This window comes from Dendronephthya gigantea, unplaced genomic scaffold, assembly GCF_004324835.1.
Source record: "Dendronephthya gigantea isolate DGI-Jeju-01 unplaced genomic scaffold, DenGig_1.0 000064F, whole genome shotgun sequence".
Taxonomy (NCBI): domain Eukaryota; kingdom Metazoa; phylum Cnidaria; class Anthozoa; order Malacalcyonacea; family Nephtheidae; genus Dendronephthya; species Dendronephthya gigantea.
Window position 1 is genome coordinate 819,497 of NW_021163074.1, and position 119,368 is coordinate 938,864.

Sequence of the window (119,368 nt, forward strand, 5' to 3'; positions counted from 1 at the left end):
AGGAGCATTACTCGTCTTTAATGACCACCCTGCAGCTGTGAAACAGAATAGTGAGGTTCAATATTGTTACCATCGTTTTTACCCCAGAGGCCCAGTCTACAGTTTAATGAGTTCTTCGTTATTGGTGATTGTCGGGAACTAAAAAAACATTATACATCTGTCTTGTGTCAAATGAGCACCGATTATGTCTAGAAAAATGACTCAAATGAATCACAGTAATCAGGTCAGGTCAAGGTTAAAACTTTGAATCTTTTTGAAGCACTTTTGAAGCCACTACAGTCTACAGACAACAGTCGATTGATTGGCACCGCTGAAATTGGCATCCGTAGACCATACCCATCCGTGCATAGGCTAACAGCACAAATGAAATTGGTAACGGTACCTATTTTAGCAATACCAATAAATTTAGGGAACAGGGAGTTAGCGGAGCTTAAAACAACTTGGTTACTTGGGTCGGGAATGTCGGTCGCGACGCATTTTGAATGGTATATTAATTATTAAGTATGTCTTCAAGCACATAACTCAGATCTCAGATAAGGTTTATGTCGCTTCCTGTAGAACTATCCGATATCAGAAACAGTACCAGGCTAAAAATTGTGGGGATGGGCAGGCGAATGATTTTATTAAAATTGGATACTGAATTCAATAAAAAGTTGTCCAACTTTTCTCAATTCAAATGTTTCTGGAGTGGAGAGTCCTCGCCCCTTGTTAAATAACGTCTTCTTTTGTTTTACCAGTTAGGCAGTTACTAGTAAAAAAGCATGAAATGTAGCGTGGCTCGTCTCAACCTCGTACCCAGGGTCTTTTCTCTGTGCTCACTCTGGGGGGAACACCCGCTGAGAAAAGACCCTGGTATTGTTTGGTCACGTGTCTCCAATTATAATTTCATCCTTGGGGGGGGTTAGTTAATGTATATGTATTGTCGCCATGTTTTCAAACTCTAAATGCGGGCTTTTCCTTTCGTGTTTGCAATTTGCAATACAAAATAGTTTGTATAGCGAATTCATGTTAAAGCCAAAACAGGTGATTTGCTTAGAAAAGGTATTTTTTAATTCGGATGTTCTTGCGGTTTTACCAACTGGATACGGTAAATCATTGATTTTTTACTTGCTTCCTGCTCTGTTATTTGCGGCTAAGAACGGTGTTGCCAAATACACCGAACACATTGATTCTATAATCGTCGTCGTGTCGCCTTTAAATGCTCTGATGAAAGACCAGATTTCACGATTAAATGCGGGTATAATTCGTGCATCAGTCCTCGACGTTAGGAACGTAGCAGCAGAAGACTCTGAGGATGCGGAAGACAAAGATGATGGCATTAGATCTGATGTTGTTTGTGACTTTCCTCTAAATGACAAAATAAAACTTGAAGAAGGATATTATAATATTGTATTTGCACACCCTGAGTCGCTTGTTTCCTGTTTATATGGACGAAGATTGATGCGAAGCATTGTGTATCAAAAGAACGTTTGTGCTATTGTTGTTGATGAGTCCCATTGCATTTTAGAATGGTAAGTGTTTTATTACATAAAATACATTGTATATATTACACAACTTTTCCTCCTATAAAACAAGTCTTGCAATTTCAAGTGTATAGTATATATTTATCATTTCAATGTGTTTTATATTTATATCAGGGGTAAAGATTTCAGAGTGGATTATGGAAATCTGGGTGCCTTGTGTGCCACATTTTCAAATGTACCTGTCATAGCCATGACTGCAACAGCAAACCGATATGATAGGGATTGTATCAAAAAATCCCTGGGCTTAAAACATGTGTGGAAATCATTGGCAATCCTGATCGCATGAACATAACATACAAAAAGCATTTCAGAACTGGACCAGATATTGATTCTCTCACAGAAATCCTTACTCCTATAGCTGAAGGTTTGAAAAAACAGCAGATGTGCTATCCTTTGACAATAATCTACATCCCCTTGAAGTGGTGCGGGTTTGCATATAAACTGTTTGAATTTGTTCTGGGATGTGATCAATATTATCCCAAGGGAGGCAGACCAATTCCTGAAAACAGATTATTTGCACAGTTTCATTCGCCTCAAACTAAGGAGATGAAGGATGAAGTCTTGAAGCAGTTGACATGTGCTACAGGAAGCACAATCAGGGTTGTATTTGCAACAGTAGCCTTGGGGATGGGTGTTGATATCAAAGGCATCAGAAGTGTTGTGCATATCACTCCACCATACACAATACAAGCGTATGTTCAGGAAACTGGAAGAGCTGGGAGAGATGGAAACCATGCAACTGCAGTCCTATATTACAATAATCGGGATGTTGCAAAAAACAAACCGGGGATGCAAGAAGATATTCGAGTTTATTGTCAAAACAGAGGCACATGTCTCAGATATATGTTGCTGAAATCAATGGACACAGATGAAAGGTACATTAAACCACTTTCTCCCAAACACTTCTGTTGTAGTGTTTGTGGTGAAGAATGTGATTGTGCTAGTTGCACTTCATAGATCCTATTTAAGAACAAATATAAAACATATGTAGTGCTGTGAAACATAATGTACATATTGATTAAGAAAGGAACATCTTGACTAAACTACATACAGTTTACCAATGCATTAAAAAGAACAAAACAAGAGACTCTCCAAAGATGGTTAACATTTTTATATGGTTTTTTTACTAACTTACAGTTGCCTGATGATGACTGAAACCTAGTTGAAACATTGAATAAAATTGTTAACCAATTTTGCAGTGTCTATTGCATTGTTTTTTTAATTACCCAATGGCAACTTTATTTTCACCAATACATGTAGTTTATATTGCTAATACTGTAGAAATTATTAATAGTAATTAATAGTAATTATACAATTATTATTATTCTAGTGTACAAAAAAAACTATTATATTTTTGTTAACATAAAAACATGGGTTCTATATACAATACTATACTCTATATACAATACTATACAATATATACAATATTTATAATATATATATATATATATATATATATATATATATTATATATATATATATAAATAAAGTGTTCTGAGTTCTACCTTTTAAGAGTTCTGATTTTCTTCTGGTTCATCAGTTTCTCTCTGTCAGAATCTAAGTCACTAACAACAGGAAAATGTAATGCAATGTTCTTTTGATGTCTTTTCAACCATTCAGAAAACTTTTCTTCATCAAAAGCACAAAGTGGGTTTGATGAAATTCCAGCAAATGTTGTATGTGATCTTCCTTGAACATACGAAAATGGCTTCAATTTGCGCAAATCAGCAAGAACTTTTTTTTCATCTTCCAATGAGGACTTGTGCGAGTGAGCTGATGATTTTTGTTTAATGGAAGCTTGGTTTTCAAAAACATCTACAATCTTACGGATTCCTCCAGCTGCCTTGCTCATCCTTTCGATGGCCTTCTCTGTCTTGTTTGCTCCCATCAAACTAATTAGCCCCTTCATGTCCCTGTTCCGGTTCTCTTGCAACAGGTCTATTTCAATGTTTTTACCACCACCTCCTTTCCAGTTGACTAGTGCAGCCCATTTACACAGATGTGACTCAGCAGGTGAGAGTAAAACTTCATTCTGGATGGTGGTAACTAGCATTTCAATTGCATATACATTAAATCCAGAAACAGATGAGAAGTAATACAACATCTGTTTCTGGATTAATGCCAAATGTTCTCCATTCCCATATGCCACTGCATCTTTGCAATCAAATAGAACCATGAAGGATCGAAGAAGATTGACAGAATAATTAAAAATGCCATCTGATGAGTTGTTGTCTGAGATATTTTCCTCTAAACTGTCAACATCGCTGCATGAAGTGTCTTGGAAAACATACTCATCCAAGAACTTGTCTAAGACAGTCATTAGGTGGGTTTTTTTTTCTTCTTCACTCAAATCCTCTTGATCAGGCAATGGATTATTTTCCTTTGGAGAATCGTTTACATTTTCCATCTTGAAGAACTCTAGCAATGCTTCAACAAGATAGCAATTGCCAACACTCATGAACAGCTGCTCACAGTCTTCATAATGTTTTATATCGACTGTAACATTTCTCCTGTTGAGTACCTCTCGGAAGTATCTAATGGTACCTGCTTCTCTTCCAGAGTTCTTGTAGAGTCTTTTGAAGACAGACTACAAATATAATGCAAGTTTTATTTAACTTTATGTTCTATGTAGTATTAGGGCAAGATGCAAGATATCAATGTAATAGTATTGTAACAGGTAGTAGGTGTGGTAACAAGATCCAATATTGGACCCTATTTTTTTGAAAAATTCGTCATAAATCAATCATAAGACATGATGTCTTCATGCAACCAGAAAAATCAAATCTAGCTTTAGTTAATTCTTCCTGAAAAACCTGAGATTGCTTTTTTCGAGGTTTTTATATGTTAGGTTGAAACAAAACAAATAAATTTGTTCAAATGTATTTTAAAACCTTTCAGGATTATAAACAACTGCTGGTAGTGTCAATGATATAAAAGAGTAACATAACACAATTTTGTAACAGGAAAATCATATCCATGACCAGGAATTTACCTTTAAGAAACTTCTTTTAGCATGCCATCCAACAATGCGATACGGGTACAAATGATCCAGTCGTTGTTTGGGTGTATGGCATCCAGAGCGAAGATCTCGTGCTCCAGCAAACCTTACTCGGGTCAACTCATCACCAAAACAGGGAATTTTCACACCTTCTAAAGGATCAGTTTGGGAACCAACTGGTGGGATATGTGATCGTGGTTGATCTGGGCGTGTGGGCACCTGAACAATAGGATGGGAAGCTGTAGATGGAGATTGATCAAAGTTGTATATGCCACTAGCTTTGCACACATCCTCTGTCCATTGCTCCAATTGATCCAAAACATCCACACAGTCACTGTACTTTTTTTCATCCTTCATGAGAACTGGAAGGGTCATAATTTCGGATTTCAAAGCTGTCTTCTCAGAATTTTCATGAAGTACAAGATCCTCTGGAATGTAGGACTTTAAACCAAATAGTTCAGTGAACTTTTGAACCAGGATTCTCGCAATGAATTTTATACCGATTCCGAATTGTTGTCATTTCTGCATCTGACAATGAAACAATTTCACGAAAATTGCAAGTTGCGATATCTTTCTGTGGACCATTGTCAGGTAAGTGGTCACTTGGCACTCTGTTGAACACCATGCTAGTTGCACATGCATGCACACTCTTGTTTTGATGGTCTGCTCTCATGTCATGCACTTTCTCTTCCCAATCTATGTTATCAACCACATAGACAAATTTCATCCCAGATTTGACCAACTCGACAGCACGATCCAAAAAATGTTTCCCAATATCGTCAAGCACAACATATTTGTTAGAAAAACTCAAACAGAGCCCATATTTGTTGAATCGATCAATCAACTAAAAGTAAGTAGATTAACATGTATAAATATGTATCCCTGATGGCATGAATCGTAATAAATATTTTCACTACCTGGTAATTAAAAAAATTTCAGCTAAAATTCAAATGCATTTTTTCAAAGTTTCAGAGGATAAACATCAAAATAATACAAGGTTTACCAATATAAGTATGATAGTTGTAGCTTGATTAACACAACAGTAATAACAAATAGCATTCATAATAATCACTTCTATTGTGAACATAAGCTGAATAAAAGGAATGCATTATGCATGACAATTTGTCTATGATTGGGTTTTAATAGTAACAGCACAGTTAGAAATTCAAAGATCTAAATAATCAAACCTACAAAAAGTTAAAAACCTTGCGGTATTGACTATTGTGCTAACTATTAATCAAACAAACTTCAAATTATAAATATGGATTTAAAAGAACATACATTTTTAGTTGCTTTCCCTTCTGTCAGAAGAATGGTGTTGATTCTTTGAATGCGGCTCAAGTGATGACATCTCACAAACATGATAATGCCGTAAATTAGGGAAATTGGCGGTAGTTTATTTCCTGCATCCAAAATAGAACAATCGAGCAAACTTGACAATATTTTTGCAACATTAGGACACCTCGTCGAGAGCTCATTTACCACTTCTGTCATCCAGTTTGACTGACTTAATCCTGCGTATGTTCCATTCCTTAGCACGGATGGCTCGTCTTTACGGGCAATATTAATCAGTTCTCTGTTCGCCTCGTTTAATATTTCATCCAACGCAGTTATATTCTATAACAAATCAAACGCGGTATTTTACTAAATAGCGACACGTTCAAACATACAATATTTTTTTTTCGCGGCATTTGTAGTAATATAACACAAGATTTCAAAGCTATATCAATGTTTTCTTTATATTTTATATGAATTATTAATAAGACGCAATATGTAAATTTGAGAGGCAGCTTTATGTAAATATACACGACCAACTTTAACAACATGTAATACCTCTTTATCAGAAGATGGAACTTGTACCCCAAAATTGAGCGAAGTTCTTGCTGAAGGCCCAGATGTGTGCAAACGAGTTCTTGGTGGTTGGGATGCCGACGGTGAGGCTTCTAGGCACCGTTTCACTCTTGTTTCACAAGGTTGTTGCTGGCGAAATTCGTTCTGTGTTTTTCTTACAACTTCTCGAAATTCTTTAATGTGCTTTAGTCTGCGCTCGCATGGTCGACACAACAGATGAGGCAAACTTGGATCTCGCAACAACGGATGGCCGCACAATTGCTCTACAGTCCTCAATAATTCTTCGTTTAGTGTACTAAATAAATTTTTGCGATGATTCGCGTCACCAATAGATCGACAAAGTCTACAGGACAACGGGTCAATCGAAGAATTTCTTGCTCGATAAATTTTTTTCGGTGTTTCCTTCGAAGCCATCGGGATAAAAGACTTTTTGGCTTTTGTCACCCGAAACATGTGCTTCTGCTTATGAAATTTGATATGAAACTTGATATGTTGCCGCGATGCACAGCTTAATAATGCAAATATAACAGAGTTCATATCTCCGTATTATTCAACTCGCATTATACTCGCAGTTCGAAACTTCGAACAAAAGTTCGCTTAAATCATAATAATACTCAGCCACCCGCCCCTTGTAAAATTTTTTTGTAACCTCCCAGAATCTGGGAGACACGTGACCAAACAATACCAGGGTCTTTTCTCAGCGGGTGTTCCCCCCAGAGTGAGCACAGAGAAAAGACCCTGGGTACGAGGTTGGGCTCGTCTAAGTTTATTGATTGATCAAATTTTATTTTTTTTAAAAGTGTTTCAAAGAACCAAGTCAATTGTCACCAACATCGCTCTGTACCGGAAGTGAAGCGCTTACAGCTGCCGGAAATGTCTCTTTGACTGATGAACTTCTCATTTTTGAAAACAATACCGAACGATTAGGCGATCAATACTACGATACTTCGTTGTCGGGTGAAGGATGCTGCTTTTCTCTTGGACCTTAAAACATATATAAGGTGATGGTTGTATTGGGTCGACAGAGGGACGGCTAGGTTTTCAATATGGATCGTTAACTATCAGTTTGTATTAGAATTGACTAGACCATTTTGGACGAGCTTTGTTTTCAATGTTTTGAATACGTCCGTGGGTATTTTAACACCGTTTCAAAGCTGCTGTCTAAAGTGTTTTTTCGACCTCACCAAATTATGAGAAAGCATATACGATATCGTGTTTTCATGGTCGTTATTATCCTATTTTCATGGGCTATATTCTTTTATTCTTGGCTGTATAATGCAAGTTGTAACTTGGAAGAAGGTAGGTTCTTAAACGTAAACTTTCCCAACAAATTCTAATTTAAGCCGTAATCTGTCACAGTTGCGCTTATCAGCATGATTCCTAAAACATGTGTGCTATATAGATAACTGTATTCGCCTTTTATAGCCTACAGATAGCTTACAGATAGATTAGAATTTAGCCGAAGCATATTTCACGATAAATCAAATTGGTCGAACATTTTTCAACAAAATCCCCTATTTTATATTTTTATGAACTTGACATGTGTTTAATTAATTTTATACCTGCACCTCGAAATACAGCTGAGGATATAATTGGATATAATGATATTACTCTCAACTGTTGCCGATTATAGGACCGAAGGCTTTTTCCGAAACATTTGACCACAATATGCACATATTTGGTATATACAGTACTTTATATCTGTCCGAATAACATTTTGTGGGCTGATAATTCCGTTAATATAATTAATCTAACAGGTTTATACAGAATATTAATTGTGTGCTAATTATAGTTTATTACCCTCCCTTCTATTGTACCAACAACAGTGAAATCCTAAGAATTTTGTTAATTATCTATCTGGATCTCTTACAACCCATTTAACAGTTGGCATATTGGTGTGCAACCAATTTAACAATTCATGACAATCACCCTAACAATTTCATCATCCAGCAAGAGAATAAATACTTTATCTGTAATCTATTCATTTCTAGAAACAACAATTGTAGAAGATAAGAGATCACCAAAGGTTCATGAACTTGATTCCAGGTTGAAGTCAGCAGGCAAAAAGATTGAAAGTTTAGAGAAAGAGATCTATAAATTAAGAAAACAGATCAGTAGACAAGAAATGGGGTCATCCAGAGCATGTGACTCTAACAAGACAGAGTTGACAAGTGAATGTCAGGTTAATTGCTTTTCCTTCCTTTGCTGATTTTGTAATGTATATATTTTTTCCTTCTTCTATCAATATGTTACTTTTGGACCCTTTAAAATGAATAGATGGCAATATTAAATATGTGATGTTTTGTCCACAATGGGCATCTTAGTTTGCATTCAAAGTAGTCCACTTGAAAATATGTCACAATTTCAGTTAGGCATTGTGTTAGGCATTTAGCAATGAATTTTCTAGGCTCAATCACCTGAAATTCAAAGAATAAAAACTGCAGACAGAGAGTCAATCTTGTATTTCCCTTCCCCCATGCAATGCCTGCTAAAAATGACTTGCTATTATTACTAATGTTGAAATGTTTTGCAGACTTTACATATCGCTGTTGTTTGTTCTGGCCATTCCACAAGTCGACAAGTTGTCATATTAATCAAATCTATCTTGTTTTATCGTCGAAATCCTCTTCATTTTCATTTTATCTCAGACAAAGTTGCAATAACTATACTCACAACTTTATTTCAATCTTGGAATATACCTTTAGGTAAGGGCAGATATGATACTTTGAGCAGTGTCAGTGTCACTGACCAGTAAATTTAGACTTTAAAAAAAAAAGTGATCATTTATCATCATGATATATCTCCCCTAATTAAAGACTACCAGAAATTATAAAATAAAAACTGTGTGACGATACATAGTATTAGGTTCACTTGGTTAGCATGCAAATTAAACTACTCCTTGCAAACTAATTGTTAGAATTAGGCCAGGTTGCCATCTTGCACCCATAATTTTAATGTACCCAGTAGTGTAAACTGGTTATTTTATAAACTGACATGTTTTTTATTTAGTCAATATTTCATTCTACTCTGCTGATACAATGATGGTATGTTTAGGACTATATAGGAATATTTTTCACATTTTGTGTTGTATTAAATGAAGGAACCAGTTTGTTCATCTGATATCATCTAGGCAGCCCAGAACTATATAGCTGCTTAATTATCGTATTTTTTATTCAAATTTATATTTTACTCCATATATATAAACAAAAAAAGAAAATAAGAAAGTAAGAAATAATAAATATCATTTTGTATATAAAATATAGCTCTTGTAAAATATATAAAATATAGTTCTTGGCTGTCTATGGGCTTATGCTGATATGGCAAAAATTAATTCAATATGTTAGACAGCCAGTCTGAAGGGTGATTATCTCAACCTCATACCAAGGGTTTGGATAATATCAATATGCAGACTTTGAGACTATTTGATTGTCAACCTAATTGTTATTGGATGACAACTTAAAATTTGGAGTGAGTTGTCTGCTCTATAACTAATAAAATTTTATTTCTTGATATTGCTAAGCAGTTTCTATTTTCAACAGACAACAGACTGTACATTTTTGGTTATGTATAACAGCTATAAATAGATGATGACTAAAAAATTTCCAGTCAGCAGCAATTTAAATAATAACAAAAAATGCAATTATTTTTCCATAGCCTGAAGTATCCTGGATTCCCAATAAACATTATTCTGGTGTCTATGGTCTGCTGAAGTTAACTTTAACCAAGCTTTTGCCTAAGAATATTGATAGGGTAGGATTACATCTTTTCAGTAACTTGGTTACTTTCAATTCTGGCCATCCAGCTGTGTTTGGTAGCCTGAAATGTCCCTGCTACTATCTGTTTTTAACTGTTAATTGATTCAGGTCCACTACCTTACATTAAACTTTCCTGCAATATAGCCTAATTTCAAAAGAATATTTTGACTGTTTTTAATAGATGGCTGTGTTGGATTCAGACATTATCTTTGCGTCAGATATTGCAGAACTTTGGGAACTTTTTTCAGAACAATCTGCCAAACAGGTAATTTTCATTCTATTGCAACCATCAATCATTTATTTTTATGATGGAAAAACCTATTCACATTGACATTGTACATACTTTCGAGACTATCAGCAAATTCTGCAGTGACGAAGCCCATCAATTTAGAAAATAATTTTCATTTTGCAGTGCATTAGTCTGGTTGAAAATCAAAGCAATTGGTACTTAGGAATATTATGGAAAAACCATAAACCATGGCCGGCCTTGGTAAGTATTGCACAGTGTCACTGTCCTAATGAAACATGAAGTCCACGAGACCATGATACAGTTTATTGAGACCAGCAAAACACCTGGTGGATGTATAGCTATAGGCTCTTTGCCTTTGGCAGAAAGGGGCCTACAAAAAAGCTTTATTTTACTTACTAATAACCTTATACTGACCATAGCTAATTTTAAGAATTTTTTATCACTGTACATATCATCACTTGGGACATAGAGCTTCTGCAGTGCCTCTCACAGAAAATGTTCTGTATTTTTGAGTCCCTATGATTGATTTCCAGCATTTTGGGGGACAATTACTGACAAATCCATCTCAGCATAGTGAGGTCTTTTAAGAAAATACCATTTATCACTGTACATTCTACTTTTATGATCATTCCACAAATTTGTTATCACTGCATGCAGACTAAAATTAGGTATGATAATGACTGCGATTATAGGCAATTGCTTTTTTTTTAAATCGTTCATCGTTCCAATTCATTGTATAAGAGGTCACTGGTGTAGACTCGTTAATCATTTACTGGTTGTTCCAAATATATATATATATATATATATATATATATATATATATATATATATATATATATATATATACATATATATATATGTATATATATTATATATATATATATATATATATATATATATATATATATATATATATATATATATATATATGCTAGATTGCCACAACTACTGTACAAGTAGTATTTTGGCGGGGTTAAAAAGGTATGGCTATATACATTTTCAGGGTCGTGGATTTAATACTGGAGTTATGTTGCTGGATCTCAAAAAGCTCCGAGAGATTAACTGGATGTCGATCTGGCGTTTGACTGCTGAACAAGAGTTGAGCACCTATTTGGCAACTTCATTGGCAGACCAGGTAAGTTTATTTAACAAGGCTGTTTGCTATTGCGTTCGCGGTTCGCTTTATACCCATAAAAATAATAGACATTATTTCTATTATTTGTATGGCTTTACCCGCGAGCGATGAAGGTGTCTTTGGGGGTTAATTAATTTCGAATATTACTGAGATTCGCTGTCATATAACTCGCCATGCACTTGCAAACATAGGTGTCAGCTTTTGTGGCCAGTCACTATCTGCATGCTACCCAGCTTTCAAACAAGTATGACATGTATGTGCTGGCCCCCGAAATCAGGCGTAAATCTAGCTCAAATTATCCATGTCATCTTAACAACGTGTATTCTCTAGGATATATTCAACGCTGTGATCAAGAAACATCCGCACCTCGTGCAAAAGTTACCTTGTGGTTGGAACATTCAGCTCAGTGATAATATGCGCAGTGAGGTAAAGTTCTCACTCTTGTAATAGTTACGTCGCGTAACCTGTCTTGATTCCACGTCTTGCCAACTTTTTAAAGTTTTTCTTTCTGGGGAAGATCAAGACAGAATTCTCTGTAAGCCGTATATAAAACTTGCTTGAATAAATATCTGAAAAAAAAACTTAAAAATAAATATTTATACATTGCATATATAGAAGTGATATATATTATTTCACCCAAAAATCCAATGCAATAGACAGAATTTGTTTACCATGCAATTAATCAACTTTATTTTAGTCAATAGAAAATTGTTATGCCGAAGTGTCCAATCTTAAGGTTTGTCTTTTTTCTGTAAAACAATTATATCATTGTATAGCATTTAAAAGCAATGATTTATTCTATATATCATTCTACTCTCTTTGGTAATTTTAACAATTAACAATTACCATAAATTATAGATTATCCATTGGAATTCGCCAAAGAAATTAAAGGTGAAAAACTCTCATGCAGAGTTTTTACGAAATCATTATCTCACCTTCTTAGAGTACGACGGAGATTTGTTAAGGTAAAAAAAATTGATTTGGTACTCAAGTGTGTTGAATGATTAATTTTTCTCGAACGCATTTTATTTTACTAATGAATGTTTACTTTTAGAGGAAGATTGTTCAGTTGTATGGAAACTGACGAAGCCCGGTCATCTGTGCTTAAGGTGTGCACGAAATTCGTTCATGTTCTTAAAAAATAGGCCCGCTAAGCGTCCACAGATTAGTGGTGTCCACCGCATCTATTAAGGATCAATGTAACAAGTGCATTTGTGAATATAATCATAATATAACTTACACATGCATATGAGGCAGGGGGGGGGGTTGGCAGAAACTACATACGTTCTGACACATCAGAGCGCTCATGTAACTAGTACTAGTACGTACATCTTTTGAAACTGATATCACAACGTACACGTCGATAGAAGTTAAACTGAACAGACACTTGACAAGTGATACTACCACATGTTATTATATTCGATTATCCACCCTGATGTAAAGTGTTGTCTAAAAAGCTCACTCAGTTGGGACTATATATATATCTGGCTAAACCCTCAACTCTTGTTTCGTAATTTAAACATAGAAATTGGAAAGTCGTCATTGATAATTTGATCTTTAACCATGTTTAGAGTCTTGATGAGGACGATCCGTGTTATGATGTTCGCCGTGAACGACTGTTGACTCGTAGAACTCATTTATACTACTTGAAATACGACTTCGTTAAGGTACGCTCGTGATTTGGTCTGTCACAACCAGATACGCATTATGCAAGGTACAGCGCAGACATTGCATGGTTGAATAACAACGATTGTCTGATTAAGGCTGGGTAGTTGACTAATTGCTTGAGTATAGTACAATCTCTAATTTAATAATTGGTTAAAAAATAACTGAATATACGAGTCAACCAATTACGTTCATCGCGGTGCACGTAGATTGAATACATGAGGTACTGTATATATAACAGACATCCCGATGATTCCATCACGTTTCATTTATGAGCAAATTGATGTATATAATTGATGCGCAATTCAACTAAAAGCTGAATGTTTTATGATTAGGTACCTGATTGATCTATTCAGTGTTTTCTTTCACCAGCACGACAAATACGATGTCACATTAGTTGCACAACTTTCAATGGACAGATTACAAATGATTGAAGCTATTTGCAAACAATGGAAAGGTAGCTACTTGAAATGCACAATGAATGTTGTTTCTTCACGCACACGTTCTTGAGCTCTACACCGCGTTTTTGTTATTAAAACATTTAATTATTATCCCTTCACTACACATGTTTAGGTCCTATAAGTTTTGCCTTGTATCTGTCTGACTCCGAGGCGAGACAGTTCACTGATTATGCCCAGTTTTCAAATATTTTGAAGAAAAGAAAGAACGTTGCTTATCATCTCGTGTTTAAGGACGGCGTAAGTTGAATTAAATGTATTTGCAGCAGCTGTAGCATGCGATGCAAGCTTGTCCCTAGGTTATTTCCTCGTATATATAGGCTAAAAGGCCTCCATTTGATCGCGTGGTTGCTTGAGAGATGAACAACTGTTTCTAATGTTATCTGTTATCAACTGTTAACGATCCAAATAAATATATCTTTTTATTGTAATTGCTTTATTTAGACATTTTATCCTGTCAACTTTCTACGCAATATCGCCTTGACCAACGCCAGAACGCCTTATGTTTTCTTGAGTGATATCGATTTTATTCCCCCTGACAGTCTGTATGATTATCTCAGGTTAGTTGATATTTTAATTGGCGTATATTCCGTAAACTGTGAATACGCGATATTCTTTTGAAGTCATTTAAAAACAATTTAACTTCAATTGATGGGGTTGAAACCGCCGTTTACAACTACAATGACTTGGGAAATGCGAGCACAGACTGCGGTTTAGCGGAGTCATTTTATGGTACATCTGTTTATGTTGGACAAGATGCTCTGAAAACATATTTTAAAGAAATAGTGACCTTGTAATAACATTGGGTTTCTCTAATTTTCGTATTACAGGCAAATCATTCGTAACACAGATATGACGAAAAAGGTACGCATGATACAAACGTTGTTCACATGGTTGATTAGAAAAATGTAAATGGTTGACTATAGCAATATGTGATGTACAGTGCAGTGCAATACAGTACAGTACAGTGCAGTGCAGTACAGTACAGTGCAGTGCAGTACAGTGCAATACAGTGCAGTACAGTACAGTGCAGTACAGTGCAATACAGTACAGTACAGTACAGTACAGTACAGTACAGTACAGTACAGTACAGTACAGTACAGTGCAGTGCAATACAGTACAGTACAGTGCAGTGCAATACAGTACAGTACAGTACAGTACAGTACAAAGTTAAACTTCTAGCTTTCTTTCTTTCTTTTCCTTCTTTTTCTTAACTTGTTCATTATGAATGCATGAATATAGGAATTTCATTACGTCTATTTTCTCAAATTCGCCCACAAATTACCAAACCAATCTCTAATAGTCATATTTCTCCTGCAGGCTTTGGTCGTACCGGCGTTTGAGACACTTCGCTACAAACTTTCTATACCAAAAACAAAAGCAGAACTGCTCTCAAAATTGGACGAGGGTTTGTTATACACATTCAGATATCATGTTTGGCCTAAGGGTCATGCACCAACCAATTATGCAAAATGGAGGACCGCTATTAAACCATACAAGGTAAAACTTAGGGTGGATGGTAGGGAAGAATAGGCAACTAATTGTGATTTAGCAAAAATCAAATATTAAATTGAGACAAATCAGAATAAAGCAATTTGACACGTGACGATGAAGGGACTCGTTTCAACAAATTCCTTGCCATTCAATAAATCTTTTCTATCGAACTTTTATCGCATATATCGCATAAGAGGAAGAAACATGCACTGGCTATTGTCCTGTAGCACACAATGAAATAGTCAAATGTTGTTGATTGTAACATGAATAATTAGTTAATTATTATTTATCAGGTGCAATGGGAAGACGATTTTGAACCGTACATTGTTGTCAGAAGGGACATTCCACAATATGACACAAGATTCGTAGGATTTGGTTGGAATAAAGTCTCACACATCATGGAATTGGCTGTTCAAGAGTAAGTTTTACCTCGATCTTAACCCCGTAATGTAGCTGAAAGAAAGAGTGAATAAGTGAATTGAATGATTTGAACCCTGCTAAAATCTACGACGTCACGTGGAGCCCAAGAATTAGTTTGAGTTACACATGCAGTCAAACTAGCTATCACGGGACAAAAGTTAATTTAAGGGGATAGAATGGATTTATTTTTCGTTTCAGTTTTGAATTTGAAGTTCTTCCTAATGCATTCATCGTTCACATGCCGCATGGTCCTTCATTTGACATTGCAAGACATAGAAATACCGAGCAATATCGAAGGTAAGAGTGCCATTTTCTACTACTACTACCAGGCGGATTTGCTCTGCGAATAATGAAGTCAACAATGTAACTGGCTAGAACCGGCTATTAAAATTCTTTCTGGTCAAATCTCCATTTGGATGATGTCCAAATGTCCACGACAGAAAACGACTATATGGATTAGGGGGAAAATAGCACATATAGGTAAAACGTACAGATAGATAAAGTGTTCATCAGGATAAAATGTCTGTACGGTCAAATTTCTATGAGAATTGAATGTTCAAGCAGAGTTGAAGTAAGCGAAATCAAGTGTCTTTACCATGGCGTTTCTTATATAATGAATTGTGTTGTTTTTTTTGCTAAGCCTCCTAGACAGACTGTACAGACTGCGGTTTTTATTAAACGGTTATCAAAGAGTGGATCTAGATCAATACACTAACTGTAGTGTTAATGATTTTCAGGTGTATGAAAATCCTGAAAGAGGAGTTTATGGGTGAGCTGAAAGCCAAATATGGAGCTCAAAAAGTCGAGCAAGTAACCATGGATTGAAGAACTGGATAACCAAATCAGAAATTAGGAAACAGTTTTCTCGCTATGAAATGAACATTTTATGGGACAAAGAAGTTTCCCGTGCGCAAATGAAAGCTCCGCAGTATCATTGTTGGTTTCCCGTGTTGAAGCGAACGCTTCACGTGGCAAAAGAGTGTTGTGTGGTAGAATATGTCATAATAATATTTACTCTGCTGGCAAATCAACTATTTATAAGGCGACACATTGGAAAATTGCTGTAAATATTGAATAAAAATATTTAAACTTGCCGACAGGCATCATTAAGATGTGGAGATTATGAAATCCCCTGTTTTCAAATTTTTATTGTAAATATTCTAAATACAAAATTTAAAAATATTTAAAAGATATTTAATAAAGGCAATTACTGGTAGTCCTTTTTTTGTCTATCAGCAAGCGTTGGACAGGGCTGTCATCTTCTTTACTATGATTTGCCCAAATAGCTAAGTTTTAATAAAAAAGTGCAGTTTTCTTTTTCAGACAACAGAAATTTTTCGAACATGCGGTTTGATCACGGTTTAATCAGTGGCAGAATGTGCTAAGACGGCAGTTTTCTGTCTTGAACAGGCTAAAAGAAAAGGACAACGCCCTTCCTTTTCGCGCCTTTGTAAGCACTGGGCATCGGTGATTTCACTGCTGGGCAAAAGTTCTGCTGGGCATTCAACGTCAGCAATACATTTCATTCGTCGTAACATAAAGTAATGCAATTTAACTACAAAATAGTTCGATTGTTTCAGTTTCATGTTGAGAAGCTGGGGGAAATTTGCCTCTAAATTGCTCGATTTTTACGCACTTCCAATTCGTACGATGTCAACAAGAATAGATCTCTTTCAAAGTATTGGTTTGAGCGAGCAAAAGGCAAAAGAAACGTTGAAGAATGAAGCCCTTGCAAAGCATTTGGAAGACGTTGTTATCGCAGTGAGTTGATATGTGTTTATGTGTCTAACTTTAATTTTTGTATTTCTATTGATCGATATAGCCTGATCATGGTAGATATTTTACACATGGCTTACCTCAGTGAGCAAATACGGTCAAACTTAGAGTATTATAAACACTATTTTCTTTTCGGCTGTTGCATCAGATCAGACCACCTACCATTCTGTTTCGAAACACGTGTACATTCTAAACACGTGTACATCCTGTGTGGGTCTACCTCACCCTGAGTGGGGTCTACCTCACCCTGAGTGGGGTAAGGGTAGTAACTGCAATTTCGTTATGCAGCAGCCAGGCTAGTAGAGGCTACAAAGTCGGGCATGCATGATATATTTTGAAACACAATATGACTTAATGCAGTAAGTACAAGTACTGTGTTTTTAAATACTGTTTAGTATCATAATAATGAGTTAATTACTATAAATTATCCATTGTGTCACCATAATCAGTTAGGCAGATATCATAGAAATAATGCAAATGAAGTTGTAAGAAAAAAAATAGGAACAAAAGAGATTATAATTAGGCACTTCTGAAAGTACAGGATCAAACTTCCTTCTTAGGCAAACAAGGTGAACAATGATTGTCCTATCAATAAATCAGCTGGAATGTTGCTCTACTCATTTGCCACTGGTAACATAAAGACTCTAGAAAGGTTGAATATGATGGTTGATTATATTTGCACTGGCAAGATTGCATCACAGGCTCAACTGTCAGGTAAATAAAACTATGTAACTAAAAAAGTATAGTGTTTATTGTAAATTAAGTTATAAATATTAAATGAAAGTTTTATAAACCAGTATATTTAAAATTTTATTTTCATTATGTCATTTATGTGATACATTTCAGTAGATTTGCTCATTCCATCATGTTGTTAAAAAATTATCAATGTTTTTAGCGGCAATGGAGTATCTAAAAGCCAAACCAGTAGATCCTGTTGCAGTTGAAGAATTTGAAAATGCATGTGGTGTTGGTGTCAAAATTACTCCTGATCAAATTGAAGAATGTGTAAGTATGTACAATTTTACATATGAGTCAAAAGAAACATTTAAATATAAATATATACATATACATATATTTCAGTTGGATTAGATAACTTAGATTAAGTCTTAGATGACTAGGTATTTAGTTTTTTTCAATTTAGCAATTCAATTTATTACAAATAGATTGAAAGGCTTGTTGCTGCCAATAAAGATGAAATCTTGAGCAAAAGATATAAATTCAATACCGGCATGATTATGGGTGGGTACACATTGTCAAATTATTGTCTCTATCAGTGAACTTTATAACACCCTAGGTACCCTGCATTTTATCTTTTATCATGTTTGTTTTAGCAAAGGCAAGAGAGGAACTAAAGTGGGCAGATGGTAAAGTATTGAAAGCAGAACTTGATATGGAGGTACTGGATGAAAATATATCCCAATTACATAAGGGAAATTTATGTATATAATGAGGGAAATGATGTGCATGCAGGCTACATGTGTGTTTCCATTACTGGTTTATTGTAGTGATTTAGTGCAATTTTTTTATGTAGTTTTGTTTCGTTACTAAAAGTATTCATTTCCATAAATGCTATAAGTTAATGGCTAAATGCTGCACTTCATCATATTAATTCAGCCTTATGCAACAAAGCAGTGTTAAGCTATTCAAATATGTCTGAAACCGTAGGGTGGAAAACATCATTTTGCACTTGGAATATGAATTCTAAAAACTTTATTTCAGTTGTTAGACTTGTTGGGACCAAAAACTGAAGCTGACACGAAGAAGCCAAAATCTGAGAAGGTATAACAAATGAATGTGTATCTGAAAAAAATAGTCTTAGAAATAGTTGCAGTTTGTACATGTTCTCATCAGAATGCTGGTGATTTATTTGATAGACTCCCACAGCATCTAAATCAACTGCAAAACCTAAGGCAAAGCCACCCAGCAAGGGTAAGGGTATTTGAAATATTCTAGGTTTACCAACATTGGATTACCAGCTGGATTATTTTCAATATCTGCTTCCTCTGCATGTACTATAGATTTGAAATCAGAAGAAGTATCCCTGGCGGATTTAGGTGGAGAAGCTGCTAAATTTCATAAACCAGGTGAAGAAAATCTCAATGCGATAAAGAATTGTGCTTTTGTTAAGTTATTATCATCTTACTCTTTCTAAATGGGGTTCAGGTGAAAATTACCTTACACCGGGTTATGTTGTGACCCCCAAAACAATGGAACTGTTGCAAGAACATCTGAAACAAACTGGAGGAATGGTCGTGACTCGATTTCCTCCTGAACCAAACGGAATCCTTCATATCGGGCACGCGAAGGCAATTAACTTCAATTTTGGATATGCTAAGGTACCTTTTTAAAGCAGTGTTGAGGTCTGTTCACACGATCCAATTTTGTTGGATCCAATTCACTTCTGACGTATGAAATATAGTCGGTTATTGGTAAAGCAGTACTGCATTGGCTTCAGTGGATTTGCTCCTCGTATACATTACAAGACAACAGACCATAAAACATCCATCAGAAGTGAATTGTTGCCAACAAAATTTGATCGTGTGAACAGACCTTTAATACTAACGCAAAGCGTTGGATTCGTGCATGTCTTGTCATATAAATTCCAAAGTGATTTAAATGTTAGAAAAGACCAGTTTAATAACATTTGTGTACTATTGTGTGTTTAGGCGCATGGCGGAATTTGTTATTTACGTTATGACGACACAAACCCAGAGAAGGAAGAGGAAAGGTTCTTTAAAGGAATTCAGGAGATGGTCGCTTGGTTGGGTAGGTTTTTCGTAACTTGATAAGGTTTGACGTTCCTAGAAGTTGATTTCATAAGATTGGACGGCAAGTGCGTGCATTCATAAGTTTGAAATTTGTATCTTATAAACTACATTTTGCTTTCTTCTACCAGGTTTTAAACCTTACAAGATAACGCATGCGTCCGATCATTTTGACAGACTTTACGATTTTGCTGTTGAATTGATCAAGAGGTAAAGGAGATAACTAGTTGGCCTTAAAAGAGAATAGTTAAAAACTGACTTCTGTTAATGTACAACACTTCCTGGACGTCTATGAAGAACTGAATTAGCTTTGCCTAGATTTTTTCCGGTAACTGCACCGAGCCAAACATAATTTACAGTGATCTTTTCTTAATACGAGGTAGGCAAAATCAATCTTTGAGATGTCTTGCATACAGTGTTTCTGTATTCTTAGAGACAAGGCATACGTGTGCCATCAGCAGTATGAAGAAATCAAGGGATACAATCCTCCGCCCAGTCCCTGGAGAGATCGACCAATCGAGGAATCACTTCGTCTGTTTCAGGATATGAGAAACGGCAAGCTTAATGAGGGAGAGGTACCGTAGTTTGCTTTGAACAATGAAAAATCGCTGTTGAATTTAAACTCTAGGCTTTAGGAATTCATTGATTATATTGGGTAAGCAAGTTAATTTTGAGCTTCGCTTTTTACAGGCGACACTTCGTATGAAGTTCACAATGGATGATGGGAAGGTTGACCCCGTCGCATATCGTATGAAGTTCACACCACATCCACAATCCGGTGATAAATGGTTGGTTCTAACACTATAATTACTGACGAGGATTAGGGTGACTTTTAATGTTACCATGACGTGATAAGGGGTTAGATTAGGATTAGGAATAAGATCCGGTTTAAGTTTAAAGTTTGAATTAAGGCTAAAATATAAGTCAGTTAGGATTGGTGCAGAAACTGAGCCAAGACTTGTTTCCTTTGTCGCATGAACCTCGGGCTTTGCCGCTCGAACAACAGCATCTCATTGTTATACTATCAATTTGATTTTTTTGAAAAATTATGTGGAAATAGACATCGGGGGTGATTTAAGGTGTCTATATATCTATTCTTACAACTTTAATCTCCATGTCCTTTAGGTGTATTTACCCCACTTACGATTTTACACACTGCATCTGTGACTCGCTTGAAAATATTACGCATTCACTGTGTACGAAGGAATTTCAAAACAGGTAAAGTTTTGTTGCTGAAACATAGCCGTCCAGTGTTGGTAGTTTTCTAGTACACGTACCGTAAGTGTCTAAACTACCTGCAAAAGACATTTTGTGCCTGTAGGGGCAACGTGGTTCTAGCTAAAATATGCTCGCAAAGAAATATTTTTGCCCGAATTATCTAGAATTTAACAACAACTTCAAACTGGCTTAACGCTATCTTCCGAATTACGTATTAAAATCCCCCAGGTATTCAGACCTGAGCCAAACACGCACGTTTCATTTGTTTAGACGGTCAGCGTACTATTGGTTGAACAACTCTCTCGATATTTACTGCCCCGTGCAGTGGGAATATGGAAGATTAAACATGAATTATTCTGTGGTTTCAAAACGAAAGATTGCAAAATTAATCCACGAAGGAATCGTGAAGTAAGCTGTCAATTTCGTTGACTTGCTATTCACATGAAAATATTACCAGTTGGTTTAGTATGAGCTATATAGATGGTTTTCAACTTTCAGAGATTGGGATGATCCGAGATTGTTCACTTTAACTGCTTTACGTCGGAGAGGATTTCCTCCTGAAGCTGTCAACACTTTTTGTTCCAAGGTAAAGACAGTGAACTCAAATAAGACTGGAACGCTCACTCGCTGACTTTCCCTCATTAATGAGTGAAGCCAAGATGGCGGATCATGAAGCCTTTCTTGTAGGTATGATCCAGGCCTCTGGCGCGGAAATTTCAAAGGAAAATCATAATTGCCGCCATTTACCTCCGCGCCGGAGGCCTGGATCATACCTACAAGAAAGGCTTCAGTGGGCTTCAGTGTCCGCCATCTTGGCTTCAAACTTCCGACAGAGTGAGCGTTCCAGTCTTATTTGAGTTCACTGGGTAAAGATGACTTGGATTACCCGGTGCAAAGCGCCGGGAGAGGGTACTAATTCCGCCCAGAGATTTTAATTATCTCCGTACTCAGTACTGAATATATATTAGATATATAATAACTATAGTGAAACACGCAATGTGATTGGTCAATAGCCGTGCAGGATCAGACAATCCTGCACGCGTTTTAGACAATCCTGCACGCGAAATTTAATTTTAATAAAGTTAACCGTTGTTTCACTACAGTTATTTTATAAAACAATTACCAAATGATTTTCCGTGCAGGATTGCGTGATCCATGCACTTGGGATGTTGCTCGACTTTCGGAAAGCGTGAAAATACACTCGCCTACGGCTCGTGTATTTTCACGCTTTCCGAAAGTCTCGCAACATCCCGCGTGCATGGATCACGCAATCCTGCACGGAAAATCATTTGGTATTCCTTTAATGTTTTGTGTATCTTATGCTTGTTATTACCAGGTGGGTGTTACCATGGCTCAAGTCACGATAGATCCTGAGATGTTGGAATCCTGTGTGAGAGATGTTCTCAATAACACTGCTGTAAGGTGAGAAAGCTGTTGCTGTTATTTCTGGTCATCGTAAACGTTCAAGTGGCGTATTAGACTTTAACAAGAACATTTGATAACATTTTTTTCATCATATTATTTTAGGGTTATGGCAGTATTGGATCCAATCAAAGTAACCATTACGAATTTTCCTTCACCGAAAGTAAGAAAATTTTAGTTTGTTAGCTAGATGAAATAATTTATGGCTCACTCTAGTTTTTATTTGATTGCTTTTTTCAATATAAACAGTTCTTAGAGGTCCGCAGTTTCGCTGCAAAGGAAAACTTTTTCCGCTTTATAAACACTGCACATCGGACAGTATAATACAGGCTTGTTCTTCCTTTAGAGGTTCAAAGTCAGAGTGCTCGAAGAACAATGTATAAAACTATTAAATCAGGAGGTTTTTTCTCATCTATAGAACGAAATTGATGTGCCCATTAAGGAACCTACAACTCTATCGATGAATAATTTTGATTAATTATCTTTCAGCCAATTCCTATCTCTGTGCCAAATATTCCTCACGACCAGTCCAAAGGTTCACACGAGATTCCCTTTGATCGTGTCATGTACATCGATCGTTCTGACTTCAAAGAGGTAGGTTTCTGATTGTTACATTTTATATACGTAGCTATATTAACTTGATGAAATCTTGCCTATGGCTCGCTCTATAAACACACGAAAAAAAGTGGACTCTGCAAATCCTCCCGTGTGGACCAAAGATACGCAAAAGAGAAATTCACGTCTTCCTAATAAACAGAATATAATATGAACAGAATTTGTTGGCAAAAGTTGTTCCTTAAAGTGTATTTAGCTGCTGAGAAATCTAATCCTTATCATATATACAAATTTATATCAAAGTTCTCCATTGTAATTTTTTCTTTGAACTTTTTAAAGGTCAACAACGAGAAGGGTTACAAAAGATTAAGTCCAGAGCAAAGTGTTGGATTACGTCATGCTGGCTACGTCATCTCGGTCCAGGAGGTTGTCAAGGTAATTGGAACTAACGTAACTTTTCTTAATAGTAAAACGAACTATGCAATTTTCTAACGTGTATAATCTCCGCAGGACGCTAAAGGCAATATTACAGAACTCAAGACTACGTGCGAAAGCGTGTCCAACACGGTGAAACCCAAAGGCTTCATACACTGGGTGTCATCGCCATTAACCTGTGAAATTAGGATATATGAACGACTGTATGTTTGTTAAAAAATTTTTTAAACTTATCAGCTTTTGACATCACCGTAAGAATATTGAAAGAACTGCATGACAAAATCTTGTCCAGATGCGGCAGACTCAAACGATTCAATGGTTAAGTGGACCCCCTGCACGTATAAGACAATTGATTTTTATTTTTACTTGGATGAAGCATTCCTCTATGCAATGGCATAGTCGCATCACCTAACTGTATTATTAAAATATAAATGTATATATATATATATATATATATATAATATATATATATATATATATATATATATATATATATATATATAAGCAAATTTTCAGAACATTTGTACAAGCAAAAACCAGTTGTTCAAAATTCAATATACAGTGCAGGCTTTGAAGTTTTCCCGAGTTTCCAGACCATGTCTTTTTTAGCTCTGATTTGACATGTGTAGGTCAGACATCACAATGGCAGATTACTGTAGAATACTAGATTGGGTATTTGTATACCCAACCCCCACATCTTTTGATAAACCGCCTTTTTATTTCTATACCAAGGTTTAAACACAAGTTTCCGGAGGATCCAAATGTTGTTCCAGGTGGATTTTTATCTGATTGTAATAAGGTATGCTTTCTGTCAGGCATGTTCGGTTTCAAATATTTTGACACCCGCGAGAGTAAGCAAATTATCTTCATTGTTTTCACTACATACCATACATTTATTTGTTATTAAACACAAACATGTATTATAGTTAACATGCATGCATGCAATGAAAAAATTTAACGGCCAATAAACTCCTTTTCCTTCGTAAAGACTAAGTTATACCCTCAACTTGATTTTACAACCTTGAAACTGGTAAAAGAAGAAATTAGGAAAACCCCACGGGACAAATTAAATGCCTGCTGTCCATTTTCTCACAGGATTCTCTGCGGATAATTCCGAATGCTTTAGTTGATGTCACAGTAAAGGACGCTCCTGTTTTGAGTAAATTTCAATTCGAGAGAGTTGGTTTCTTTTGTATTGATTCTGATAGCACAAATAATAAGGTATGTCTTATCCTATTGATTTGGAGAACTTAGAATATAAGTTTTATCTAGCTGGAAGCACTAGATACTGTGTGTGTTAACGACACTATAACACAGCTAACGTTTCGGAATTCAACAATTTCCATCCGAATTTTTTATAGATCGTTTTCAATCGCACAATTCCTCTCAAGGAAGATGCTGGCAAAAACTAAAACATGAACTGTTGGCTCATGCAGTTAATAGTTCAAAACTCTGATCTTAGTTGATACAATAATTCAACAGAAATGTGAATCTTATTAGCGAGGTGTATTCGATACATTTAAAAAATATTTTTAATCACAATTTTCGTCTCTCTTGAGTCATCCAAATAGTCCGGCAATAAGTAATCAATGCAATGTGAAGCAAGTTCAGCATAGACGACGCGAGAGAAATCTTTTGTTGACAAAAGATTGTTTAGTATCATATTTTCCTGCCAATGGCTGTTAAAAAACGGTTAAAGATTTTTGAAAGCTTTGCCGCGTGCAGTGAATAAATGTGTTATAGTACTATGCCATCAGCGTTTGTGCTACCCGAGTGAAGGAGGTTAGGATCACCATGATCTTTAGAGCGAAAAGTACTTGGTGCTTGAGATTAACATCAGGATTAGCTTTAGCTCAAAGACATGGTACATGCACGAAGTCATCTATTTTTAAATCTTAGTTGCATATGTTCGATATAGACAACAACAACGAATATTCATTTAATTCAACTGATTATATTTTCACATGAGTATAATGTGTCTACAAAGTAACTTAGATCGTACTTTATAGTTAATCTTTTAAAGATTTCAGAAGTTATTTTTTGTGTACGCACCAGAAGCCGTACCCGCAGTTTCCTGGTCCCGCCTTGCGCTTCGGCATTCCTCTTTTCTGCGGTACATTATCCCGGGATGCAAAAACATCGTCGAAGACATCATTTTCGAAATCCGTTTCAATCTCGTCACACTGAGCCAAGGCAAACAACAACACACAAACGAGGCTGCATACGAATAGGAACCGCATTTTCTGAAAGAAAAAATATTTGGTAATAAAATATTTGGTTTGTAAAATTCGAAACACTGTACGTAGCCATGAAAGCTAATGGCAAAGGGTCTTAACTCGAAAAGATTACATTTAGAAACTGTTCTATAATTGTTAAGGTCGGTTGAATAATTATACAATACCTTTTATATAATTTAGCGTCAAAGTGTGGTATAACAACTGCCTAAAATAGACAAAATAGACATACCTTTTATATGCTTCAGAAACTTTGTTTACCCGACCAACTTGAGCTAGCTTTGTTGATAAGACTCTGTTGCAACTCTACAGCCGCCATCCTTTTTATAGTCCATGTTTGAAGATGGTAAGTATTTTAGGATTTATTTACCGCAGTTTATAATTGTCCCTCCCCCGCAATTTGGAGCAAGTTATTTGCACAAAATTAGTACACAATGCCAATGGCCGGTAAACATCGATGTAAAGTTTTTAATTGTTATACATGTTTTTTTTTCAAATTTTAGTAGCTATTATGTCTAAAAATATAGTTATTGTTGTTTGAAACGAGTTGCGAAAAATAAACTTGAATGGATTTAGGGATATGCACCTACTAAATTAAACAACAATTAATTTTTACAATGCCAATGGGTCACTGATAGTTTATAGCGAACTAAAGCTAACCAATGGCGAACTGAGAGTCGGGTTAGTTAAGAATTCTTCTCGTGGTCACTGAATAAAAAAAGACAAAACTAAACTCTGCATAAAGGTAATGAAGGGTTAAAAAGCACCTATATGTAGCATAAGAAAAGTTTGCTTGGGTAATTCACTAGTTCAGGTTACGGGTTACAGAACATTCAATCCTTGATCAAATTGGAGACAGGAATTTGAAAAGCAACGAAGCAACCAACATTGAAAAATTAGCGATTCTAGACCTTAAGACAAATAAAGTTACAATGTTCACAATCACTGCATTTTAGCGTGGGTTTTGACATTTAGAAATCTCACATGTACCATTACAAAAATATCTCAAATTCCAAATATAGTTTGATTCAAATAAAGCATTAATTAAATTAGTGATAAATTAAGAAAGTAAATGAATCAACAAATAATTAATTTGCTGCACTGAAAGATGCAGTGGAAAAAATAATGATTCTTAAAATAGAAGAATATAAAGCAAATATGCCAATTTTCTGCCTCATGCTTATTCACATGACTGTTATCAACATGGAATACAAATCAACGTGGACACAAAATTAAGTTCAACAACAAGCCGCGGGTAGTGTTTTTTCAACCGTTTCAACTAACTAAAAATGCTTGAAAGGCAATAAAATTTCAGCTTTGGAACCATAAATGATTAAAGAGGATCCTGGATTTAATCATACCAAGAATTTATCGAAGTTATACCCAACAACGTGCGATTTTAAAGCGATTGAAAAAACCACTGGTGAAAAAACCGCTATCCGGTGGTTAGCGCTATCCGGCTTTCATACCAACGGCCCCAAATAATTAAGAGAACATGCAGTGAATATCCCCTTACAAGACGAGGGCAAATAAAAGATTCTCGGTGGGTGTATATTAATTCGAAAAAATCAATAGTTTCTTGAGTCCAAAGTTTAGTGAAACTGTAAAAGTCATAGTTTAGCTTAGGCTTTTTTCCTGTGCACTTCTCCTAATAAATATAATTCCAAAAGGTAGGGAGGTATGTTTAGAATACGCTAAAGACTGGTTGCAGAACATTTATCCCCAGGACTTTGGACAGGAAAGTTTCACTTGACTAATAATGTGTTCTCAACCAAAACGCTTTAATTAAATTTATTCCAAAAAACCTTTTACGCCCATTTTGTTGCTAGAAATAATTTTTCAAAGAAAAAAACTAACGTTATATCATATTGAGCACTCCGCATATTCACGAGTTAACCAAAATGACTTATATTACCGAAACACAATCGGTGTATATTGTGTATGTCACTAAGCTATGTAGCTCAGTATGGCTCAGTGGTGTACACCACTGAGCTATATAATAATTCCGCGGAATTATTATATAGCTCAGTGGTGTACACGCGACTAATTAACATAATTAGCGAGGGATTGGAAACGAACGAATGATACGATAAATATTTAGCTTAGCTAGAACAGCTAAAACTAGAACAAGTTTTTAAATTGGTATTTTGTGTATCAGGATTTAAGCTTTTGGGGATGAATTTTACAACCTAAAATATGGCTTGGAGTTCTTTGCCGCTGATAGAGGTATTGTGATTTTGTTTCCAGAGAGATCGGTTTCACATTAGCTGAAATATTGGCGGTTTTGTTAGTGTGAATGGCTGACAAAAGTTGAAACGTTGTATTATGGTAAAGTATTAATAGGTTATATTCCACAGTATATTCCTTCTCTTCAATTTCATATTTTCCGTATAACAGATGGATGACGTTAACATGAAGAGAAACAGTAACGAATTCAGGGATAATATAAGGTTTGATGAGATTTTTTCTTGCATGTATAAAGGTCATTGAATACATTAATTATTAGCTACTGACTACAGTGGGTTAAGTTAATAACTGGTTGTGTAAATTGGTTACATCGTCACATACATAGGTACGTTTGTTACAGCGCAAGCTCTATAGTAGAATCTCTGAGTTGCAGATTGCATGCCTGTTAAAGGGCTAGAAATTGCATTTTTACCAAATCACTGTTGACAGGAAATAGTTCGCAAAATGATTGTTTTGTCAGGAAAAACTATGTGACTGTTGTTCACTATATGTTGGCAAATAGGCAATTACATATAATCATAGTTAATATAGATAATATATTAACTATGATTCAGTATCTGTATCCCTGCACTTATCTACTGGAAGTTAGAACTTAGAATTCTTTAGGGATGATAGGTACCATAGCCCGAAGATATGTGTGTGCTATCACTCTTCATCATCCTATATGAATCATCAAAATCATTTTATTTTGCATTCTTTCCCTTCACTTACTTTATTAAAACTCAATTATTTCCTCAGTTGTTGGGAAAATTATCATTGTTTTTTATTTTGATTTTTTACCACATTTTTACATTTTTGCATTTGTTTACATGGTTACTTAGTAAGCTTTGATGGAAGATGCTTACCTTGCCTCAATAGGAAGGTGTTATCACATGTGATATGAAATGTCATACCCTGCTTAGGTTGAACTTAGAGAACTTCCGCAGTCAATTAACCTTTAGGAAGCATCTTTTGGGTCAGAAAGGGAGTTGAATTTCCTTTTTAGCATATGTAATACTTACCCTCTTGTCAAAATATTATTACGTGTCCATAACTCTTCAACTTCTGTAGCCTCTTTTGCACAGTTGGTTCTGGCCCAGAAATGTAAATTTTGTGAGATTAATCCTGAAAATGCTTATACTATAGTAAAATTGATTTTGTTTATATCTAAAAGTTGTATACAGATTTTCATTTGAAACTTTTCATACATATTCATATTTTTATGTGCTGTTTTTACCTCCAAGAGCAATTAAGTGTTAGTTGGCGCTATTTGAACTATTGGGAACATTAAATTACAGTCGAAAAAGTTTTATTAAATTAATCACTTTAACTTGCATTTGCTAAAAAAGCAAGCGTGGCCTTATTTACTGAAGAGTCTCTATATTTTCTCTTTACTTTCCAACCAGAAATCAAAACCCTGGTGATAATCTTGAGAAAGACATAAGTAAACAATTGAGTGCATTCAGGCAGCAAAGTAAAGTGAGCAAGGACTTTGGTCAGGACAGACCATCAGTTGATGAATTTGGACGAGATGTTTACACCAAACCCTCAAGCGAAGGGGAACAAAACTTTCCAGATCGCGAGAGTGGCAGAAGAAGGGAGAGAAGTCGTAGCCCACGACGCTGGCGTGAAGATGATGACAGGGGAAGGGAGTGGGGTAATGAGGAGCAACGGAGGCGGAACAGGTATGCTTGCCATGTCGATGAGGGTGAAGATGAAGGAAGGAATGGGGAGAGATATCGAGATTGGTCATCACGCGGTCGTGAACCCGATCGTTACAGAGATAACTATCGAAGAGATAATTATCGAGATCGTGACGAAAGGGATTATCGTGATCATGATGACAGAGATTACCGAGATCGGGATGAGAGGGATTACCGAGATCGGGATGAAAGGGATTACCGTGATCGAGATGACAGGGATTACCGTGATCGAGATGACAGGGATTACCGTGATCGGGACAACAGCGATCATCGAGAACGTGACGAGAGGGATTATCGGGATCGTGGCCAGAGAGACTACCGAGATCTAGATAAGAGAGACTGGAGACGAGATAAATATGATGAAAGAAATGATGAGAGGAGACGAGACTATCGAGACAGATATAGAAATGATGTAAGTTGTTTGATGATCAGACAGAAATATTTCTCCTATAAAGGGAACAGTATACGCAGTCTAAATACTTCTTAGAGAAACGTCTTATTCCGGTTTTAAAAGAAAGCCTCCTGGTTGAGGTTAGTGACCAAAGTTTAGAGTCTGTGGTGTAAAATTTGACTCTATTTTAGGATGATAAATACAGTTCAGAGCGACGGTCACATGATGACAGAGATTATGATCGCCGAGTCTATCGTGAAGAGCCAAGCGAGATTGTCATGTTGAAAGGTTTACCAACCTCTACTGAAGATACACAGGTAAGAAGTGAGTCTGGGGTGGGTCTGTGCTCAAGTTCTATGGATTGTCAAAATCTCAGTATGAACTGGTTATGTCTAGATTTTGTTGTATTATTTCCTTTTTTTACCTGCCAGAAAACAGATGGGGTAGCTTTAATTTAGAACCAGGCTTATTTGTAGGTGCATGCATTGGGTTGCAGCTTGCAGCACCCCACTTCCCTGGCTATGTAATTTAGTTTCACCCAGCCTTACATTGCAAAATATATTTCCCTGTGTAAGGTTTTCTATTGTCATTGGATTTATCGTTATATTCTTAACCTGATTTTGCCATTCACATTAAGCTACGAAGTATTTACACAGCGTAGACATGTAGCTACATCACACGGCCTATTAGCTACAGATTTTTTGTTCACTTACAGTATTTTTCTGAGATTCCAAATTACTGTACGACAAATTCTACAAGTGCAGCATTCTTTACTGAATGCATAAGTGAACTATTTTTTCAGTAACAGATACAGATATTATTTCTGTTTACCTCAGCAGTTCTATTTTCTGTTCTGTTACTCTCATCTCATATAACGACCACGATTAAACTGGCAAACATTCCAGGGACCACAAAATGCTCCCCAGAGTCTCTGAAATACATACCTGCCAGTGTTCGTAATATTATTCAATGAATTATCTTCGAAGCCTTCTTCCACAGTTGTCGGTTGGCTAATCACAGGTGATCCCTGTTTCCGCTCTTGTCCAAATTGCAGAGATTCAGCGTGGTGTGAATCGTGGGCTGTAGAAAGTTGTTCTATTCCATGTATATTTATCATTTTTATTTGGGTGTTCTCATCTGTCGACTTAGGAAATCCAACTTCATCTCTCAAATTCTCAGCAGAATCTTCAATTGTCTTCAAGACTAACTTATTCAAGCGAAAAGGGCTTTCTCCTGGTAAATTTTCAAACTCTCCTTGTTGGAAGGGAACCTCTTGGCCAACTCTCAATCCAAATAGAAAGCAATTTACATCGATATTGGTGTTTCTTATGTTTGCGATAAATACAATATATCTTCCCATTCCTGTAACAAAAAAGAAAATAATCCCAGGGATTTTCCAGGCGAAGAAAGCTTCTTCATTTTGGCCTTTGCAAGGAGTAAAAGGTGTCAAAGAAAAACAGCTACAGTCAATCTGGAAACAGACCTTAGTTTTGACTAAAGAAATCACACTTCCTCGTTTCTTCTGAGTCGGCGACCTTACTGGCTGTCTACTATACTGTATACGGTGATTGACATTACTATATACAGTACTATAACATCTAGTCGGAAATCTCTATAATGTCATCGATATTGGCTATGACAATACAGTCAATGCTTACCTAATCCAGACATGTTGTTGCATACAGTATAACAGTCCCCAACACTCGGTACGAACAACGGTATCTTATGATGACTGTGCCATTGTCCAATATTGCAGAGTCCATATTTTTCTGTCAAGTATTCCCCAGTGCGTTTTAGATAGTCTGTATCTTGAAAGAATGATGTCGTTGTCCTTCTACACCCTTTGCCAGGTCCGAGAACAAACTGAACCACAGCTGTGCGTTCATCTATCCATAGACCGAACAGATCACCACCTTTTAAAAATTATTTTCAATTTAATTAGTTCAAAGTTGTTCCATTTAATGTGAACAAGTTGTTATAACAAACTCACTCGTGCATGCATGAACAAGTCGTTTAATAAAGCTATCGCATCTGCCACATAACGCGATAAAATGAAAAACCTTATTATTCAACCAAAATTTTGTAGATATACGTGATGTTTGTTGCCTTACAGTACAAAAAGGAAATCAAAAGACGAACAAATCTTTATCAGAGTGAAATCATACTTTGTGGAATTTCGGTAAAATCGGTATAACGAGGAACCAACGAAAAAATCGTCTTTTTCGTCAATTTTTCGAAACTAAGTGGAACTACATTTTTCATTAAAACAACATTTGAGCACATAAAATATACTTTGGATAAGGTGAATCGGACCAAAGAAAAAATCGTCAATTTCGTCAAATTTTCAAATTCGGTAAACTACCTTGAAATAGTTTGAAACTGGAATGACATTCTTTCATGATAACGATATAAACATGCAGATAAGAAAAAAGAAAAAATTTCAAAGTTTTCGAAATTTCAAAATTCAAATTATTGTTTAACACTGCATGAATCATCCAGTCACTACTTTTCAAGGTTTCTGTTTATTTAAAGGCAAACGATTCAATGCCCCACCTGTTTCAATATCAGGCATCCGTTTCACCCATTCATGTATTCGTTCCATCTCGCCTTCGTTAATATAAACTTTAAAATCGTCTTCCTCTCTTACTTTGTCCTGTGTATTTGTCGTCTCTTTATCTATATTTGCCAGACATGCAGACATTTGTAACTCAGGTGACGCTATACAATACGGGATTTGTGGGTCACGCATCTTTCAAAGCAGTGAATATTGTAGCAGATGCCTATTATATAGTTCGATGTCTTTTGTGACATTGGAAATCTTCATAGCTTTCAGCCAATTCATACCGAACATTAGACCCACTGCGATAGCAACCTGATAGGGGCCGGTTGTTCAAAAGCGGGTTAAATTTAACCCTGGGTTAGCGTTAAACCTGGGTTAAAATCCTTAACCCAAGGTTAGCTAACCCCAGGTTAAAACTCCGTTGTTCAAAGCAATGTGAAAGTTGCGGTTAACTAACCCAGGGTTAAGGCAGTTAACCTTAGGTTAAAAAGCGCGCGAATTCTTGCAAAATGGCGGACGTTGAAGGAGGGAGACAAAAGAAAAGAAGAAAGCTCAACTTTACGGTGACCGAAATAGACACTTTGACCAGCAGAGTGCAAGAAAATTTAGGACTAATCCAGTCAAAACTAACCAATGCGGTAACGAATCAGAAAAAAAATAAAATTTGGGAGAATATCACAAAAGAAATAAACGCGATAGGGGTGGCAAACCGCACAACAAGCGAAATTAAAGAGAAGTGGAAGAACCTGACCAGCTCCGCTAAGAAAACGTTTGCCGATGTGAATAGGCAGATGCGAAAAACTGGAGGTGGTCCTCCACCTAAAGAACCCACTGCAGCGCAAGAGAGGATAATCAAAATATTTGAAGATACTCCTCTTTTTACCGGATTAAGCGGCTTTGAAACAGGTACCGGTGGGAAGTGATTGCATTTGTTGCGCTGAACTGTGGTACAAGTTTGGGCAAGTCTCTAAATTAGTTTCCAGAGCGCAACGCTTAATTAAATTGTAATCATATATTCATTTCATATCATCATATTTGCACGAACGCGGCCATGTTTGCAAAGAAATTGCCAAGTTTTCAACTATTAATATTTGTTCAACTCCATTAGTGAAAACGGCTTCCTAAACTAAGATAAGTTTTTTTCTTTCTAGTTGAAATTCTAACTTTGCCAAGACTCTGCTATATATAAATGCTTGTGTCAACACTTTGCATTTTGCAGTTTCGCCTTTTTTTAAAGCATATACTTTGTTTATTGTATATGTATTATGTTTTATTATTTGGGTATTTTATGTCTCTTCATTTTTCAGACGGACAGGATAGACAATCCTTGGAGGGTTGTAGCACGCCCGCACTTAGAGACGGTATCCTTCAAGAATTAACAGAAGTAGGACAACTCGACTCAGATGATTCAGATGAAGATAATTATGATCGTGAAAAACAGCGTCCGATACCACCATCTTTCAATAAGGAAGAAGTCTTTACTCCTAATTGTTTACCTGTGCCCACCACCCTTATCCCCGCCCTCCCTCCACCAAGCAAAACAGAACGAAAAAGGAGAATAACAAACCAAGAGGTTTTAAAGCTGCAAGCTGAAGTTCTACAACACCAGAAAGAAGTTTTAATATTGAAGAAGGAAAACCTAAAACTAAAAAACCAGGCTTTAAGAGAGGCACAAAATAGTATGCTGAAGCTTTGAAGGGTACTGTGTCTATTCATTCTTTTGATAACTTAATTATTTCTATAGACTATACAGCTTAATTATGGTTGGACTTTCAGAACCTCAAATTCTATGCATGCAAGTGGTAATAGGGGTTGTAAGGTACTAGGCATTTACACATTAAAAGCAGACAGATTGCCTTGTGCAACAAATTTTCATGTTCATGATTGTAAATACACACTCTCAAGTACTTATCATTCTTTATTCCTCCAACGTTAAAGGAAAAACTTATTAATATAAATTTCATTTAGCTGTATATAATTTTGTGTGTAAAGTATTTATATTAATGTTATATATTTATTTTATTTATAGCATTCATAAACTGTTCATAAACTAATCACAATTACATATTTGCAATATAATTTATAACCCATACTTTATTGACACTGTATATTAAATTATAATATTTGATATGATAATATTTAATATTAATTAAATGGGTATGTGGAAAAAGTAGAGTGTACACTCAGTCATTTACAAGCTTGAACACATCAATCAACTTACCATAATAGCCTGTGGTTTAATATACACAAATTCATGCCAATTAATAGCTGTTTAAAAAAAAGTGTTTGCTATATGGTCTCTGATAAGATGGCCTGTTTCATGCCCTTGATATTCCTGTACTTCCAGTTCATCATCATCATCATCATCCATTGGCTCATTAAATGCAATTGCAATATTATGCAATATTGCGCATGCACCAATAAGCTGGCAAACCTTTTCCGGGTGCATTCTCACTTCTGAGTGCAGAAGATGGAATCGTCTTTTCCATCTACCAAATACTTGTTCAATTATGACCCGGGTCCTCCTATGGGCTCGGTTAAACCCCCTTTGATTTGCTGTGGCTGGCTCATGATATGGTGTCATAAGGTATGGCTTCAGTGCATAGCCACTGTCAGCAAGCAAAATTCCTTGCTCCAAGTGGTTGTGGTTGTTCTCAAGCTGCTGGCATATTTGAGATGTGTGGAAAATGTGGCTATCATGGGTGCTGCCAGGCCATCGAGCCACAATGTTTGTAAACCGTCCTATCAGAGGAGTATATTAAAAATGTAGTACATTTAAACGTGTGGTGTAATGGCTTTACTGATTCAAAAAGTTATTAATTAAACTGGACTAATCTTTTGGGACGCCCAGTACAAGTAATAGCAGTGTGATTATATATAATTATGATACAGTATCAGTATGTACCTTCATGATCACAAATGCCCTGTACGTTGATAGAGTGATAGCGCTTCCGGTTCACGTAATTATTCTCGTTATGATGTGGCGCCTGAATTCTGATGTGTGTACAGTCAACACAACCAATCACAGACGGAAAGCCAGCTTGTGCAAAAAAGTGGTTCTTTACTTTCTCGATTTCGTTTATTGAAGACGGCCATTTTATGAAATCATTTCGTCTTCTATTCAGTGCCAAAGATACATCTCTGACCGTTCGAGACACCGTTGATTTGTCAACACCGAAACTATCTCCAACAACTTGTAGGAAACTGCCGGAGGCATAAAATCTCAAGGCAATTAGGACTTGTTGTTGTGGCTCAAGTGCATGGCCTCGCTGCGTATTGCGAATTAAATCTTCATGAAGGTTTGTAATGTAATTTATTGTGTTTCTGCCAAACCTATACCTTGCCCTTAGCTCATCGTCGTAAAGGCCGTCAATATTTATGCCACGTGGACGATATCGTCTTTCCCGACGAGGATGATTTATTCGAAACAAATTAAAAGGAAAGCCTGCCATGTTTTATTTGCGAACTTGATACGTTAACCTAGGGTTAAGTAAGTTAACCCATCTAGCGAGGAGGGTTAAAGTTAACCCTTCCTTTAACCTAGGGTTAAAGATAACCTAGTTTTGAACAACGCAAAGTAACCCAGAGTTAAAATTTAACCCAGGGTTAAGCAAATTTAACCCTGGGTTAGCGTTAACCGGCTTTTGAACAACCGGCCCTGGACTATATATATAATATATATAATATAAATTATATATATATATAGTGTGATGGGTGCTCCAGATAACTGGGGATTTTAGTTACATGTTACTGTATATAGTAGATACCTGGAAATGTATTCACAAGCGTAGCTTATGCTACGAACTTAAGAAAAGAAAATAATGGTTCGTCTTATATCCTATATGTGTGTATGTACTGTAATCTATATAGTAATATAGTATTATATATCAGGTCAACGCGGTCAAACGACGAATTATTTCTCTTGCCCATGCGATTAAGTTATTTCCAGACGGACAATCGGTTTTCTAGAATAAATCAAGCTGTTCGGTATTGTGTTTGTATATATATAACGTCGTAGATTGCTGCAGTGTGTTTAAAATAATCGTCAAATGTAGCAGACTACGGAGTGTCCGATCACAACACTTTACCAAACGTTCATGTGAGCATTTATTATATATGATTTGATAAAGAACAATTGAATATACCTTACCTGTTTCGATATCATCATCAGCTATTGGCTTGACTTCCACCCTTTCGCATTTTCGTTCCATCTCGTCTTCGTTGTTGAAGTCGTTTTCGATCTTTCTTTTTGTCTCTGTCCTCAGCATATCCATTTGCCCAGACATTCTGTATCTTAGATCATTCAAAACAACGTAGTTTCGATTTTACTATTCTTCCGTCTGGTTTGAGTTGCATAATTGTAACAATACCAGGAAATGAATTTCTAAGAACATGCATTGCTCGTATTTTTATTATTCATGTTCGTACATGTCAAAGGTCAACAAGAACGATACCATGTTTTTTGAAAGGCTGCATTTTTAAAACTGTGGGCGCCTTAATTCGTGCCTGTCCGAAGTGCTTTATGACTATATAATTGTTAGTTGATGTATTTTTTGAAACTTTTGTTGTTCCTAAGAGGAAGTGGCATAGGGAAGACGATAATTTTTGGGGGGGCACATATTCATATATTCATGTTGTGCAAAATTAATTTCTTTTCAAATCCATAGTTTTTACAGGTCTATTAACATGAATATATAAATATTTGCCCCCCCCCTCCCCCCAATTATCGTCTCCCGTACGCCACTGCTAAGAGGGCCCAGTCTTATGGGTCATGCGTTGCCACTGGCCCACTGCCGAGGTGTAATATCAAGTATCAACTTGCTTATTTTGGTATTGCATCAATTTCTTCAATCAATTATCCACACGTTCTATTTATCTTCTCTAACCAGCGCAATGCACATTTTATATCATCGTATGGTGTATGTTACTAGACCTATATAGGATTTTCCCTTTATTTGAAATAACAAACCATATAAAAACTGTATATTCAGTAAAAAAATAGCATCTAGAGCATTGGCTAATAGGTAATTTACTGTTACTCCATTTATCGTTATCTTTTCTCGTGTGTTTTTAGTTTTGTCTTTGCCGTCTCTGCTTGTCATATAGTCGATCGTTGTTATTCTAATTGGTAAACCCTTCCGCCTCAGAAGCGCTTACATTAATTCTTGCACTAGTCATTCTGGTGATCCACAGAATGTTTTCATCATCTTCGGTGCATGGTTATATCTCTTATTTTCTTTCAGTGTCATGTTTTCTTTCGCGTTTCTTGTCTGTCTATACTTTAAACTTTATCTTGGAAAATATATCTCTCAAATATTTATTTATCTTACGTATATTACGTATAAAAGGGTTTTTCCATGCGGTATATAGCTTTCAATGCATACATTTTACGGTATTTTTCATGCACTTCACATTACTCTTGTATTTAATATCCATGTATTTTATTTGTTTTTTGTGTCAGTTGATTTTCATTAGAAAAGACAAAGTGTTCAACGACGTTGTTAAAATTTATTGCAAGCATGATTTCTTATTGTCATAAATATTAATATATATGGTCCGCGGTATATGCAGTATACATTATAGTTAGTTATGAATGTATTTAATTTTATGTTTTTGAAATATTCACAAAACTTAATTATTAAGAGAATTTCTTTGTTTTCAGATTCATGAAATATTAGCCGATGCCAAATTACCGTACAAAGATGTTCGTGTTGTTAAAACCAGAGAAGGTATATATACGCCACGCCGCTTGTTACTTTTCGCCGGTCGTTGCTGCATGTAAAAGAACAAACGCTATTATAGACCAAATTAAAATTACATTTATGTTTACATTGGTTACGATCTCGAACCAATGTAAACATAATTGTAACCAAACCAGAGAAGGTATATACCCCACGCCGCGCTTGTTACTTTTCGGCAGTCGTTGCTGCATGTAAAAGAACAACCGCTATTGTGGACCGAATTAAAATTACAATTAGGTTTGCATTGGTTACGATCTCGAAGAACCTAATGTATCCATGTTTGTCTATGCAAGGGAAACTTTTATTATTTTATTTTACTTCGCTTAGACAAGTGTGAGCTTTTTTTGATACACCTTGTGTATAACGCCAAAATGTAATGCATTCAACTTCGTGCACTTAAAAATTTTACATATCAGATAATCAGAATACAAGAATACATTGTACATGAAACACAGCATAAAACCAAATTTCAATTATCGTAATTTCAAAAATCTTTACCTCGCAGGATTTTCTCGTGGTTTCGCATTCGTTGAATTTCTGGACATGGAGACTGCAAAAAAATGGATTGATAATTGCAAGGTATGGAAAATTGGATATGCATTTTTAATATCGACCAGGGGCCGGTTGTTCGAAAGGCGTTTAGCTTCATAATAAGTTCAAAATGAAAAACAAAATTATCAATTTATTGAACAACTGAGCCGAAATATTTCAATGTAAATAGTTAAATTTTCAATGGAAGTACATATTTAATGCATAAGATGCAGGTTCAGTCATTGACAAGATCTATCAGACTATTTTTAAACTTTGGCTTATCCACCGTTTAAGCTAAACGCCTTTCGAACAACCGGCCCCAGAAGCGTAGATTGAACTTATAAACTGTTTTAGGCGCTGTTTATATGACCTCGGGTACCAGGGACAACCCCCGAAACGATTTCACCAAGCGTTTGAATGATAACGTTCAAGTAAATAAGAAGAGATAGTGTCTGCTTAAGAAATGTTCTATTCGCTATTGCGCACACGTCGGCAGGGAAAGTTAACCCTGGAGGCCGAAACAAAGTGTTCACATGGATAAAAGTTGTCCCTGCCGCTAGGGTTATAGCCTTTTCCCTAAACAGGGTGGTGTCCCTACCCCCATGCAGGGTGACCCTACCAGCCGAGGCGAGTTTAAAACCTTTCATATAAAACTTGCCTTTCAGCTGCTATAATATGAATATGATTTTATCTTTATCAAGGTATCTCGGGGGCTAGGGTGTCTCTGGTACCCGAGGTCATATAAACAGCGCCTTAAAGCGTGTAAAAAAATATATGCATCAATCCACCCGTAACTTTCGTGTGAACAGGCAAATATAGTTGACTACTGCGCATACTTGGCACAAAAAATGTTTGCATGCATAGATTCACAAGTTCCACTTCTGCATGTATTTCCTACTTTGTGCAATCTTTTTTCTACTACTACTGCTGCTAAATATAGTTAATTACTTTTTTTTAGGGGAAACTCACCATTGAAGATACGACGGTAATCATGGACTTCAGTCGTTCGAAAATGGCCGTAGAATCGCATCGAGACTGGGTTTGTAGCAAGGTGAGTAAAAAATAAGATGTAATAATCAGTCTTAGTGTTCCTTGACATTTTGATCAATTCTGTATCGTGTGTGATGTTTTATATGTTTATTTTATCTTCCCATAGTGCGGGACACAGAATTTTTCCTCAAAGAGGCGAAATACATGTTTTACATGTAACACACCAAAAGATGGTATGTCTATATTTGATCACCTTTTCATACTCTCCCTGGGGATTTTCCAGCAGTCTAAGACAATATAGAATATGTTATTCATTTTTCTCAGAAGAGATTTAATATAGCTATATAGTATTATGTTTAATTCCATTTGAACAATGTTTTTACCGCTTATACTAGCATCTAGCATACATGAGCCCAACTGAGATAAAAAAAAACATAAAGAATAATGCTAAACTACATTTGGGCGCGCGAGCAATACTGGTGCATCTTAATAAAATCCATACTGTTTTTTAATAGAAAATGATGAAACCAAAGAACTTGGTAGTACACCGTGTAAAGGTACTGTAAACACGCATAAAATTCTCTGCGGTATCTATACATAGATTGTTCTTGATCGTTGTCGTTTGTTAAAATTTACGATGTTTTCAGCTAACCTCAAACTGTATAGCAGCAGATTACGAGAAAACAACGGATATTTTTTTATTGTATACCTAAAATACAGCAAGAGATTCATTATTTGAACCAAAGGCACATACATGTATATCTGTTCAGGCCACCTTAACCACGATTATCACCACGACTGCTTCCATGATTACCAACACGACTGCCTTCACAATATCCACAATTACCACCACGACTGCCTTCACAATATCCACGATTATCACCACGACAGCCTTAATTCACAATAACATCACCATGACTACCATTTTACAAACAATCAAATCAAACCATTCTGCCACATCTCGTCTCGTCAGTCATTTAAACTAGTAAGACTTTTATGCAGTATCGGCGGTAACACCACAGCAAGTCTACTGAATGTCCTTTTTTCCATAATGGAATCTGACGTAGATAATAAGCTTGCTCGAATAATACAGTCCTATAACTGGTGCTTTTATATTACATTTACGAATTTGTCCTTGACTAAAGTATTGTGAATTCAATTCGGGATATCTCAATGGAGATTAGCGTTAAAAAACTGCTTCAATGCACCGTACAAAATGAAAACAATAAGGAATCGTCAACGCTGTGGTCAAGTATTCGTCAAAACGATGTTAGCGCTTTATTATTACATTTTGTTACAAAAGTTCTATGCTATATTTTACTATATAGTTCTCATTCTTCGAGGCCTGGATATTCTCACAACTGAAGAGACGGTATGTAGTATCCTGAACACGCATTGGTCACGCGGCGTGCGTGTAATGGTGACGCGTTGACACATTTAAAGCATAAAGTCAGCACGCTGTGTACATGATATGAGCGTGTGCATGCCTCCAAAACGATGCCAGCACGCCATTGACATGCACTGAACATGTACTGATCACGTACTAAGAATGCTCCTTCAAAGTGTGAGCTTACCATGCAGGATTATGGTATATGCCTACACGCAGGAATGCGTTGCCAATAATCATCAATCATGGCTCATTTAAAACACTCGATTGATTGATTGAATTCGTTTTAAACTGTCCATGATTATGTACTTTTATAGGCTGCGTATACATTTAAAATTAATAACCACTAAATTTCATGTTTTCTATTCTTCTGCACTTAAAAAAAGTACATTTGTATCACATTATATTCATGAAATGGCAGAAGCATAACTGCTATGCATGTCATGCATGAACTTCAACCAACCAAATTTCATCGAAATTGGGTATGAATAAACCGGTTATTCTACGAATTAACGATTTATATTCGGGGAACTTAGAAAGCATTTCACGCAGTTAAAGCTGAATTAATAACTATCTCAGGAATTGGGAGTATTTGAAATAATAACCTGTTGGAGCTATATCAACTTCTGGAACGTTAGTCTGGCTATGGAAAGCCAAGTTATTCTGGACCGTCAATTCTTGGAGAAATCAGTATTTTTACGGGGTTTTAATCGACTCTAGTTCTTTATCTCATCTCATGCCATTGTTTTTCAGATCCGCCAGTCGCTGGCCTCGTTTACGTCCACTCCAATCTTCGATGTGCGGCTTATTAAAGACAAGTTGACAGGCACGTCAAGAGGATTTTGTTTCGTTGAGTTGGGGTCCATTGAGGTAAATAAACAATTTTTACTATAGGTATATGACTTTATCAGTTTTAAGAACTTGTCATCTAGCCTGGGAAAGATCAGGTCTTAGTCTAGGAAGACCAGGTAAAGATTATACCAGTTATACTCAGTGAACTAATTGTTTTTACAAGAGAAAATCTAAGCTTACCATATTCGTATTGTCTTGTCTGATAGGAAGCGACTCAACTTAGGGAAGAACTCCAAACTGCTTCATTCACGATTGACGAGAAAGTATTGGTCATATCCTACGCCAAGTTTGCTACCAACCCATCCAAATCAGGGTAAATGGAAATATGTTGTGTGCAATTATTCATTACAGAGGCCGCATTATTGTACACGAAACATTTTCCGTGATTATCTTCCATGAACGATTCTAGTGCACGAATAGTGCAAAGTACAAGAAGCTTTCTACTCAACCAGAAAAATTTAAACTTTTGGACTAAAATACGATTTTCCTCTTTTGATGGATGTGAACGAGTAGATAAGTTACGGATGCTCAAATAGAACTTGTGCATCAGAGCATTCATAACTACTCCAGCTTTTCCATCTATCAAGAGACGAAAATGCAGCAAAAATTGCAGGACTATAGTGTAAGCCGGTTTCAGGTAGCAGGAGTGAAACAATAGGCAGAAATTGACGAAGAAAGGCGATTCACCTTTTTAATGATCAATTAAATATAGGACAGTCGCAGTTGGCAGCAGCTCGACAAGTGCTACTACCTCCGTTACTGCCACAACTACTTCGTCATCATCCACGGCCAATAAAACACGTTCCAAATTTGCAGCCAATGCCATAGCCCAAGCTCGTGCAGCTGCGCAAATGGGACACACCACTGACTCTCAGCTGTCGACCTCCATGGATCACTACTCTACTATAGAGGTATTTATAAATATGACATAGCAATAGGTCTTAGCTACCTGTAGCTGTTTCCGAAGCATGTATAATGCTGACATTGTTTAAACATAGCAATCTTACTGATATTCCTGTAATAATCTACTATATTCAAAACCAATCTTGGTTTCACAAAGAAATGATGTTATTTTGTGTCTTTTTTTGACAGGATACTTCCGCATCTCAGCAGCCAGGTTGGTGTAATTTTCTGTGGTTTTGCAGGTTTTAATAACTTCATAAACATCAACTGGGTTTTTTTCTAGCTGCGCTTATTTCATTTGCATATCTATATATTCAAATTGACCATTCCGACTCAAAAACATTATTGCTCTGAACGTTTTCCAGCCTCTTCAACAGCTCAAGACGTTACAACGAATGCAGGTGTATCAAGTGAAACCCCAACAGATCCCTCAGTTGATAAAACGGCTAAAGCTGGTGCGTCGCAGACCATATCATCATACGTTTATGATGCTGCAAGTGGCTATTATTACGATACCACAACAGGACTGTATTACGACCCTACAACACAGGTATAGATATGTATACGAATATGAACACTGTAACAGCTTTTCTCACCCAATTTGTAATATGCATCACATAATTTTTATTCATTTGTGACCCAGTCGGACAACTGCACAACAGAGTCTGTTGAACAAAGTATAAGATTTTGACTAAACTTTGACAAAATTTTACTAGAAACATGAGGGGGGGGGTTAATTTTTTATGTGCACCTGTTATATATACTAAATCAGGAAAACATAAATGCAGACTATGGACCATTGGTTAAACGTGAGCAATAGTTACTTTAGATAATCATTAGATCCTCCGAATATACTCCTTATGGTTATAGTAAAGTCTATTGGCGCCATTCTATTTTTAGTACTACTATAACAGTACAACCAAACAGTATATGTATTGGGATGCTACAACACAACAATATGTCACTGTTGTGTCATCTGCTGGGTCAAGGTATTGAAGCATTTGTTATATAAATTATCTTATCAAATATATTACGTACAGTAAAGACCATATAGATGATCAAAGACCATATAAATTTCTGAAATTAAGTTATTTATATACAGTGAAACACCCGCGACTACTGCAGCAGACCAAACTCAGGGTGCAAGTGAAATGGACAGTACGGCTGCTAGCAAAGGTAATCTTTCAAAATTCTGAATTTCTGTAAAAAGTATGTAGTAGTGGTAGTAGCTTTCCGCATGAAAATGTTTCACTGAGTAAACAGAAGAGAAAACCAATTTTTGTTTGTTTTTTTTTCAGAAAAGCAAAAGAAAGCTAAAAGTTTAAATGCTAAAAAGGTTCGTACAAGCTAGTGTTCAATCTTATAGTTACGGTCAAGTTTTCACAAAAGCATGTATATAATCCTTTCCTGGAGGGAGGGTAAATCAAATGATAGCTGAAGCATATGTTCACTCCTGTGTTAAGAGAGAATGACACGTTCTTAAACATCAAATAAGCATATCTTCAAATCAGAACTTTAATAGTTTTATACAATTTCAGATTGCGAAAGACATGGAAAGATGGGCGAAGAAACAAGCAAAAAATAAAGAAGCATCTCGTCCTCAGGCCACTGCACTAACCACACAGGACACGGTCAAAGAAAGCACTTACCAATATGATCCTAATGATTTGAAGGTCTGTACAACCAACAGTTGTTAATTGGGCTGCACATGCCACTAAAACTAGTTCCTTGTTTTAACACTTGTCTGTCGCTTGCATACGTGCATATTCACGCAGCTTTTGGATTAATTATTTCTTATTACTGTTTTCTAGGGTGGAATTAACATGAGTATTACTGGGTCCACTACCATCACACCACTAGCTACAGCGAGCCCACTGGCTGCTCTATCTGAACTAGACAATCCAACCGCACCTGCGATACCAGCAGGTATGTATTGGACGAACGCAAATGTCATAGAGACAGACTAAACTATAAAGGTGACCTAAAAACGTCTTTTTTAGCGGCCGGTAGCCTAGTAGCAGAATATGACGGTGATGATTCTGGAGGTGATGAAGGAAACAAGGAAGACGATTATACTGATTTAACAAAAATGGCTTGCTTGTTGTGTAAACGACAATTCCCAACAAAGGAGGCTTTGAGCAGACATGTTCAACTCTCTGACTTGCATAAGGTACGAGGTTTATAAATAAAGACTTATTAAAGATAATTTTACTGATAATTTTACTCGTCTACTGAGTAGAAGAAATGTACACAGACCAGTCAACATGAACTAATATGGTTTCTGTGATTACAAATTGGATTCTTGCCTTGGTAAATCTTTGTTTTCATAGAAATTTCCAAAATCGTTATGGAAGTGAGAACAGTTCTTAACACGGGGCACTTCTTTTCGATATTTCGCGTAAATACTTCAAAACATAGAACGTACCCAAACAAGATTCCTACTCATGCACTATAGTCATTGTATATAGTATATTGTATATTGTACGCCATTCACCGCTATAGCATGGTCAAAAATCTCAGTTGAATATTGTCTTTCATTTTAAATTTCTAGCAAAATTTGTTGGTTCAAAAGAAATTGAAAATGTCTTTTAATGAAATAGACGAGTATGAAAAAGAGCAGAGAGAGGTTGGTTGAACTTAGCCTCCTCCGCAGGCATCTCTTATGTATTAGCCTTTTCCCAAAAGAGGCCACAGTGCATTCTGGAATTGTTTGGAGGGAAAAAAATATGACAACAGGCGTCAAATATATCAAAAGTTTTTGGTATTTACTATCAATATCAACTAACTACATTGTAAAAAAATGAAATATCTCCATTTTACAACAAACATTTAATTTAAATGTGTGTTGCCATATTTCTTGTCCCTCCAAAACGGAATTTGCGCGACCAGTTCCGGGACTTTGGGTAAGGGCTAATTAAATTATATTAGGCATAGGTCACAACTAACCCATGCCTAATATAATTTAATTAAGAACTTTGCACCATAGAGTTTGAACCAGGTCTTCTACCAATGATCACGTCAACTGGGATTAGGACACGATCTATTTTAGGTGCACCAAATATTCCCTCTGAACGTCCATTATTTCAAAGATTTCTAATTTCTTAATCGGTTTTTAAACTCCTGCGAAAAGCCCGCTCAAAACAACCAATATTTTGTTGTTGTCTGCAGTGTCGGTTTGCTATTAATGATCTACATCCTCCTAGGTGAATTTACAGGAGGTTACATAACTTAAATTTTGCAACCAGCCTAACAAGCTATATCTATATGTACATTTCTGTTTATTATCATTATTCATTTCTTTGAAAATTGATTGTTTTTACATGCAATCAATGGACACCAAAATATTGGCATGGCGGGACTAAATCGTCGGGTTGGTTACGCCGCTGATGTCAACCATTTTAAATTTGCTGAATCTGTTTTTCAGGCAAAGTATCGCGACAGAGCAAGAGAAAGAAGAGAGTTATTTGGTCAACCAGACTCAGCACCACCTGGTAGTAAGAGAAAAAAAAAGGGAAAGATGTGAGATCTCATTTTGTGTATCTTACCAAAGCGATATGAATTGCAGAATATAAGAAAACTTACTTTTTACCTCCAGTTGCATTGCTTCTCCCAAATGCACTGCAGTGTCTATACACTTGATCTCTTTATTCTGTACTGGTTTGACCACTATTTTAAAGCATCTTCTTAGTTCGTGTTTGTGATATTTCTTATTATTATTCTCGGCATTCCTGAAATGACTATTTCTAATCCTCCGTACCATGATCTCTCTTACGTTATGATACAATAATTCCACCGAACATGTTATAGTATTTTAGTCTGGCTTTGACCGGCTTTGCTTCATTTCTTTTGGTTACCCGTCAATATCATCCGCGCTTCCAGTTTCAGGCTTAGTGGCAAAGAACTGTCTGCTTTAGGAAATATTTTCAAACACCTTTTCACCCTTATTAGATCGTACGAGCAACCGACAAAAGATGGCATCACGTCGGACAACATTGGCAACAAAATGCTACAAGCGATGGGTTGGACAGCTGGAACAGGTTTAGGAAAAGATCGACAAGGAATTGTTGATCCAATCTTGGTAAGAGAACTGCTTAGATATTGCATTTAAAATAATCAAATTGCAATAAATCGACCATGCTATACATACTTCCAAACTACACAGTTTCTAGCGCTGGATTATTTGCGCTCAGACAATAATAATGATCGCCTGTTTATGACGGTTGAGAAAGGATTCACTGATGAGAATAAGTATTTATCAAATAAGCCAGATGGCAGTAAGATTCTCATCAGTAATGACCGGACAATGAAATACTGATTAGTGATTACTAACCAAGTTCATAACGAGTTGCACTATCATTACAGTGAGAATGAAATGTTTTTATACAGGCGAAGATGCGAAATCGTACGGCAGGCCTTGGTTTGAAAGGAAGTGATTTCGGTGCGACTGCTGGTGACTCTGAACGCGATCTACTGAAGAAGATGGTATGTATTTGATGATTGCGATTAGGGCAAGAGCGACTTACACATCTGTCTCAATTTATAGCAGGTTAACTTGAGGGCGATGTTGAAACTACACTAAACTGTCCCTGGAGTTCTTTAAAGGTTCCTGCCTCCAGTGGCTATAAAAGGCCCTGACAATTTTAACTTTAGAAAACTGCATGTTATAATATTCAGACAGCTTCAGATTTCGTTCAAAACTGAGGGACACACCTTTTCATAAAATCTAAGATTTGATCAGCAGATCGATCATCGATTGAATTAGCCGTATTTTTATTTCCTTGAAGGCACAATCACGTTACAACGATGCATGAATGCTAAAGAAAGGAGACATTGCCAAGAGATTCTTGACTATCGGATGATGCATGCCCAGATTCATTCATTCGTTTCCTTCAACAACTATAGAACGTACGAATTCGAATACACTTCATCTTTAATACATTAATACTGAATTATACAGCGTTTGTCTGAGTAATTACAAACATTGTTTAGTCGTTGCTACTAATTGATATCCATAGCTTTGTTTACAGTGGCGACTTTAAGCTTAGCATTACTGGTCTGCATTTTGTAAAACTAGTGTTTTTTCTCAGCACATTAGTCTCTTTCCTCTGGCTCTTAACCGCCCAGGACACTGTGAAATAGATCTATTTTCTTGAACTTTGTCAATTAGAATGATTACTTTCAATAGTTATTCAAGGGGGTGAAATACATATTTCATGGCACCAGGGGAAACCCAACATGAACATTTGTAAACTCAATATTTTATTCTACAAAACTTTCAAAACATCTACTTATACTTGTAGTAAAATTATGGTTTATTTGTTTTTCACACAATAGTTTATTAGGTTGTAAAAATGCCGTTCGGTCTATAAAATTCTTCCTTGATTGTCGAACTACGGCTGTATTGCGCTGGCTTCATCACCTTCATTGCGTCTTTATTCTTCCAACCATACTCAAAGGAGCTCGTTATTGGAAATTCGTATTTATTCTCAGGAATAATGGTCTTTCGTTTCTCCAAATAAGCATATCTGCCCCCGCCGTCTGCACTGAATCCTTCGTAAAGTAACTTTGTTGTTGGCTTGGAAGCTGGTCGCATTTCTTTCGTGTATGTTTTTGGTTGACTTGCTGGCTTCGTAGTATCGGCTTTTTCGTCCATTGCATTGTCTGGTAACTCATTTAGCTTGATTTCCAGTTTTTCCTGAAGATTTTTCATAACAGGTTTCACGTCTACGCTGCCTTTTTTCGCCCTTGTCTTATTAAAACCACCTGTACGAGCAAATTCTTTCGAGTATTGAGTCTGCCATGCAAGTCGCACCATTGCCTCTTTTCTGATACTCTCCTTCCAGAAATTTTGCCTTTGCGTGTCCATATTCAGTTCACGCACCATGGTTAGGTCTTGGTTGGTCACAAAGAAAGCAAAGGATAGCCAATAAAGAGGCAAAGAAACCGCAAAGTTCAGGCTTGTATTTTATAAACACTTCGAAACGTGGTCAAATAAAATTGTAAATAAAACCATCATAGGTTGTCATGGCAACATGGTTTGAAGTTGGAGTATTTGTGGTCAGAGGTCAAGACACTAGAAAGAATTCATGTTATAGCGCTTAAAGTACATAATGATTTATGAGTTATGACCCCTTACCAAGAAGACTGTAGGTGTGCGGACTTTAAACGTCTGCACGAATAATTGCTTTGAAACGCATCAGTTATTTCAATATGTGTTATAAAACACAGTTCAAAGCAATTATAAAATATTTCTAAATGCAAACTCTTACAGTCTAGTCTTTTCTAAGTCTAGAGGTCTTTCTCCTAGACAACGTTACTTGTACATCTTTGTTCAGGATTTATAGATGTTTCCGAAGAAAAAGCGAACCTATTTTCAAACGTTTTGTTTTATACCGAGTTAGCTCAAAATGACGCAATTTTTTGCATCATTAAAAATTAACATATATTACCAATATTGATTATCTAAATTATAGGAACTTAACGTTTTCCAGTACAAAACGAACCTGTTATAAACCGGTCTTGTACTGACTCGCAATACTTTATCACGCACAAGCCGTCTTTTAAATAATGAACAAAATTGATTATTAAAGTTGGGGAAATTTGTGTACATTACTAATTTTCGCCTGCTTTGTATTTGAGATCAGCCGGTTAAAGATAGTCGAGAGATCGGGTTCAATGCAGTTTAGCTTAGTTGAAGTGTGTGCGAATATTAGTTAGATAAGACTAGTTTGATACATATATTCCGTCAATGCATGAATTGAAGTCTGTGAATAAGGTTAACAGGAAATAAGTTCATTTCTCCAATTGAAGATCCTTGGCTGTCGTAGATAAGATAGATAGACCTTGCGAACACTTTAGTTGAGTCCAGGTCTGCTCTGCCATGCAGGTTAAGGTCTGCTTAGCCTTTCCTTAGGTCTTTCATGTTTTTTCATAAATTATCAGTGATCGCCCTATAACAACATTTTTTGTACTAGTTATACTTCAACATCTGCTTTTTACTTGCATCCTTACGTGTCGTAGCGTATTTATTTAATTGCGTCAAAGGCGGTTACTCAGTTTACGAGATGCAAAGAAATTTAATTTGCATCGAAACGATACGCCATTCATCGAAACGTCCTGAATTTTAGGTTTGCCACAAAGTCCGACAAGTCAGAAGACATAATGTCTAAAGGGATGGATAGGGAAGTTAGGAAAAGTTCACAGGATAGTTCCTAAGGGCTGAGTCGAATACAACCTTTAATTAGTTTCAAACTTTCAGCGGATCAGCATGTGGTGAGATGTGGAGAAATATTCGACAGTGGTCGCATGGTTAATTGGTGATTATAACTGCCAGCAAACACAAAAAACCCTCTCCGATCGAATCCTTTTTGCAAAGAACGAGATATGTCGCTATGGTAGTTTAATCGACATCAGTTCGGTGCGACTTGCTTTAAGTGACGTGAATCGTTGCGTGCATTCATGTTGAACGAACATTTGCGCTGCATGATCAAGGTGGTCGTCGTGACTAAGGCCTGAATAAAAGCAAGTTAATTAATTACAGCCTACCAAATAATGTTATGAAATCGTTCCGCATCTTAACTGATAATGCTGTTACTTTTATAGACAATTTTTTCGCCGGAGTCTCAATGAAAGGTTATAGCTTATACGATATAAAAATGCGGTAGATATTACTTGCTCTGAAACGTATTTTGATTTATATTTTATGCTATATTTTAATATTGGCATAATCTGACAAGTGTACAGAGTAACAATAGTCCAAAAAAATACCTGCCATCATTTTGCCTGATAAGTAAACCTATAGGTTGCATTCTGGCAAGCAGGCAGCTGGGCTGGCTTTTGGGGGCAGCTTGAAATGTGATAAGTAGAACAGGCTCAGATTAAGAATTTATTTGCTGTTCTGTCAGTTCTGAGTAATCCGAGACCGAGAGAACGCCAGAAAGTTCCCAACATGTTTATAGAAGCAATGAATTAAAATTTGGGGAGATCAACTGGGATAATTTTCATTATAGAAATCCACATAGTTCTGTGTATACAATTTTCGTAAATAGCTGAACTGCTTTCGCGGATGTTAATCTATCTAACCTTCCTTATAGTCCCATAGTATACATTTACGGAGTGAAACACTCTTTATCCTAGTATATTGTCCGTGCCTGTGCTACATACACCTATCCAACACGCCACATTTCTACGCTCAGTACGCGTACTGCTTAAAAATATAGTTTTATAATTCAGGCAGTTTCTCTTTGTATACGAAATTGCGAGTTTAACCTTTAAAATTAACCCTAATAATATATAACACTTGATGCAGTACTATACTATAGTTTTATACTAGTTTATTTGAGCCAAAACGCCCTTCGCCTTTGCTTTGAGGAATCATGTACGCGCGTGTGTTTATATTTCAATTCTTGTCAAACTAGATTGGCCACTGTGTGAGTTTTGTTGTTTAAAACCCTGTTCTAAAGCGGTCATACGGGTATCTGTCAGTGCAAAAATCCTCTCAGGCAACTCGTTATTTCAAACTCATCAGTCAGTTGCAACGCGAACACAGGGCAAATCTTTTGCCGAAAGTCTACTAATTCCGAAGTCGGTTTAGAACTGAAACTTAACCTTATACTTAGTACGGACTTATATAGCCAGCTTTTTGTCAAAGCATTTGTATTTGTTGTATTTTTTATGAATGTTTAATGAAGCTAGAGGTCGACAGCGCTTTGAGTTGGCTTCAAGCGGTTTCAGCTTTTCTTTTCCACGCTGTCTTTTTTGGACTCGTTTTCTCGTTTGGAATTTTCTATGTGGCGTTGTTGGAGGAGTTTCCTGGCCAGGAAAGCGAAACTGGTACGTTTTATCCTTATTGCGTTCAGCTTGTTTCATCGGATGCCGACTGTTGTTTTATTCATCGATGATTTATTCATAAAATATTTGAATATCAATGCATTGTTGTGATACTGAATTGTGATCTTTCGAACTACGAAACCCAAAGCTACAAAGCTATGCCAATTTGAAGACCGACCGAGTTTAACTGCCTAGTAGTAATAGTAACTACTTTTAACTGACTTGCACGACCGATTGTTTTCTCGCTTGATAAATATTTTGAAATTTTTTTCATTTAACGAGTAGCTCGACACCCCATGTCAAGGAGTTTCTATATATATATAACAAGGTCTCCTATGGCTATGCCAGCGCTCAGACAAATGATTAGCTCTTCATCACTTCTTATAGGCCGTAACTGAATATATACACTCGCTTATTTAATTATTAGAAGTAGATTTGTAACTAAATCGCAACTGCATGCGGTAAATTTTAAAGCCATCTATTTATTAACCTGTTATAATCCATGGTTTACTGAAACATAAACCAAAACACGAGTTGGCATGAGCTAAAAGGTCAATCTGTGTTATGAGGAAAAACTACATCAGTTTGGATTAATGCGACAAAATATGATATGGTTTTACGACTTCAATTTTTTTTGCATATACATTTACCTATAACTTGAATGATTACGAGGCAGACTCCCGTTATCTTAGCCGGCTTCGATCGGTCTGAAACCTGTTTTCGAATGGATAACGAGCGAGAGTTATGGACGTTATGCAATATTTGAGTTGAGGACACGGGTATTTGGCACATAATTGTAACCCTAAAGGTTGGGAGACCTTTCTAAAACACAAAAAAAATGAATACAAAAAACCTTTATCATGTAATTATAGGCGTCTTTGAATTGATATCACTCAGCTCTCATTTACACCATAATTTAATAGGTATAGAGCCTTGCAGACTCATCCTGGTCACGATATTTTCGTTTGCGGTTAAAAAATCACAGAATCATTTTTAGCAAATTATTGTTGATTCAACAGGATTATTCATGATCTTTCGAGCTTTTGACATAAAGATTCTCACAGTCTTCCGATGCTCGAAAAGAACTCATCATTCATTACTTTTTCATAGAAAATCTTAAACAGGGTCTGAAATAATATGGCAAAATTTTAGGTGGGCCAAATTTACGTGGGAAAAAATCCAAAGCATTTTTTTCCGGTTATTAAATCCAGCCTAAGCGAAGATCACTATTTCAGTCGAGTATTTCTTATATAATTACATTGACGGTGCGTGACATTCACATGATGTTATACAGCAACAAAGTTACCACAATTGGCAAAATAGCACTAATTCATTTTGTAAAACTGCTTGCAAACAAAACCCCATTGAGTAGCTTTTGCGGGTCCACGCACCACGCTGCACGTGATTTGGCGACAAACAAGAATTCTTTAGTACTCTTTGTGTCTAAAATTGTCTCCGGATCGAAAATTACTTCTGAGAGCTACGTGAACCAGAGTGTGGTGGATACAATGTGTCAATATCAATTATTAGCTCAGTATTGATAGGAATATAGCTTGCGCAGCATTTCTTCGGTATGTTTTCCCCTTTCATTTCTGGTGTTCGACTCTCGGATTCCACTCTTGATATTCTGTTTGCTGTACTTACCCACGCGATTGCACTAAGCCACTAAATACCATATACTTGCTTCTACAGCATGGATCAGCGGAATAAACTTTGGTTTCGTGATGTTGACGAGTCCATTGACAATTAAATTGATCGATTACATGCCAGCGCGGGTGGTCTGCTGTGCAGGGACACTGTTGGCGTTATTGGGACTCTACCTCTCGTCAAAGGCAAGTACGATATGGGTTTTGTACATGACTTTCGGTGTTATGCATGGAATGGGCACGAACTTTTGTTACATATCTGCCATTTGGGTGATTCGACAAAACTTCCGAAAACATAGAGACGTCGCGTTCGGCATGGCCAGCGCAGGGAGTGGGGCTGGAGGAATATTGTATGGGATTGTGTTACCCAGTATCGTCGAGTCACGAGGTTGGCGCTGGGCGATGCAAATGGTGAGTTACATCACGCTTGCTTTCATCATCGTTTCCATGATGATGGTACCAGTGAAACAAGAATCGGAGAAATGCGGGAAACAGGAAAGGAAAAACTGGTTGCCATGGAAAACAAAGTTGAAGCAAGATAGGCTCTCAATCCCAAGTCCTTGGCGAAATCGCGCGTTCGTGGTATTGAGTATCGCCGTTTTGCTTTGTGCGTTCGTCAGTTTAGTTCCTTATTGTCATATTGTAAGTATCTTTATCGACGGATGTATTTGTTTTTGTTTGCGTTTGTGCTCGGCCCGGTTAATACATTGATCATTGTTGGAGTTTCACGTTGGTAAACTTTACTTTTCGGGCTGGAATAGCTTACTGCTATCATGCTTAATGGTATGAGAGTACCGACATAAAAATCGATGACATGTTTTTATAACTGTTTATTTGTTTTATAGGTGAACTATGCGATTCATCAAGGCGTAGGTAGATCAAAAGGAGATAGATTACCTCTTTTCATCTCTACTGGCTCACTCATTGGTCGGATTATCGTCGGAAGAGTTTCGGGTTTCCGAGGAATCAGGCGAATAACTTTGTGTCAAGTCACATTTCTGGTGGGGTGCCTAGCTACCACACTCTGCACGCTCGCCACGAATTATGCCAGTTTGGTTGTGTTCTGTTTGGTGTTTGGTGCATGTGATGGTGCATTTTCGTTGTTGATGGCAATTGTCGTTGATGACGTGTTTCTGGATAAAAATCAGGCGATGAAAGCAATGGGACAATTATTTCAAATCATGGCTATCCCGTACCTGTTGGGCGCCCCTCTTGCAGGTAAAGTTTGACTAGCAGCTGGCGAGCTTTGATTTTCCCTTCCATACAGATATTGATATACATAAACATAGATAAATCATTAGGTCACAAAAGTAGCTAATCTAACTTACTCATGCGTACTAGCTTATAGGAATAAGTTAAACCAGAGTTAGACCAGTAAGACCATTCAAGCAAATTATTAAAAAAATTAAACTCTTACGACAGAAATAATCAGTTGCTGCAAAACTAAATCTAATATTAAGGTACTGAAAGTAATTAATATGCCATCAGGCGGAGAATTCTAACGAACGTGTACTATCCTTTTTTTCCAGGTTTGATTTATACTAAGACAGGAAGCTATCAGGCTGCATTTTTCATTTGTGGAGCAGTTCTTTTTTTTGCCACTTGCCTGATTACATTGGTGCGTTGTCTTCTGCAACCGAAGCTTAGTAGCCCAGTCTTGACATTACCGGAAAAAATAGTCGTATCTCCAACGGAAGAAAGTACCAGAGACATTAATATTGTGCCTTGTACGTCTTCAAATCGGCTTATCAGTTCAAGAGCATGTAGCTTTCTTGACCTGGCGATTGAAGTATATGGAGAAAATCGTTACCAATCAAATAATTTGGCCGTTTATTCACCAAGCCGACGTCTGGGCGCGAGAAATAGAAAGGACGGCAAGATTTGCTTCCAGGACTTCTTGGAGAATAAGGCTTCCCGGATTGCTGGAGAAAGCAATGAGCCTGAATATACCGACATAAACACTCAGATCTCAGGACTGATGGAAACAGAAAATACCGGAATAACAAAAATGGAGGAAGATTGTCAGGCTGTTCAAACTCAGGCAAATTTACTGCAAGTCGATAACAAGGATGTTAAACTATTGGTGCCCAAGGATAATAATGCCGTTACATGCCTGGATGGACACTCCTCAGATGCGAGTTCGGTAGAGAATACGGACTATGTTTCCAAGCAAAGATTGTCAGGGTCAAGCACCGATGATGCCGGATATTTCTCAGCTGCTGCACTGGCAAACTATGTGGACAGCGATGATCAGTCTGTGACTTCTAGATGCGATGTAAGCATACGTATAGAGTCTCAAAATGAATCGTTGGATAGCTTAATGGATATAGACTATAACAAGGATTTTAACGATAATACAAACGTTACTATCAATATGGAGCGGAATATTGAACATGTCACCGGGATGCCAAAAAACGTCAATAGAGTGTACGAGTGATCGATACAAGAAAGAAACAGAAAAATGGAAACGAAAAAAAGGAAAATGATGCTTCAGAACCGTAATAGCATAATCTGTTTTGGGTCGGCGAACACTGAATGTCACAAATCCTAAACAGAACTCCAAACAGAACTCAAGGGTAGAAACCTAAGCAAAAACTTTTTTGAATTTAGTTTTGTCTGCATTGCCCTCAGAATTGCAATCAGATAAAACCACTTGTGGTTAAAACTTTTTCGCAGGAAAGTTTTTTAGCAACAGGTGAAATCTTGGCCTCTGATTTCCTAGATACAGAGGATATTTGATACAGATTCAAATGAGCAATAATATATTTTGTTGAAAAATTAATTTTAATCTATTGTTATAAGTTCGTAGAGCGCACAGTCAGGTTCAAAAGTATGGTTGGTAGAAAATACCTATAAACATTATTTAAAACGGAACTACCAGGGGCCAGTTGTATAAAATTCTTTATCTTCATTTTGCATAGTTAAATCCTAGTTAACTCAGAAACACACGCGACTCTGATTGGCCAATTCTCTCCTTAACTACAGTTAAAAGTTAACTAGTCTTTTATACAACTGGTCCCAGGTGCTCAAGCCCCCTTCTCCTCCTCAATTCAAGCCCCGTTTACACTACGCGCGATATTTGGTACGGCTTCATCCTCCTGGGGACGAGGATGGTAAGCCCCGTTTACACTACACTCGATTTATCCATCGGCACGGCACGGCTAAAATGGGTGCCCTTTTTATTCGTGCCCGGACCGAGTGTATTGATAGCCTGAACACTAATAAAATTGGGTACGCGTACCCATTTTATCCGTGCCGTGCCAATAAATTGAGTGTAGTGTAAACGGGATTCTAGTAGTCCGAGTACGGATAAAGATGGTACGGGTGCCAGTTTTATCCGTACCGTACCACTATCGCGCGTAGTGTAAACGGGGCTTCAGTGTCGCTGATGTAATGAGCAACATGTACACATGTACACACGTGTTAGGTCTGAGCAACATTGATTAGGGGGAGAGGGGGAACGTTGCCTCCCAAGACTTTTGAAACAGATTGCAGTTTATTCAGATTTAGTATAGGATTATTGTCTCGTGGTCAAAGTACAGTATAATGATGCTTTGCAACATCTATGTAATTCAAAATTGAAATACCCATTATAGTAACGAGTCTGACATGATTATAGATAAACAGATATAATAAACAGATTATTACATGCAGATACTAGTATATTTATTCAATATTTAATATATTTAAATCACTTATTTATTTTATTCAAACATGTGATGTACTTTGATGGTGTCTGCTAATGCTTCGAATGTTTTTTCAGTGACGTCTCGGAGCTAAGGCTGCTAAGCTGGAGAGGGAGAAACTATAACCCCGCCAACCCGCCAACCCTTTGTCAGTCAAAATTATATAGTAAAAGACCTCTACCGTACCAGAATTCAGGGCTCATACATTCGAGATTCAATGATTCCAGAGATGTGATTAGCACTGTAAGTCCTCGTCACGACGTCAAGGTTGTCCAGTTAAGCGTGAGGTAGAAAATGCAGAGTGCATGTCAAGTGTTATAATGATTAGATTTTTTTTCAAATTGCAAAATGAAATTATTCTAAAAATATTGGGGATAATTCAGGGTGCTATAATATAGGTGACATGGGATAATTAGATAATAGATATTCGTCCGCCACACTCCAAAATCTGGGGAACGCGTCCCCATCCCCAGGAATGACGCCCGCGTTAACTTTTATTTGAAATCACATGAAATCATTATTATTGAAAATTTGAAATATCTTTTTATGAAAATGCATGACTGGTTGGACTGGTGCGAAGTACGCATGACCATTCGGAAAATTTAAAAATCAAATGAATTTTCAGGGCCCAAGTGGAAGGCACTTTTAGGTGCATGCAGTTAAAATATGTAGCTCAGTGGTATGCATAAAAAGATCAAGAACACCTCAGGCTGAGCTCTTTAGTCTTTTCCACGTTGCTGTTTTCACCTCAAGTACTCCGAAAAGCTCAAAAGCAGTTAATCGCCTCAAAAATGTCTGGATACCATCGACCTGACCAAAATAAACTGCAATTACTGAACGACATCGCAAATAAGCTGCGAATTCATAGCATCGAATCCACAAATGCATCGAAATCTGGGTATGCTGTTGTTGCAATTGTGACCAATATTTATGTTATGTAACTTTTGTTTTCAACAATCATATATTACATTTCTGTGCTTTTCAGGCATCCAACATCATGTGCTTCTATGGCTGAGGTTATGTCTGTCTTGTTTTTCCACACAATGCGCTATAAAGGTAATTAAGCGACATGAACTCTGATCGCTGTAAAAACTATCAGAAGAAGTTCTAAATTTAACATACTTTTAATATTAAATATGTCCCATTTAATACCCGCCAGTAAGTTATAATTTTTTGCTGCATACTTATCAGAAGTGTAAACTGAAAAGCATTGCCTTTTTTGGAAGAATGATGACACATTTGCTGTAGATTTTGGAAATCCTTGTTTTGTATTTTGCATCAAGTTTTCGATTGCAATAAAATATGAGTATAGACACACCCCCATTTGAGTTATATAACTTAGGTATAGAATAAAAGATCACGTCTGCTGGAGTTTTTATTGTTCTATTTGTTAGTGTTGTTGATTGTTAAGACACATCATTGAAAAAAAACATTATATTGAAATATATATAAATTGATTATTCCAGCTATTAACTAAATTTTGATGTAGGCAGGAAGGAAGCAATCTGAAACCACAAATAGCAAAAACATATTGTAATTAATGACCAAATCTACAAATTTCCAAACGTTTGGAACCGTCTTCATATATGTGTTTTTTACTTTGTAAAATGACAGTAATATTTGCCTATTTATCATATTTGAATATCACTTAATTGTAAAATAATGGACAAAATTGTCAGTACATATGCTCTTAATTAATCATCTGAACCCTTTTGCTGGTAATCTACCCATATGTTCTACTTTAAATATAATGTCAAAGTACTATTCACATCTTGCAAATGTGTTCAATGGAGATATTTCAAACTTTGGAAACTACAGGATAATTTTGGTTTTTAGTGACTGATCCTAGAGATGCTTCAAGTGACAGATTTGTTTTGTCAAAGGTATTCAAATCAATTATTCATCTACAAATTTGTTCTAAGTGCAGAACAAAATATTATCGGAAAAAAATTAAAATTAAAGAAATTTGCTATGGATTTGAATATAACATAGTATATGTAATATATTAACTGTAAATTATATGATAGGAATGATATATTTTCAGGGTCATTCTGCCCCCATTCTCTATGCTGCTTGGGCTGAGGCTGGACTCTTTCCAGCAAGTGACTTGTTGAAGTTGAGGAAAATTGATTGCGACCTGGAAGGCCATCCTACGCCTGTAAGCAATTTACTCTTTTATTTGAAATTGAATTATTTCTGTAGTTTTTAAATATGGTGCTTTTTTATTACGGATACATTTTAATTCTATTCTAATTGGTATTTAGAGATTGAGTTTCGTTGATGTTGCCACCGGCTCACTTGGCCAAGGTCTTAGTTGTGCAGCAGGAATGGCATATGTTGGAAAGTATTTTGATAAAGCGAGGTAGGCAACTTTTTTTCTTGGGGTGGAGGAATATGACATAATTATACAATTATCCTATAATCCCTAATTTATCTCTTACTAAGACTGAAACACCCAGTAAACTAGCTTTTAGTTGAGTAACCCAGTAACTGGAGCTATGTCTCTATTAATTATACCCTTGTTCTCTTGATGTTAGATGTCAGGATAAAATACTGATTAGGCTTAGTTTAAAAAATTGTCAGCTAAGATTATACATGGCAGTTCAACAACAGCGAAAATTAGCAGTTCAGAATGGAGAATATTTTTGGTGGAATTTAATTTGACTTAGATTAAAGGGAACTAATCTATAAGCACTGTTTAACTTCTTAACGACCTGTTAATTAATCAATTATAATTTTGGCTGTTATAGCTACCGTGTGTATTGCATTATGGGGGATGGAGAGTCGATGGAAGGCAGCGTCTGGGAAGCAGCAGCATTTGCTAGTTATTACAAGCTTGATAATCTTGTTGCAATTATTGATGTGAATCGCTTGGGTCAAAGTGAGCCAACCAGCTTGCAACATAATGTTGATGTTTACAAAGCCAGAATGGAGGCTTTTGGGTAAAGTGTATAACATGTATAAGATATATATTGTCCACTAGTGTCTTAATTTTTTCAATGTACTTTGCAATATGTTACTCTTGTGAAATTATAGCTATGACTGACTTGAAAGACAATATTAAATCTTTTTTAAACTTGAAATTTTTTTTATTCATTTTATATTTTCATTTTAGTTGGAATGCTATAGTGTTAGATGGTCATGATGTTTCAGCATTGTGTCGAGCATTCTATGATGCCAGTCAAGCTAAAGGAAAGCCAACCTGTATTGTTGCCAAGACCTTCAAAGGAAAGGGAATTACTGGTAAGTTTCTTGTGTAGTTACTTTAATAATTTCACATCCAAAAACCAAGGGAACAGGGCATAAATCGAATGACTTCTGGTCTTTATTTGCAAAAAAGTTGTAACTAGTTGATTTTTTGCCAGTGTAACTTTGTCAAATTGTAATCAAGACATCGGATATTACTCTGCTCGCTTTAGGTATTGAAGATGAGGAAAACTGGCATGGCAAGGCTTTAGGTGACAAGGCAGCAAAAGCCATTGAAGAAATTCAATCACGCATTCAGAACAAGGGACCTCATGGCCTTGGCCCACAGCCGGTCATTGATGATGCACCAGCTCTTACCCTTGATGCAAAATTGAGTGAACCACCTAACTATACATTAGGGCAAAAGGTAACATTATTATTTGTATTTTCTAGCGGTTTTGGAGTAACAACATTCTTTGCTATTAGGCAACATTCCTCACTGTTAGGACAAAGCTCTAGCGCTAGCTCTTGAGGACTGAAAATCATTAGTCACGATAGTTTACTAATGGGAAGAGTCTGTGTCAGTAAGTTCCGAACTTTAGTCCATTTTTACAAAAAATATGCATTTTTCAGCGAACGGAATTTTTTCAGACAAACAAACGCTAGAAGTGTCGAACTTTCCATAAATTCAATTAACAAGGAACCAGAATGAATGAATGACTGCAAGGAACCAGAATGAAGGAAAAAACTACGCTACGCTGTCAAGCGTTTTAGAAGGAAAAGATATACATTCCATAATTTATTTCTATCAAGCCACCTTAATAGGAGTGTGGCTCACAGCTATAGTCACAATAGAATACATCATCGTTCAAATCGTTATAGTGCATGATATAAAACCAAGTTGTTTTTTTAGATCGCAACTCGTGAAACGTATGGCAGTGCATTGGTGAAACTATACAAAAACTGTCCCAGAGTGGTCGCTTTGGATGGTGACACTAAGAACTCCACTCACTCCCTTAAATTGAAGAAAGTCAGCAATGACAATTACATTGAGTGCTTCATCGCCGAACAAAATTTGATCGGTGTTGCAGTTGGGTGTGGCACACGTCATCGCACCATTCCGTTTGCAAGCACTTTTGCATGTTTCTTGAGCCGTGGTTTTGATCAGATTCGCATGGCGGCCATTTCCCAAGCGAATGTTAAGTTCTGTGGCTCTCATGTTGGTGTTTCCATCGGTTAGTGTTTGAAATTTTCCTATTATTTATTACACAATTTCACATTTTTCCACGGGCAGTATTTTGATCAATTTTAGTGAATAAAGAGGACCTTGAAATTACTGGGTGTCACTGACAGTTAGAAAAAACATGCTTATAAAAATAAATACATTACCATACACGAATGTTTTATGTTTTCAGGAGAAGATGGTCCTTCCCAAATGGCCCTGGAAGACATCGCGATGTTCCGTGCAGTCCATGGTGCCTATGTTTTCTATCCTTCTGATGCAGTTTCCATGGAGCGGGCCGTAGAACTCTCCGCTAACACTGAAGGCATTTGTTTCATCAGATCAAGCCGTCCTGCTACTCCTGTTATTTATAATAACGACGAAGTTTTTGAAATTGGAAAGGCTAAGGTAATCTACAATTGCATTCTTTTTCAAACCTATAATATTTCTATGCCATGCCATGCCATGCCATGCCATACCATACCATTCCATGCCATACCATGCCATGCCATACAAATACAATACCATACTATACCACACTATGGTAAAGTACATCATGCTATTAGAAACCATACCATGTTATACGTTAATATTTAGTTGCATATTACATACCCCACTAGACATATATATGCTTTTCTTAATCAAAAATCATGAAATGAATACTTTATAAATAATCCCCCCCTATATTACTCAAGGTTGTAAAGAAGAGTGACAGTGACAAGCTTCTGATCATCGGAGCTGGTATCACTCTGGTTCATGCAATGGAAGCCGCAAATGAGCTGGCTAGCGCCGGTATCAATGCTCGCGTCATCGATCCATTCACAATCAAGCCTCTCGATCAGGAAGCCATCATTGCGAACGCAAAGGCTGCTGGGGGAAAAATCATCACTGTTGAAGACCATTATCCTGAAGGTAAAGTATTTTGAGCTTTTAGAATAGAGTAATAACATAAACTATATACTGGGAGAGGGGACTACCTCGCCACGAACTTTGTGTATATAATACCTTTTGTGTCGTCGCCAGCGGCATACACCCAAAAACTCACAGTTTCAATCCTACTTTTCTTCCAGGTGGTATTGGTGATGCAGTTTGTTCTGCTGTCTCAGCAGAAACTTCAATTTCAGTCCACAAGCTAGCTGTGAACGGTCTTCCTCGCTCTGGTCCTTCCGCCGCTCTTTTGGACATGTTCGGGATAAGCAGCAAGCATATCGTCGCACTGGCCAAGAAAATTGTTTAAGAACATTTCTAAGCAAGGAATTGCCTTCTGTTGCCATATAGGCCTAAAATTGTCTCGTTCTTACATTTAATTTTTCGTTTAAATGTGATTTGGCATAAAATTTAACGTAACTAATACATTTTTTCTTTAAATAATTGTAGGAATTTATATCTATAATATGCTGTTAATTTTACGTTATATGATTGTTCGTCTAAATCATTCCGTAGGTATGAGTAATTTTTTCATAGTTAATAATATTATTCAATAAATATACAATGTTCAATGTTGACTTATTTTGTGAAGTAGATGAAACCTTCCCGAAGGTACTTATTGTTCTACGTTTTTTTTCTTGCTCATCGCAATTACTGAGTTTAAGGTGGAGTAATACGGCAACAAAATTGCTACAACTTAATTGCAACAAAATCTGATTTCAACGCATGTTAATTGAAAATGTTTATATACATATAAACAATCACAAGGCGACATGTGTTGACATTTCTACTTAACATGCGTTGAAATCAGATTGTGTTGCAAATTGCGGCAATTTTGTTGCGCGTATTACTCCATCTTCAGGCGTGGTTTCCATTTACGATTTATTGTCGTGAACACTGAACACGTCAAGTTTGCTGATGTAATAGAACATTCCTACGTGCATGCAGCGCAGTCAACAATGACGACTTCAATAAAGTGAACTACTTCAATACAGGAAATGAAGACATCTACATTCAGATCTCATCGGTTAAAATAGCTTGTTCAGGACATAATAGGAAAATCAGGCTTGATTATGCTTAAGGTAGTGTTGTTGTCACGGGACCAATAACGGACCCCAGGACAAATTAGTGAGCTGGGGCTCCCCGTCTTGCTGTCCCAGGCAATCAACAAAGGCACGGCCAGCTATGCCTGAGGGGGGACTCTCACCACAACAGTGTTGTACTTCCAAACCGATCAGGCGACTACGATTAATCGTTGACTAATGACTAAGCTTCATCGTCACGTGCTTGGCCACTTCATGATGTCATCAGTTTTAATTTGCATCCATGAATGGAACGCATTGTCTTTCAAGATCGAGTTAATTTGCCTAAAACAGCGAGCTTTTCTTCTAAAATCTATGTTCAGCATTGCGAAGAGCTTCTTTTAAATAACGTTTCTAATTCTTTACTCTTATAACACTCGCACTATTTTCAAACTTCACTGAGACCAAACATCCACATATATCCATTGCAACCCCTCCAACCATTTTTGCGGCTTAGTTATCCTTCCTTTGTGGTCGTTCACCCTAATTATCCCCCAAAAGGCTCCAAATATGGTTATAAGAAGGCGTGTCTTAACTCGTCACGTGACAAAACAGTACGTCAACAAAAATAATAAAATCATTTCATAGCAAAGCTCGAAACATCAACATTGAAAGAAGCTGGCATAATAATAACTGTACTTTCTGGTTTTTAACATTTTTTTAAGATAAAATGTCTTCTCCGTCCCCTGGGAAAAGACGAATGGACACGGATGTTATAAAACTGTATCCTAATTGTTTTAATACGCCTAAAACCTACTCGAATCCGACAGATTTTTTCATGTATTAAAAGTTGCCACTGTTGTGTTTTTGAAATGCATCTCTATGTACGTTGCCTCCTTTTTTTTCTTAACCTGTTTTACAGCATTGAAAGCAAGCACGAAGTGACTATTCTTGGTGGATTAAATGAATTTGTTGTGAAGTTTTTTGGGCCAACAGGCAGTAAGGAAATTGTATTGTTAATGCATACTCTAAATAATATTTCGTCAACACATATAAAGTTTCGAGCATTTTCTAGTTGTGTTCCTACTAATATTTCTTCGCCAATCGCTTTGTGCATTTGGTTAAGCAAAAAATTTAGTTATTTAACTGTCTCTGTTTGGTTCGAGGATTTACTTTATTTTTCCCCATCTTACGAAGATATAAATCATTTTTAAATGCTTGATTTAAATATTAAATAATATATTCAGCCATTCCATTTGTAAACAATCTAGTGGCTTTCAGAGTTTCAGACCATACTATATATATGTATATATATAACTATTTGTTCTTAAAGCAAAGAATCGGGGAGGAAAAGGTTTTATTTTCACTTCTTATAGCTCTATGATAATTCACGATTTCCTCATACAAATTAACAGTGCATTCATAGATGAAGTTTATGAACTAGACTGACCCACATATCTTGCATATTTTATGCTTGTTGCGATGCAATGATATGCCTGTAAACCTGCTTCTCAATTTTGTATCGACATAATGCGTGGATATGCATAATTTCCCTTGTTTATAGTGCTGAAACTGGGAAAGGGCACCAAAGAGTCAATATTAAAATATATTATTAATATTTACATATTGTGTTACATAAATACATATATGCATTTACTAACCTATCTGTTCTATTCATTGAGAGTAAAAAAATACATTAAATCACAACAACATTTGGGTGCAGGTATTTGTCATATATATGTTCATCATACCCTAATCTCAACAAAATTAAGAGAATCCAAGCTGCCCTAGTCTTGTAAATAACATAATTAACAAAAGGTATTCTGAACTAACAAAAGAATAGAATTATTTATCAATAGAACAGTCAGACTAAAAGCAACAATCTTTTCACAAAAGAAATTTAACATCTGCTTTAATTATAACTTCCCAATGTTCTTGTAAACTAACTCTCTGGGGGCCCTTAGGCTAAAACATAGAAAGTTTTCTTGTATACAACAAAATAATCACACTGTGGATTTGGGAAGATATATTTAAGGTGAACATAGAAATAATATTAGGGTGTCAGTTGTATGTTTTGTGTGAGATATATCTAAATCAATCACAGAGGTTTAAAGGGTCTTAAGTGGAATTATATACACTTCAAATTCAAGCCAGGAACAGTTGATGAAAAATGAGTCAACTATAGGTCCTCCGGCAGGAATCGAATCTACGCTTTTGCGATGCCTCAATGGCAAGAGCATTGCACTGGCATCGCAAAAGCATAGGTTCGATTCCTGCTGGAGGACCTAAAGTTGACTCATTTTTCCATCAACTGTTCCTGGCTTGAATTTGAAGTTTGTATAATTCCACTTGAAATTAAGACCCTTTAAACCTCTAGAATTTACCTGAATCGAGTGAAGTGCCAAAAATCATAACTAAATCAATCACAGTTATTAACCAAAAGCAATAAAATTGTGTCCTGTCATGTGCATACTAGTACGTTTATACACTAATCTTTGCATTTTCTCCTGCCTACCCACTCCTAGTTCAAACTAACACATTGACAGAAGACTTAAAGCACTTATACAGATATAGCTGAAAGTACATACTTCTACTGTTGATTGAAATTGTTTGCTATTACCTAAAACAGAAATCCACTGTAACTAGTGTGCATATTTCGACAAATTGAATGCCTTAATCTTCATGGGATATATAACTGCAAAAGTCATGTTCTTGTAAATGCATGCAAACATTTAGCAAAGTTTGTCAATATGAATTACCCATAATAATACCTTATTTTTCCATAGAATCCTTTGATTATTATACTACTTTAAAGGGTATTGATCCTCTTGGGGTAACCCTCAAACAATTCAAATTGTTTTAATATAATATGAAATTAAATTTTTAAGCATTGTACGAGGGTGGTGTATGGAAAGTTCGTGTTGATCTGCCAGATAAATACCCTTTCAAGTCACCATCAATAGGTGAGTGCATGTGACACTTTTTACTTTTTTATTAGAACTAGATTATGCCTTTGAAAAGTAACTGTTTTAATTTTGAGCATCATTGGTGTTATGTTTTATGACCATAACCACCATATTGCAACAATAGCCGAATAAGAGCAATACTTGTATGAAAAAATGTTTAAAACAGACTTGGTTTCAAAATGATGATAACTTTAATGTTATTATTTTGCCTTGTTTAGGTTTTTTGAACAAGATTTATCATCCAAACATCGATGAAGCGTAAGTTTAATTATATCTCATTTAAAATAGTTTTTGACTTCATCAACAGAATTTTGATTTCAATAAATGTAAGAAATATATGTTAATGTATATATATTTGTATATTTCATTTCCAATGCTTCCTCAATTTTACAGATGGCATAGAATTTGGGACAGGCAGTCTTTTTATAACAATATTACTCAATTATAATACTCTGTGTTTCTTTCAGTTCAGGGACAGTATGTCTTGATGTCATAAACCAGGCCTGGACAGCTCTATATGGTAAGTTGATACAGTTTTGTGACTAAAGAAAACAGCTTAAAATCTTTGTTGGTTAGAATGTGATTTTGCTTGTGTTTAAGACATCTTTTCTATTGTAGATCTATCAAATATCTTTGAATCATTTCTTCCTCAATTGTTGGCCTATCCTAACCCAGTGGATCCATTAAATGGTGATGCTGCTGCTCTATATCTTCATAAACCAGAACAATATAAAGACCGAATAAAAGGTACAGTAGAATATTGTGTGGTTTGGTGAGTGAACAAACAAGGGGAAGAAATATATTAAAATGAAGGAAGAAAGATGGTACAATGATCAAGCACCAAAGAGTGAGACCTTGTTCAATATTTGCTTGGTGCTAATTGTCTTTATCAAGACAGGTGGAGGGTGTAAAAGAGTGTAGACATCATACAAGCTATCTCTATAGTTTTGTGTTTTCGTAATTTTCTTCTTCTGATCTATACAAGTGAGTGTGAAGAGTTATGAATGCTCCGTTATGATTGCCTTTATTTGCAAATCCGTAACTTATCCACTCGATCACATATATCAAAAGAAAAAAATCGCTCCCAAATTCGCAAAAAAATCGTCCGTGTAAACTGGCCTAACTCTACTACGATTAATGAACTTTGGTTTGCGGTGCAAAAGACAAGATAACCATTCAACCTCGTTCCTAGGGCATTCGCTCTTCGCTTACTGGAGCGTAATGAGCGGATACTCTGGGAACGAGACTGGATCAGTTCACTAGGCTGGATCAGTGGGCTGGATAAGCATTAAGATGAGCGACTATTTTACATCCGCCACTTGTCACGATAGCGAAGGCTATGAAGACAAGGCTTAAAAAGGGGATATTTCATCCTGCAAATTGTGAACGGAACCCACTCTTTGTGTTGAACACTTAATAAGCAAAATAAAACCATAATAATTTGTCAAACAGAATAATTCGTTTATTTTCAATCCCAGCAATAATTCCCTTTACACATTACCCAAAAAGCTTCTGAGTTTGATACACCGTAGTAAGGAACAGAAGTGAAAATATTTTATACTTTATAAGTGGCAATTGAAATTATTTGAAAACACTCACATCGCATATTAGCGAGTGTTTAGATAGGAGATTTACATTTTTTGCATGTTATAACATTCTTATTCAACTGTTAAGATTACATCAAGAAGTATGCGACGGAGGAAGCGTTAAAAGAACAGGATGAGATGAGCTCATCAAGCGAGGAAAGCTCTATCTCTGATTTCTCAGAGGACGAGGCGCAAGATATGGAATTATAGCACAGAAACAGAGCATTTTATATAAATAATAAATTGTACAGAAACTTTCATATATGCTTGCAAGCAAACGAGCCGTGTTGTCTCTGATCATAAGGTGCATGAGGCCGCCACAAACACGATAAACGTTTTAGTTTCAGAATAAATAGGCAAACAATCGCGCTTGATTGCAAAGAACATAAAAATCACAATGAGGTTTCTGGCATATTTCTTATGAAAAATATTTATAGAAAACTACTTCCAAGAAAGGTCTCCTTAGGTGTTCGTCAGATAGAAGAAAAATTTAAAAATATTTCACGTCAATTTTGTAAACAAATTTTATTTTATGTTTTGCGCATCGTATGTAAATCAGGACTTTTTCGCGGTCTGCATGAATATGTTTTGCAAAGGTGTAGATTACAAACTCAAAAAAATGTTAACAATGAAAAGTCAACCGAGCTTACATGGGTATAGATTTGTCTAGAAAAATAAATGCTAAGGATAATTTTGATTCTTTTGTTAGTCTATGCTTTTTTATCAGAATCAAATGGTATAGATATAGGCTTTAAAAGAGTTTATATTATATAAGAGAGTTTCATTAATATATACTAGAAAATTTGGGGACAAAGCGGTTCGTTTGCTGCCAGTCTTATTGTAAATATTAGGCCATATATAACCCTTTTGTACATTGCATTTCATATTTCCGACCTTAACCACGATGTCTTGATTCCATGGATACTAAAAAACACCGGAAAGGAAACTTAGCATTTTTCAAGAACGATGATTTCAATTATTTCAATGGAATGTTTGAGTCACGAGTCAGCTTTATTGGACAGCGAGATCTGATCTTCAAAGGAAATTTCCTATCTGGTGCTTCCAGCGTCCATTTCCCATGATTGCACACAGTGCATGTATATTACAGATTTATATACATGTATTGTGTATTTTCTCCCAGTATCCATTGCACGTAGCAAAGTCGTATATATATACATATATATAAATATTCTCAATAATTGATATTATTTAAATGCAGATAGGTAAGGCTGCTTAAATATTAAAAGTATAGTATTAAAACTTTAGGATGTTGAAATTGGCGGTTTCTCGTTGTAGTGTAGATACATTATAAGCAAGCATTTATGGGGACAAGTTTAGCCTTCAGTTTTGGTAAAAAAGAATGAAAACTACCAAGCGAAAGTTTCACCGTCTCGTTTTACCGTTTTATCTTATGCCATAAAAGTGCTATTCCGTGCAATTTGCATTTCTCATGTCAGCGACGCCTATATAGGCCTCGTTGTTTGGCCAGCTTGGTAAAATTCTTCACAGATGACCAACAATTTCGAATGTGCGCATGTCAATTGGTGAAACTTTATTTGTAAGAGCATGTTATACGCAGTGATGACACGCTCTGTTGTTTCGTAACACACAAGTTCGAGGCTGCATGGCTGGCTTTAGCGTGGCTGCACAAGTCTGCCCTAACATCTCGTCTCCATAAATGCTTTGAGGTGAAGTCTGTGTAAACCAAGGCTAAATGTTGTTATACAACCTTAGAGATTGTTATTCCTCTAATATCATCAGGAATGAGCTGAGAACATTTAGCGTGCACACGTTTAGTGGCTTAAATCTTGTACATAGGTATGGTATATGTGTATTAATGGTTATAATTGTGTTCAAAACGAGAAGTGTTCTGCTATATTAGAGAAATCTTGTATTATACTCAAATAAAAATTATTCTTCATTGATTCGAATGTAATCTGAGCTTTGACGCACGCGAAATCGGTGGTAAGGACTCCTTTCCACTGTCCCGTTTTTGCACGTACGTATATACACGCACTTAAAAGTTTGAAACAAAAGTTCCAATATAACCAAGCAGCAGCGTAGCAGCGTCTTCAAACAACAAGCATCAAATGTGGCATAACAACTGCCTAAATAGACAAAACACTTCTCGACGTTTCGACCTGAGGGCCTTCGTCAGGAGAGTTAGTAATACTAGCTCTCTTGACGAAGGCCCTCAGGTCGAATCGAGAAGTGTTTTGTCTATTTAGGCAGTTGTTATACCACATTTGATGCTAGTTGAAACAAAAGTTGTTATATAATTAATTTTATTGCAGCAAAAGCATGCCAAATCTTCAACGGAGTCCAACCCTATGCATCTATTAAATCGTAGATTTTATATATAAATATAATTTGAATGATTTTAAACTTTCACATGCGTGGACGTACGTGTAGAAAACGCAACAGTGGAAAGCAGCCCTAAGTGAGGACTAAACTTAAAGGTCTGTTCACATGACCCAATTTTGTTGGATCCAATTCACTTCTGATAGATGTTACATAGTCTGTTGACTTGCAATGTATGTGGGCAGCAAATCACTGCAGCAGTGCTGCTTTATCAAAAACCTGATTTCAATCCATAAGTCAGAAGTGAATTGGATCCAACAAACTTGGATCGTGTGACCTCCTTTCGCCTCGACCACACTTCAGGAGACCAGGGCCGTAGGAAGGGGAGGTTGTATATTCATACATTCCTGTTTACATACCGTAGAATGAATGAAAAGAAATCAGTCGAACAAGACAAATATGCAGTATGTAGGGTTAAGCAAATATGTGAATATTCACCTCCATAAATAGGGCTCCTGGCTACGACCCTGCAGGAGACTTCGGCTTTTATCTTAGAGAAGTTTTGCAGCAAATAATTCTCAGCACTACTAAAACATTCAAGAAATGAAACGTAAAAGTTAAAATATCATGTTATGGTACAGCAAAGTTCGGCCTCTTCTCTTCGCGATCTGAAATAACTCATGATGATCAGGGGCGCCGGAACCACGGGGGCAGCTGTCCCCCCTGCCCTTTGCTTACGGAGACGAACGGGGGCAGTCCTATGCCCTTTGCTACCATATAAAAGTATAATAAATTTAACATTTAATCATGATGCCCACTTTTCGCATAAAAACTAACCGGTTTTGAAAATTATTGAAAATGCGTTCTCCCGCGTGGATTTGCAAGTTCGCATGTACTTGTAAATTTGAGTTTCAATTCTTGTGGTTGCGAAGGTAAAATGAATGTGCCCTTCTCCAAAACTCTGTCCCGCCGCCCTAAACTGCTTTTGGCGCCTCTGATGATGATGCATCACTCGGCGAAATCATTTGCATTTTGCAAGAGAAGTATAATACAAATATTTGCAATGCAAATGATCCCACTCTTGCCAGCTGACTGATTCTGTATAAGAAATTGTTTCGGCCGAGTGAAAGTTGGTCTTAGTTTGTTCGATCCCTTCAAAGCATCGTATCTTTCAATTCTTTGTTCCAAGAAGTGGCAGTCAGTCTTTCAAAATCCTAATCCTATGCTTACGGACCGAGAGGTTTTGCTGACGATGTTTTTGCTATTGTCTCTCCTAGCAATCAATGCCGCTTCAGCGAGACTACCCGCCTGTCAGGAGGTATTATGAGTATATTTTTCGCCTTAGTTTGTTTTCTGTAAATTGTTGTGCGTTTCAGTTTGTAGGGCTGAAACTCGACTTGGTAGATGTTTCATTAATCAGGTAAGACATGTCTTTATGTACGTTTAGGGGGAATACGAATATGAATTTACCGAGTGTGATTCAGCTGGGGGAAGATGGCGTGTGCCAGTGCCACGTAGAGCTGACAAGTGCGAAGCAACCGGTCTGACTTCGGTCAGACAACGAAAATGCGGTAAGTCTGTGTTTGTCATACAACGTGTGGGGTTTCAGTAGGGCATTATGCTAAATTTTGACTGTTTACAATCACAGGAAAGCTTTTATAACCTTTCACATTCACATGCACGAAGCCGTTTGTTTGATGTCTATTCGGTAGCTTATATAAAAGACTCGACCAGCATATGATTTATGTTGAAAATCAAAGATAAGATGAACACGAAGATCTTCGCGCTTAAAGATCTATTACGCAGCTTTGCGGAGCTGCTAATTTTGATAGATTTCAAACAATTTTTTTCAATGCTTTGCCTTTGGAAAACTTTCAAAAGGCTTGTCTTACTGCCTTGTTTATAAACAGAGCACTTACACATGTCGTTAATAAATACCATGAATAATGAGAAATAATATCAACTGCCTGCATTATGTTCTTGTTGAATAAATAATACTATATAGAGAAAAACTGCCGACTTATACGTGCATGTGATGTGTTTTGATGCAAAGAAGTTAAAAGAAGTCAAAGAACGTTTCCCATGTTAAAGTTTAAAATCACAAATGAATTATCATCGTCTAAACGGAGTATTATATTTGAATTAAGTTAATGTTGTAGGCTATAGAAAGTTTACCTATAATGGAGGCGCTCTTGATATGATGCGATGTGGGTTCAGTTCATTCAGTTTAACCGCAAATACATGCAAGCGCTAATAAGTCAGTGATACAAGCTAAATCAGTATGCAGGCTATTTTGGAATGACAACGGTTTCTCGAACCAATTCGGTCATTATAATATCGTAAATTTAACCAGGCAAAAAAGTTTAACCAATAAGGAAACCTGCATGGTGGTTTACTCGAGGGAATGACAAATTACTCGGTTTCAAATATTCTACCTTTTTATATACCCAGGGTTGTTCGTAGAGACACGTAAAAAAAAATCCCGCAATGGTAATGCACTCAGGATCAGTATTCTATACAATCACTGCCGCTGCTCTGAAACGAGCAAACTGCCTGCTGGTTGGGCTGCTTTCAAGAGTCGCATTTTTTGAATATATATGTATGCGAACACGCACGTAAAAGTTTAAATTTTCTAATTAAGTTGTATGATTAATTTTATGCCAGAAAAAACACACCAAATCATCAACAGAATCCAACCCTATCCAACATCAGATTCTGTTCAATCGTTAAAGTATCCGATTAAAACGATTTTAAATTTTTACGTGCGAAAAACGCGACAGTGGAAAGCAGCCCTTAATAAACGTGCTCGGCAACTAACTGCCTTCTGGCTCGTGTACTTCCACGCAAAATTTCACGTGCATTGACCATGCAATTCTGTATATACGGAGAGTCACTTTAATTCCTTGAAATGATTTATAACTGGGCACTACATTTATGTAATTCCCCCAAATTTGAATTCACATGCACCCGAGTTCGCTCCACTCCTGTAGCTTAGCAAACTAATTCCAGCTCTTTTTAACTATGCCTCACACTCTTGTCTGTTTACTAAATCTAGCCTCGACTTGTGATTCTGGTGAATTTTTGGATGTGAATAGTCCCGAACAGTTATGTAAGGCGTGTCCAGCTGGCCACTATAGTTCTGGTGGTGATGTTATCTACTCCAACTGGACAACGCTGCCCATTGGCTTTGAGACACGATCGTATGATGACAGCAGCAACCTGATGTCTAGCAGCAAACAAAGTAACTGCACAAAGTAAGAAATTGCGTTCAATAAAAAATATTTTATTGGGTTATTTGTTAATAGGTTTCTTGTAGTATCGGTTTAACAAAAAAATTTTGACGATCTCCGAGCTGACTTTCCAAGTCCATTTAGAGATGACTCCCAGAGTTTTCCCGAATGCTGATATTCAATCATTAAATATTGAATGATTATTTTAGTTCACTATGGAAGGCGATGGGCGATAACGTGGTGTCTGGTTTTGACAACTGCATGTCACAATTAACACTTGCTGTAACGGTAAGAATAAAAACTGTTCCATTGTCATTTGTGATAAATTATATAAGGTTGATGCTGGTATAATTATATAGGATGCTCATTTAATAAATGTGATTAAACTATTATTGGTTATATTGGGGATGATAATCGATTACATTGGCGATAATAATGGCAAAAACATTGAACCGATTGAAACTAATAAATGACTTGTACTTTTAGTTAAAGAAAGATGGAAAAGTTTTTTTTACTTATCAAAGTCCCAGCAGCGATGTCTTTTTTAACGTTTACGTAAGTACATTGTAATAATTTATGAATTAAAAGTTGCATTTGACAATGTTTCGCTAAATTTATATATTTTCCCGTAACAGGTTCGTAATGAACAGTGCCTGATGAGTACTGGGGAAAAGTCGTATAAGTATCCACCACGAACAAAAGAATTTCAATGGAACAATGCAACGGTATGTATATTACTACAAAGGCGAGCTAAATCTAGTCTCGTTAACAAATAGATAACAATTTATAACAAACACCGCACCACAAAGCTACAAACACTGCATGCATAGGCCTCATGATCACATCCTGTCTGTGCATTAACAAGTGAATTGATTTATTTAACATTGTGATGCTTTAGGTTGAACTCAAGCGTGGTCACAATCTGATAGTCTGGCAAGCGGCTCTGTTTCCATCTAAAAGAGCTGCTGAACGTAATGAGGAACCTGTCATGATTAAATCTATTCGAGTTGAAGGTTAGTCTTTTTGAGCCAATTATGATATATGATATTGCTTTGTTCGTATACTAGCGAATTTGACCGAGTGTTCAAGCAATTAATGTTGTATGGCTATATACCACTACTATTAACATTGGGCAACAGTGCCAACAGATATATAGGGACTATTTTTTCTGCATAACTTGAAGATTTTAGTATATATTTTTGCGATGAAAGTGACATGTTTTACCATCGTATTTTTAGGAGTAGCGTACACATCCGAATGTTCCCCTTGTCCTGCAGGGACATTTACCAAATCCGTGGGGACTACAAGGTACATTGACAACATTCTGCAATACAATGCACAAAAATGCAAGACCATTCAATTGTTGGTCATTTTATTATCATGCTTAAGTACTCACTAAATAAACGCGTATTATATTTTGTACAGTTGCACGCCATGCCCAGCTGATCATTATTCTGCTGAAGGAGCTACTGAATGCGCGGAATGCGACTTGAAGACTCACTATTCCAGTTAGTTTTCAAATTTGGTCAACTTTACTATTTCAGTGAGATTAAATTGTATCAAACAAACTAGAAAGAAAGTATGAGGTGATCGACTGACTCAGTATCATTTATTATTCTAGACCCTGGCTCAGCTAAATGCAGTGAGAGAAAACCTTGCACTGTTAATGATTATATTGAAATTCACAGCAAATGCGATGAAAAGAATAAGGTACGACAGTATTTGTGTTAGACAACTTTTTGAGGTGTGTTTTATAATTAAGAATCCAGTGGCTATAGGAATTGCCGGAGCAGTATAACCAGCCTTTTAATGATTGGCAATAATCATAGAATCAAAACGAAAACCATGCAATGATATTATTGTCATCATCACTAAACTGGCATAATCACTTTTTACCACGGTCACAGACATCGCCATTTCTTTGTCATCTGTCATGTTTAAACACTTTGCAGTTTAAGAAAATGTTCCAATGGATTGAACCAAAGATCTGCCTTAACGATGTCAAAGGTTCGACTTCTCTACCCTTATCAGGCGAAGAAGAAAAATGTCCGCCATGTAATCCTGGCATGTTTATGAATGGTACAACCTGCGACTTCTGTCCTCCGATGACGTCGAGTGATGGCACCAGCACTGGTAAGAATGCAATAATGCATATACTTGAACGATAATACACTGTCTGCGATAATTACTTTAGGCCTAGTACAGCTAACCCATACCTTACTCTTCGTGTAATAAATTTTAACATTCCTCATGGGTGCATGGTACTTTTATAACTGCAAGTGCATCAATGCAAAGAAACTTATCAATAATTTTAGAATGTACGAAATGCGCTGCTTCGACCGAACCTGAATACGGTTACGACTTTCACTGGTGGAGAAGCTGGCCTCCTAATATGGATCGAATGTGTCAATCTTCATATGGTAAAACCTGACTCAATATATCAACATGCTACATATGCTGGATATATACTGCTTGGTTTGATTTGAATGAACCATCACCTTGTGTACATTTAGATCGAGGCTGTGCGTCACAAGATGGTTTCCAACTCCGTGGTACCTCGATCGATAGCGGATACGGCCATGCAGATGATGCGAGAGTATTGTTGTTTCTCGGAACGGATGGATTTAAAAGAAGCCATCTTTACCCTGGTTTGGGAACAGTCACTTTTGAGTTTGAAATGCAGTGTGCGGGACCGTGCTATTTGAGCTTTTATCAAGTAAGGCTTCAAACGGCTAAATATGCAGTATTCTATGGTAATAGTTCAACAGATATACTTACGGACAAATTCGAAAAGCCCTTCAAAGTCCAAGAGGGATATACATTCATCCTCGGAAACGACGGCTGAGTTGATATCAATACGTGTGCATTGACTCAATTTGATTGACTGCTCATTCGAGTAAATTTGGAAACGATTTGAAAACGATACTGATCAAAGGTTTTTCTATTTATGGGCGTTGTTTTGAGTCTTGACTGCGTTATCAGGCTTGTGATAAAATCAGACCGAGCAAATTGGTGAGAGTTTCGTAGATGTGGAATAGTTTTGAATGCTGCTTGCGAATCCTTTTTGACAGCAAACACAGCTGTCAAAAAGGATTGGGGAACGTCCCAAGGTTTAGGCACTTTCCCTTAGGGTTTTAAAACTGAACAGAAAAATATTCATACGTTTTCAATTTTCCCGGACCTTTACCGCGGTTTAGAAGTCAATGGCGGAAGTACAACAAAAACCTTCGTTCATTCTCACACTGCAGTACCTAAATGCCTGTGACTACTGCGAAATAACAAACGTATATATTTCTTCCTTAGTTGCACAGTAAAAAGAGCGAGGAAAGCGGTCGTTACGAGAAAATAAAAGTTTGGGAGGGTAAACAATCGAAACAGAAATACTCGTAAGCTTTTTTGCTATCTTATCAATATACATAATATACCACATAATGTTATACTTAATTGTAATTACTAATCTTTTGTACAGTAGTCAGTATACTAAAGGGAAAATCCGAATCAAATTTTTTGCTCATATGACCCACATACATATTCGGTTCGTTGCTAAATACTATAGTGGAATTGAAAAAAAAAAATTACAACTAACACACAGTCTAGTCAACTGAATTTATATATATGCATGACCATGCAGATAAGCCCAGGCATAGATAGAGGTGAAAGGATTATTCTCTTAAATTCCAGCTTTCAAGCGACAGCAGAGCACACAGAAGGATTTTATTGGGTTTTCCGAAAGGGTAAAAAAGCTAAAAGAACATTTGGAGAATACGACGGTGTTGATCCTGAAATGCACTTCAAATATCGAAATGACAAGTATGAAGGATGATTTGTGATTTTTGTATCTATACAGCCTACGCTGAAACTCCTTTTTCATATTTTGGTCTCTCACAAATTTTATTCCATGATTGATGCAGTTTTCTCTGCCTACTTTCCTGTTCCTTTCACCTGGTGGAGAAAACAAAGAGAAAATAGTGTTTATCCTGGCACTATATACATTGTATATATATTGTATATGGTCTACATGTATACGGTGCTTTTCTAGAGTGACAGTCTATTTCATCAAAGTAACGAAAACAATCGATGGTGGTGCTGCAGGGTGCAAGAAATGTCCAGTTGGAGTGAAAGATGAAGGGTGGGGAATGGACCTTTTGCATAATAGACCAACTTATGATCTATGACTTATGATCTATAGGTAACAAGGAGGAAATAAATCATCACAGCTAAAAAGAGAATACAGGAATTAGTACAATTGCCAAGTTCGGCTGCAAAATGTTATGTAGTACGGAAAATATAACCATGCGAAGTTAGCAATTTTGTATACTTTTTGCTATACGGCCGCGGAAGCGTGTAACTATAATTTAGTTGCACGCGCTTCCGGCCGTAGTAAAAAAGTATACAAAATTGGGAACTTGCATGGCTATATTTCCCTTACTTTACAATAATTCGCAGTCAAACTTGGCAATTTCACTGAGTTTAGTGTGACTTTTCGGAAATTCCCTTTTTGTCGCCTGAATCAAAAGTTGGTCTATTATGCAAAAGGTCAATTTAATATGAAGCTATTGAAAAATTCAAGTCACCATCATTACTCATAGTTCATTCGACCACCCAATCAATGACTTATGCGCTGATCACACAATCATTAAGACTAATTATCCGAACCATTTATAATCTAATTAATAATGGTTAATTTTACACCATTCGAATAAACATTTCTTTTCTTTTACCAGGTGTGTTGAATGTCCGAAAGGCAATCGAATTATTCCAGATAAGAAAAATATACCAAAATGTCAACCTTGTCCTAAGAGTGAGTCACGTTAACTACCTTTTTGTGTTTTATGTGAGAGAAAGATTTTGGTATTCATTGATTTACAAAGATTAAATAGAAAATCTCACTTTACAACAATACTTATAGAGATCATTAAAAGTTTCTGCTATTTCATTTACATAAAATGAATGTCTAGAGCCTCTCAGGCATAACAACGATGCTTTGAAAAGGCAAAAATATATTTTCGTTCTTACATGCATTAAACAAATTGTAGAGTATATACGCGCGCGGTTTGGCATATTTTCCAGCCGAGTTTAATTCGAAGCGAGCATTTTATGAAAAGCGGAACATTCTTTTCCCATCGCACCATTATAGTGCATGCATGCCAAGGCTTTTGTATTTTATTAAATTATATTCAATTTCATAAGGGCACAGATGTAGCATAACTGTATAGAAAAATCATTTCATCTTTATAGATACCTACCTTAACGTTAGCGATCCTTATGGAAGAGATGCTTGTATTGCTTGTGGGGATTTCTTGACGAGGTTTGCTAACTAATAAACAATTTACCTCCTTTAATTTACATCCTCGTTACAAAAACATGCAGTGTGAATTAAACTATTGTAATGCTTTGACTGGCCTCAATTGCACAATATTATGCATACTGATGCATATATATATAATATGTACATTATATCTTTAGTGAAAAGGGATCCACTGAGTGTGTTTCTAGTTGTAAATTCACAAGCAAGGAAGGAGAAAAATATGATTTATCACCGATATCAGGGTATGTACTACGTATACACAACAAATAAAAAAAAATTAAAACCATCCATGCACACTGAGCCCTTATTAATGAATAAAAATACTGATCACCACAAACATGTATGAACGTTGCGATGTTATGTGAAATACTCCCACAGTCTGATATGTTTCAACCAAGTTTCGGTTCCGTTCTCCCACGATGTTTTGTTACCCTAATGGCTAACTGTTGGAATATGTTTCGTCAATGCAGGATTTACAGCAAAAAGACCAGCGCGCTTTTCACACCACAAGGAACGAAGTATTACCACATGTTCAACATCAGCGTGTGTCCGCAAGATCCATCATTGAAAGCCTCCTGCCACAGAAATGTCAGTATGGAAGGAAATGCGGAGGTCAGTTCAGATATATATACACTTAACTGGTGTTGAGAAAATATTGGTGTAATAATACACCTCCAACGGGGTAAATTTGCACTTTGTGGGTGTAATATACTGATTTACACCAAAATATGTGTATTTACACTTATTCGGTGTTTGCTGGACACTTCGAAATTTAGAGTGTATTTATCAAGGCTAAATGATAAACAGGAACCGTGGATGGAGAAACCGGCACGGGACCCAGATTTTTTGTACTCATGATTTGTTTAGGAACGTGTAAACTGTAACTTATGTATTTAAGTCCAAATTTCTTTCTATATCCCTCTTCTTCGCCCTCGGTTTCTCAATCTATATAAAGATTCACTCTGTGGTCTCCAATGATATAGTTTATAATTTTAGCCGTTATCGCTGTCCTTACACGATAGCTAGGCTATATATATATATTAATCTCTTACGCAACCAATCCAAGATGTTCTTCTCGGCATTATTTTGGCATGCATATGCCAATATAATATATAGTCCCTGAGATTTTGAGAGTCCCTGATCTCCTTTTATTGCATGGGCTAACAAGAATTTCAAATATCCAACAGGCCACAAAGACGTACAATTACACAATTTGTCGTATGACCATCGTACCAAGGCCTTCCACGACTTTTGCCACACAACCAATGAGGTAATATATTGACCAAAATATTAGCGTCATGCAGTACACATATTGCATGCTTATCCGTTGCCCGATTTCTTCACGCGCAATTCTATAATTAGCGTCTCCATCTTTGGTTTAAGTCATATAGCCACCTTTTGAACAGGACCTTCATTCCTGGAAATGCACTTCTATATATATATACACACGAAATAGTCATGTTTTGCTTAGTGAGTGCAATAAAGATCGATTTTCTGAAAGGCGACAGCACTGGCCTACAATGTTTTTTGCTCATCCTAGTGTTGGTAAACAGCTGATGTTGATCTCAACAAGAAAAGTGAAAGAAAATGATGAATTACTGAGTGAGAAACAGATGATCAATAGAACAATTATCTCATTCCATTATAGAACAGACGGGTAAGTTTTAGAATGATTCATAGTTCAATTCTGAACAATTCATGAACTGAATTGTTCTCATCGACACATCGTTCTTTAACGGTAAAATTAGCAAGGGTACTTCAATTTCATTTTGTCTTTTTTTTGATACACTGCATGGTGAGGTATATTCTTTTCCGCTCGCCTGACATAAGCATGCAAATATCCCTTTGTTTTAGTGTCACCGAGGCTTGCCCAAGAGGACGATCAACTGTCATTCATCATGTTTGTGATCCACGTCGCAAGGCGAAAAGCGAGGTTCGTGTGCTTTTTTATATAAATTCTTATTTAGCGAGTGTAGGCTACTAGATACTATATTAGTATGTATGAACTTCTTAGTCAGTTTTCAGTATAGAGAACAATATATCCTTGATTGGGGGGCGAGGCATTCCACAAAGAAGACTTTCCTGTAAACCCAATACGAAAATAGAAGTAGATAGTAAGAATTTATTCGATAAAACTTATCCTGGATTGCATAATAATTCACGCCCGCGAAACTAGTCTGAATTTGAAAGTTAGCTTGCATATGCATGATACAATTTCGGTACACTTTTTTTTCGCATCAACCATGTCCATAACCCTAACAATATTTACACAACGAAATTATCTCGTCTTTCTCCCTCTTCAAGTTTTACTCTTTCTTATATCATCAGGTAAAGCTTGCAGTACCACAGAAATGTTCTGAGGGAACCTGCGATGGATGCAGGTAAACAATTCTAACAGATAATTTACCTATGGAGACCGGAGCATTGCTTTGCGACACGTTGGGCGGACGAACCTATACTATATAGTATATAGACTCCCCTTATTAGCTATTCGCTTTGAATTGTGGTCATAAGTGTACCACTAGCTGTTTTTCCGGATGTGTTATATACATGTCCTGACAGTAAAAGAACATTTGAAAACTAAGTTAGGTTTGCGATTGGCAGTGAAAACTTAGAAACCATTCATTAGTTCGCCTCTACTGAGACAACGCCGTCATTATCGACGTTTCTTTTTTTTCAGTTTCCACTTCATAATGCGTTCCGCAGCGGCTTGTCCTTTGTGTACGAGTGAACACTATTTTAGTGTTGTGACGGGCTGTGTGGTATGTACATTAATTCATGGTACATTCAAGGTTTTATGTCAGAATTAAAATTTTATTATGAAGATAAGTTGTGCATGACGTTCATTATCCTTGTTCCTGGATTGCGATTGGAAATATTGCGATATTTTTGAAAAATGATATCACTTCTTTTTAGAAAGAAAAAAAACACACGACATATGTTTGGAAGTCGCCTAAGTGAGTGTTTGCACATAATGAAACGTTTGATATCACTGTTAACATATAAATTTTGTTGGTGTGTTTAATTAAGTTTAAATTATCATGGTTAGGGTAAAGCTTAGTAAGAATTTTAGCTGATTAGAATATTTTTGTTGAATTTTCCAGGATATGTCTTGGTGGCAAAGCTTTACCAGAAGGCAATTACACCAAATGCAGCCTTTTAGAAAAACCTATAAAAGATTATGCGGTGAGATATTCAATTTTTTCAGAAGCTTACGTGACAAGTAGTTTAGCCAATCCCAGGCCAAGTATACAAGTGCAGTGTTTATTTGATTTGATTTCGGAAAGAATATTCTATAGCTACAGCTATATTTTCAAATATTTCTTCTATCAGATTGGTCTTGGTATATTTGCTGGTGCTGTGGTTTTAATGGTCTTAGCTGTCCTTATTCTATGGTACAAAAACAGAAGGTAAAACGCTATTTGTCTCGAATATCCAAGAGAGATGATATATCAATCCAAATCTCCAACCACACTGATCTCTATCTCGTGTTTTCTCAGTTTGTCAACATAAACTCAGCTAAAGTTATAATTGTACCAGTAAATTTATTAAGTATTTTGTGTCGATTGAAACCCACACAGCGTCGTTTTCTTTTTTCAGACTAGAATATAAATATCACAAACTGATTCAGAACGCGTCAGATCGTTCCGGAGAACTGCCTGGAGCTCCTCAATGTGTTGGGGATGATGAGGACGAGGATGAGGAAGAGGTGGACTACTGGGATAATTTTTACGTTAATATTAGGAGTAATAATTATAATGCACTCTGGTATGTCTTCAACTCTCCAAAGTTACATAAAATATTATGTAATTCTATACTTTTCCAAGGTTCATTTCAAGAGTGGTGAAGGCCGTGGCAAACGTTTTTTAAAAAACATCAAGAGCAAATTTGCTGGTGACTCGAAATTTTCGGTAGGTTCATGTATGGTCCGCCATTAGTTTTTGCAAATCACCGGGTCAAACTTGTACTAAGGATATTTCCCTTTTCACGGCTATGACGGTCGGGCAGACGTCGGGTGCGAACGTACGGTTGATCACATAGTAACAGTGAATGTTGATATGTAATGTTGCAGCACTAGCAATATTGTTTGTGTTTTTAGGATCAGTACAATTTCAGCAATTTTAGTGATGATGATATCGGTTCAATTGAACCAACTTCAAAGACTCCTTTAAGTTAGACAGGTAGGTATCGACTTTTAAATAATAAAGACGGCCGTCAGTGGACACAACCTCATACCCAGCATTTGTTTCTAGAGAGGACTACCCTAAAAAAATGTTGGATAACTAATTCTTTGCGTGGGGTGTTAAATTAGCATTAAAGGCTGTTTTCCACTTACGCGTTTTTCATACGCACGTACATCCACGTAAAAGGATTTATCCTTGTACATGCTACCTTTGAAAAAACCAAGTGAATAAATCGAAGGAACTTCGTTTTCTGCATATTTTAGTATGCATTAGTTGACCTAGATGTTAAATAATAAAAATTTAAAAGCATTTAAAATTTTCCGTACGTGTACGTGGGTATAAAAAACGTGTAAGTGGAAAGCAGCCTTAAGTTCTGGTCCACTATGGCTATGCAGGCCGCGTGATGCCTGGAAAAACTATATCGTTGAAGCTCGTTGAATGGCGGCTCATGAAGAAGCAATCCCTTTCCCAGCATTTCCCGAATGAATGATTGATTTCATTTTAATTTTACATTCTAGACTCGTATTTGGAAGAAAAGAGAGTTGTAAGAATTGTAAGACCACAAGAATTGTAAAACAGAAAAGCAGCACTAGAAAGCGATGGCTTACTTGTTAGTTGTTATATATATTTTGCCGGAGCATTTTTTGCAAACATGACATGTAGTTATACGTTATTAATAGTCTAAAAATTTCAAAGTGAACTTATGGTTCGGCCTCACTGTATATCATGTGTTAAAACACGGTTAATTGAAAACAAGTGGCGTAGGCAGCCAAGGGGGATAGAGGCTTCTGTCCTCCTAAGTCACACAGGGCACACTAACTGATTATCAGTACTGAACTGATAAATCTCTCGTAGATAGACTAGTCTCAACAAAATTTAACGAATTGCGCCAGAAAGTGCATGCAACGGCATTTTAGAGTCTCAATTTTTGAATATTTTCATCGTGAAGGATGCCCACAAACACAGACAGTGATTCTGTATGCGCCTAGTTCAGACACCACGAGTCCACGACTATATCTTCCTACGCCACTGAGATATCTAATCAGGAAAAGTTAAAATGATGTATTTACAATTTAGCCAGTGAGGCATTCAATTATGGTCAAAATAATGCCTTAGTTTTTCAATCGTGAATTTATTAAGTATAAAGTAAATTAATAGTTAACCCTCACCTTACGGACAATCGGACATTATGGAGACCTGGCTTTCCCGGCCGGCCGTCAGTTTGTAGATCCTCATGATCAGGGTTCCAAGTGATTGTGGCTCCCTGTATATATTTTCATTGTTCTGTAACTTCTGTTCTCGATGACTGATCATGATACAGACACATTGGGCTTGGGTGGTTTTTCCTCTGATACTAAAGCGAGTAATTTAGTTTATTTTTTATTTTTTTTCGCTGGTTATTTTGTAATTGGACCATGGCTTGAACGGCTTCCTCACTGTAAATTAAGATTTAAGACGTAGAACTACGCCCGGTTAATTTAGGCAGTGCAAACGACACTCTTTGTGTAATTACTAATTACAGTTAATTAATTAGCAGTGATGATCATTATTTTATTCACCCACAAGCGTGCCCATTGTGTAAAATACGTGCAGATGCTAATTTATGCGCGTGCTAAAGTCATGCCCTGCGTGCATCGTGCGCGTGAGCTGAGAACACAATAAAGCACCCTCTTGATTTTCAAAATGGCGTCCGATTTGTATTGCATTTGTCGTAAACCTTATGACTATTTGCAGTTCATGATCCAATGCGATGTTTGCGATGATTGGTTTCATGGAAGGTATTACTAACCTTTTGTTTTTCATCTCAGTTGTTCACACCTTGGTGTTAATTTTGAGCAGACAAACGTGATTTCTTGTTGTGTATACATATAGTTGTGTAGGCATAGAAGAGTATCAGGCGAACGATATTGAAAGATACCATTGTCCAAGATGTGCTCCACGAAATGGTCCTCTAACATGTAAGATTCTTAGAAAAATACTCAGAGAAACATTAAATGTTGATTTTCCCTTAGGTTTTCAATTATGAATTATTATTTTGCTACTGTCAGACCTCATATAATAGTAGCCGTATAGCATTTTAATGTTGTTTACAACTTCACACTAGATATGCTCCTTGATATTGCATGTTAACCTGCATGATTTGTAGAGGATATTATACGTTTAGAGCGGAAAATATACATGAAAAGATATAGCGATTTGTAGACAATGTATTTTAAAGTTTTGCTATTTTCTGGATTTGCACTTGCAGTGTGTGATTATATACTACAGTAATGTAAACAAATACATATTCGCTATTAAATAGTACTCAAAAGATCACATATTTTGATACTCTAACTTTCTTTTGTGCTTATTAACCAAAAAAAGTGGGGGAAAACCTTTAATTACTGAACATTTTTAAGATTATAGGCAAAACCACATGGCCACTACTTCCTTTGTTTAAATTATGTTGCTCACAAACGGAAAAATATTGTGAAAATTCCTATATTGTTAGTTCTGTAAATATCCTCTTTTTATATTGTGGTTTTGAGCGTAAAAATCAGGAAATATATACATACATAAAGCTGATTGTGGAGAGTCTGATTGCAGAGAATGAAGTTTAAATTTTTGTTCATTTCTGGCATTTTCTTGATGTATTCTGAACTGTTTAAGATGAATTATTTAACGAGTTTGGAAAGTGTGTTTCCCCATTGAACTAAAGTTACTGAATTTTTCTTCCCCTAAGGCTTGTTTTGTTGGATCCAATTTACTTCTGATGGATGTTTTATTGTCTATTGACTTGTGATATATATGGGTAGAAAATCAACTGAAGCCAATACAATACTGCTTTATCATTATCAAACTACATTTTATACATCAGAAGTAAATTGAATCCAACAAAATTGGATTGTGTGAACTAATCACCTTGTGAGGTAAACATTTCGCTTATCATAAAATATGCTGTACAAAATTTGGTACAATGACCTTAAGACAGCTGTGCCCTCTAGCATGTCATTTCTGGGATATATATTGGATGTCTGGGGTTAGATTTGGATTGAAAATTGCTTAGGCATGGTTTTTTCAGACAAAATAAAAGGGCAATTTAATAAAACATATTTGAAAACATAGGATATAAAATATTAATTCAGTATTTAAATTCAGTAATATTCATTATCTCAAAGTGTATCCATTAGATCAAATTTATCTTCATACAAATAATGTTCTTGTATTAATTTTCTAGTGAAAAAGCAACAAAATTTACATCGACATGACTATAGTGATGACAATGCACATTGCAAAGTATGTGGATAGATAGATAGGTTTTAATTTAAATTCATATTTTCTTTATTGGGCTGTTTACTTATATCTTCCATAAATGTCAGGCTGTTCAAGCTGGAACTGTTGTATTCATAAAGCAATTGAAGAACAAACAGTTTTCAAGGTAGAATTATGATTGACATTTTTTGGTGAGGTGACAAAATGATTTTACATTTTATTGTTCTCTCTTCAGTCCTGAGAACATTCTATTAAAGTGTCAAGGGAAAGAACTGACATTAGATTACTTGGCGAAGAAAGGTTATCGGAAACCTATCCTGGTTGAGTCTAAGGATGGTCTTGGGCTGGTTGTACCAAAGCCTACTTTTTCAATCCGGGATGTACAGCAATATATTGGTTAGTTGTTGCTTGAGTCAAATTCAAAATCATAACAAAATATTAAATTGTACCATAATTTTTGGTGGATTTAATTAGGATCTAATGTCCTGACCACCAATCATATATGATTGTAAAGTAAATAAAAATAATAATTACTGTCAGTGTTTGTATGTTGTTTTCAATTCTGCTACTATTTTTTGTGTTTAGGTGCCAATTTTGAACTAGATATTATTGATGTAGCTAGACAGGTAATTTGCCATCTATTTTGTTTAATGATTGTTCTATCAATAATATTGTAACCAGAGTTGGTAGATATGTAAATATTTGAGGCCAAATTGTCATCAACCTCGCAAGCCAGGCTCTTTTACCTACGCTCCTCGCGGCCCACGCTGCGGCAAAGACCCTGGTCAAGGCTGGTCACGTGATTATTTTGTTACGCTTCTCCCGTGTGGGGATGGGTGGGACACAAGTAGCGCATAAATCACATCAGTTAAAACAGCGTGTTTCTAAGGCCTGAATATTGAGCGCTGTTGTACCGCAAAGCGAAATAACCTGTGTCGCTATTGTTTTTTGACCTCTAAATTCGCTCATCAACGCCCAAATTCAGAGGATAGCACAGGCCTTCGAGTGTCTGTATTGAATATCAACTGAACTTGTGACGATACTAAAACCGATTCCAACGACGATGATACAGTCTACACTTGCAATTTGAATTTAAATTCGGTTTATTCCTCTTTTGAGTTTTTTGCTGCGCCACACTAGCTGTATTTATTTAGTTTATTGTGTGAACCGCTATTTTTAGTTGCGTTAGTACAAAGCCATCTGGATTGTGACAAGTGCTAAAAATAGCAGAAATAGTATAACGACTTTGCCACTCCTCCCATGAATATGAACTAAACGCTAATTAAAAACCTCCCATATTTTGGGAGGTTTTGCGATGTCACATGACCAGCCTTGACCAGGGTCTTTGCCGCAGCGTGGGCCGCGAGGAGCGTAGGTAAAAGAGCCTGGCTTGCGAGGTTGAATTGTCATTAGTGCTATCAAGAAAACAAAAAACTAGTGTGATGTTGTTTGGCCTGCATATGCATCTATCTACCAATTCTGATTGTCACTTAATTGGTTTATACAATTTAGTCACAAATGCCTTTGGTACCTGAACAGGGTGATGTGAAAATGAAGATGTGTGATTGGACAGCCTACTTCATAAGCACTAAACGTCAGAAAACACTTAATGTTATCAGTCTAGAATTCTCTCGAACAAGGTATAAAACATTATTTTTCTGTTTGTAATATGTGAATGTGTTATTAATAACTCTTCCAGTATGAAAGTGACAAAATAATTTAATTGAGATTATTATTTTGCAGTTTATCTCAGTTGGTTCATGCACCCAGGGTTGTTCGTGAAGTTGACTGGGTTAACCGCTTTTGGCCAGAACATGGTGATGGTGTTGATGAAAGGTATTGTTCGTCATCATAATAGTTTTAGATTTGACTTCAACTGCCATTACTGCAATTCTAATCATAGCATTTGATTGCTCATTTTCCACTAATTGTAACTGTGGCAGCAACATTCGTGGGAGTCAAATCTAAACCTGAGAATCTTCTTAATGACATGGTGAACTGTGTGGTGTTGCATACCGTATTGACTAAGCCATACTAATTATGTACAATGTATCAACAGGTTATCTTTAATTTTGTTTTTTAGTCCAACCCATCCAAAACCATATGTACAGAAGTATTGTTTGATGGGAGTCAAAGATTCCTATACTGACTTTCATGTAGACTTTGGTGGCTCATCTGTTTGGTATCATGTCTTGTGGGTAAGATCACAAAGAGAGACATTCATGTTTGAAATTGATAACAATATTAATAACTATATATTTGTTATATATAAAGGCAACTTGTTGATTATACTTAGGGTGAAAAAGTCTTTTACTTTGCCGAGCCAACGGAGACAAATCTTAATCTTTATGAGAAATGGACAGCTTCATCAAACCAGAGTGAGATGTTTTTTGCTGACCTAATTACAAGATGTTATAGAGTTCATGTAAAGGCTGGTCAAACATTATTCATTCCCTCAGGTAGGCAAAATACACTCGAGCACACTTTCTAGTCTGTGCCAATTTTTCTTGCAACTTGCAATGCACAGAAGTTTCGTAGTTGCCAAATTTACATCTCTCCAAATAACGAATTTTATTGCAAGTTGCATAAAAAAATTGTGCCGTGTAACAGGGCGATCATTTCTTCCGTAGCTTCCGTAATTGTTTAGATTGTGTTGCACCTAATAAACCCCATCAGAAAAATAATGGAATTAGGGGCGCACAATATCACCATATATAGAAATAAGTATATAAAATTCTGCAGTAACTAATTGGGCACAACATGCACTAATTGGGCACAACCCTAGGCGAGATTTCCGATGTCATGTTTTGCAGATATTCTCAGGTGTTAAGCTTCAAAAATGGATGCAATTGTTACTCCACAAAGTTTTAGCAAAGTGCCTTTGGGATTGATATCATCTAAAATAATGTAGATTATTTAATCTAAACGCGTATATCGGTAATGATTTTAAGGTTGGATTCACGCTGTGTACACTAGCGAAGACTCATTGGTGTTTGGTGGGAATTTTCTCCACTCCTATAATATTGGATTGCAACTCAAGTAAACAAACTTTGATATTGTTCATTTGGACTGCTTTGGATAAAGACTAGACTCTCTTACTCTAACTTCCTATTTTAGTGTCTACGATATGGAGTTGAGATTAAAGACTCCAACCAAGTATTTGTTTTCCTCTTTCGAGACCGTTCATTGGTATGCGGCAGCAGGCCTTATTGATGAATTAAAAAGTAAGTTAGCTCAAAGTGAGACATCTCGTGCACCGAATACATTTTTTTTTCTTTAATACTTTATTGGGTAAATATGAACATGATTATTTACAAAAAGACGTACTAATAATATGCATGCACAGAACATATACAGTATTACCCAAATGGAAGAGGTGCGAACGGAAATAAGAAATCAAGATCAATAACATTAAGACATTATTGACATTAAGATCAATTGGACTATGTATTTCTCCCGGTGCTGGTTATATAAAACTTTTCACTGTATTTTGGGTAAGGTAGTTGAATCGTACTTAATCCCAAAATACACTATAGTCTAATTTTTATTATAATCTAGTTTTGCACAAGCGGCCCCTGCATGACCTTGTCTCTAGTTTGTACCATCTTAACCAGATGCCTTTATTTAACTTTTGCTTGGCTAAGTAATATGGTGCTGATGACTATCGATGATACCCTAACTTCTTGAGAATAGAGAAGCAGATCTTCTATTTCATTTGCTTTCATTTGCTGTATTTTTAACTAGATCTTGACGACTCTGGTGAAAAGAAACCCCAGTTTCTTATTGAAGGCATCCATATTTTGTTGAATAAATTAAGATCGTGGGTCACTAAGAAAGATGTAAGAGTGTCCTAAGTTTATAGTCGAATACCACTGCCAATGTTTGCCACTCTTCGTTGTCTTAAGGTCTGTTCACACGATCTAATTTTGTTGGATCAAATTCACTTCTGACGGACGTTTTATAGTCTGTCTTTTCGCAATGTATATGAGTAACAAATCGACGAAAGGCCATTAATAGACAACAAAATTTCATACGTCAGAATTGAATTGGGTCCGACAGCATTGGATCGTGTCAACAGACTTTTATTCTAGTGATGCTAAAGGAAAACAACTGGGTTTTCTCTGATACGATTTTTCTCGATATATTCTTTAGGGTTCATTTGACAAACACAAGATGTTCCTTCCAGAAGGAATGGATTACAACAAAGTTATCAAATCACTGTCGAAGGAATTGAAACAGGCAGAAGTACGAATTCTGAGTTCCTTTTTAATATTATGTGATCATGATATAATTTTATCATTCTTTAATAACTGAATAGAGGGTAGTAATGATTGATCTGAAAATTTCGCTTTGTCATTTCGAATCCAGTTTTGGGATAATCTGATTTCCTTTATCACTCGACTGGACGCCATCTAGGGAAGCATAGCCTCAACAGATTTAACTATATTCTTTGAACCAAGTGAATGAATAACATAAAATTATTCTCAAAACTCTAGAAGCCGTGTGTCGTTGTCCACGAACAAAAACCAGTGATCAAAATTAAAAAACCAACGCCCAAAACTACTGCGTCTAAGAAACCAGAATCGCGAAAGAAGAGTGAAAAAAATGAGTCCAGAAATCAGAAGAAAAGTGTAGAAAAAACTGCAGAAAAAGCTCCGCTTAAACTTAAAATATCAAAGAATAAAGAAACGGAATTATCACGTAAAAAGTCGCCGGAAAATCTCAAATTGGTCGTATCGAATGGGAAAATCGTTAGGTAAAGTGAAATTTTTCGCGAATAACATTGTCAAATGATTGTTTTATCATTAGTAAGCTGTGAAAATTAACGGCTTTTTCGGGATGGAAATTTTTTCTTTAGTGGAAGCAGGAAGAAGCAAACGTCGTCAGCACATGAGGTTGTTAAGGATTCAAAAGATGACGAGCAATCAACGAATTCTTCTTACTCATGTCAACAGTCACAAGAACAGCCACTCAGATTGACGTTGTCAGGTAAGTGAGTTTTGGAATCAGAGCTTTGAAAAGAAATTTGAGGAATAAAAGTCGATTTTGCGGCAGTCAAAGTTTAATACACTGCATAACTTCTAAATCTCATTCGTGTTTTGGTGTTCTACAGCCAACGGGCGAGAAGAATCCGATGATGATGTCAATGTCGATGACTTATACCCTTCATTCCCACCAGCCAATGGTTTGCCAATACAGCAGCAGTTACAAGCATTATACAGCAGTAGAGGTCAAACTACCGCAAGCACGTCTAAAACTACCACCAGCACACGACACCACCCTCCTGTCTCGATATCAATGCCAAGATATTCCAGGTGGGTGACTACTAACTAAACTCATCAGGAATGATATTGTTCGTACAGCTCTGTTCTCCGCTCTGCATGTACACCAGGTAGATTTCTAAAAAATCATCGTAATTTTGTTGTAGTGATGAACAGTCACCGGAGAAGTACACGTCTGTTGAGAACGGTAGAAGGAGATCCAGATTAAACAGTCCCGCAGAAGATGAAGAAGATATCCTGAACAAATTCCCCAGTGATCCCGACTACGGTATGTGAAGGAATTGTTTTGGCTGTTAAAACTTTGTCACACATACACTAAACGTAAACCATCCTATGATTTTCTGCTGTTGAAACCAAATTATTTAGAATTAATTGATTTGCGCCTGCATTTATAGTTTATCCAACGATAGAAGACGATGAAACACCTGGGAAGGTGAAATGGAAACCCGGTATGAAAAAGAAGAAAAGCGAACGAGTAGATGCGACGTGGAATCCTAAAGGTAAGAATTACGTGGCTCGAGCAAGAATAGTGTTTTTTGAAGCATTGGCTACGTACAAGCATATGGCCGAGGTCAAACTGTGATCAGACAAATACATGTCTGTGGTTTCACCACAAGTTGCATGCAATGGATCGATCATTGAAAAAGGAGATTTACGTGTTATCTGGAAGAGAGGGTGTAGACCATTTGGCAAAATCAATAAAGAAGTGCCTTGGATTATAAAATCCTCGCCTATGAACTCGTTCAGAATTTTTTGGGGTGTGCTAAAATTTTCTTGGAAGATAATAAAATTTTCTAGGGAAAGGCGAACCCAGCCCTCTTGCATCTTACAGAAAATTCATGCTTTCGAAATCGTAAATAAGAAAGGAAAAAAATTATAAACAAGAGTAAAAAAATAAAACAGGTACCAAAGACGAAAAAACAAATACGAAACACGTCAATTAAACTTTTTTTGTTTAACTTTAGGTCGCGTGCCTCACTCACCAGTTACGTCAACGTCACGGCCTGTTAGACAGATATCGCGGAAACCAGACTATGAGATGAATTCATCGACAAATAATAACATTGTAAGGGACGCTGGCATGTTTTTGGCGATACCAAGTTTTGATTTACGTGCGAGCATTCTTGATGAAACCTCATGCCTTCTTGATATTTATTTTTTCAATATAGAACGAACTCAAGTCTCCTAGAACGTCATCAGAATCTGAAGGTAGCTCAAGCAAACAGGGTAGAGCCCCTTTAAGACCGTCTGGTGCCGGTAATCAAGCTGAAGGGGATAAAGGTACCACTGAATACATTTTGTATTGGACACATGATACAGCATATACCCGTGAAATAAATGTTTCGAGTTTTGTAATTGCACCATGTCGATCTTTGTTCTCCTGTCAAATGTATCGAAGCTAGTATTCAAAGATTGTTGTATATTTTATAGGTAATTCGTCAAAGCGTGGTCGTCGACCTGTGCAACTCACAACAAAGCAAAGACTTGCAAAGAAATTAAAACTTGACAAAGGTGGAATGTTTATGAGATAGAAATTATTATAGGCGATGTGGTAGCTCTATTTATTTTATTCATTTGGCAGGGTGAACTGTGTGTGTATGTGTCCTAAAGTATCTGTAGCTATAGATAGATAGATATGTTTGAACGTCAAGAGACGAGGCCACGCAAGTGAGTACACAACGCTTACGTTGTTCATTAATTCTGGCGTCTTTCAAAGCGTTTCCAAACGTCACCATCGGCACCTTATATGTATATTTCCACAACACATGAAGCTTAATATTGTAAACACGTTCGTTGTATTCTTAACCCACCTCGCACTTTTTGGCACGATACTGAAATGTTCGATCACGTTATTTATATATGAAGATTCCAGGTGTCTTCAACCCGTTGGTATAGGCAGTACGCTTAACTTCTCAGCATGTTTTTCAAAGTGGCATACTCTGCCCCTTTTTTTGTACAGACAGAACACCGTTCATACAATTTCTTCAAACTCAGTTTAGTATAGTTGGACGGGATGAATTGAAGACCTTCTATTTTTATCAATATCATGTTTTTATTCGCAACGACAATAACTCTAAAATTGGTTTTGTATTGTAAATATTTGGGTAAAAGTGTATCCATATTCGCTTCGACCTTCGATATTTATATTTTCTTAAAATTCACTTCACATATTTTACTATTCCTATACCATATATATTTTTAATATCGAGCTGAGCATTTTTCCAAGAGCATATGTAGTTTTGAGCTTGCATGTAATACATGCTCAGAGAAAAATACACAGCAAATTTTTTCTAATATTATGTCATTACGATTTCCTTGTTAGCAGTTCTAGGGCTATGCAGGTATTTTCATTTGGATGCATTTGAACTATTCAGGGGTCGAGCGAATATGGTGTATATGTATAGTCAGTGGCATTAATGCTGTAAGCTTGCAGTTAATATATTGTATAGAATGATAATAGCGTTCGCAATGAAAGAATGTATACAATTGATAGTTGTTACACGATTGAAAATGTTAGTCTTTTTAAATATATTTACAAATAATATACGTTCGTGACTTTGTTGTCTTCATGCTGAGAATCAACTTTTCACAATTATTGTTCATCCTGATGGTCTGTTATACCACAGAATACTTTCTAAATCTAATGATTCGTTCGTGGTAAAGCTGGCCACACCATGCTTCCGTTCAGTAACGCCTGTGCATTGGATTCATTCAATTGGATCATGGCCTGTGCTATAGAGCTGGTCTTCTATCTGCATGGGGTCGACGCTGTAATAGTGGTAAGTGGTAACCACCTACGTCATCTGGCGGACCACGTCTATTGACTAGTTAAACTTGACTATCAGGGAGAGTACGTATTATCAAAGTCTCAGAGAGCGAGATTGTGTTATAACGAGATTGGCTGTGAAGCAGCCTTGGTTCCGTTTCAACTTTCGATCTTCAACCCAATCTTCAACCTGGTATCCTCGTACCCAGGCAGGTAGTTCGCTATTTCCAAGATGGCGTCCTTCTCAAGCACTCGTAACAAAATACAAGCAATTCTTTCTAGTTTCATGCACGAAAAAGACGAGTTTGCTAAGGAAAGGTAAGGTTTCCATTTATTACCCATATTCTGTTCTTTAATATACTCTCATTCAGTGGTCGATTTGTTGTTTTAAAATTTTCAAATCAATTTTTCAACAATTAATATACTCACTTAATTTACGGTATATTAATATACTCATTATACTGCAAATGCTCAGATTGGTTATCGATATCATTTAGAAACAGTGATCAAGATGTCGCAGAGAATCCCGGACTTCTTTCGATGCTGTGCCAACCAAGAAATAGGGAGAGTTTTTATGAAAGAGTTGAAACATTTTCTATATCCTTTGATAAAAAAAAACTAGGTAAATAGATAGAAGACACCCAATATTGCATGATATATATTTTCTATACTGACCCACACTCAAATATTGAGTTGACTATGTCACTGGTAAGTGAGCTAATAGGCTAACACACACTTGGCACCTATAGCAATCTATTATTTGTGCGTTTACCCATAATAATGCATCGTACTGCATCCATATATATACATGTGTTGGAGCATCAATCTGTTCTCACAGTTACTATTATATAGATAGTTCTGTTGAACAGGTCTTTACCAAATCATGATATTAACCCATACTTTTCTTTAACATTTACCAACCATTTACCTGGCCAATGAAACCACTTTATTTATCCCCCCAACATTGTGCTCTTTATGGTTGGGAGAATACTGATGTGGATCTGCTAACTTGTGTCTCGTGTAAGGCTACACTTGATGGCATGGTAGGGACAGAGTGGGACACAGACACATGTGAGTACTTTAGATTTAAAGCCGAAATGCGAACTAAGAGATAATTTACTATTTAAGCTGAATAAGTACAAATTTCCAAAGATAAAATTGTTTAATTTATCAATTAATGTTAGATAATTCAACATGTGCTGAGCTTAGATCAAGTATTATAAATGGACATTCAAAATTCTGTCCCTGGAAAGAAACACCGTGCCCAGGTTTGTGAAAATTGTATCTTTGACTGTTTAATTCTTCTTAGCCATTAGTGAATTTGCGTAAGAGAAGTCCACTTCCAGTTTGTCTACACCTAAACACTGGAGGTGTTATATGCATACTAATGTTTCATATAAAACACTTGTATTTTAAAGAGTACCAGATGTTCTATTATATGATCTGATCTTTTTTTTATTTAGAATCATTTTTAAGCCTTCCTGCAAAAACATCTGAGGAATGGAAAGCAAGTTTTGAGAGTGCTTGTGTTAACCTTCTTTCACTTCAAGCTGATTTACCAGTATTGAAACGTGAGGCATTTCAAGAACTGGTAAGTGTTGTATTTGTTCAGGTTAGGGTGAGGTTGATAGAATACTGACAAATGATTGAATAAAAACACTTGGTGGTGATAGCAATCAAACTTGTGTCCTTTCAGTATGGTGTTAATTCAATTCCCTTCAATTTTCAGGCAATCACTGAGGATGTGCTATCAACTTTGAGTAACTATATTACAGAAAGTGACACATCCTCAAATCATCAGGATATTATTGATACAGTTTGTGTTTTGGCATTATGTGGTTGGAATACAAGGTATTTTATGTACTGTATCTATCACTAATGCAATTCAGTTGGCCTACATTGCATGTAATTTTAATAAAACCAAGGGTGAAATAAGGAGGTTTGCATTGTAGCCATTTGGAATATTCTCACTATTTTGAAGGTGAAGTGGCTTTCTTAAAATTAAAGCCAGGTGATTTTTGGATATTACATCTTGTTGTATAAGTGAAAGAGAAACTTCCTATTCCCTCATTTTTTCCTTTAAAAGCAGTGAGACAGACGGTTCAAGTACGCTATGCTGTGCTGCCTGTCATCGCGAAGCTGGCTTGTGGAACTTTCATTCACTGAAGAATGTCACTTTGATCCATAATGATGCTGGTCAAGAGCAAGGTGGTGATGGTGTTAGAGGGAGACACAAGGGATAATGATGGACAGAATAGGCTTCAAGGGGTGATGGAGGAAGATATACCAGGTAATTGTTTGTAGTAATTTAAAGTTGCCACTGATGAAATCAGTGAAAGAGTTAAAGATTTGCATGGTTCTTATGGGCTTGTTCTTTAGATTCAGGTGGTGATACTCTGGCGAATGTTGCAACGACCGTGCAAGAGGATATGGTATGTGATGTTGAAATAATGAGGGATGAAGATGGCTTAAATTCTGAACGATCTAGTACTCTTGAATGTAGTGACCATGAACATAGCAGTGTACAGGTAGAAACCATGGAAAATGATCAGGAAATTTCAGCGGATACTGAATGCGAAAACCAGGCGAATTTGGATGAAAGAGAGAAATTTATTTTAGTCGACAATCTAGTTGAACATAGGCGAGCTGAAGATAGTATAAACAAGAACAACAGGTCACCAGAGGATAACGAGGAAAGTTACAAACAAGACCTTAAACTAACTTTGTCACCAGAGAGTGAAAGTTGTGCTGAAGTTCAAAATACTTTTGAAGAGCAAAGTATTTCCAATGCCCAAAATATTTCTGAATTTCAAATTGCTTCTAAGGGGATAGGGATTCCTGCCACAATAGAAATGTCTAAACTATCTCCCTTACACGAAAGTACTTCTGAAGAGACACAGCGCGTTGACTCAATTTCTATTAGTCCACCTGAGCCTATGAACAATAATGGTGGGCAAATTTCAGAAACACAGGTCGAAAGTGCAATAGAACCAGTTCACAGCCAGGTAAAATTTGAAACACAACTGGTTGAAAATACATCCTTGGAAGAAAACGCCTGTATAGAGGGAGCTCTTCCAGCTGAACAAAACGCCATCCTACAGCCTCTCTTACCGGAACAAAGTTCTTCACTACCGGATCATGATATTGAGCTACCACTCCAAGAACATTTACAAGCCTCCGAGGCTGAAAACCTACCGGAACAAGTATCTCTGAGGGAAGAAAATCCATTACCTGGGGGGACCCCCGAGTCGAAAGAGGACTCAGTTGCAGGTGAAGAGCATGTGCCGGAAGATGATTTGGCGGAAAAGACCTTGGAAGCAGAAGAGCACGTAGCAGGAGAGGAGCACGTAACGGAAGAGGAACACGTGACCGAAGAAGATCACGTGGCAGATGAAGAACATATGACAAAGGAAGAGCTTCGGTTTGAAATAGATGCGGCCCAACTGGGGCGAGAATCGGCATTACAGCAAGAGCACATCGCCAGTCCTCTCCAGGACGGAGAAAACATATCTCACGTCGGTGGTGAATTACAAGAGAGCAGTGGCGCACGTGAGATGGAGGGAACTACCATTCACCGCAATATCGAGTGCAATCAGGGGGATTGTGAACCAGGTTCTGGAATGACTATAGAACCATCCAAGTTATTTGGTACTGGATTTTTTTCGCCTGCTCACAGCAGACAGGACTCGTTAATTGTTGAAATCGGAGAGGAGTCGATGAGCGAAAGAATGTGGTCTATTCAGTCAGATTTGCAGGACAGAGGAGAGACTGCCTCCCAGATGGACTCGTGTCGGTCAGTATCTGACTGGAGTGATGGTGAAGATGGTGAGCCAAGTTCGAAAAGACTGAAAACTGAAGTACGTTTTTAACAGAAAAATTGCAGTATGATTTCCCAGTTTTCCCTTTTTTACATAAAAAGACTTTCAACAATAGATTCGGAAAAATGCAGTAGCCTTGTTACGCGAAAATGAGGCCAGTAATTCTCCACTGCAAAAATTTTAAAATATTTTGTTTGGTTCTAAATTATAAAAAATTCTGAAAAAAGTTCTTAAAAAAATATTTTCCTGCAGCTGCTCCTTTTGAAATCGATCAATAGGTTCAAAATATTTAATTATTTACACTGTCATTAGTATGGAAGTTCATAAAATTTAGTTTGTAACTGAGAATCACAATGAGGTAGGAGAAGGGTGGCTGCAGTCCCCTGGATTGGGCAGAATTGATAACGAATATGATTTTCGTATCTATATTCTTAGCATATAGAAAAGATTGAGTTTGACGTCCTAGCTGAGCATCGTAATTGGTGTCCCTGGATCACAACAGTCCCCAGTGCAAGGACCACAGGTGAACCCATTCAGAAATCCACCGGCTGGCAGATCTTGCTTGAACATTTGATCCAGTCTGCATCTCCTGAAAAACGTGTGGTGAAACAGGTAAGATTTAATCTATCTTGACTTTATTGTAGTGTTTACACGTGTGTAGTGTTCTTGTTATACTAAACGGGATAGTATGATACTAATATTCTTGTTTGTTTGCATGGTGACAGTCAATAAGTAATTTAGCCTGTAGGTACACCACGTAAGTATTTAATACTGCAAAGCTTTCGCTCCGTTAACCCGGGTCTTCATCAGTGCAATATAAAGGCCCGGGTTAACGGACCGTGTGCCTACAAGCATACGTGGTGTGCCTACAAGCTAAATTATTTAGTATGATCCTGTTTCTTACCTTGTTAGTTGTTTTCCACCAACTTTCTTCTATATTTTCAGACACCTCCTACCCAAGTCTGGAAATCATTTCGACGCCTTTTTCACGATTGTCAGACAACGATCATGCGGACAACAAAGTCCCATGTTCTTGCAGGCAAGGTTTAATTTTAACTAACCAAGTTGGAAATATTTTGTAGAGAAAATTTTATTTATAGACTTAATAATCAAAAAAATATTTTAGTGATATAATTGGTCATGATATGGTCTGGAATGGTCTGAAAGAGCACTACGCGTTACACCAACCTTAGAAGTACCTTTTTATAGGTGTAATTTCGCATGTGATAAATCACACTTTTTCCCATGTTTAAAGCTGCCGCATATATGGTGCCGTTGCTCGAATTGATCATGATCGATGCATATTGTTAATTCAGCACAATAAGCTTCCCTTTCATCGTAGGTACAGTATATGTACGTATGCTTGTGTATTGCTTTCTTACCATGGGTAACCATGCGACTTGGAGAGTATGTTGCTTGTAGCCTTTATCAACAAATTTACTCATATTTTTGACATTTTTCTTGTGATGAAAACATTTTTATTGATGAAATTTTATGTATCACAATTATTCACTAAATATTTTTTCGGGCTTGTAGACCCGACAGACAACCAAACTCGTTTGGTTGTAATCTTGTAGAGCAGTCGTTTTAGGCTTCCACACCATATCTTGATTATGTATGTTTTGACATTAAACAATTATTGAATGGAGTTGAACATGATATGAAGAATCATCAAGCCGAGGTTTGATAACGACCAACTTCGGCTTGGTAATTCTTCATATCTGCATGTTCAACCTTGTTCAATAATTGTTAATTATATTAAACTAAGCATGTTTTGTTTAGTTAATACGAATTAATAGGTATATTTTATCAGCTTATCTTGTTATGACTCCAGTGTATGTACTGTACAGTGGGTTTCAGTAAGATTTACCCAGGTGGTCATCACACTTTAATCAATGCGGCAAAATATTTTTTATGTTATTGTTGTTACTTTGATAACTTTTTCTTATCTAATAAATTGTTGCAACTACCACATGAGTCATCTGAAAGTTAAATGTTGACGACTTTTCCTGAGAACGAAGGCAGAAATGTTTGACACACCCTTTGAAATTTACATTAAAAATAGCAAACAATGGCGTATATTTCAGATCACTCTTCCACAATCCATAGAACCGATGAGGGCGAAATTTAATCGATAACCTTATTATGACTGTATCGCGGCCAGGGAGTGTAAGTCATGTAACATGGGTGGCTATTTGGTTGGGGCAGGGCCGCAGAGTCAGACGTTAGGTGTGGTTATGAAGTGCACCTTGCACCGACTTGAATTTTGTTTTTGATGAAAGTTTTTACACACTTTGCCTTTGGTACGAACAACTGTATTCTTGCCTGATCTAGAGCTGGCAATTTTCTTGAGTCTTGACAAAAAAATTTTAACTCATCTAGTGCGAGAGGGGGTTACAAAATCTCGCAAGCCTGGGCTTTTCTACCTTACAAGTGACAGCCGTTCTGTCAGATGTGCTGTCGGACAGACAGATGTGTTGTCTTTTGCCTGAGAGCCATCTCGACCGGAATTATGGCTGTAACACAAAGAAACTATTATTCCTGTGTGTAACTCAGCTTTGACCCCGCTGCAAACAGTGTGAACGTGCTGAATCAGTCCAGTGGGTAGGAACTAGGAAGTAAAAATTTTCAGACTGAACATGACATCTTTTAAAAGCAATATTATTAAACAGAGACGACGCTAGAGCAGAGGCTTAATGAGGGGGTTGATATTCATACGTCCGTCTTATGCGTGAATGATTTCTTCTCAAGGGCCTGGGCGATTGTGGGGAACATATATGAATATACACCACTCAACTGAAGCTTCTGGCGTCAGCTTGTGCATGAATTTAATATATATTATGTTGAATTCGCTGATAGATTGAGCCCGATTAAATCCAAAATCTCTAAATTCCTAATTGACAAGACCTGTGTTCATACAAAAATAGTGGAAGAATTTATACCTGTGTACTTACAAAAATAGTGGAAGAAAAATTTATCACTGTGAATGATACCCCGGTTTTATTTGTGAGAGGTCTGGGGTCTAATCAGGAAAACATTTCGAAATTTGCATTTTGTGATTGTATAATTATATTTGTGTCAACTTTTGTATAGTTCCTGGTTTTCCTGTGTTTAGAGTTTAAAATGTCCCACCAAACTGGAATTCAAGGTAAGGAAGTCAAAATTTAATGAACTTATCATTTTGAAAGATGATAGAAGTTTGTTTATACTTCGGGGTTGAACATGACACTTCCAACTCGGTGTTTTATATATTGTAAGTGTTACATGTATATTCAGGTGTAGACGAAGTACATGAGCTTTATTACTTATGGTACATTATATTGGTAGCCTTCAGTAGGCTTTACAGCGTTATATGGTGGGCTAAAAGTGAATAACACGACCAGATTAGTATACATATGAGGTGCACGTATAAGATTTTCACACTTTGTTAGCTATTTAGTTTATAAGGACCACCAGCTGTGTGATATTGCTTTTTTATTTCTGACATCTCTCGAATTTGATAATAGAAATATCTGTAACTGTAAAATGATGTGTTTTTGTTCCTTTCATTATTTCAGCAAATGATGAGTTACTTAATGCTTTTGCTTCATCAAAAGATGGCTCTATTCGAGTTATTAAAATATCTATTGAAAATGGTAACTTTCAATTCCTATAGCTGATTTAACTTGACATTGGAAAATCACAGCCAGTTAATAGGTTTAAAAAACTATTTGCCAGTGTCTCATATTGTGAGATACCACAAAGAAATATTGAATACATTAGGATATTTGCTGTATAAGTTTCATTAATTTTTTATAAGGTTATTTTTTAGGATTTTGTTGTTATCAGTTACTTCAACTGACAGATATGTGTTAAAATAATTCTATCTCTTTAGAACAACTAGTCTTTGCTGAGAGTGCCTCTCCAATGGACAACTGGGTTGATGATATCCTTTGGATTAGTAAAGATTATTTAAATTATTAAAGATTTATAAAACTGTTAATTATCAAAGACTTATTGAAATTTTACCACAGGCAGCCCAGGAAGCATGCGAAAATTATGTATGCATGTTTATATTCTATACATATATATGAGCAATGAAATTTCTGCAAAGTCAACAAATTCTTACACTTTATATTAAAAATGTATGAAATTATGAATATTTTACAACAGTATATATATTATTCACATGTGAGGATATTTTCCCTTGACTAACAATACACTATGATTCCAGTGTTCTTTCAAGGCTTGAAGAAAAGCAACCATGTTATATCCTGTATCGACTTGACTCAGAAAATAACCAAGGCTATGAATGGTTGTTTATTACATATTCACCTGACAATGCACCTGTAAGTTAGTAAAATGTAAATATAATTATTTGATTCATGGATGATGTATATATTTTTGAATAGTAAAAGTGAGCTTTATATTGTTAATGCTTACAATTAAACTTCAGTCGTCAAGAATTTTATGAATCAACACTGATATGATTTTTTTCAGGTTCGAGAGAAGATGTTGTTTGCTGCCACAAGAGCAACTCTGAAGAGTACATTTGGTGGTGGTCACATTAAAGATGAATTGTTTGCCACACATAAGGTATATAAATTCAAAAGATGATTTTAAAATTGTGTATTGAAATTATTTAATACAAGCAAGTAGAAGTAGCATTACACATGTAAAATACTAAGGCTTTTTTTCCAGAGGGATGCAAGCTATGAAGGTTACATGAAACATCTTGAACATCTAGCAGCACCACCACCTTTAACTGATGCTGAAGTAGAACTAAAGATTGTTAAAGAATCAGAGGTACTTACCACCTGTTCATTAATATGATTCTCTTCATATTCAGCCATCTGATTCTAAATCCCTGCTAGAAATAATGTTATAATTGTTAATAAACATCTTGTTTTGTGTTTTATCAGAGCCGTAGCAACATTGGTATTCACACAAGGCACAGCAACCTGCCTGGTGTCAACTTCCCAATATCCGAAGAAGCCTTGCAAAAACTAGGTGCACTTCGTGACAAGCAAATTACCTTGGTTCAACTGGTAAGCAAGATTAATATGAAGTTTGATTTTAATATCAACACATGGGTTATGTGGTGTATACATATTTAACTAAATTCACCTTCAGGATCATATATTGCAAGGCATATTAGAAAGTAGAAATACCTGTTAAAAAATATCATCATATATTGCAAGGCATATTAGAAAGTAGAAATACCTGTTAAAAATATCATCATATATTGCAAGGCATATTAGAAAGTAGAAATGCCTGTTAAAAAATAATTGTGAACATCTAACATTTAGAGACAAAGTTCTTATCATAGTAACCAAAAAAACACCAGCACTTAGTGTACTGAAAAATTATCTGTTTGTACTACTTTACTGTATAACATAGTATAAACTTCTATTAATTGAAGAAAAAAACATGGTTGAATTTTCAAGAAAAATAGCCTTTGAACAACAGCCAATTTATTAATTTTGCCATATTTCTTGTCCCTCGATTTGGGTAAATTTATTTGGAAAATGGCTTATTTGCTGCCTACAAACGCACTTAAATATGCACCATGAACCTATAAGTACCTGTGCCAGAACTGATTATTTCACATCATTTTATCCCAGAGTGTTGATACAGAAGCCGAGCAAATTGAGTTACGTTTCGCTGGAGACTGTTCTGTGGAGGAAATTGCTAGCAAGACACCTGAAGAAAATCCCTGTTATAGCTTTTTCTTGTTTAAGCATACGCATGAAGGAGATTATTTAGAATCTATTGGTAAGTGTACTCCATCAACTAACTGCCCGAAATTTACAAGAAAACTTCAAGGCGTTTCGTAAAGTGTTAAAACGAGAATGAGAGTTGTGTTAGAGTTGACGAGAGTTTAGAAGCGAGAGTTTGCACGAATGTTTTCCACCAAACTATCGTGCGATGGATAGTATATTTTGTACTATTTTGCTAAGCCTGCTATTTCAAAATGCAAACCGCTAGCTGTTTTGCAACTCCCATTCAAAGTCGACTAGTTGATGAGAGTGCCGCATTCAAACGCTAGCGAAAGTTGCAACTCTCATCAACTCTCAGTCTCGTTTGACAAGGGCTTAAAACTTATTACTTTGTCTTTTTGTACAATTGCACTTCCATACTTGTTTGTTTCAGTATTCATTTACAGTATGCCTGGATATAAGTGCTCTGTAAAAGAACGTATGTTATACTCAACATGTAAGGCGCCGTTATTGGCTGGATTGGAAGAAGAATTGAAGTTAGAAATCCCTAAAAAGGTAAGTTTTAGATGGGATAGGATTTTTGACTTCGTAACATCAAATTTAACATTTGCACCAATTACCTTGTATACTGTATTAACACGAGCTCATTGTTTTAATATGTTGTGGCGAATTAGAGAACACCAGTCCATTTTATCGATATTAAATAAAAAAACTGTCTACTCGTATAGATCGAAATAGAAAACACCGAAGAAATTACGGAAGAATTTTTGCTTGATCAGTTGCATCCCAAGAAAATCCTGCATCAGCCAAAATTTGCAAAGCCTAAGAGACCGCAAGCGAGAGGTGCACGGAGAATGATTCAGAAAGGCGAAAACAACGAAAACTAAAAGCAACTGTTTATAATTAAACATTTTAATAAATGATTATATTTAGTGAATGAAGAAAGGAGTTGTGAAATATTGATTCTAATATAGACAACGATTGCATGCAGTTTATTTCATGAACCAACAGTTAATGTGTAAGTGAAAAATGTTCATTGGTTTGGTAAAATGCAGTAACCAGCCACTTGAACTTCTTTTGACTGAAGCTTGCAAGATGATTCTACTATCATAATTATCAATGAGGGTTGTCCGGCCTAGCTCGGTGAAGCATATTCATTTATGATTATAATCATTTATTAAAATAATTTTTCGTTATGTAATTTTATACCCATACTGTAAAGCAAAATTTGTATTAATTAAGGATACGTATATCAATCCACAAACTTAATTTTTTATTATTGTTATCCATCGAAATCATTTTCAAAAGAATATTGATGATCATTTTATAAGTATTAAAGTACTTCACAGTACTACACATAGTACATTCAATTATATAAAGTAAACAAATGAAGTTCATTTTGTGCACCCAAAATGCAGACTTGGCTGGTGCCAGTTACAATATGACTCAGCGGTTATGGACTTGAAAGTTGAAATGCAGAGCGTACGCCCTCGAGGCTAAATGATCTTCTGTGATGGGGCAAAATGGCGCAAACTTTTTGACGTAAAAGTAATCGTGATGACATTTTCCCATTTCCAACATTAGAACAACTCATTTTCAGTGCTGTGGAACTAAATTTTCTAAGAGGGGGGTTACCTTGACAAGGGTGAAGCAGTGGAATCGGTAAAAATATGTGACACAATCGTATGACGTCATAGATGTTCACCACTCACAACTGAGATGACTGATGACTTAGATAAGATAGATCATAACTTGAAAAAGGGGACTGTACCTCCGCTCCTAAGCGTCACCCCACTTCTCTCTCATTCTATTTTGCCTTAATCTACCAGCTACAGTGGGCAGGGGGGAGTCGTGGGAGCCGCTCCCCCCTTTGAAAAATTTATTCATAAAATATGCTTACTTCGAAATGAATTAATTTAATTAGGAAGCATTAAATCTACTCAGTCTTTCAAGTATGCTTGTTTTATTCAGCCCGGGCTGAAACTCAACTGAAACTATAGCCTCGCGGCTTCCCGCCTCTTTAATGGCCCCTGCAGATGCCCGACCTGGCATGAACACATCAGTTGAGAATCGTGGTATAAATAATAAATGTGTACTTTCTCAGTGGACTCTGCGAATGTTAGTCGGGTGATTTTCTCTGAAATAGTCTGTTTCATAAAAGAAGGTCAAAGCATGCATGCAGCCAACACTCCTAGCCACTTCTTCCTAGGTTTGCTTTTGTCCCTAACCAGTAACCACGAACTCCTAACTGAAGTGCATCTACATAATGAAAATTTAGTTTACAAAGCTAGGGCAAAGCCTGGTCTAGGGGACGATGACAAATAACTAAGGTAGCAACTAGCAAGATGTAAGTATAAAAATATACAGCATTTTTCGAGAATTTGGCGAACGTTTACGGATGACTGCCGATCAATTCCGAATTCCGATTCTAAAACAAAAATCAAAACATGGCCGACATCAGGGAGGAAGATTTCACTCGAATGCAGGTATATTATGATCGCATTAAATCATTTATCCATCCGATTGCCGTCTCAATTAAAGATCATGTTTATATTCCACTCGTAGGCACAGATCATCGAGCTACGAACTGCAAATTATGATACGGAGGTCAAATACCAGAGGCAAAATAATGGTAACTAGATGCCTTACAGTTGTACCAATCTATATAGATACCCAACGATTTCTACTTATTGTTCGTCTGTATGTATCATGAGTGTAGAAAACGTTGCTGGTCGAAAACCGGTGGAAGAGAATTGGCACAATTGTGGTCATTCTTCGACTAAAAATTTCAATTATATAAACGCGGAAATTTTGCGTATTTGACATTTTTGCATGTATATTTTTTATATTTGGTACTATTTACGAGTTCGATCATGCACAGTACAATAATTGTAACCCTGTCTGATTATTCAAGTACTGATAGGTTTCTTAATTCAATAATACATTACTTTGTCAGTTGTTGCTCATTTTACATTGCCACTGGTAAAATTTAATAGGCCATGACTGAATAGCTCACTATCTAGTAATTAAGATGCTGGTTATATGCCAGACAGCATTCCATAATTTTTGTTCACCTTGTACTTACATCAGCTGTACCAGAAGTACACCGATGTTAATTTCTTGGGTTACCACATCATGAATGTCTGATATGTCACAAAAATATTATCCTTCTAATATCTTAAATACTGGTCAGATTTATCTCTCTTGAGTTTAAATGAAAGAATATGAAATCATAGCTGTATGCCTTCGGATTAGTTACTTTGAATTTCAAACTATTTAAATTCTTAAATGTGTAATTATGAGATTTAGGACACGTTTTAGAACAATCTTCACTCTCTGATAAACCAATATACTAATTACAATTTATTCATAATTCTAGAACTTGAACAGTTGAGAGAGAAATGCTCACAGATTGAGAGAGAGTTAGAGAAAAGCAGTAAGGTGCGTACTTTAATTTAGTTTAGTTTCTTGTGGTATGAGATATATCTTGTGTGCAAAGTCAACCTACATTTATGTTTTCGTGATCTGATAGAAGGTAAAAAGGCTTAAACAATGTTAAGCTTTAGCAATACTGACATTGCTAGTTGTTTAAATATTTGTCAAAGTTTTTGCCCTCCTTGTCAAATTCTATATTAATTATTATTCTTTGAGCAAAAATCATGGGCAATGTCCTAATATAGCCAATCATGTAACACCAATTATTCACACTCTGAGGTACCAAGCTTTGCCTATATTTGAACCTGGTCTGTTGCACTGACATCACAGTGAAAAATAGTTCATTTTCTTTCAAACCCCTGAACCAGCTAAATGAACCAATTTTTTAGCATTTTTGTAATTAAATTTAGAAATTGAAACTATTATAATAGTTAAAAGGCATAAATGAAAGTAAAATTTACATCCAGGCATGAATCTAGCATGTTATATATGCAAGGTGAAACAAGTCTCAAGTCCATTTTATTATTTGCTTCATGCCAGATTTATTTTTGGGTTTTTTCATGTCTCCTTATGGAAATTAGGAGATTAATACCAACGGTATTAACAGAATACCGCATAGTAGTTAGCAGCTGTGTCATATGTATGCCATGGCACCACTGTTTAAAGAAGTTGTCTCGAGTTTGATCTGGTGTATCTGTAAGTCGCGATCGTTTTACGACTACGAGATCTTTTCTTTTAAAAACCGTTCTTCAGTTCTTCTCCGTATTGTTCTTCAGCTTGCACAAACATCTTTTTAAAAACAGTTGCACCAAATCTCGCACTATAGAACGATCCTAGTAGAAGATATTCAATGAATATCGTAGTCGCAGACTCGTAGTAGATTTTGCAGTCGTAGCGAGTCTAAAGTTCACTATTGTCGTATACACACTATTAGCAAGGAAAAATTCGTGATCGATTCGGCCAATATCTATATCTTCGGGCGACGAGTCGCGCTCTATATATGTCGCTCGATATTCACAGGTGATATTATTTCTAATTCTTCTTTGGTTTTTCGATTCTACGATTTCTATCCTACATTCTTACGTTCGCCGTTCAAACTTCGTTTTCAGCAGTCAAGGATTTGAGTGGCATTTATCTGAAGTATAAACTTACTGTAAACTTATTTGGTTCTCTTCTTAAATCTTTATCGGATGTTTTACAAATATTACAAATATCAATTGCGAATTTTTTTTTTTAGATTATTCAAAAAAGTAAAAACAAAAAGGTACGGTCTCAAGATCAAATTTGATGTGCAGTACATATATATAAACCAAAGGCTCTTTACATTTATATTCTAGAGGTCTTAATTTTGAGTGGAATTATACACACTTAAAATTCGTTTTCCCATCAACTGTTCCTGGCTTGAATTTAAAGTGTGTACAATTCCACTCGAATTAAGACCCTTTGAACTTCTAGAATTTACCTGTCTCGAGTGAAGTGCCAATATTGACAATTGTTGACAAATATCAACAAAATTATTGAACTGCCACTTTTAGGAATATGCTTTACTTTTGGAAGAGAATGAAAGTTTACAGCATCAGTTGAGGGTATGTTCTGTCTGTGACTGTGGTAATGCGAACGAGACTATTTTTCAGTTAACTTATTACCGTGGTGTTTTCTTTTTTCTTTTTTCACTTTCATAATTGTCATTCTGGTAGGATCATGAGGAAGACTTCAAACTTCAAAATAAAACACTGCTCGAAGAAGTTACGAGGGTAGGTAGAATGAAGAAATACTGTTTTTTATTTTGCCGAATGATAATACACGAATGATAATCAACAAAAGTATAATCTAAATCGTTGATATTTTCCATCAATCGTAGCTAATTCAAACTTTAAATCAGAATCCTACTTGAAAAACTTAAACACCTAAGTGTACCGTGCGGATTTTTCCACTGTTTTTTTTTCCCAGTTTACGAGGTTACCATCTTAAGGGATTGATTGCCAGATAAATAATAAGATATTTAGACATCTATTCACTGCTGCCTTTTCCTTCAAAATAGGTAGAAGATGAAAATAAGAAACTAATAGAAGAAGTAAAAAATCTCAAATCTGGAAAAGAAGGGGACGCTTTTTCTTCACACGAAGCTGAATTAAGAAGATTAAAAGCTGAGAACGCTGTTCTACAAAAAAGTCTTAAATGTGAGTATTAAATGGTGTTCTGATGAGACTTTTAAAGACTTTTAAATTGGTTAGTTGTCCATTCAGTGCCATTGGGACGATGATTGAGCAACTACATGCTGGCGCTACTGCAGGTGACCGGTGATTCTGTTCAACAAGAGAACTCTATACCAATTAAGACACGATTATGGTAGTTCCACAATGGTTCCGACTTCCAAGGATATAATAATAATAATAATAATAATATTTTACAATAATATAATAATATTTGTACTGTATTTATATTTTAACAGGATATGCCTAAACAGGCAACCATTATAGCTATAGCCAACGGACCAGTCTGTCACGTTTAAGTTGATCTTGTTTTTCGTAGAAAGACATTCTTTAGCAATCGTTTATCTTTAATTATATATTTTCTTTAATATAGCGACGCAAGCATCTTTTGAAGCCGAACCTCAGAACGTAATCGATGGGGAGAATCTGCAAACAGCTGTTAGTAAGCAACCAAATGCAGATGACGATGGACAAAGTACAGGCGAAAACCTGACGACAGAGAAAGCAGTTCAAGATCCACAATCAATTTTAAATGAAATTATAGATGAATTCACTAAACAGATTAACTTGACCTTCGAGACATTTTTTCATGATTTCGGACTTAAATGTAAAACGACAGAGGAGCAAGATGTTCAATCTCCTGATAACAATGGATCTGAGACGACTTTAGGGGATAACAATGCATCTGAGACAACTTTAGGGGATAAAAATGGTGATGAAATAAGACATTGTACATTGGATCAAGTAGAAAATTTAAATGAAAAAATTCAAAGTAAAATTTCTACCCTGCTACAGGATAAAGGTATTACTAATCTTCACGAATTTATTTACTCAATTATACATCACCTGTACAACTTGTATTGTTTCTAATTTATTTTTCTTTATTACATTATTTTTCCCAGTTGTCACTTTGAAGTTAAAAAACGAAAATTACGAAGAGGTATAAACCGCGTCTGTCTATAAAATGTGTTAATGTATAAATAACCCTAAAAATTTTGTCATGAAAATTTTCTTGTCACTTATTTTCCAATTTTTTTTCATTTAATCTGTCAAAAAGACAAACCTAAAACCGTCAACGCAATTAACTGGTAAGTTAAAAATCCTGCCAGGAGCCGGATAATTTCATGTATAGCTTTTTTACAGTACTAGTTACAGTACCCTTTTCTCAAGAAGTAATACACAGTCAATACTCCAACCATGGGAGTATATTGTCGGACAATATAGACACTGGACTGTATCTTTTGAGATAGCTTGTTCGAACTCTAAACAGTCACCACGTTCAATTAAATGTAGTTCTCAGGTGTTTCAGATGCACGTCACGGGCATTTTTAAAACACTTTCAGAAATATGTTTTTAACTAGTCAGTTTAAGCGCAAATAATAGCAAGTATTTTTATAATAATAATAATAATACCAAAATGAGTATTATTAACTATTTGATTAAAAAATATATCGTTTTATTTTAAAAAGAAATCCAACTACAGCTAGCCACTGAAAGGGAAGAGAAAAACATTTTAGAAGAACAATTAGTTACTCTGGAAGTACGTCTTTTTGCATTTTTGTCACTGTTCTGTGCGTCGAATTTTTTGTTGAAATTATACATTTCTTCACTCTTGCTTATAGGGAAATTTACGGAAAGATATTTCAAGACTCGAGGAAGAAGTCAGTAAGGTAAGTGCAATATACAAAGAGATGCATGCATGGTGAAGGAAGTTAGTAGCTGAAATATGAATCAGTCGATTGTAAGTTAGAATATACCAAAAATTGTTCAGTATTTGTATTATATGTGTCTAATACATGTAAGCCACCAACTTTGGTTAGTAAGCCGCTGTAAGAGGGGTTACAGCGGCTTCTGCGCATCCGTTCTGCTCATAACATTGGGGGACTCCATGATTTAGAAATTGCTCAAATATCGCATGTTTTGAATTTCTTTGAACATAAACTCAATCTCTTATTCATTTAGAAATATATAGTGGACTGAAATGGTAATAAATATTCTGACAGGATAGGATATTTTAAGAGATCTAGTAATTCAAAATGTAGACAAAACCTTTATTTACATGCATTACCGACTACATGTAACCCACCTTTAAGTGTTCAATAAAGTAAAAATAGTTCCATAAAATAAAAATAGTTAATAGTTAAAAATAATGATCTTCTCCTTTGTTTAAAGTTAACGGAGAAAGCCAAGAAGAAACAAGAAAGGTCAGTTTCAATTCATGTGGATGATTTTCAATGTATTAATGACTTGTTATTAAAACTGTTTCTTCTCGTTCAGCTTTATTCAACTGCAAAATGAAAAAGAGAATCTTTATAACGAAAACAGGTAATTTAGGCTTGAAATATTGCATGTAAGATGAAATTATAATACTAAATCATTACAGCTCTTTTATCATATTTCTTAATGTGCATCTCTGTAGAAAGACAATCGAAGATATGAAAATAGCGCATTCAAACGAGATTAAGGTAGATCTTAATTTATTTATAGGTTCATCCACATACATGCATGTAGAATAGTTAAATGATTTAGAATATATAAATAGTTGAAGAAATCTTACTCTTAGTTTGTCCCTCATTTAGAAATTTAAAGAACAAATAACACAGTCTTCACAAGATTTAGATGCAGCAAGAAAAGTACGTACATTTGTCTTATTTATAAGAGATTAACTTTGCACCCAATGCCGAATGATATTGAAAATTAACCAATGATCGATTCTTCAACCTATATACTGCAATAACGTTTAATTTTTTTTGTCTGATTTATTTGAAAGGAACTGGCAGACAATCAACAAACATCGGAAAATAAGGTTGAAGAATTAGAGAAAAAGCTACTTGCTCAAGAAAGTCAGGTACGAGAAAAAAACATGCATGTTCATGACCATCTACAAATTGCTCTTTCATACCATCAGATTTATTTATTAGACCAATTTCGTATTGGTTAAAACAACTAAAAACTTGGTTAAACACAATCAATTTTTGTTCTTTTTCTACGTAAAATAGATGAAAAAAGATGATTCTGAAATAACCAATTTTGAATTAATTGTTTTAACAATCTGTTTTTTAAGTACTGACTAATTTCAATAATTTTGTATTCACCCAGGCAACGTCGAATGTCGAAGAAACGATACAAGAGTTGGATAATGCCAGGTATAGCGCATCCGTATGAGAGGTCATAGGCTCTCGGCTCAAGATGGAGATAATTACAACTCTGGTTTTTCTTCTAACATCAATTTCTCTTTATATATCATCAGAATAGAAAACAGTTCTCTATGTGAACAGCTGCAATCACTACAAGAGGTACAGTTTTACGCTTTTTAACTGTATAAATAATAGTCAAATGTTTCAATGTGTCAAATGCATGGTCGCCAAAACCATGAGAATTGACACGTAAAAGAAGTTTAAACCGCGTTCTAGTTAGAGAATAGATCTATAGATAAATATAGGTTGTAGAATTTTTGCCAAAGCTCTTTCCGATACGTCATATTACTGGTTTGAATTCAAAGATCGCGATGTGAGATTGAGATGAGAACACAGGCCAACCTTCCTCTCCCTCTATTCCTTTCAGTTCATCCGATCCATTGAGTCCTAACCTAATTGTAATACCTCATCCTTCCTCGACAACAGAAATATTCCTCTGATATCAAACCGTCATGCATCCTCGTTTAAAGTTTTAAAGCTAAGCATTACGAATGTAACTCTTATAGACATTAGCCACGAAAGTCCAAGAATATGGAGCTTGCGTTTGCGTTATATTATTAACATTGCAAAATCCTTTTATATTATAAAAAAGGATTTAATTTCAGTGATATTATCAAATGATAGGTAGGATGTCGTTTAAGTATCATTATCATGGGAGAACTTTTAGACGACTTTAGACGACTTTGCAATGGAAGTATAGTAGATTATTTCTGTTCAAAACTTATTGTGGGTGTTCAAATAGCAGAAGCTTTATATAGTTGTAATATATATTTAGTGTCTACCTATAGTGTACATGCTCTAAGTTTAACTCCCAGTATATATTTGTATAAAATATCACCTTGTCGGCGTGTCGGGTGACAAGAATGCGGAGATTTAGAGCAACAAACTACGGTAGCAGAATAGCAGAAATTGTCGGTTACATATTATTATTATTTAAATGTTATATAGTGTAGTTTTTAAGATAAGAATAAACAGAACAAACTTCAATGTTTCGCGAGTCCCGTTTTTCTGTCGGTGTGAGCCACTGTAAGCTTACCTTGACTCATGCCTGGGAAATTTTTAACCGCGCTTGCTGTCCTTTTTGGAATATTTTAGACGTTGGAACTTTACCCCCTATTAGCCACTGATAACCTTCTGTGCTTCTGTCTTGCGTGTTAAGTAGCCCACGAACTGGTAGCAAATGAACTTTCCTATGTTGATTTTTAGGCATGTGAATCGTATCGTATTGAAAACGAAGACCAAAAGGTACGAAAAAATACCGTAATGCTCTTCCGACAAAACCTTGCATTTAAAAAAGGATATGAACACGTATGAAAGCCAAGGAAAGAATTGTCTCATTGCTTGTAATTCAACAAAATATATCTGTGTATACGAACTTGTCTATTTTCAGATAGGAAAAGTTGATCGTAAATTGTTTTTTGATTTAAACTATTTTAGGCAATGTTGATAACTATGCAAGATAAAATGAAGCAGATGGAGGATAAGGAAATTACGCTGAAGGCAGACAACGATAAACTAAAATCTGAGATTGAGGTGTGTTTAATTGTTGTTGTTCATTCTTGAGATGAATTTTGTTTCATTTGCACCTGATGGGTGCTGGGTGGCTCTGCGGGGTAGTTCCATTCGTAGATCATGATTGTAGCGAGGGTGACAGTAATAATTAGACAGATTTATCTTTAGGACGGAAACGTCAGAAATGACGTGAAACGACGTGGCGCGTCCAAAAATGGGCGCATCAAGCCATTTTATTCGCCATTTTTACGTCATCTTCAACGTTCCATGCAATCTTCAATCTTCATTGTCTTCATACTAAATCAGCCTAATGATGTCATGACGATGCTGATTAATTTGTAATGAATGTGGACATGTGGTGACGATGATTTAAATATATCTGTACAAGTTATGCTCATTCTTGTTTACTATACACAGGAATCCAGCCTTAGTTACGAACATTTGCGAAGACAAGTTGACGAGACAATGGGTGAAAAAGAACAGTATATACAGAGTGCAAACGAAGCAGCGAAGGTAAAAATATTTCTAGGAAAGATTTCGATAGTTGTAATCGCCATTTTCTCCTACCCCTCAATTTGTACATTATTGCGCGGCTGGCGAATTTCTGTTTAGAGAAAAAAGGACTTGAGGCAATCAACTCGATGAAGTGTAGATTTTAAGTGCATTATCAATTTTCCTTCAGCTTGCAGAGAAACGAAAACAAATCCTTGATGAATTTTCGATCGATCAACAGAAGCTCGTGGCCGAGCACAAAGAACAACTAGAAAGATTGGAAACTAGCTATAAAGACGAAGCGAAGAAGACTGAAGACGAATTCAAGGTATGACTTTCTCATGCGCAGCTTGGTTGGGGAGGTTGTAATTAACTCACGTGCAATTAACTGGCTTGCAATTAACAGGCCATGCGAGGTGGTCTATCCGTTATTGCAGATAATATGACTAGTTTTTCATTATAAGAAGTCCATTTCACCAGAATGCATGACTGGAAAAATTACCAGAAAGCACCAAATGACGCCAACTCATTTTAATACAACAAACAATCTTTTCCGTAATTGGGGATTAACGGTTCACAGTTCACACGTACTGACCGACCGAGCCTTACCTTTCCGGGAAAGTCCTGCTTAGGTTCCTTGTTTATTCATTAGGTATATTATGGTGTTTAATGAGAGACTGCCATCGTATTCCCAGTACGGAAAAAAGGCTTTGGAAACAAGAATGCTAGCTTCACGTATTTGCTACTTGTCCCCAGGGTTTTCTTTGCTAGGAGGATGAAATTATATCACAAATATCTCACCCTACATCTATATTATTTAGTTTAACTGTAAGGTTTTTTTTGTATTAGAGAACTATTGAAGATCTTAAGACGCAGCTTCAAGGTGAAAAGGTACATATATAAGATATTTATAAGATATATTATTTACTGGCAAGGAGACAGGGGTTGCAGATGCGTTCTGGTGACTGCTGTTTACCATTTAGTAAAGCAAGTTAAGATCATGCGGTGGTTCCTGCTTGCATGAGTGGGACCTTAGCGTGCTTTATAATAAAATGGTAGTATGTCGAGCTATCCACCATGCATAGAGTGGTTTAATTTAAACTTATCCTTCATGCCTTAGAAACTAAAAAAAGATCTTGAGGAGAGTCAGCAGCATCTTTCTGACGTCACGTCACAACTGACCTCTGTGGAAAGCAAATGTGGCTGGTTTGAAAGAAGATTGGCGGAAACTGAGGTTTGAATAATTTCCATTCAAAATCATTATTTATGTTTCAATTCTTCTTTTTGCAAACCAAAATAAAATGAACGCACTGTAAAGACATCACTCTGAAATACGTGCTATTCGGCTATGTTCTTTTAGGAAAATTTGAGCCAGGAAAAGGCGAACGCTGTTGAAACAATTGAAGAAATCAAGAAAGAACATGAGTCAAATATGAATGAAACAACAGCAAGACACGAGGCTGAACTTCAGGTGACTTTTTGCTAATGTTTTAAAGCATACTTTTCCGACTTTTTGGTTGAGGAATGGTGCAATTCTGTTGAGATTATTCTTAGTCACTGACCAGTAAATTTTACTAATATGTGTTCAATAGACCTTTTTCATAATGACGTCAAACGCGGAAGGTCTGATGTTACACGAAGTTTGATTGGCTCGATAGTTTTGTGGAGCCAATCAAATTTCATGTAACATCAGACTTTCCGCGTTTGACGTCTTGATAAGAAAGGTCTATTGGTTGCTGTGGAGGAGTCAGGAATGTTATATTGCTGTAATGATACGGTTGGACATTTGATTTGTGTCTCCAATGAATATAGAAATTGAACGAAAAGTTGGAAGCCGTAGAAGCAGAGAAACAAGAGCAACAGAATGTGATTGAGAAGTATAAACAAGAGATCAAAGACAAAGATGTAGAAAACGTAATAGCTGGAAAGAAAGGAGATCATTTAATGAAAGATTTAAAGCGACAGTTAAAGATGGAAAGGAAGAAAACAGAACAACTTCAACAAAGATTGCAAGAAGCTTGTTCTGAAAACAGAGCTCGAGAAAGTAAGAATTTATAATGAATGAATACAACATCCAGGGTACCTCGCGCTGATATTTTAGCCAAATACTTCTCAGAAGGGTGGTGGAAGTTGTCCATTTTGCAGTATTAAATCGAAATTTTTAATCGAAACTATTCGAAATTTTGTGATTATGCATAGTTAGCTATAAGACCTCTGACATAAATTTTTATTTGGCAACTATAGCCCCCCTAGTATAGTTTCCCGCCATTTCAAATACCTGGATATTTACAATTAAATGATTGCAGATTTTGAAAAGCTTTTTGATCCCAATGTATCAAAAGAGTATGGACGGCGAAACAGCGGGTATGTTTATATAAAATCATCATTGTGTTCTGTTTTTTAAACTTGGGAATCTTTATATAGCTACAACACGCTAAGGTCATTCCTATTTTGTATTCTATATATGTAGAGATTCATCTATGCTCAGTGGTTCCTCTTTAACAAATGAATCTCATGACACTAAGGTATAAAATATTTCATATATAAACTGTGGCCATCTAATACGCCTTGTTATTGAGGAAAACTGTGGAAAAAAAGGTTGACTCTATAAAAAAGACGGCAATGAAGACAGAATAAAGGCTCTAAGGCTGGGCAAAGTCATACTTGACGTCACTACGACGGGAAACGTAGAGCGAACGCATGTCAGGCCTGATCAACCTGTCGTTTTTCTAGGAGCCAAGTCCGGATTCATCGTTCAACACCAGTGTAAATGATGAAACGGCAGATTTAATTTCGCGCGTAGCCGATATACAGCAAGAAAAATGGCAACTGGAAGAAAGGGTAATATTCAAATAACGCTTGCTTCATCCGCTATTTGTTTGATAATGGATAGATTTCTACGAAGATCATATTTAGGTTTCATCTATACAGTTATACTGTGCATAGTGTATCACGAGTCGTTCTAACTATGTTCCAAAGGAAAACTAATAGTTTGAGTGGCTGACTTAGGTTCGCCATTTGGAAGAGAATGGTTCAGCTATGGCAGACGACTTGATGAGAAAGAATGCGGTCATTCAACATTATGCAATGGAAGCTAAATTCGGTATGAAAAGCCTTGTGACTGTCGTTATTTGTATATCCGAAAGTTAAAATAAAGAGGTTTTGATGAGAGTGCTAACTGCTAAGATCCGTGCAACTGATTTTTAAGGGCTCAAAGATTCGTTTTCTGACGAAAGGATAATGTTATAGGAACGTTGTTTTGTTATCTTGACATTAAGCTAGGGTAAAACGGTAGCAGTGTAATGAATGAAGACCCCGCATTGGTACGAGATGTTCATGTATATTATATTTTCTTTCAGATAACAGCAAAGATATTTCAAGTCCGCAGGAATCGAACTTCAAATCGCGAATGAAAGGGACGTTTAATATTGGCAAGCAAGAAATATTACTTAAAGACATGAATAAAAAGCTTCAAAACATGCTTGAAGAAACTTTGATGAAAAATATTCAATTGCAAAAGGTAAAAAAAAAGTTTTTTTAATGTAGTTAAGTGATGACATCCGATGAAATAAGCAATCTTATATAAAATTTAAATATAATGCCTGTGAAAGCGTCTGGAAAAAGAATGAAAAAATCCTAAAAATCATCGATATTTAGAATTATGAAGGTGCAAACCTTATGAAGGTGCAAACCTTATGAAGGTGCAAACCTTATGAAGGTGCAAACCTTAAATATACTTCCATTTTTCATCCCTATTTAGGATATCGATATATTAGCAGATAATCAAAGGTCAAATACACAAGAACACTCTTCTAACAGATCCAACGAAGCAGATAAGACGTAACCGTGATATCGATGTTTAGTATATTTGAAATACTCAGCGCCGACCATAATTATTAATATTGTTCTCTCACATTTTCATACTCGACACCAGACTCGACAATAATAACGATAATAATACCTATTGTAAGGTTAATCCACGTTGTACGACATGAAAATGGCTTTTTAGTGTGACGATAAACGCCGATCTACACGATGCGATGCCGTGTATACGATTCTTATCCTGACGTATGAAAAAGATTGTTGACGCCACTCTCTCTGTTCATCAGTTTATAACGAAGTTTAAAATGTGACATCTTTACACACATTTATTCGAATACATACGCCAGTATGCGAATCGTATACGACGAATCGCATCGTATAGATCGGCATTAAATAAATTTGGATTCAAAATAACACTAGATTATTTTATTATATAATGAATTTTGTAAATAATGAAAATTTAGGAAAATACATAATTTTTGATATTCTCTGCGTTGCAAGTGTCATAGTTTACCGTAAATCCCATTTAGCCTGGTTGCCGGTTTTTT

The 119,368-nt window shown here is 36.2% G+C and overlaps 16 protein-coding genes and 1 pseudogene across 18 annotated transcripts; 13 read left to right on the forward strand and 4 right to left on the reverse strand.

Annotated features, from left to right (window-relative positions):
• The first annotated feature begins 839 nt into the window (after positions 1–839).
• LOC114530545 (ATP-dependent DNA helicase RecQ-like) lies at positions 840–1,809 on the forward strand. The gene is made up of 2 exons (XM_028552113.1): positions 840–1,511; positions 1,638–1,809. Exons 1-2 carry the CDS (start codon positions 928–930, stop codon positions 1,807–1,809), a joined length of 756 nt encoding a protein of 251 aa, XP_028407914.1. The 5' UTR covers positions 840–927.
• A 1,215-nt stretch (positions 1,810–3,024) lies between these two features.
• On the reverse strand, positions 3,025–5,005 carry LOC114530546. The gene is made up of 2 exons (XM_028552114.1): positions 4,516–5,005; positions 3,025–4,110 (listed from the first exon to the last, which is right to left on the reverse strand). Exons 1-2 carry the CDS (start codon positions 4,894–4,896, stop codon positions 3,025–3,027), a joined length of 1,467 nt encoding a protein of 488 aa, XP_028407915.1. The 5' UTR covers positions 4,897–5,005.
• Positions 4,979–7,018, reverse strand: LOC114530548. Its single transcript, XM_028552115.1, has 3 exons — positions 6,355–7,018; positions 5,803–6,138; positions 4,979–5,365 (listed from the first exon to the last, which is right to left on the reverse strand). Exons 1-3 carry the CDS (start codon positions 6,907–6,909, stop codon positions 4,979–4,981), a joined length of 1,278 nt encoding a protein of 425 aa, XP_028407916.1. The 5' UTR covers positions 6,910–7,018.
• Positions 7,019–7,213: 195 nt separating this feature from the next.
• Positions 7,214–16,747, forward strand: LOC114530675 (LARGE xylosyl- and glucuronyltransferase 2-like). The gene is made up of 21 exons (XM_028552278.1): positions 7,214–7,671; positions 8,364–8,554; positions 8,906–9,077; positions 9,382–9,416; positions 10,027–10,122; positions 10,309–10,392; positions 10,540–10,617; positions 11,381–11,512; positions 11,843–11,938; positions 12,210–12,248; positions 12,371–12,477; positions 12,567–12,621; positions 13,084–13,179; positions 13,550–13,634; positions 13,751–13,875; positions 14,080–14,195; positions 14,466–14,499; positions 14,956–15,135; positions 15,423–15,547; positions 15,748–15,846; positions 16,287–16,747. The coding sequence occupies exons 1-21, from the start codon at positions 7,563–7,565 to the stop codon at positions 16,372–16,374; spliced, it is 2,142 nt and encodes a 713-aa protein (XP_028408079.1). The 5' UTR covers positions 7,214–7,562; the 3' UTR covers positions 16,375–16,747.
• A 366-nt stretch (positions 16,748–17,113) lies between these two features.
• On the forward strand, positions 17,114–25,389 carry LOC114530673 (glutamine--tRNA ligase-like). The gene is made up of 24 exons (XM_028552276.1): positions 17,114–17,310; positions 17,886–18,039; positions 18,221–18,330; positions 18,489–18,564; positions 18,657–18,721; positions 19,045–19,104; positions 19,200–19,254; positions 19,344–19,409; positions 19,489–19,661; positions 19,992–20,091; positions 20,222–20,300; positions 20,524–20,665; positions 20,781–20,878; positions 21,216–21,308; positions 21,579–21,716; positions 21,807–21,894; positions 22,645–22,730; positions 22,836–22,893; positions 23,220–23,324; positions 23,625–23,720; positions 23,796–23,923; positions 24,453–24,519; positions 24,816–24,941; positions 25,082–25,389. The coding sequence occupies exons 1-24, from the start codon at positions 17,134–17,136 to the stop codon at positions 25,130–25,132; spliced, it is 2,391 nt and encodes a 796-aa protein (XP_028408077.1). The 5' UTR covers positions 17,114–17,133; the 3' UTR covers positions 25,133–25,389.
• A 2,641-nt stretch (positions 25,390–28,030) lies between these two features.
• LOC114530512 (RNA-binding protein 5-like) lies at positions 28,031–48,148 on the forward strand. 2 transcript variants are annotated; one of them, XM_028552071.1, is made up of 26 exons: positions 28,031–28,180; positions 28,352–28,404; positions 29,587–30,295; positions 30,466–30,591; positions 38,497–38,563; positions 39,081–39,154; positions 40,065–40,157; positions 40,263–40,329; positions 40,612–40,653; positions 41,425–41,468; positions 42,237–42,353; positions 42,542–42,648; positions 43,048–43,246; positions 43,428–43,452; positions 43,604–43,788; positions 44,139–44,227; positions 44,341–44,414; positions 44,537–44,574; positions 44,777–44,911; positions 45,050–45,164; positions 45,227–45,408; positions 45,790–45,864; positions 46,663–46,757; positions 47,187–47,316; positions 47,625–47,720; positions 48,023–48,148. In XM_028552071.1, the coding sequence occupies exons 1-26, from the start codon at positions 28,151–28,153 to the stop codon at positions 48,047–48,049; spliced, it is 2,994 nt and encodes a 997-aa protein (XP_028407872.1). In that variant the 5' UTR covers positions 28,031–28,150; the 3' UTR covers positions 48,050–48,148. The 2 variants fall into 2 exon arrangements, with proteins under 2 accessions (XP_028407872.1, XP_028407873.1); XM_028552072.1 differs by having other exon boundaries at positions 45,239–45,408.
• Positions 33,207–33,838, forward strand: LOC114530516 (nuclear apoptosis-inducing factor 1-like). The gene has a single exon (XM_028552075.1). The coding sequence runs from the start codon at positions 33,344–33,346 to the stop codon at positions 33,755–33,757; it is 414 nt and encodes a 137-aa protein (XP_028407876.1). The 5' UTR covers positions 33,207–33,343; the 3' UTR covers positions 33,758–33,838.
• LOC114530514 (putative nuclease HARBI1) lies at positions 34,842–36,484 on the reverse strand. The gene is made up of 2 exons (XM_028552073.1): positions 35,740–36,484; positions 34,842–35,576 (listed from the first exon to the last, which is right to left on the reverse strand). Exons 1-2 carry the CDS (start codon positions 36,284–36,286, stop codon positions 35,107–35,109), a joined length of 1,017 nt encoding a protein of 338 aa, XP_028407874.1. The 5' UTR covers positions 36,287–36,484; the 3' UTR covers positions 34,842–35,106.
• A 363-nt stretch (positions 48,149–48,511) lies between the features above and the next one.
• On the reverse strand, positions 48,512–49,435 carry LOC114530515 (protein ATP6V1FNB-like). The gene has a single exon (XM_028552074.1). It carries the CDS (start codon positions 49,120–49,122, stop codon positions 48,577–48,579), a length of 546 nt encoding a protein of 181 aa, XP_028407875.1. The 5' UTR covers positions 49,123–49,435; the 3' UTR covers positions 48,512–48,576.
• A 2,260-nt stretch (positions 49,436–51,695) lies between these two features.
• Positions 51,696–56,638, forward strand: LOC114530612 (monocarboxylate transporter 12-like). The gene is made up of 4 exons (XM_028552203.1): positions 51,696–52,070; positions 53,760–54,355; positions 54,559–54,931; positions 55,243–56,638. The coding sequence occupies exons 1-4, from the start codon at positions 51,923–51,925 to the stop codon at positions 56,148–56,150; spliced, it is 2,025 nt and encodes a 674-aa protein (XP_028408004.1). The 5' UTR covers positions 51,696–51,922; the 3' UTR covers positions 56,151–56,638.
• A 1,452-nt stretch (positions 56,639–58,090) lies between these two features.
• LOC114530629 (transketolase-like) lies at positions 58,091–63,306 on the forward strand. The gene is made up of 12 exons (XM_028552221.1): positions 58,091–58,297; positions 58,385–58,455; positions 59,236–59,282; positions 59,444–59,557; positions 59,664–59,761; positions 60,150–60,341; positions 60,515–60,642; positions 60,819–61,012; positions 61,499–61,820; positions 62,001–62,215; positions 62,503–62,719; positions 62,878–63,306. Exons 1-12 carry the CDS (start codon positions 58,191–58,193, stop codon positions 63,042–63,044), a joined length of 1,872 nt encoding a protein of 623 aa, XP_028408022.1. The 5' UTR covers positions 58,091–58,190; the 3' UTR covers positions 63,045–63,306.
• A 1,094-nt stretch (positions 63,307–64,400) lies between these two features.
• On the forward strand, positions 64,401–70,233 carry LOC114530611 (ubiquitin-conjugating enzyme E2 H). The gene is made up of 7 exons (XM_028552200.1): positions 64,401–64,539; positions 64,679–64,755; positions 66,645–66,719; positions 66,941–66,980; positions 67,190–67,242; positions 67,341–67,469; positions 68,397–70,233. The coding sequence occupies exons 1-7, from the start codon at positions 64,487–64,489 to the stop codon at positions 68,516–68,518; spliced, it is 549 nt and encodes a 182-aa protein (XP_028408001.1). The 5' UTR covers positions 64,401–64,486; the 3' UTR covers positions 68,519–70,233.
• Positions 70,234–71,690: 1,457 nt separating this feature from the next.
• Positions 71,691–84,455, forward strand: LOC114530636 (UPF0577 protein KIAA1324-like). Its single transcript, XM_028552230.1, has 32 exons — positions 71,691–71,927; positions 72,057–72,180; positions 73,665–73,863; positions 74,049–74,127; positions 74,326–74,394; positions 74,475–74,564; positions 74,738–74,852; positions 75,078–75,147; positions 75,265–75,347; positions 75,461–75,549; positions 75,792–75,972; positions 76,155–76,259; positions 76,353–76,555; positions 77,143–77,225; positions 77,521–77,649; positions 77,879–77,968; positions 78,564–78,640; positions 79,078–79,147; positions 79,306–79,389; positions 79,618–79,759; positions 80,335–80,417; positions 80,688–80,804; positions 81,002–81,080; positions 81,476–81,528; positions 81,828–81,909; positions 82,064–82,104; positions 82,252–82,333; positions 82,481–82,557; positions 82,748–82,856; positions 82,975–83,058; positions 83,247–83,328; positions 83,850–84,455. The coding sequence occupies exons 1-31, from the start codon at positions 71,832–71,834 to the stop codon at positions 83,322–83,324; spliced, it is 3,063 nt and encodes a 1,020-aa protein (XP_028408031.1). The 5' UTR covers positions 71,691–71,831; the 3' UTR covers positions 83,325–83,328; positions 83,850–84,455.
• Positions 84,456–85,011: 556 nt separating this feature from the next.
• On the forward strand, positions 85,012–94,410 carry LOC114530640 (lysine-specific demethylase 7B-like). 2 transcript variants are annotated; one of them, XM_028552234.1, is made up of 22 exons: positions 85,012–85,109; positions 85,204–85,289; positions 86,549–86,607; positions 86,691–86,749; positions 86,819–86,979; positions 87,169–87,209; positions 88,096–88,223; positions 88,327–88,419; positions 88,667–88,781; positions 88,880–89,042; positions 89,535–89,622; positions 89,701–89,807; positions 90,328–90,422; positions 90,736–90,828; positions 91,080–91,339; positions 91,442–91,572; positions 91,697–91,898; positions 92,012–92,133; positions 92,261–92,365; positions 92,831–92,931; positions 93,035–93,146; positions 93,297–94,410. In XM_028552234.1, exons 1-22 carry the CDS (start codon positions 85,015–85,017, stop codon positions 93,395–93,397), a joined length of 2,517 nt encoding a protein of 838 aa, XP_028408035.1. In that variant the 5' UTR covers positions 85,012–85,014; the 3' UTR covers positions 93,398–94,410. The 2 variants fall into 2 exon arrangements, with proteins under 2 accessions (XP_028408035.1, XP_028408036.1); XM_028552235.1 differs by having other exon boundaries at positions 88,123–88,223.
• A 449-nt stretch (positions 94,411–94,859) lies between these two features.
• On the forward strand, positions 94,860–100,427 carry LOC114530663 (annotated as a pseudogene).
• A 1,075-nt stretch (positions 100,428–101,502) lies between these two features.
• On the forward strand, positions 101,503–105,500 carry LOC114530568 (twinfilin-1-like). Its single transcript, XM_028552138.1, has 10 exons — positions 101,503–101,598; positions 102,008–102,085; positions 102,325–102,375; positions 102,651–102,778; positions 102,930–103,025; positions 103,131–103,235; positions 103,352–103,477; positions 104,054–104,204; positions 104,583–104,704; positions 104,878–105,500. The coding sequence occupies exons 1-10, from the start codon at positions 101,574–101,576 to the stop codon at positions 105,034–105,036; spliced, it is 1,041 nt and encodes a 346-aa protein (XP_028407939.1). The 5' UTR covers positions 101,503–101,573; the 3' UTR covers positions 105,037–105,500.
• A 1,089-nt stretch (positions 105,501–106,589) lies between these two features.
• Positions 106,590–119,154, forward strand: LOC114530637 (GRIP1-associated protein 1-like). The gene is made up of 33 exons (XM_028552231.1): positions 106,590–106,635; positions 106,715–106,781; positions 107,529–107,590; positions 108,822–108,848; positions 109,120–109,170; positions 109,282–109,338; positions 109,626–109,764; positions 110,171–110,599; positions 110,700–110,737; positions 110,855–110,885; positions 111,267–111,337; positions 111,420–111,467; positions 111,970–112,001; positions 112,075–112,122; positions 112,217–112,262; positions 112,377–112,430; positions 112,568–112,645; positions 112,897–112,943; positions 113,048–113,093; positions 114,201–114,239; positions 114,432–114,527; positions 114,924–115,019; positions 115,189–115,326; positions 115,848–115,889; positions 116,119–116,232; positions 116,359–116,469; positions 116,811–117,042; positions 117,305–117,362; positions 117,469–117,523; positions 117,732–117,839; positions 118,008–118,101; positions 118,358–118,518; positions 118,759–119,154. Exons 1-33 carry the CDS (start codon positions 106,597–106,599, stop codon positions 118,840–118,842), a joined length of 2,838 nt encoding a protein of 945 aa, XP_028408032.1. The 5' UTR covers positions 106,590–106,596; the 3' UTR covers positions 118,843–119,154.
• Positions 119,155–119,368: the final 214 nt, after the last annotated feature.

Excerpts from the sequence above, each read along its gene's own strand:
- LOC114530637 (XM_028552231.1), top strand. The coding sequence starts at position 106,597 with ATGGCCGACATCAGGGAGGAAGATTTCACTCGAATGCAG. Across the intron at positions 108,849-109,119 it reads AAAAAAGTAAAAACAAAAAG|GAATATGCTTTACTTTTGGA; the intron begins GTACGGTCTCAA and ends TGCCACTTTTAG. Across the intron at positions 111,468-111,969 it reads TCGAGGAAGAAGTCAGTAAG|TTAACGGAGAAAGCCAAGAA; the intron begins GTAAGTGCAATA and ends CTTTGTTTAAAG.
- LOC114530673 (XM_028552276.1), top strand. The coding sequence starts at position 17,134 with ATGTTGAGAAGCTGGGGGAAATTTGCCTCTAAATTGCTCGATTTTTAC. Across the intron at positions 18,722-19,044 it reads AAGCAGAACTTGATATGGAG|TTGTTAGACTTGTTGGGACC; the intron begins GTACTGGATGAA and ends ACTTTATTTCAG. Across the intron at positions 23,325-23,624 it reads ATCGTTCTGACTTCAAAGAG|GTCAACAACGAGAAGGGTTA; the intron begins GTAGGTTTCTGA and ends AACTTTTTAAAG.
- LOC114530515 (XM_028552074.1), bottom strand. The coding sequence starts at position 49,122 with ATGGTGCGTGAACTGAATATGGACACGCAAAGGCAAAATTTCTGGAAG.
- LOC114530611 (XM_028552200.1), top strand. The coding sequence starts at position 64,487 with ATGTCTTCTCCGTCCCCTGGGAAAAGACGAATGGACACGGATGTTATA. Across the intron at positions 66,981-67,189 it reads CATCCAAACATCGATGAAGC|TTCAGGGACAGTATGTCTTG; the intron begins GTAAGTTTAATT and ends TGTTTCTTTCAG. Across the intron at positions 67,243-67,340 it reads GGCCTGGACAGCTCTATATG|ATCTATCAAATATCTTTGAA; the intron begins GTAAGTTGATAC and ends TTTCTATTGTAG.
- LOC114530514 (XM_028552073.1), bottom strand. The coding sequence starts at position 36,286 with ATGGCAGGCTTTCCTTTTAATTTGTTTCGAATAAATCATCCTCGTCGG. Across the intron at positions 35,577-35,739 it reads GGGCATTTGTGATCATGAAG|GACGGTTTACAAACATTGTG; the intron begins GTACATACTGAT and ends CTCCTCTGATAG.
- LOC114530548 (XM_028552115.1), bottom strand. The coding sequence starts at position 6,909 with ATGAACTCTGTTATATTTGCATTATTAAGCTGTGCATCGCGGCAACAT. Across the intron at positions 6,139-6,354 it reads TTCCATCTTCTGATAAAGAG|AATATAACTGCGTTGGATGA; the intron begins GTATTACATGTT and ends GATTTGTTATAG. Across the intron at positions 5,366-5,802 it reads AAGGGAAAGCAACTAAAAAT|TTGATTGATCGATTCAACAA; the intron begins GTATGTTCTTTT and ends ACTTACTTTTAG.
- LOC114530612 (XM_028552203.1), top strand. The coding sequence starts at position 51,923 with ATGAAGCTAGAGGTCGACAGCGCTTTGAGTTGGCTTCAAGCGGTTTCA. Across the intron at positions 54,356-54,558 it reads TAGTTCCTTATTGTCATATT|GTGAACTATGCGATTCATCA; the intron begins GTAAGTATCTTT and ends TTTGTTTTATAG. Across the intron at positions 54,932-55,242 it reads GTTGGGCGCCCCTCTTGCAG|GTTTGATTTATACTAAGACA; the intron begins GTAAAGTTTGAC and ends CTTTTTTTCCAG.
- LOC114530636 (XM_028552230.1), top strand. The coding sequence starts at position 71,832 with ATGCTTACGGACCGAGAGGTTTTGCTGACGATGTTTTTGCTATTGTCT. Across the intron at positions 74,395-74,474 it reads ATGTCTTTTTTAACGTTTAC|GTTCGTAATGAACAGTGCCT; the intron begins GTAAGTACATTG and ends TTCCCGTAACAG. Across the intron at positions 75,348-75,460 it reads CTTGAAGACTCACTATTCCA|ACCCTGGCTCAGCTAAATGC; the intron begins GTTAGTTTTCAA and ends TTATTATTCTAG.
- LOC114530675 (XM_028552278.1), top strand. The coding sequence starts at position 7,563 with ATGAGAAAGCATATACGATATCGTGTTTTCATGGTCGTTATTATCCTA. Across the intron at positions 12,622-13,083 it reads CCCGGTCATCTGTGCTTAAG|AGTCTTGATGAGGACGATCC; the intron begins GTGTGCACGAAA and ends AACCATGTTTAG. Across the intron at positions 14,196-14,465 it reads AGTCTGTATGATTATCTCAG|GCAAATCATTCGTAACACAG; the intron begins GTTAGTTGATAT and ends TTCGTATTACAG.
- LOC114530546 (XM_028552114.1), bottom strand. The coding sequence starts at position 4,896 with ATGACCCTTCCAGTTCTCATGAAGGATGAAAAAAAGTACAGTGACTGT. Across the intron at positions 4,111-4,515 it reads CTAAAAGAAGTTTCTTAAAG|TCTGTCTTCAAAAGACTCTA; the intron begins GTAAATTCCTGG and ends TTATATTTGTAG.
- LOC114530545 (XM_028552113.1), top strand. The coding sequence starts at position 928 with ATGTTTTCAAACTCTAAATGCGGGCTTTTCCTTTCGTGTTTGCAATTT. Across the intron at positions 1,512-1,637 it reads TCCCATTGCATTTTAGAATG|GGGTAAAGATTTCAGAGTGG; the intron begins GTAAGTGTTTTA and ends TATTTATATCAG.
- LOC114530516 (XM_028552075.1), top strand. The coding sequence starts at position 33,344 with ATGGCGGACGTTGAAGGAGGGAGACAAAAGAAAAGAAGAAAGCTCAAC.
- LOC114530512 (XM_028552071.1), top strand. The coding sequence starts at position 28,151 with ATGGCTTGGAGTTCTTTGCCGCTGATAGAG. Across the intron at positions 38,564-39,080 it reads TGTTGTTAAAACCAGAGAAG|GATTTTCTCGTGGTTTCGCA; the intron begins GTATATATACGC and ends TTTACCTCGCAG. Across the intron at positions 44,912-45,049 it reads ATGATCCTAATGATTTGAAG|GGTGGAATTAACATGAGTAT; the intron begins GTCTGTACAACC and ends ACTGTTTTCTAG.
- LOC114530629 (XM_028552221.1), top strand. The coding sequence starts at position 58,191 with ATGTCTGGATACCATCGACCTGACCAAAATAAACTGCAATTACTGAAC. Across the intron at positions 60,342-60,514 it reads GCCAGAATGGAGGCTTTTGG|TTGGAATGCTATAGTGTTAG; the intron begins GTAAAGTGTATA and ends TTTTCATTTTAG. Across the intron at positions 61,013-61,498 it reads ACTATACATTAGGGCAAAAG|ATCGCAACTCGTGAAACGTA; the intron begins GTAACATTATTA and ends TTGTTTTTTTAG.
- LOC114530568 (XM_028552138.1), top strand. The coding sequence starts at position 101,574 with ATGTCCCACCAAACTGGAATTCAAG. Across the intron at positions 101,599-102,007 it reads CCACCAAACTGGAATTCAAG|CAAATGATGAGTTACTTAAT; the intron begins GTAAGGAAGTCA and ends TCATTATTTCAG. Across the intron at positions 104,205-104,582 it reads AGATTATTTAGAATCTATTG|TATTCATTTACAGTATGCCT; the intron begins GTAAGTGTACTC and ends TGTTTGTTTCAG.
- LOC114530640 (XM_028552234.1), top strand. The coding sequence starts at position 85,015 with ATGGCGTCCGATTTGTATTGCATTTGTCGTAAACCTTATGACTATTTG. Across the intron at positions 91,573-91,696 it reads ACTCAGATTGACGTTGTCAG|CCAACGGGCGAGAAGAATCC; the intron begins GTAAGTGAGTTT and ends GGTGTTCTACAG. Across the intron at positions 92,134-92,260 it reads CCCCAGTGATCCCGACTACG|TTTATCCAACGATAGAAGAC; the intron begins GTATGTGAAGGA and ends CTGCATTTATAG.